The 144,179-nt window shown below is 35.6% G+C and overlaps 1 protein-coding gene and 1 pseudogene across 2 annotated transcripts; both read left to right on the plus strand.

Annotated features, from left to right (window-relative positions):
• Window positions 1–50,720: 50,720 nt before the first annotated feature.
• VGLL3 (vestigial like family member 3) lies at window positions 50,721–98,102 on the plus strand. Of its 2 annotated transcripts, none has more exons than XM_045540449.1 (4): window positions 50,721–51,354; window positions 62,862–63,147; window positions 72,081–72,608; window positions 92,148–98,102. In XM_045540449.1, exons 1-4 carry the CDS (start codon window positions 51,229–51,231, stop codon window positions 92,189–92,191), a joined length of 984 nt encoding a protein of 327 aa, XP_045396405.1. In that variant the 5' UTR covers window positions 50,721–51,228; the 3' UTR covers window positions 92,192–98,102. The 2 variants fall into 2 exon arrangements, with proteins under 2 accessions (XP_045396405.1, XP_045396406.1); XM_045540450.1 differs by having other exon boundaries at window positions 51,168–51,354; window positions 63,030–63,147.
• Window positions 96,342–100,509, plus strand: LOC123649454 (annotated as a pseudogene).
• Window positions 100,510–144,179: the final 43,670 nt, after the last annotated feature.

Consider the following 144,179-nt stretch of genomic DNA (forward strand, 5'->3'; position numbering starts at 1 on the left):
TCACTTCAGGAGTGAGGAAATTTATATATGGGTATAAAGCTTACCGTATGCGTGCGATATATTTAAGGAATCATATGGAATCAGATGCCAGAGCCACTCAAGGTCTGTAGGTAATAAAAGGAAAGAAGGAGATAAAATCTGGTTTGGGAGATCAGGAAAGTCTTGTCTAAGATCTTAACATTTAGGATGACACTTGAAACTTGAGTTGGGCAGACAAGGGGGAAAGTTGGAGGAGACAGAGGGTAGAGCATTCCCGGTACATCAAACATCAGACTTGAGGACTGGATACTGAAAAAAGCCTCAGCTTGCTCAATGACCTTGAGAAGGCTGCTATGTACAGGGTTGCAGAGAAAATACAGGACTTTCAGTAAAATTTGAATTTCAGATGCATAGTGAACTTTTTAAATATAGGTATGTTTCAAATAATTTTTGTATTTTTATTTGTTCATTCTGGAAACCATGGATTAGTGTATAATGAGCAATGGAAAGTGAACTAATTTAGAGAAGAAGGCAAGTACAAGGTCTCACAATGTCTTCTAAGACTTTGTTATTATTATGCTTTAATCCTTAGGAAATTAGTAGGTGATTCAACACTTTTAAGCAAAGATTAGTCTACTTTCTATTTTATAAAATAATTTTGGCTGTAAAGTGGAAATAAAGAAATCAGGGAACTCTGAGTAGAAATGAAAGTATGGTCATATGATAATAAATTATTATTTTAGTTATAAAACTCATAAAGTCTTGCAAAACAGGAGAGGAGATAATAAGCAACAAATTTTTAAAAGCTAAGAAGCAGATGAATAAGTGAAAACTAAGCAAAAAGGAGAAAGCTGAATCCTAAACTAGCAGTTAAGATAGGTAGGAACTGATCAGATACCTGTCACTGAGTTTCCCAGGGTCTCAGCAATCAGTCTTTCCAGGTCCCATGGAAGTAGGGCTAAAGAAGGAGGGGCTAAATAAAGGTAAATGGGTTGTAAATTATACACAATTACAACACCATTTTCCCTCTCATAAGAGCAGAAGGATCGAAGTTTGCAAGTTCTGGAGAAGTAAACACAAAATCTCTGTACAGGGAGATATCATGTGCAGTTGCAAGGATGGGATGAAGGTGTTAGAAGTCTGTACAGAAAAGAAAATAGTAAAACTAACAAAAACATACTGATTGTTGAAAATCTCAACTTCACCTTGACAGTTCTGCTAGGCTGCTTCTAGCTAAGCACTAAGCATGGAAAAGTGTCTTTGGGCAATTTGATAAGATACAGATGAAAGACCTAAAAATAGTGCTTTGGGGAGTTCCCAGAAGTATGATACAGATTTAACCAATGAGCCCACATTAACAAAGTCTCATCGACGCTCTCAGTCATACCACTTAGCTTTAATATCCCACTATAACCAGTCAATCACAAATTACCAAATATCTGAGGAAAACCTCTTAAAAAAGAGAGATCAAAATAAGCAAAGAAATTTAAAAATCAATTTGGAGAAAACAAAACTGCATAGGAAAAATAAAACAATAAGAACTAGGATAAGAATGTGAGAGATAAAAAGGCATATAAACACAAAATATGAAGAATATCTATTGAAGAATAGGATGAATATTCAGACTATCAAAAGCAAAAAGGTCCTTGTTAAAATAAAAGCATAGCAGAAATGAAAAACTTACTAGGCTTTGAAGTTAAAGTAGGGTATATATTACAGATAGTAGAACAAAAATACAAAGTGGGAAAATATTACAGATAATACAATAGGAAAAAAACATGAAAATAAGAGATAACATAAGAAAATTGGAAGAACTGCCCACAAGGGCCAATTTCCAGATAATAAATATTCCAGATAGAGAGAACAAGATAAATGGAGGAAGGAAATCATTAATGGAAGAATTGAAGGGAATTTCCAAAGACAGAAAAATAAATTTACAGATTGTAAAGCTCCACCACATGCCCCCAAAGCACTCCATTATGAAATTTTGGAAGGACAAAATTAAAAACCAATATACTTCTAAAGAGAAACAGAAAACAAAAACAGCCAGAAAGAAATAGAAAACAAAAACTAAACAGAGAAACAAAAATGAAAAAGTATATAAATCAATAATCTGGAATCAAAATAGATATAGTTCTCAAGAGCAGCCCTGGAAGCTTGGAAGACAATGGCACCATGACCTCCAATTCTAAAAAGCAACTACTTGCAAGCTAGAATATTATATTCAGACACTGTAAATAAATTGCTAGGGAAGAACAAAAAATATTAAGACACGCAAGGTACAAAAGCACACCTCCTAGTCACAATTTCTCAAGAGGTTGCTTCAGGAGATACTCTACTAAAACAAGGGAATGAGCCATGGAATAGCTTATAAATGGAAAGCCAGGGATGCAGAAAACAGAAAATATAGGAGAAAGGTGAAAGTAATACTTAGGAGGACTGAGAAGGGAAAAGCAACCCAGGCAGGGAAGTCAGTCAGTCCAGAACAAGTCAATAGATTGTGGGAGAGATTCCCCAAGAAACAGAAACTGATACATCAGACAACTAAAAAGTAGATTTAGACAACTGGAAAAGAGTTTGTGATAAATAGAAATGTCAACAAGTTAAAAAAAAAATCTAGATAATTGGAAACTCTAGGGAATACAAAATGTTAAGGAAATTAATGCCCCATTCTGAATCAAGAAGTAATTATATATTAAATATATTTATGTTGTGGAGCTACAGAGGTGGATGCTAACAGGATTAGCCTATAAAATTGAAAATGGCTAACTTGGAGCCAGGGAATGAGAAGAATGCCAATATACCAGGGGTGTGGGGCAATCTTTGAGCAAACCTTGCAGAACTATTTGACTTATTAATCCATATAGAATTCATGCATACATGCCGAACTCTAATAAAAAAATAAAAATAAAATAATAATAAACAACCTGTGGGTATTGACAATCTTCCAGGCAAGAGATCTCGGTGGCTTACACTAGGATAGCAATAGCAGAGATGGTGGAGAATGTATGAGGTTGATATGGATGATGAGGAATATTGAGTGGTTCAGGGTAACTTTTAGGTTTCTTCCTGAATGGCAATGAGATAAAGAACATCAATGAAAGAAGAACAAGAGGAAATACACAACTTCCCTTCCATAAATACTTAGCAGGAGATGACATGGATACTCTGAGTAACAGCTTTGTGTAAGGTTCCAAAACTCCAAGGAAAATCTAGAAATCTAGGCTGGAGATGAAAACCAGGAGTCCTAGGCATTGATGTAGTTAATAACTTGTTAATTATGACTTCAGCATCTGGAACAGTACACATGTAAAGTCAATTACCCAAAAAAGCAGCGAATTAAACCAGAACAAAACAAACAAACAAAACAGTCTTTCCATTAGCTGTTCACCAACATATATGGTCTCCCTACATTTTTTCCCTTCCACTCACATTCTACCTGGTTTTTCTAAACCTCTGGTCTCTTCTCCAAGGTCTAGTTGTTTGTGGTCTTCAAAGTCATAAAAATGTTAATTTTTTTGGTAACATTATGTTACAATCTTACTGTCTGCTCTAAAAACAGGACATTTAGGTTTTTAAAATTCTTCAGTCTGGAGAGTAAGTGAAGATTTACTAATAAGATTTACTTTTATGATCCTGATACACTATGGGTTTAATAAAGTCTCTTGTCTCTTCCACTCAGTTTTACTAGACTACTTCTCCATCAGTTGTAGGATGCAAAGAGAATGCTGGCAGGATGGGATAGTGGGAACTATCTTTCCATGTTAAATGACACTGAAGCCTGCAAGTTAACCTGGGATGGAATTTATATTAGGAACAGAGAAGGTTATAAAAATCAGTGCTGAAAGACTTCACATTTCAGGTAGAGGAAAAGGAGAAAAATTGTGAAATAGTGGCCAAAAAAAATAGAGAAGGAAAGTCATGACAATTTAGTGTCACTGAAGCCAAGGTAAGAGAGAGTTTCTGGGAAGGAGAAGTCAACTACTTGCAAACTTGGTGGGAGGCTATTTTTAAAGTGAATCACTAATAAGGTAAGTTAGAGGTGGCAAAATTGTGGTAATTAGTGATTTTCTAGTGCTTAAGTGGAATGAGAGAAATATTGGTGAGTTCTAATAGCTGTTTGGATGGAATCCCTGTCTTCTCAATCTCTCTTTAGACATTTTAGAGTCTTGTATAATAATTAATCAAAGCTCAGCACATCTGGGGGTCATGGTTAGTATTTTCTTTAAAATAAGAACTGATAATACTTGTGTTTGAGTTTTTCCATTTTGAATTGAAGACAAATAGCTTAAACCATGCCTTCATTTTAAATATATACACATACTGACACACAAACATGGTGCCCAGAAATTGAATGAAAGATTTTTTAAAAATTAAACAAAAGCTGTGTTTTTCTACATTTAACTGAATAAATTTGCTTCATTTACATCTTGCTAATGAAATGTTTGCTTTGTTGTATGGCACTGAATGAAACACAGTAAATACAATTTTAGTTTAAGAATTATAGAGCAATATATTTTGGTATAAGAAAAGATAGATCATCACTTAAATTTGCAATATCTTACTATTTATCAAATCCCTAATTTATTTAAGACCTTGATCTTCAATTATCTAATTTTATGTGTATAATCATCCTATAAGTACAAAATGAAACCTGTTGATGAGCCAAATTAGAGGGAAATTCAGCGGAATTGTTTTTGAATTTGGAAAGACTGTTGTATAACATTTTCATTTTTAAACCAACAATGGCAGAACCCATTCCCATTAGGGTCTGGAAGCATTCAGGTCACGTTGCTTTCAGGATCATTTGAGATCCTTTTATTTGAATAGTCTTGGCTTGTGTTAAAAGTCTTTAGTCTCCCTCTGTGTACATTAGAGGGATGCTTAGCAACCTTGTGGTTGCAATATATCTGAAACTCTTGAGCCACTTTCAGTGAATATCAATTCAAACAGCATTGGTGTTGAAAAGGTTGATTTACAGCTTTGCATTTAGAATAAGTCTAACACATTCCTTCCTGGGCTCAGAGAAAAGCCATCTCAATCTTTTCTTTCTCTTTTCGCCTACCATGTTTCCTTCTGCAAACTCTAGAATCTGGGGCAAAGGTAAGCAGCCTTAAAGCATCATCCTTGTATGGCCTGCCCTTCTCAAAGGCCTGGTATCCTCTTCTATTTGAAGCATCCCTGGAAATGTTTTATCTAGTCCTTTCAGCTGATTCAGAGGGGTCAAGAAGCTTACCATGTATGCAGAATCCTTCCTTGACCACTGCCAATTTAGCTTCTACCACCTCTGCGTGTAATAAATAAAAGGGCTTTGGAAAAAGAAGGGAGACACTACCAAAATTTTGTTTGACTCTGACTGAAAAAATGGAGAGTAATTGGAAAAAGAGAAAGTTATGATGGGGTTAGGCTAGCTGTAACTATTGCCTGGACACTTTTAGATCTTTCTTTAGACCTGTGTTAAGGGGAAGGGATAGTAGCAGAGGAGCAGAAGCAGCATGAGGTAATGTAAGGAGCATAAAGTCAGCCCAGATCTTCCATGACCCTGGGGTGACCTTGGATAAATCACTTCTCTGGTGTGAATTTTTCTCCTCAACAGAATAAGAAGTTTCTACTAAATAGCTCCAGAGGATCCATTCAGCTTTTATATTCAAATATTTATTGCCACCCTCTAGACAAGCCTCAGAGGTAAGCTCTGAGTATCCATTTGATGAGAATATTACTCACAATAATTTTGATGGCTCATTGATGTGGGCCTAAAAAACAAATTTTCAAAAATAGCTCTCCATGGTGTTTTAATACAGCATTATACGCTTGACTTCAAATATTTCCTTAATGAATGTTTGTATAGATATGCAACAAGATAGAATAATTTGTTTTACCTTCTGGAATACAAAAGTCTCAATTATGTGCTACATAGCTAATGTTTTAGTAAGGTAAAGGACATTTACTTTCCCCCCCAAATGTCATTTACCTTTCAATGCCATTGAATTTTGATAGTAGAGAGTGAAGGAAGATATTCTTTTTTTAAATGTTAAGGTTTTACGATTAATCAGCAAATAAAGGATTTTGTAAAACTATTTTTTGAAATTATGGTAAGTATTAATATATATGTGAGCGATAGGAAATTTTCTAATGAAACCCAGAATGAATGAATTTCTCATTTGTAATATGCTAATGTCATTTGACACATCCAAATAGTGCTGTAACAAAAATGTGTACAATATGATTTTCAGAAAAAGTCTACATTAACAAAATGCATGGAATTGGTTTCATAAAATCTATTCATATATGTATATGTGCAGCCTGCACATTAGAGCAACGATGATGGGCTGTAGCTATTGAAATGTGTTAGTTGCTCCATAACATTCTCTGTTAAAAAGCTGTTGTCTTGAGAGCTCTCATGCTGTGTTGTTAATAACAGTAGGATCTTAAATGAAGCTATTACCTCCGCTCTATAAATCACAATTGTTTTTAATCAAAGAACATTAAAATGAGCTAGTTGTCACTGAGGGATTTTTCAGTTTAAAAGGAGCAATATTGTGGAGTTAGATTTAGGGTGAACACACATAGGTACTTAAAGGACTCATTGCTTCATGTAGGTAAAGATTTGGATCATAAGGTATGTTGGGGAAAAGTAATTCCACTAGCAAAGGTAAAAGAGAATGATTCTGCATTTATAGAAGTAGAAGAATACATAATCTGGAGAAAAATATAAGTCCCATCTCTGTGCTTCTAAAGTCCAGTTCTGTAGCCCAGAATTGTGGGAGCACACGTGAAAGAAAGAGTCCAGGGGAGGGAAGTATTTATTACCATATTATTAACTCTACCTTTGCAGATTTATAGTAGTTGCTAAATTTTTCAAGTATCTGACTTTTTTTAAATCGTAAAATATTTCACAATTTAATATGGTAGTAATTGTGTGTTTAGTGTCCATTAATTGTGAAGACACGTAAGGCCAAAAATCTATTGTAGATTCAGAAATCCTTAAAAAGGGAATTGTAAATATTGTAAGTAGATGGATGAGCTACACGTGTGAGACAGTTTATTTTATCTCTAGGCAATTCCTGGTGAATTTATGGATTTACAGATATCAGGAATGCATAGCCCTCAGATTTCTTAAGCCAGTGGTTCTTATGCTTTCTGTACTGTGACAGATAAAATGAATGTGTTCCTATTTGCTATAGGCTATGGAGTATTAGACATATCAAATAGTGCATAGTTGTTTTAGGTGAGTCATTCTAAAAGCAGTTAATGATTACACCAACAATGAAAGCAGCTATTGCTTCACCATCATTGTCAGCTATGCACAATTTCTGGCCAAGTAGCTATAATTCCACCTCTTTTCTCTGGCTGAAAAAATTATCTAATAATGTAGTATAATTAAACTGATGCATACTTTAGCATCTTGAATCTACTATAATTTTAGTGGTTAAGTCAATTTTGAAAAGTGACTTGAATCTTGTCTCAAACGTAGCTATATTCCATTTAAAAACTACTAATAAATGATAGATTTGCTTTTGGTGATGTAGATATCCACACATTCAAATGCATGGGGTCTGGGCCAGAGTGCACCCCAAATTTCATGCAACTTTTATGAATCTGATGAAATTCTGTTAAGCAAAATATAGATATGACTCTTCCTATCTACATGGATAAAATTCTAATATTCAGCTAAGACTTGAAAGATTCAGTTACATCTGATTGACCTAAGTTAAACACATTGGCATGAACTGCAAAGATATGCTCATTGATCAGCTATTGCTCAGGGGGCATTTAGGAAAAGACATATGCTCATGTAGCAGCAGTTCAATTCTCAGCATGCTGCCATAATTACATGCTTCAATGTGTGCACTTAATGACAAGAGAAAGAAAACCAAAACTGCCTCAGAGAATACAAGGCTACTGGCCTAAGGACCCAGACTTTCCTAGGTACTAAAGTTTTGATCATTTTCAGCAAAAATGGTGTCTTTCCAAAAATATTCTCATAAACAGAATTTCTATTTCATATTTTAAGGTAGCCTTTACTTACTGAAAATTCGTATTTATTTAGTTTCAGGACCTATTTTAATAGATTATTCACCCATTTAATTGTTGGGCCTAGGAAGGCTAGGTCTACAGGTGACTGGTTAACATTGCCTTCTCCACCGGACCAGTAATAAAGAAACCATCAAAGGAAACAGGTAAAGATTAAACTTATAGGATAAATAGAGTTGATCACTGATAACACAGTCCTTTCCCCCCAATTCCTCTTGTTTTCCCACTTAACATGCTATGCTAAAATTTATTACTCACAAAAATTTAATTTTCTGAGCCTTAGGGTTTTTCAATCGTGTTTCATAAATACTCTTAGTAAAGAAACTGGAATTCAACCGTTTTTTTTGTTACTGAGGTCAATTTACTGTCAAGCTCATTAAAGCTTAGCTTCAGATCTCCTCTCTTGTATCCCCCCTCCAAAGTCTTATACCTAATTTTTATCTTTAATAATGTATTGTTTTTTGTAAGGAGGCCTTCAGGTCCTACAAAATCAGAATCAGAACCAACTCATAAAGTTTAGAATAGGGGCTCTCCCAAAGGTGTTGCCTTGATACAGGGCCCAAAACACCAAAGGTGAAGTTGTCACGACTGAATTTCAGTTATGTGGAAATAAGGAGCAAAAAACCTTTCCAAACGTTGAAATCAAATTTTTGTGCCTCTATATACTGATATCTGAATTTACATGGGAGTCTTCTGGATTTCTGTTTCTTGTTCTCTGTGGCATAGCCAGACTTCGTATGTTTGCACAAAATTTGGAAATAATAACGACAATGATAATGACAAAAATAGTTATTAATAAATTGTATTGACTACTTAATGAATACCAGTATGTTTGCTAAACTGTGGCTTCTACTACAAAATTCAAGTAAATTTAGTAAAGGTGTTACCTGAAATTTAGATATAAATTAGAATGTAAAAAAGAATTTCGATTTGGATGGTAGCTTTCAGGTTCAGAAAATATAAGAATATAGATCTTTTTTAAGATACTAGAAAAAATAGTCAATGTTTTGAGGCAAATGAAAAAATATTTTTAAATAACTCAGTTTTATTAAATTCCTGTGTTTCAGGAAAAAAGGAGACCAAAGAGAGCTTCGAAATGGAAGTCATCTTCCGAAACCAATTTTAGTTTCTCATCCATTTGGAAACACCCTCCTTACTATCTTAACAGAGAGATCATCTAGCTTTAGTTGCATTTCTATAAACATCTTCATTGTTTTCAGTCAAAAGCTGTCTCTTTATAGTTGAGCGTCTGCAAACTATAGCCCTAGTGCCAGATTCTGCCATGTTTCCTATTTTTGTATAACTTGTAAGCCAAGAATGGATTTTAGATTTTAAATGGTTGGAAAAAAACCCAAAGTATAGTACTTCATTATATATGACAATTATATGAAATTCGCTTTTTCTTGTCTATAAATAAAGTTTGATTGGAATATGGCCATGGTCATTATTTATACATTGGCTACGACTGTCATGCTATGATGGCAGAAATGAGTAGTTTCAAGAGAAAATATGGCCTAAAATATTTACTGTCTGACCCTTTATAGAAGGTTGCTGATTATTTAAGAACCACACAAAATAAATTTATTTCCTTTTCCTTTAATAGAATAGCAAATATTTTAGACTCTTCTCTCTCTATTTCTCTGTCTCTTTCTTTTTGGATTGGGGATTATCTTTATTTTGCCTTCACATTTTTTCTTAATTGGGATAATTGCAGATTCACATTCAGTTATAAGAAATAGTATGAGAAATCTCATGATAACATTTTGTAAAACTTTAGTATGGCAACCAAGATATTGACAGTGATACTATCTAACAATCTTTTGCAAACTTACCCATTTTTACTTGTACTCATTTGAACATGTGTGCATATTTGTATGCATATGTATAAGCTCTATACAAATTTTATCACTTTATCACTTGTGTGTATTTGTGTATCAATCGCCACACTCCAGACACTGAACAGATTCCTCTCTTTTATTCCAAAATATTTTCATAGTCATATTTATTTGCAGGGGCAGTTTGAAGACCTCTGTCCATCTTTGTTAACTTCTGAGAGCTTTGCAGTTTATTGACATTCCCTTTGATGTGCCTATTTTTACTTCCAGTTATGTTTCATACAGGGAGTTGCAACCTTCAAAAAAATTTAGAAATTGTTGATGAAGTCTAAAGCAAGATAGGAACTAGAACTCTGGGAAGCTTGGAAAGCAGTATGATCTTATTTAGGGACAAGCAATTATGACATATAAAAGCAAAATTAAAAAATAATGTGGTAGTCAAAATTCAATAGCCCGATTTAAATCTGCATCTAATGCAGTAAAAGGCAGAATGCAAACAATCTGAGTCAATAATAGAGTATAAAAAAATTAACCTACCTAGAATTCAGGAGGAAGAATACTGTGAAATAAGAGAGAGAGAAAGAGAGAGAGAGAGAGAGAGAGAGAGAGACACTAGATAGAGAGGGAAAGGGGAGAGAGAGAGAGAGAGAGAGAGAGAGAGAGAGACACTAGATAGAGAGGGAAAGGGATATGGTTGGGGGAGGGAGAGGAAGAAAAAGGAAGAGAGAGAGAAAGAGAGAGAAGGGAAGGAGGAAGGAAAAGAGGGAGGAAAGGAAGGAAGGGAGGGAGAGATGATCATGTGTTAATAGATATGAAGAACAGATAACATTAACCCAACGTATAAATATGTCCAAACAATAAACTAGGACAAATAAAACAAAAGCAACCAGAATGAAACTTCCTTGTGCTGAAAAAAAATGTAATATGTATCTAAATATTAAATGTAATCATTATTATGTCCCAAGTAATAACAGCAACAATAATGATAATAATAAAAAACTCACACTTAGCTATATATTAGTTACAATTTTTAAAATCCTCATGAACAAAGAACCCTAAAAGAATATAGTTATAAATCATAAACAAATAACGAAAATGGAAGAAAAATCAAGATAAGCTCAGAAATTTGAGGAGAAAATGTTGGGACATGATAATTGTGAATCAATTCAGCCATTTACTTACAAAAATATACTGTCCATGTGTATTTTCTAGAAGGAAAAATATCTTAGATGTATGTATTAAGTGACTGAGCAATAATTCTAAATAAAAAGAGAAAAAGCAAAATAAAAAAATTATATGATGAAAGGACTGTGTGAACTATACCCATATTACTTTAGTTTTCTCCATTGATTACTTTTGTTTTTGGTGAACCAAATCAACAGTTGTGATCTTTGAGCCTTACTAGGACTAAATCTTATATTAATTAAAAATATCTTCTATAAGATTAAAAATATAGATATTTTCTTTTTTTTTTTTTCAATTTTGATTGCTTTTATTTAAACAAAAATGCCAGGCTTGGTGGCTCATGCCTGTGATCCCAACAGTTTTGGAGGCCGAGGTGAGGTTATCGCTCCAGGCCAGGAGTTCAAGACCAGTCTGGGCAATGGAGCGAGACCCCTGTCTCTACAATCAATTTTTTAAAAAATTGTCCAGCATTTTATTTATTCAACCTTATCTCTAACTTTTCACTAACCAGAGTCTTTGCACTCCTGAGCATTATTTTTTTCTAACTTGTCATTTACTTCAACTCAGTTACCTTGATTTTTAAAATTTTCATTTTTAAATATTTATAGACTTACAGAAAATGAGCAAAGTTGTAGAGTTTCTGCAAATCCCTCACCCTGCTTCCACTATCTTACATAACTGTGGTATGATTATCAAAACAGGAAATTAGTATTGATACTTACTCTTAACTAAACTATACACATTACCCAGATTTCACCAGTTGTCCCACTAATTATTTATTTTGTTTCAGGGTGGATTCTGGCTCCCACAGTACATTTAGTTATTATTTCTCTTTAGTTTCTTCCAGTTAATAACAGTTGTAACAGTTACCCAGCAATTTTTTTTTTTTTTTGGTTTGGTATTTTTTAACACTTTTGAAGAGTATTTGGTAGGTATTGTTTTTAATTTCAACAGGTAACTCTGTGAGGGCAATGAATATAGAAAAATAGATGTCTTATTTTGAAAAATATGAAAGTGAGACCCACCTAGTGGACAAAATATTGTATCACACAATAACAGAATGCTGCTCTGTCTTTGTGTACGTATATAGAAATATATAGATAGATACATATATAATTAAACTGTCAATGAAATATTTTTTAACTGCTTCCTGAAATAAAAACTGTACTAACCAATTTTATAATCAAATATTAACTATCTTATAAAACCAAGCACACATCCAGAAAACTCTAAGATTGTTTTGAAAGCATGAATCTCAATCATCAAAATTTAAATTCAGTGTTTACTTACCTATATGTGTTCCTAGTGTCTTCTAGGGAATGGATATTCACAATTTTGAAAATTAAACTGAGTAGGAGCGCTGGAAGTTTATGTATACTTTGATAACTTTGCATCACTCTGTGTTGCAAATGCAATCTCTCTGCTCATGAGCCAGTATCAAATAATGAAAGAAAACTACCAGGATAAGTCAACCTGTTTTCACTCCAGATAAGTAGCCTTCTGAATGAAATGGAATTTTTTTTAGTAAGTAATTTGAATTCCTCTGTTAAAGGAGAAGAAGTTTAAGTGTGGGAAGCTGAGCCAGATTCTGTTTCCTTTTTTTGAATGGAATAGCTTTTGGTGGGACCCCTGGTGGATTGGGGGAAGGGAACATTTAATGCCAAAAACACTTGAGTCAATTTAACATTCAGAAGAGTTTTGATAGATACAGTTACCTGAATTATGGATGAAGAGAAAAGAATCATGAAGCTCAAAGAAGCAAATGGAATTTGAAGCCATTCAAGTTGAAGTCAGATGACAAAAAAAAAAAAAAAATTTGTAAATAGATAAAATTTCCATTTCAGCTAAACTCTGAATTTCATCTTCTGGTTTCATTTACATCTATATTTACCAAAAGTAGTTTTCTGTCATGAAAAACAATTGTTTTCACTTCCAGTGTAATCTTTAAAATGTAAACTTGTTAGATATCTGTAGGCTCTTCTAGAATGCACAGCTGGAAAAACAGATATTTAAACTCTCAAATGGTTTGGGTCTATTTCAAGGTTTTGTTCTTGGCCTTACTATGCAAGGACCAGAAAGCTGCCCTTGGCCTCTAAATTTGGGAATAACAACTTACAACTTTTAAATACCTAAGTGTTTCATTGGTGTATGTTATATATAGGTTTCATTCATTTTAAAAATTTTTAATTTTTAGCAACTTTAATAAAGAACTAGAAATATATATGAGAAAGGGAAGTTTCTTTCTATGAAAGTGAAATTTTTTCCTAAGGCTAGTCATTATTTACAATCACACTTTTAGGCATGTATTTTGTCTGAAAGTTGATAATTTTCAATTTGTACCCCTAAGCACATTAATATTTCTCTACATAGTTGAAAATTAATGTTTTATATACTTAAAATGCTTTATTGTAACAGGACAGCATAAAAAGAATGTTTATACATAAACATTCATATGGTAATAATTTTAAAAAAGATTTTTATCTTCTGTAACCATGTAAATCAAACCTGGCAGCTGATGCTTGGCAATTAGAGAAGACCCACAAAATTATTCTTGCAAATTATAATGAGTCACTGAACCCAGAGCGACCCCTGGCACAACTGGGTAACAAGTTAGTCAAAGAAAGAATTACAAACAATTATGTTTTCTGATTGCGTACAAGCAGACAACAAAATTTGTGGTTGGCGTAGTCTCATGACGTCTGTTTTCTTAGCTAGCTTTTTGATCTGGCCCCTTGAAGAATCAGACAAAAAAAAAATTGATTTAGTTTCTTTTTTTCAGAATCAGAATATATGCTTGCCTTAAAATACTCCCTGCCCCTGTTCCGTGTTAGCATATGACTAGAACTTCTATAATGTATAATTAACATGTGAAAATCAGCTGTTATGAATTTACTACTATTAAAACTTTTACATGTAACAGGAAATAAGTTGTATGTAAATCTTTCCCAGAAACATATTTTGGTGGATTCAGGAGGAAACAGGTGAACTAAAATGAGGAGAGAAGAAAAGTTGATGAGATAATGGAAAAGGTATGATGTCCAAAGACTAACTTCTTCCACTTTGCAATTTGTCTTACAGCAGCCTTGGTAAAAAAATTAGCGGTTTCGGACTCTGCCATTTGTCTCATATATCAATTATGGTGTGGAAGAGGATAATATATTAATACGTTTCCTTTTCTCTTTACCACCTAGATTTATTTCTTCACTTCCTCTCCACTCCAGCAGGTAGACTTTGCTATGTTCATTACTTCCAGGAGGGAAGTGTCATAACAGAAACACAATGGCCACAATAGCTGCAACATAAGTCAAAACAATACTTTTTTTAAAAAGCTTGAGTTTCACTGTGGCTTTGTTTTTCAGATATTTACAACCTTGAGAGAGAACACATAAAGTTTGAAATACAGATAAAAGTACATGAAAGGAAAATAATTTTCTCTCCTACTAACCCTTCCAAATAGAAGGAAGAGAGATGAAGACATTATCAGAACATACAGATTGGGAGAAGCATGGGGATTAAATAGACAGGAGGGTCATGCCCCTCAGGTCTCTGGGTAGAGTCCTGGGAAGCTCATTTTTAGGTCCAGAAGCCTAGACATCATTGCTGTAATTTTTGCAGCCCTAACATGTTGTGGAAACATCATTTTCATAGAAAATAACCAACCCATTTGAAGGAGTGACAGGAGTAGAAATTTCAGTGCTAAGGTGAGTGGTTAGATGACTAAGGAAGGACCACATACAACAATGCACGGATGGAAGAGTCAAACATCGGATTCTCGCCTCCTAAGCACATGGAAATATTTCCGTCTTCCAGAACTTAAACCCAGACTTGGGAAAAGGAGAAGAAAGCCTAAATTATCTTAGGACAATTTTCTTCTACAATGGCAACACATGAGCTCAAAATAAAGTTAATTTGTGTCAAAGAGAGTGAAATATGCTTCTTGTACACCAAGTTCTTGCACACTGAGCTTCATACCAGCTATTAACACACAGGTAGCAAACACCTTGCAGTAAGAGAAGGCTTTGCATTTTTTGTAAGGTGGTTAACATTTAAGCAAAGTTTGAAAGATGACTAAGAATAAGAATAATGGGTAAGGTGCATTTTGGAAAAGGGAGATTATATGCAAAGGTATGAAAGGATGAGAGAGAACTGTATGTTTGGGTAAGCTCAAGAGATAACTCATGGAATATAGGCACCTAAGAGTGAGTGGACAGAAAGCCATGACAATGAAAAAAGTAAATATGGATGGAACATTACATTTCTTGCTAAGAAATTTTAGTTTTGTTCTACAGCTGAAAGGATTTATCAAAGAATTTTAGGCAAGGAGTGTCATGACCAAATATGAATTTTAGAAAGATGATTGAAAGGTGATCATAGAGGCAGGGAGACAGGCCCTTTAGGAAGCTGATGAGACATTGTTAGGGTTTAAATTGTGGGAGTGGAGGTAGAAGGCAGATTGAGATTTACTTGGCATGTAGAGTTGATGGGACTTAGCCAATTAGACATCAGCTATGAGGGAGAGGTTTCTGACTGGAATGTTAGTACCATTAATCAAGCAAGATAAGGTCTGTGGGGAGGAGATATGTTGAAATGACCAGGTGACTATTAGAAAGAGATGCTTGGATCTCTGGAGAGATTTCTGGACTAAAAGTAGATTAGGGAAATTTCATAACCTCAAAACCATAACCATGGTTTCAGTAATGTTCTATAGACGTCTTAGTATTTTCAGTTGTTCTCATGCCTTGACTCCTTCTCTGTCGTCTTCCTTCTTCGTCTTTGGATTAAGCAACGAAATCCCATATCTTCAATGCTGCTCAGATTTGACACCATCTGTAACTATGAATTTATATTTGGTTCTTGTCTACCTTTTATTCCACTGGCCCTCTTTTGGTTTAACTTTGGAATCTTGAACATAATTCCCTTGAGTCTTGCCTCAGACTGATATGAAATGTTCTTGTTCTGCTTTGTGGTAGAAATTAGGTCATGAACCATTTCAGCAAAATGGGAAAATAATAGAGTAGGAGGCAATGTATTTCCACACACCGTAGACATAAATCACCTTGCTAATAGACCAAGCTGGCATTCGTATGTCAACTGAGCAGGTGGCAGTTATGTAGGGGCTATATAGGAGTTAATGATTAACTGTGAGAGATGCCAATTGCTCCGATTCTTAAAATCATGAAAAAATACATACACAGTGATTTCTTCATTCTAGGATCATATTTTAAGTTTTACATATCTTAATTAATTTAATCCTTGCCTCAACCCTATGAAGTAGTTACTATTATTAATATTATCCCCATTCAACTGATAAAGAAACCGAGACAGAAAAATCAAATTGATCAATGTCACACAGAGAGGTGGATTCATACCCAAGCAGTCCAGCTCCAGATTTGGTCAATATGTAATGCCCATTTGCATTAATTTCCTATTGCTGCTGTGACAAATTATCACAAACTTAGTGGCCTAAAACAGCACAAAGTTATTATCTCTCAGTTTTGGAGGTCAGAAGTCTGAAAGGGTATTATGGGGCTAAATTCAAAAGCTGCATTTCTTCTGGAGGCTCTAGGGAATAATCTGTTCCTTGCTTTTTTCAGTTTCTAGAGGCAACCTGCATTCCTTGTCTTGAAGCCTTTTCCTCCATCTTTTCAAGTCAGTAGCATAGCATCTTCCAGTCTCTCTTTGACTCTGTTTCATCTCCTTCTCTGACTCTGATCCTCCTGAATCCCTCCTATAAGGACATTTGATCAAATTGGATCCAACCAGATAATTGAGAATAATCTCCCCAGGCCAAGATCCTTAACTTAATTATGGTCCTGAAGTCTCTTTTGCTATATAAGGTCACATATTTACAGGTTTCAGAGATATGGGCATCTTTGGGGGAACCATTTTTCTGTTCTACTGTTTTATTCTTGATATTTGCATAGATTGTGGAGATGTCTTCTCCTTGGGAGCCCTCAATATTAGCCTTCTACTCTTTCTGCAATTATTTCCTCTAAAAACAGCATCCTCCCCACAGACATCCCCACCCCCAGACACACATAAAGACACTTGCCCACTTATACAGCATTCTTTCTCACTGTGGAAGAAATTTACATTAAACACATGAAACATTAGTGATGAGACCTGGTAACCCATGATTGTCAAGATCTATACTCTTGCCTACATACCCAAGGAGCACCAGAAAGTTTAGTCAGCAAGTAGTGCGGAAGACCAAATTCTTTAATTGTTTACCTGCATGTATTTATTAATATATCAGAACCCTGGCAGATGCTTTGGTTTATTTATTTATTTTACACTATCTTGCTTTCCAAAGAATTTGAAGTAATCAATCCCCACTAAATCTGGGTCAGAATTAAAATTTTCAGTTCTTTTGCTGCTAATATGTTCTCACAAAACGTGTAGGAAGATACCAAATTAAGTAATGGTTTGAAGTTGTCTATTCTATTCTAGAATCCCTCTGCTTAAGTCAAGGAACCACCCATAATTCTTTCAGACTGCATAAAGTCTTAGTTTGTAGTTGAGGAATTGTTGGCAAGAAACCAAGGTCATGGATTCCGTGTTTTTTTGTTTCATAACAGCACTTAGCTGTCATTGGCTTTAATAACTCCCTCATAGTCTTATTACATTCCCACACGAAACACAGCCTCAACTTATACATTTAAATGAAGTTGGTAAATCGCAGATATTTTAATAAACATTGCTTAAAATATGCTTCTATTTGGAGATATTTACAGAAGATTCAAGTGCTAGATATTTTGATCTTTTCCACATAAATAGAGTGAAATAAATCTACCTTTGAGTCATTATTTTGGTTGGATATAGTCCTGGGTTATGACTTTGAATGATCTTCAGTCCTGAGCTTTCCACATATCAGCCTACAGGATTTTGACTTTTCTTATGTACATAGTACCTGTACCCTCTAGAAACAAGTGGAAACAATCTCTTTTCTTCCTTTTTGCCCTTAGTGTTCTTAAGAAAAAATAGGGAGTTTTTTTAAATGAATGTATCTTGTTCATGTCCATTAATCTGGCAAATTAGTACAATTCCATGTTATTTTTAACTCCCCTTCTTAGAATCTACTTATCTATTTTGAAATATTTAGAAAATTATTCTTTTTAAAAATGGATTTACAATTCTTGTACATATTCATTTGCTAAATACTTGGAAAAATAAAATGTTAAATTTGAAAATTGCTGTGGTAAAGTCAGTTTTCCACATGCACGGGGAAAACAGGTAACGCTTAACTAAAAGAAAGCCAAATTCCTAAACTTCCATTTGATATAAAAAAGTTGGGAAACAGGCAAAACATGTTTTCTCTTTTTGCCCCAACTGCTTAGATTTAAAGTTATGTGTTAAATCCAGATAAAGGACATCTTTTAAGTTACTTTCCTTTGAAAAGAAAAATGTGCTGGAAACTATATTGACCATAAGAAATTTGGATTTAGAGAATACAGCAATTTGTTAGCTACTAAGATCAGCAGACGTGACTCTTTTAGCTCTTCTTTTACCTCCAGGAGGTAACAAATCCTAATACTAGAAATACAACATATTTATTTTAGCCAAAAGAGTGACTTTGGAATTCCTGGTCTTTTGATAAGCTTCCAAATTCAGATGTGTGAGCAGGAAAGATTGTGAACACTGCTAATTAGTGCACATGTGATCAGATTCTCATTAAATGCTTGTTGACTGAGTTGCTAGCTGGAAAAAGAACCGGCATTGAAAATGTGGTCTGCAAAAAGACTTGAGGGGGAGGCTAGTTAGGGAAGAAGCACAGGGAGCTATTGGAAAACATGTTGCTTAGAGCAGAAAGAAGCCTCAGATTGATTCTGAATTTGTGGTCTAAGTGGAAGGAAGAGCAGGAAAGAGTTGTGAGATTCTTTTAGCAGAATTTCTTATTGCACAACTGGGCCACAACTGGCACTAAAAGAAAAGAACTGGACTTGAGCAACAAGAGAACTGGATTTTAACAAATTTGAAATTAGTCAAGTTGTAACCTGGAGCAAATTTCTTCACCAGCATTTTGTCTAGGTCTTACTTTTTATAATTCTACATGTAGATCAATTTCCCTGGAAGAACACGCCTCAGCCCCTGAGGAGGCCTGGTGCTCTGAGGATAAGTAGCTGGTACTGCAAATCTCTGGGCATCAGATTCTCCATAATGAAAATAGGAAGGTTGAAACTGGTGTGGTATAAAGTTGTCCACAGACTGTTTGATGGGAAAAATGAATAAATATAAACAAATCCTGAAATCCTAATCAATTAGCCAGAGAATGTGTGCCCTTTCAGTTATTTAGTCATTCATTCCTCAAATATTCATTAAGTGTAGACTATGTACCAGGTATTTTAGCAGCAGTGGCAATAGAACGGTGGCCCATAAACAAAGAGCTCCTCTCATTTGTCATAAAAATCAGTCTTTATTATATTAATATGTTTTGCTAGGCCTCTGAGAAGGGGATTTTGTAAACATGCTGCAGATAGTATTAATTCTCTTCTCTTCTGATTCAGAAAGCCGGGCTCCAGACACCACCTCATCTTGAAGAGCTACTTTGCTGCTTCTGGGTCAGGTAACAAAGAACAATAAACGGTGGAATAATTTAGAAATATGGATCTGTTAAAACCATTTACATACTTTTCTCTAAAGAAATTATGAACTAGAATAAATTGAGATCTTTCATTCTTCTTACCTGTAATTCTCCCATATGTTGTTGTGGATTTTTGCTAGTTTATTTTCAGAAAAGAAATGTGTTTCTTCACATCACTTGTAAAAGTCCTTTTGTAGTACTAGTCCAATTAGTTGTTGCATACAGCTAGAATGTAGCTCCTTTAAAAAGGAAACTAGAATTTTCTCTGTTTAATAGTGACACAAAGATATTCAGATACTGTCACACTGGCAAAAACTCCCAGATAACATAAAATCATAAAAATAATAGCATACAAATGTGGATTATTTGAAATGTTATGTGTAGTGACAGCAAATGTGCATGTTATCTGGTTCCTTTACCATTTCATTCAAGATTTTTCAGTATAGTTTTCTAAATTATGAAAACATTTTGATCATTTCTTTTAATTTTGATAAAAATCAAACTATTATGGCTTTAGATCCTGGACTAATGTAAGAAAAATCCTTATATAGCTTTCATGAAAAGCCACTCATTCTTTTCACACTATTCTATGTCAACCCACAAAGATTGTAATCATCTTTACTTTCAGAATTTAAGTTACTTAAGATGTATCTATTTAATCGTTTTTTATGAAGATTTAAACATTGATTATAACATAGTCTGTGTAAGATGTTTTGGGCTTGGAGGAATTTTCATAAAGCCACAGGTTTCTGGATTTGTTTTGCATCCCAAAGAGTTACCTTTGTTCTGTTATCCTCATTTAGCATGACCCAGGAGGAAATTTCAAAGTTCTGTTCATTGCTTTTTTGGCTTGTTACAGTACTTTTTAGAGAATAGCAGATTTTTTTGTTCCAAGAAGCCCAGCATACACAAGAGGTCAACTCCACGAGGGGTGTGATATTTAGTGTTTAAGTCTTTATTGTCCACAAGTGAAATAGCTAACACTGTGAGGCAAAACACAAGTGTGGCTATATACTGCTTTTTCCATAGTGTGAACTTGTCAGACTCTCCTCTGTTTTCTAAGAGAGGAGAGTGTGAGAGAGAAAGACAGAGAGGAAGAGAGAGAGTGTGCGTTATTTTTAGAAACTGGCTCACATGAAGAAAAGAAAAGAAGAGAAAAGAAATCTGGCTGTTATGTGTCTAAAAACACCTTACACAGAATATGTTATAATCAATATTTACATTTTCATAAAAAGCAATTAAATAGATATATCTTAAGTAACTTAAATTCTGAAAGTAAAGATGATTACAGTCTTTGTGGGTTGACATAGAATAGTGTGAAAAGAATAAGTAGGTTTTCATGAAAGCTATATGAGGATTTTTCTTACATTAGTCCAGGATTTAAGGTCATAGTAGTTTGATTTATCAAAATTATAAGAAATGATCAAAATATTTTCATAAAAATGTAAACTATAAACTCTTGGGAGAGTTTAAGTATAAAAGTAGATAGTGTACCATGAATTAGTCAAAATTATAACTAGCATTTGTAGAACTTATCCAATATACCATATATTATGACAAGTTCTTTATTCAAATCATTGATCCATCATTGACCCATTTGCTTTATTAAATGTTTATTCAGTCATTGACTCAACAAACATTATACAAGGCTTCACCTGTGCAAGACATGGGGAGTACTAGGACTACAGAAGGAGCCAAGCAAAACACCTTTATGGAACTTGTAGTTCCGAAATTAAATGCCACATCCCACTGATCTCTCATAATAAATGCATGAGGTAGATAATTATCAGTACTCACATTTGTAAACATGGAACCTCAAGTTTCCAGATGGTAATTCTTTAAGGATACCCTACTAGTTGGCTGAAGGTAGGGAGTTTGAACTCAGCTTGTCAGATAACAATGCTGTTATCCAATGGTCTCAGGCTCCTTAAATCTTAGTATGGTAAGAAGCAGTGTGATTCAGATTTTAGAATAAAAAGAGGAGTGTTTTATCACTGGTCAGCCCGAAGAAAAGTGGGGATCTGAAATGTCTTGAGTAAGTATTGACAGTCAAAACCCAATAGCAGGCTGGGCGTGGTGGCTCACACCTGTAATCCCAGCACTCTGGGAGGCCGAGGCAGGTGGATTGCTCGAGGTCAGGAGTTCAAGCCCAGCCTCATCAAGAGTGAGACCCTGTCTCTACTAAAAAAAAAAAAAAAAAAAATAGAAAGAAATTATCTGGCCAACTAAAATATATATATATATAACAAATTAGCCGTGCATGGTGGTGCATGCCTGTAGTCCCAGCTACTGGGGAGGCTGAGGCAGTAGGACTGCTTAAGCCCAGGAGTTTGAGGTTGCTGTGAGCTAGGTTGACGCCACGGCACTCACTCTAGCCCGGGCAACAGAGCAAGACTCTGTCTCAAAAAAAAAAAAAAAAAAAAAACAACAACCTAATAGCAATTTCATTCTTGGCTATACTAAGTCTAGATCAGAAGAAAAGAAAAGTTTTACAATTAATGGTAAATAAGGATCTGATTCATTAATGAGCCAAAAAAGGATCCCCCCTCCCCCAGTAAAAATGAATTAACTGTCAAGTAAAATGTGAAATAAATTAAAAATCAATTTAGCTTTATAAAAATTTCTGAATAAATTAAGAAAAAAGCAATCTTTTGCTTGTTCAGTCTATTCAATTATTGGCCTCTAAAATTAGAAGCACATGGATGCCTAAATTTAAAAAAAAAATTATTTGGATTTTTTACGTTGGAACAACTTTTTGGTGATAGTTTTAAAGTTGCAGGAAATATATATTTTAAATTTCTCTAATATTTAAAAACATTACCTTATAACTCATGAAATTATAAAAAAATGTATTATAGTCAAAAAGGGAAAAATTAGCCATATTTCATGGAAAGAGGAATGACTTGGAAAATGCTATTCACAAACATTGCATTTTTAGTAAAATTGAGTCCATGTGCAACACTGTTTTCCAAAATATAGAAACTAAACCATCTTTTCTGGATATAAATTGAATACAGAAGAGGAAAATATTCTCCATTATATCCCGTTTCTCTTTATGGCTTATACAAAACTCATTTTAAAGTCTTTTTATTTTATTGTAATTGCTTACTGACATTAAATAGAAGCATATTCGTGCTTCAAGTCTTGCTGATAGTTTTAAAATAACCCTTATGTAGTATGTATTAATGTAATCAGGTTTTGGAAACCATACTTTTATGGCCTGACATAAGGCTTGTAATAGAAGTGTATCTTCTCTTAAATAAAATAGAGTCATAAAATGTAAGTGTTGAACTTAGAGAAGCCTCTGATATACTGTGGTAACAAACAACCCCAAATCTGGTAAATGACAAAAATTTTCCAGTCATGCTATTTGTCCAAAATAGGCCATCATGTTGCATGGCTCCATCCCAATCCCTTCTTTCAGTCACCACGAGGGAGGGAAGAAAGAAGAAAGGAGTGGGCATTGCAGTGTCTTACACTGACAAGAGGCATGTGTCACTTCCACTTTAGTCACATGACCATGCCATACTTCAGACTAACATGGGCCTGGCAGGTAGAGAACCAGAGTATCTATGACCAGCCCTCATGACTACCATAGAAGAAATCTTTGAGCTCATCTCCTTCATACACATTTTACAGATGTGGAAACATTCCTAGCAAAAGGAAAAAGTATACTCAAAATCTTACACCCTAACTTACTATTGCTTATAGTAATTAATTAAAAATAGTGGGCATAACTAAGAGTTTATTTTATTCATTCTAAAGCTTTCTATTATATAGCTTCTATGTGCCAGCTGTGGGTTAGGATCTTGAAATTAAAAGGGAAGAAGAGACTCAAGGGGAGTGGAGATCATAGACATGTTATCAATGAAAACAAGGTGAAATGGGAACACAAGAAGCAGTAGTACCTATATATAGTTATTGAAGCAATTTTCATAGAAGAGGTGACTTCAGAATAACATCTTGGAGGAAAAATGAAGGTCAGAAAAAGAACAGGAGAGAAAAATAACCTTTAGGTGTACAGAAGAGAATCAGAAGAGAAGCATAAAATAGCAGCGTATTTTAATTGAGACCTGCATGGTTTAGTATGGATGGATTGTACCATGTAAATGAGGGTCCGTATACTGGAAAGTAAGAAGGATCCTAATATGAGGAAAATACTAGGAGTTTGAATGTATTCTCTGATTTATAGGTGGAGAGGGGGGTCTTCTGGCTTCCAATCCAATGCTATTTCAAAACTCCATGTTACTAACAAATATAGTAAGCTAATGACCCAGTTCTTCCCAAGGAATAAGGCTATTCCAGGGGTTATGTTCTTGGGTGGTTTGTGTGTGTTTCAGACAAGAGAGGTGGGGCTGAATCCATCTTCTGTGAGTAGATTTTCTGGTGTTTTGCAGCCTGAAAGATTAATCAGCGATTCAGAAGGTCAACAAGGTCCAGATTCACAGTCCCCAAACAGGATTTGGCAGAGTGGGAATGGACAACCCTGAGATTATGCTACAGGCTTTGCAGGCTCTACTGCATTCCAGAGCAAGAGGAAAACCATGCATGCACTTAGTATGTGCTCACGAGGTTTCCCTCTCCCACCTGCAGTCCTGGCTTGATGACACAGGGGAAGCAGGGCCTGATTTTCTTCAGCAGTGGCTGAACTCAGCTGGGTTAAAGAATTTAGTAGTACATTTGAAGGAGACTCTCTTCATTTCACCTTATATTCCACCCAGCCTCATGGTGGGAGGGTAACACTGATTATCTTGACAAACAGAGGAAACAAGTATCCAGAAAAATGTTAATGTCAGAGAAATAAAAAAACTGTTTCAAAGTATAGTAACAGTGAATCTGACTCTTCATGGAGTTCAATATTCAGAAAAGTACTGATCATGTCTTTGTTTTCTTTCAGACCTGAAAGTTTCCTTATGGTAGGCGATTTTACACATTTGATAATAAACTGTTCACACAAGCATGGGTTGAAACTTTTAAAAAACAATACAACAAAACAAAACCTAAAAGAAACCTTTCTACAACAGCCAAAACAGCCTGGACTACAACAAACTTTAACTCTGACCACAGCGCAAAGCAAGTTGCTTGGAAACCCACAGCAAACAGGTTGCCCAGCAACTTTAGAGCCCACCAGCTGCCCTGGGGAGGAAACTAATGTCGGTGACCATAGAATTAAAAAAATACAAAAATAGAAGTTATCTGTTGAGGATAAGAAAAGTAGGATAAGTAGGTCTTAAACAACCTAGTTTTTTTTTTTTTTTTTTTTTGATGTTTAAGGAACTATATAAGGTCTGAAGCCCTGATGTCATCGTTTGAGTTTAAGATCAAATTCATACTCGTTATGAGGGTTACAACCTATGTGCCGTGGCTTCCTGCCTCTTTGGTCAGAAACTGTTCACCCATGACATTAATGTTTAATAGTCAAATTGGTGCTATGTTCAACTATGTTTTATTGGTCTTAAATACAACCTCACTATTGTATACTGGAGTGTGCCTGGTATTAAACTTGCCTGTGATTTCACATCAGCAATAACTGTATGCCAGATATAATAATCCCAGATTTTGGATTGTGTGGAGTGAGGTCTTCCCTTAGGCAGATTATGCGGAAACAGTCTGCCTGTTTCACAGTGGTCTGCCCAGTTCTCGGGTCACAATTCCATTCACACCAATAGCAGAAAAAACTTCCTAAAAGGCAAATCTGATCTTGTCACTCTACAACTTGGAAATTCTATTGGTTCAACAATAAAAGCACAATAAAATCTACAGTCTTTAATAAGACATACAAAATGCCACGATTGCTTCCCAACAATTCATCTCATTTTCACCTTCCTCTGAATGTACAATGCCCTTTCAAACCTCCACGTATTTGTTCATGCTATACCCTTGGAGTTTTCCTTCCCCTCCTCTCAAACTGATGACTACCTACTCACATATAAATCCCAGCTGAAATATTTTTCCTTTGGGGAAAGCCTTTCTGATTTCCCCTAGAAAAGCATAGTTACTATTTCCACAAACCCAGAGTCTTGAATCTAGCCAAAGGAGGAGCTTAAAAAATTTTGTTACCTTATGAGTGAGATTCGTTTTCTATCACGTATTGGACTTTCAGATATAAGTAATCTTCTGGTCATAGTCGTAACTTCATTATATGTGAGGTACAGTCCTGGAATAGTCATCGTGAGAGAAATGTAACCTGGCATCAATATATCAAAGCATACCTTCTCAGTGAGTTACATTAAAGTTTTGAAGCTATGATTCTTTTAAAGAAGTTATGACCTATCCCCAGATTGATGATAATAGCACATTTTAGAATATAACTTTTTCTTCAAGGAGCATTTGGGGTTAATCCAGGTATAATATTAACCATTCCAATTGTCCAGAATTATCTATTTAATAGATTAATTAAACATCCTTGAGAAATCCACTTTTATTTATAAAGAATTTAGGTCATGTGATTATCTGGTAGTTTTAATTTTATTTGAAGTGAGAATTCGGAGTCTTCAGATTTCCCTGATTTACCTCCATTCTGCACCCAGTCCATTAGACACTCACTCATGGAACCAACTAAGACTTCTTTGCAGAGTTAAACAAATGAAAATATTATTTAATTGATATGGGTCTTTCCTTTAAAATATAATTACATAAATATTGTGATCTGGATATAGTCTCTTGCTCAACAGCCTATCATTGGTGATTTACCCAAAATATGAAACATACTAGTCTCTTAACAAATATTTACTGAAGGAACAAAACCAAGAATTGGATACTTACCACATACATTAGCTTTCCTATTTAAAAAAATGTTCAGCACAGAGTTTTAGCAGAAGGGCCTTGTGAATATTTATTTTAATAAAAGCAATATAACCTAACAGTAACTGTGCCACCTTCTCAAAGACTATCTATTAATTTTTCCAAAAAGAATGTTTCAAACACTTATTATTTATTAAGAACAACATTTATAATAAAGACTGAATCAACATAGAGATGGCGTTGCAATCACCATATGCAGCAACTTGTGGGTCTATAATCAATTTTGCAAACCATAAAGATTTCCAAAGTTGATTTTGTGGCAAAATATCAGCTACTCAAAAACTGACAGTGTTTGCTTTTTTAAGATGCAGACATAGGAAACTCTATCTAATGAGTGGGCAAATGTGAACTTTTACAAATCTCCATGGAGCAGGGTTTGAATAGATGTGTAAATATGAGGAAAAATAATGCTTGCACCCACAATATTACCAGGAAGAAAAGATTAGATTTTTGTTCAGTTAAGAGAGTGGATGTTAAAGACAATAAAGTCTAAAGACAGAGGGAGAATGCAGGAGAGAGCAGGAGGGGAACTGGGGAGAAATGAGAGAGAGAGACAGTGACAGAGACAGACAGAGAGATTAAGACTGTTTTGATCTGGGTAATTATATCTCTGACCTGATGGAATTTTTATTAAAGTGGTGATAGATTTAAAATCTTTCAACAAACTGAAGAAAAATGAAAATATGGAAGGGGTGATACGGTGACATTTAATGTGGAAGGAAGAGCATTAATACAGTCATAATTGGAGAGCACTGAGGTTCTACATACTTTGCAAAAACCTATGATAATGCTTTTAACAGAATAAGAAATATTTGCTCTGCTTCTTTCTTCTAAATCAAGGAAACATTTTATTCTGGAAGAGCGTGCTTTTGATAATTTAGTCTAGTGGTTAAAGAGGTATAATGCATAAGGAACGGGTAGATGTGGAAAGGGTCAGCAATATGTGAAATTTAATAGCTTTCCTCTGGTGCATTTTGAAAGCTAAAAAAGTACCTACATTAGAGCTAGCTTATTAATAGGAAAATTGACAGAGGAGATTAGAATGTAGTCCAACAGGAAAGTAAAAACTAAGGCATTTTTCCCTTTTGTGTTTACAAAGGCATACTCTTCACATTTTTCTGACATGAAATAATAATAATAATTAGTTAATGTTTTCACTGCTTACTCTCTGCCTGTACTCACCTTGCATTATCCATTTAATATTCATAACAAGCATAAGAAATTGGTGATACAAATATTGTGACTTTTAAAGTGAATAAATTGAGAGAGAGAATGATTCAATAAACAGCTTTAGGTTACACAGCTAATAAATAGAGCTAGTATTTGAACTCAGGTCTGTTGACTCAAGAGCCTGCACTATTGACTTTGTGTTATTGTCACTGTATCAGAGAAGGTAGCAACCTATCCCTGAGCACGTTGAGTGACAAGATCACAGGGAAGCGATATGGAGCTTGTTAAGAAAATGTGAGAGAGCTAAGTTAAATGAACCAAGGAGAGAAGATGGATTGACTCAGTGTGGGGTATGGCCATTTAAAATCCATATGTAAGACCCACTGCTTGATGAAATTTATATAGTGATGAGGGAGTAGAGGTCTACTTTGCACGAAACCTGAGTCATCACATTTTCTTTGAACAAAGATTGTAAAAGGATGATTGAATGCACAACACGTTGAAGGCCCAACATTCTTGACATATTAGATATACCTTAAAATTTCTTCTTTACCATCTTTGAAGTTGTTATTTAAACTCTGCACAAGAATTAGTTAATCCATTATTGTGCCCAAGCTGCCTTTTGCATACAACTCAGGAATTATTTTAAGTCATCTAATAATTCAATTTAAAGAGAGGGAAATTAGAACTAATATTTACACAAGAGGTTAAAAGTCATAACCCATTCACATAGTATTTCCATTAGTACAATGGAAAGTATTGGGTGGTCTGTTAATATTAAAAGTTACCATTGAATAAAATGATGAATATAATGCAAATTTTTATAAAACCTCAAAAATACTTGATCTTGGAGATATTTTTGTTATCAAGAGGTATCCATTATATTGATTTAAGGACATGAAAACTGTACCTAGATTGTTTTTAATGTCATAGAAAGTTATTAAACAGTTAACTCATGGGCAATTAGACCCAATATTGTAATTTGCACAGATAACTGTACTCTAACATATACATGTCAATTCAGAATCCATATAGGGGCTAAGCCCTGAAATCCCCTAGGGAGTGTCATAAATATATTTGTAGTTTTGCAAATCTTATGCAAGGTTTTACATTTGGATCTCTGGATTACTACAGTTAAAAGATATTCAAAGCACTTGATGACAAAAGTCTCTCTGTTGATTTTGTAGTTGCCTAGGGTATGCTCAATAGCTTAGATAGTTTTTGATAAGGGGGTATTTTATGGTGGTTAAGAGTACAGGCTCTAAGTTATTATACACCTCAAGACATAAGTTAGAATTGCCACTTAATAGTTATGTGATTCTAAGTTCATTAACGTGTGCCTCAGTTTCCCCATGTGTCCACAGTAAATTTTCACAGAACCTGTTCATTGGTTGTAAGGATAAAATAAAGTAGTCAATAAACACACTTGGTTCCAAGTGTGACTCACAGTCAGTGGTTAATGAAGAGCAACCATTATCATTTCAGTGAGTATCATTGTTAGGGTTTCCAGATTTGGCCAATAAAAATAAAGGATTCCCAGTTAAGCTTGAATTTCAGATAAACCATTCATGAATTTTAGTATATGTATGAACACATACATAGTATATGTCATACATATACTATGCCATACTGAAAGCACACACTTAAAAATTATATCTGGTAGCCCTAATCATAGTGCTGGGGATGGTAAACACCAAACAGTTTTTGTTTGAGTAGTTTTGGTTGAATATTTAAATGATACTATGGACTGAATTTTTTTAAATAGCCCAATATTGATATATTTAAATATATAAATTTTGCTGCATCCAATAACCTTCAATCTAAGAGTATTCCTATTCCAGAATAACCAGATGGCATACATTTATGCAACTAATGGCATAGGACTTACTAGGTGGCTGTGTTTGTTGGTATATTGATGATGCAAATAAAAAAATACAGAGCAATAAAGATCTAAATCACAAATCAATACAACACTACCAATCAGTATGATAATGCATGACCAAAAAAGGATACAGAGAGAAGGGTGCAGACATCACAGCCTTCAGGTTTTTGAGCAACATCCAACAAATATTTATTAAGGGTCTATAATATGCCAAACACTGTTCCATGGGTTGGGTGGGTCTACAATGCTGAAGTTCAAACAGGTCGCTGATGTATACAACAGTGATAAACATACTGAAGGATGGGCAAATGGTGCTATAAAGTCATTTAATAACACATTTGGACCTGCTCAGGGAGGTCAGAGAAGATTTCTCTGAGGAAGTAATAATAGAGTTGAGATCTAAAGGATAAGAAGAAGTTAACTAGGAAAACAGAGATAAAAGAATCACATTCTAGGCAGAGAGAAGAGCAAACACAAAGATCCTGTGGTAGGAAGGAGCATGGTGTTATAGGGAACTGAAAGAGGATTTCTGAGGTTAAAATGCAAGAGAGGGAAGGACACAGGTGATACAAAATGAAGATGAAAAGGTACGGAGGGTCTAGCCTGTCTTGGTTTTCTAAGATTTTGGTATTTTTCCTAAGTGCTCAGTGAAATAATTTAAGACAGAAGGGATGATGGATATGTGTTAGTGTGCTGATATTTATAGCAGCTTTAATCGGGATCATCAAGAATGAAAATAACCCAAATGTGTATCACCTAGTGAATGCAAAAACACATTGTAGTACATTCATATAATGAGATAATATTCAGCAATAAAAGCAGCAAACTGTTAATGATACATGTAGCAACATGGATGAATCAAGGCATTATGATAAGTAATCAGAACCAGACCTAAATCATTAACATAACTTATTATTCCATTTGTATGTCATTCTTCAAAGAACAAAATTACAAAAAAAGAAAATAGACCAGTGGTTGGCAGGGACTAGTGGTTGGGGAGAGGTTGACTATAAGTGGGAACAAGGGAATTTGGAGGATGATGGAAATATTCTATATCTTAAATGTGATTGTGGTTGCACAGCTGTATATTTTTGTCAAAATTCATAAAACTGTACTCATAATAGGGCAAATTTACTGCATGAACATTATACTTCAAATGTATGAGTTTTAAAATAGGAAATAATATTTACTTTCATAAATAATTATTTCATAATTAAATTATTTTTTCAGCATATTATGGGGGTACAAAAGTTTAGGTTACGTATATTGACTCGGGGGAGCAAGGGCAATATACATAATTAAATTATTTAATACACATTTTAAAAACCAGAAAAACTATATACCAAAAAATTAGAAACCTATAAGAAATGAATAAATTCTTGAACACATACAACCTACCAAGATTGAACCAGGAAGAAACAGAAAACCTGAATAGACCATAATGAGTAATAAGGCTGAAGCAAAAATAAAAAGTATCCCATTAAAAAAAAAAGTTCAGGACCTGATAGCTTCACTGTTAAATTCTGCCAAACATCTAAAGAACTAATACCAATTCAGCTTGAACTATTCCAAAAAATTGAAGAGGATGGGATACTTCCAAACTCATTTTATGAGGTCAGCATTATCCCAATACCAAAACCAAACAAGGACACAACAAAAAAAGAAAACTACAGGCCAGTATTCCTGACAAATGTAGATGCAAAAATCCTTAATAAAATACTAGCAACCCAAATTCAACTACACTTTAAAAAGATCATTCACTAAGATCAAGTGGGACTCATGCCAGGGGTAAAAAGATGGTTCAACATATGCAAATTAATAAATAAGATACAGCACAGCATCATCAACAGAATCAAGGATAAAAACAATGTGTTTATTTCAATAGATGATGAAAAAGCATCTGACAAAATTCAACATCCCATCGTGATAAGAAACAGTCAATAAATTGAGCACGGAAGAAAAACACCTAAAAATGGTAAGGCCCATTTGATATGGCAAACCCACAGCTAATAATACTGAACAGGAAAAAATTTAAAGCCTTTCCACTAAGATCTACACTAAGACAAGGATGCCTACTTTCACTACTTTTATTCAACATAGTTCTGGAAGTCCAAGCAAAAGCAATTAGACAAGAGAAAGAAATAAAAGGAATCCAAATTGGAAAGAAAGGATTCAGATTATCCTTGTTTGCAGATCATGATGTTGTATTTAGAAAAACCTAAAGGCACTCCACCAAAAAATTCTTACAAGCGATAAACAAGTTTGGTAAAGTTTGGTAAAGGCAAAATCAACATACAAAAATCAGTAGTGTTTCAATTTGCAAACAATTATTAATCTGAAAAAGAAGTCAAGAAAGCAATCCCATTAACAACAGCAACAACAACAACAAAAAAGTCTAGGAATAAATTTAACCAAAGAAATGAAAGGTCTTCACAAAGAAAACTATTAATATAAAACACTGATGAAAGAAATTGAAGAAGACACACACAAAAAATGAAAAGATATCCCATGCTCATAGATTGGAGGAATTAATAGTATGAAAATGTGCATACTACTCAAAAAAATCTATAGGTTCAATGTAATCCCTGTCAAAATGCCAATGACATTCTTCACAGAAATAGAAAAATTTATACTAAAATTTGTATGAAACCACAAAAGACCGGGAATGACTAAAGTAATCCTGAGCAAAAAGAATAAAGCTGGAGGCATCACAATATCTAACTTCAAATTATACTACAAAGCGATAATAACCAAAACAGCATGGTACTGATATAAAAACAGACACATAGATCAATGGAGAACCCAGAAATAAATCTGCACGTTTACAGCCAGCTCATTTTTGACAAAGGCACAGGGAACATATATTGGAGAAAAAACAATTTCTTCAATAAATGGGGCTGGGAAAACAGTATATCCATATACAGAAAGATCCCTATCTTTCAAAATATGCAAAAATTAACTCAAAATGGACAAAAGACTTAAATGTAAGACCTCAAACTATGAAATTACCAGAAGAAAACATTGAGGAAATGTTCCAGGATATTGGTATGGTCAGAGATTTTTTTGAGTAAGGCATTGAAAAGACATTGAAAGCCCAAGCAATAAAGGCAAACATAGACAAATGGGATTACATCAAATTGAAATCTTCTGCATAGCAAAGGAAATAATTGACAAAGTGAAGAGACAACCTACAGAATGGGAGAAAACATTTGCAAACTATTTATCTAATAAGGATTAATAACCAGAATATATAAGAAATTAAAACCACTTGATAGCACAAAAGCAAATAATCTGATTAAAAAGAGGCAAAAGACCTGAATGGATAGTTCCCGAAGGAATATATACAGATGTCCAACAGGTATATGAAAAAAATATTCAAAATTACTAATTATCAGGGAAATGCAAATGAAAATCACACTGAGATATCATCTCACCCCAGTTAAAATGACTATTAACAAAAAGACAAAAAATAACACGTGCTGATGAGGCTGGAAAGGAGAATGTTCTTAACACTGTTGGTGGAATATATTAATATAAACTAGTATAGCCACTTTGGAAAATAGTGTGGAGGTTACTCAAAAAACTAAAAATAGGGTTCTTATATAATCCAGCAATTCCACTCCTGGGTATATATCCAAAAGAAAGGAAATCAGTGTATCAAAGAGGTATCTGCACTTTCATGTTTATTGCAGGATTCACAATAGCCAAGATATGGAATTAACCTAAGTGCTCATCAAAATATGAATGGATAAAGAAAATTTGGTATACATACACAATGGAGTACTATTCAGCCTTAAAAAAAGAATGAAATCCTGTCATTTGCAACAACATGGATGGAACTGGAGGTCATTACAGTAAGTAAAATTAGGCACAGAAAGATGAGTGTCACATGTTCTCATTCACACATGGGAGCTGAAAGAGTGGATCTCATGAAGGTAGAGAGTAGAACAGTGGTTACCAGGGCTTAAAAGGGTAGAGAAGGGCGGGGGGTGGGGAGGAATAAAGAGAAGTTGGTTAATGGGTCCAAAAATACAGTTAGAAAAAAGTAATACCTATACATTCTTGTGTTCAATAGTATAGTAGGAAGATTATAGTTTTAATAATTTATTGTATATTTCAAAATAACTAGAAGAGAAACATTGTAATGTTCCTAACACAAAGAAAAGATAAATATTTGAGGTAATGGATATCCCAATTACCCTGATTTGATGTTTACATCTTGTGTACATGTACCAAAATATCACATGTACCCCCAAAATATGTACAGTTATTACATATCAATAAAAAGAAGTGAAAAACCCCTAACAGATACTTAAAAATATGTGATCAAATGAATAAAGACAAAGCAAAATACTCATTTGTGTATAGTTTGTTGGGGGCAGTAATACATGAATCTAGATAGAGCTTCTGATACTCACTCTTAGATATGAAATTTTGCAATTAAGAAACTTAATTTTTATCTTCTTTTTAAAGACATAATCTTTAACATGTGATGTCTATTATGGATTTTATGGCTTATGAGTTTTACAGAAGTGGGCTTCAGTAAATAATTGTAAAATGCTTTTGAGTCATTCTTATTCCCTAAGAAATAGTGCATAATCTAAAGAAGGAATGAACATTTTAATGGGCATAATATTTTAATTTTATAGTTTCACAAAACAGTTCTGGCAGTTTATAAATTATATGAACATATGCAAATTCAACTGGCATGCATTATTCAAGAACAAATAATTGTCCAGAACGATGAGTGGAGAAAAAAGAATTAACTATAATCTCTCTCTCTCTATTTCCAGACAACATGGTAAGTGCAGCAAAAGGGGGAAAAGATTACTTACTTATTTCCACTAATGGTCCAGCCAGTAAACAGTAAAAATAAGCATTAACAAATAGTATGGAAAAAAATAGTTCAAATCTTTGATTCTGTCCATAATAGAGTCTTGCATGATTTAAGTAATTCAATGGACGAACTAGCGAATTAAGGGAAATATCCAGATTAATTTTTAACTAAGTATTTTAAAATAAAAAATAGCAAAATGAAAACAAATCATGTTGATTGCTTATTTTGGCATTTTCTGGGAAGGGGAGGGGGAGGTTAAATTTATCAAGGACTATCATGCATTAGACACTTGTACTACTATGTATTAGACACAATCGTGGTCTGATTTATTGTATATCTTTTTATATAAAGAGTTTATATATTGTAGATCTTTTTATGTAACAATTGCCAATTACAATTAGTCTCTTCTTGTGAACACCAAGATAGCAGAGTAATACAACAGCTCTGCATCTCCTGATTGCTAAGAACTGTGGACTGCCAGAGGGGCTGCATTTCATGTGTTGACTTTCCCATTTTGATTCTCCAATCTTGTGCAGTAAGGTCTTTTGGTGAAAAGATTATTGTCCTCTATGAAATCTGAATCTAAAATAGATTCTCTATTTGTGCGGTATTGTGACCCTTTGTGTCTGCTATGGTGTGAATGCTTGTCCCCTACAAAATTCATGTTGAAACTTAATCTACAACACGATAGTATTAAGAGGTGAGGCCTTTAGGAGGTGATTAGGTCATGAGGGCTCTTCCCTCCCAAATGAGAGCAAGGCCCTTATGAAAGAACCTTCACACAGAAGGGCACAGCAATAAGTTGCCATCTCGGAGACAGACAGCAGCCCTATCCAGACACCTAACCCCCGCTGGCACCATGATCTTGGACTTCCCAGCCTCCAGATATGTGAGAAGTAAATTTCTGTTTTTTATAAATTACCAGTTTCAGATATTTTGTTACAGCAGCACAAATGGATTAAGACACTGTCTAAGCATTAAACACTCCTTAGGCAACTTTAATAAGGAGCACTGTCAACAACTTCATACCTAATAGCAGGTATATTACATAGGTATTCTAGTATTTTATTTCTTATTTTTACTTCCTAAATCACAAACCCTTTGAGAACCAGAGAAGTTAGTAAAGATATTTAAAGTCATCAAAAATCTACTTACATCCAAGTATTCATCAATCCTTTCAGAAAAATTGACAGCATGAAAATATCAATTTTAAAAAGTGAGTGATGGAATATACTTAAGTTCATCCATTCCTGTTTGGTATATCCCATTCTTCCCCCAAATGCAGATTTGCATTTCTTCCCAATGACAAGTGATTCATAGTCCATTGGTATGTGCATATCCTGGGAATTTGTGGAGAGTCAACCTCCTAAACTGTCTTAATTAATTATGGCTGCTATAACAAAATATCATTACCCGAGTGTTAATGATAATAACAGAAATTTATTTCTTACACTTCTGGAGGCTGGGAATTCCAAGATCAAGATGCTGGCAAGATTAGTGTCTGGTGAGGATCTGCTCACTGGTTTATAGATGGCACCATCTAGCTGTGCCCTCACATGGTGGAAGGCTCTAGGTAGAACTCTGGGGCCCCTTTTATAAGGGCACCGATCTGTTTATGAAGGCTCCACTGTCCGCCTAATTACCTCCCAAAGGTCCCACCTCCTGTCACATCTGCGATTAAATTTCAATATATGAAGTTTGGAGGGACACAAACATTGAGACCCTAGGATGGTGTAAGCCAGTACGTTCCCTGAAAAGACTGGGGTGATGTGAGCAGGTCATTGCTCTCAATCATCCTCTTTGCTTCAGAAAGATAAAAGAATGTAGAGTTTTTCAAAGACTACTATAAAATGCCCAAATGCTCACCAAGGCATGGAGTCAGTAAACTATAACTGAAAGAATACTAGAATGGAAATATCATGAAATTTTTATGACTTGGTCAAGTCTCTCAGTTTCTTAGTCCTCAGCTTCTTCATTTGGAAATCAAATAACTGTACTAGAAGATCTTGTGATGCTAACAATCTATGAGCCTACCCCATCCTCAGCTTTTCCTAACCCTTAATCATTATAATAGCCTGACAACATATAAAAACCACTCCTAATTATTGACTACAGAGAGCTAAAATGTTGCACTAATGATATTCACACCTGTTCCCTTTACCCAGCCAATTACACACATGCTTACACTTGAATAGAATTCTCTTATGTCACATAATCTCATACCAACTATTTCATGGCAACTACGAAGCAAGAAATAACACTTAAACATACTATATAGAAATGGACTTGCCTGAACTTTATGCAAAGGGTACAAAGGGCTCCACTGCTTTCTTCTTACGCCCTATCAAAACTACTCTTTTCTTCTTTGTTCTTATAAAAGCATAGATAATTATAACAATGCAAGATATTAGTATTTCAGTGGTATGTGCATTTTAAAGGAGAACAAGGATGGAACTCTCACCTTGAAATTTCAACTATCAGCTAATGGATGAAGGAGATCCCAGGAGAATCATTCTTTGGCAATTCTGGAATTGCTCAATGATTATTCTGTCGGCAGAAAATTCAGTGTGCTAACATTTAGACTCTGTAATGTGACTCTTGCCAAAAAAAGGAGCAAAAGAGTGTCCAAAGGTGGCACGTACATGTTCAGAGGAAATGTGAGCTGAAAAAACACACTTGTATAAAATAGAGTTGAAAAATCAATCTGTCAAGATGTTCATTATTGGGCTATTTGCTAAAATTGTTTAAGAAAATAAAAAAGAGGCCAGGTGCGGTGGCTCACACTTGTAATCCTAGCACTCTGGGAGGCCGAGGGTGGCAGATTATTTGAGCTCAGGAGTTCGAGACCAGCCTGAGCAAGAGCGAGACCCCGTCTCTACTAAAAATAGAAAGAAATTATATGGACAGCTAAAATATATATATATAAAATTAGCCAGGCATGGTGGCACATGCCTGTAGTCCCAGCTACTTGGGAGGCTGAGGCAGGAGGATGGCTTGAGCCCAGGAGTTTGAGGTTGCTGTGAGGTAGGCTGATGCCGCGGCACTGTAGCCCGGGCAACAGAGTGAGACCCTGTCTCAAAAAAAAAAAAAAAAGAAAGAATGAAAGGCAGGAAGAAAGGAAGGAAAAAAGGAAGAAAAGGAAATTGAAAACAACAGCTATAACAACATAGAAAAGTAGTTTAAGTCATTGGCTATTTAGTTAAGGTTATTCAGTTCTTAAAAATTATAAAAAACAAAGAGTAATCTGGGAAAATAATTATAACAAGTATAAAATGTAGGACTCAAAATTGTATATATACTATCTTAAAAAGCCATCTCTACAATTTATGATAGGCATATTTTTATGTTTCATTTTGTACACTGCTATATTCCCAGCATGTTAAATAGTATATAGTGCATAGTAGGTGCTCAAATAAATATTTGTTGTGTGAATTTGTTGATGAATCATTTAAAGTAAATACTGGAAGAAAATACACAAATTGATGTGATAATGATTTTGTATTGAGATGTAGAATTATATGTGTATTTATTTAATTTGCTGACTTTCTGAAATTTTTCCTCCTTTCTCCCACTTTTCTCTCCATATATATTCTGTTAATATGCAATAATATATATTTTGCAGTCTTCTTCTACCCAAGTGCATGCCACTTTCTATTTACAACCTGGACAAAAGAGATCATTCTGTGAAGAGGGAGCTTAGAAATAAACATATTATAGGTTTTAAAAAACAAAAACCAAGGCATAGGGCAGTGTGTACTTTGTGTAGCTATAGTCCTGCCCATATCCAGGGACAGTTACATAGCACAGAAATGACTTCTTTCTGTTTTAGTCATGAGCTAGTTTTTCCATTGTACATTTATTCCACAGCTAATAAAACAGAGCAATTCTATTCGTTTTTAATGTTCTGCCAGTGCACATACTGCTAAGAACAATAAGTATGAAATAAATTCTCCATATTTTTCTGATAGAATTAGTCTTTTACCATGAAGTTTGGCCAAGTCAGGCAAATTAAATCTAGACAGTAAAGCTTCAATTAGACATGTTACAGCACAGACATCCTTGTAGATTCCCTGAGCAGTTACAGAAATCAACAAATAATATAACAATATGCATTAGCCTCTGATTTTAGTCTGTTTTTAGTACTATGTGAGGTCTGGGGACAGAACTGCTCTGTGTTCAGACTCATAATTGCAGTTTGGTACATAGCTTGATGCTTGTAGTCACGAATGCTGCTTTTTTGTCTCATAATTATTCCTCTACCTATTCATTCAATTCACTTCTCTAAGAAATATGTACTTAGGTTCCAACACTTGTTAAATGTATGGTCTTAGATAAGTTTCCAGATTATTTTGGCTTCAGTTTCCTTGTATACAAAATTCAGGTAATATTTGTAATTATCTTCTTAGAATTGAGTTAATGCACGTAGCGTTTGAAAAGTTCTTGCACATGATAAAACCTCAATAAATCTTAGCTCCTTTTACTGTGTACTAGGCACTTTACAAGGAATTGAAGTTATGATGATTAAAAAGATGAGATCTGGTTTATGGTAACTTGAAATCTAGTAGCTATCATTATTGCAAGACAATTCTCCATGGATCTCTTGCATTTCTGCAAGTCTTGTGAGCAGAAACACTGACAGCCTTTTGTTCTATCTTTTCAGATATGTTTCAGGTTAGTATAGAAAATACATGAGAAGATAGATTGTGTCTCCTCAAGAGCAGAGAACAGGTTTGCTTCCATTTTTTATATATATACATATAATATTATATGTACATATATTATATGTGTGTATATATGCATATAACGTGTATAAGCACACAAACATATACATATAAAAGTAATGTCTTTCTCTGGGACAATGTTTGCACAGACTTTCTTACAGTCCGTTTTGAAAGACTGAGATTTCCTAAAAGTAAAATTTGTCCCCTATAATGCAAGTCTTTGCATGTGCCAGTGGCACCTGGCCTTCATCATATCCCTCTGTAGGAATTCGAACTCAGACAACCAGTGCAAATGCTGATATTTTGGCTACTGCTATTGCTGTAAGTAATACACTGTCCTTTGTTTCTGATCCAGGAGTCTTTTGCCTTCTGCTAGCATTCATAAAACTAAGGCAACCTAATTTGTTAGCTTGCAAATAGGATAAAAATGTCATATTCTTTACAATTCTTGACAATCATTAGGTGAATTATCAGAAGTATAATACTTAGTAAAAAGAAAAATTGTGTATATATGGATACACACGCTCTCAGGTATGTAGAAAAAAATGAGGATGGCTAAATGTTAAAGGAACTTTATTTTACAGTAGGATGTAGAAATATTAATATTCTATTAGTTTATTTAATTAGCCCTAAAAATCTTAGAATCAGAAACACACATAAGAATTGCCTAATCAAAACTACCAGGCAAAGTGGAGAGCCCACATTGTCTTGCCAACAACTTTTTCTTCATTGCATACTAGAATAACTGATAGATGGTATATACTCAATGAAAAAACATATATATATTCTTAATAAGTATAAAAATAAATTTATGAATACATGTATTGATTAAATGTATTTTCTTTACTGCTTGGCAATTTCCATAATAAGACAAGTAGTTCTGCATGGGAATTCCAGTCCATTGCTGAACATCTGTCTTAGGAAATTCTCCCTTACTTTATTATTCAAGGTAGAAGAGGACATGCTGTGATAACATACAAATCACAAAATATTAGTAAATGCCATTACGTAATCCACTTTTTTTTCTCCCTTATATCACCATTTGATATGTTTCAGAAGTCTTGCCTTCCTAGTGACTTTTTCCTTCACACCACATCTCAGGAATAGGGGCTCTTCTATAATGTTGCTCTATCCAGGAGTAAAATGAAAATGGCAATGTTATCTTTGCCATACTTAATTTGAACTAAAACTTAATTTCTTAAACTTAATCCACTGATTCTCCTTCTAGCCTTGGAGCAAGCAACGGCAACAACAGCAAAAGTTTATTTGCTTTTCCACATGATATATGTTAAAATATTTATTTTCCTTAGTCTCTATTTTTTCTAGGCTAAATAATCATTATTCACATAATCAGGGCTCACATGAAATCATTCCCAGACACCTTACCATTCTGATTCTTTTCCTGTGAGCATCCCTTTGGCTATCAATGACATTTAAGAGGTGGTACTAATAACTAAATTTAGTAATTCAGATATTGTGAGAGAAACAGATTAGAGTGATCCTATTTTCCCATGATTTAAACTCTAGAGAATCCAATGCCTCTAATATCTCGTGAGAATTATAGGACACCAGCAAGCACAATATTTTAAAATTACTAACTGAGGTTTGCTATACTTCATTCCATTTTACCCTGCCACCTCTCCTCCATTTAGGCTGTCAGACCTTAGACAGGTATTGCCTCCAGAGGGAGTGACGACTATGGAAACTGGAGAGCAAAACCATCAAATTCCTGACTTTTAAGCTTTAAAAAAAATAGTCACACAAGAATACTTGAAGATCAAGTTTTTCTTGTCTTTGAAGAGATAAGAACTGTCTGGGCTGGAAGAAATAGGGAAGAGTTGGACAGCAAATTGGAGAGTTTGACAAGTGAGAGGTGATACTGCTGTCCTGCCCACTCCTCTCCTACCTTCACCCTTGGTGTTGGTTTTTGAAAAGGGAGAAGGAGCAGTAGAAATCAGTCGTAAATGGGACTCGAAAAGATAGCATGCCTGTGCCTAGCGGGCTGAAAGACAGCAGCCTCCCACGAATGTCACCGCAGCACAGGAAAAGTATAGAGATGGCAATATGGGATGTCAGGACTAAGAACCTGAGGAGACCACAGCTTCCTCCCGCTCCACCAAATAGCCTAATGGCATTTCAGGTGGGAGGAGAAGGGAAAAATCTGAAATGTCTAGTTTAACCTCAAATCATTAAATGTACCCAGAAAAAGCCGAGAAAATCCTGAAGCTACTGACTTTATTTGTGCTTGACTAAAATTACCTTTTCTGCTTTCAGGAAGACTGGATGCTGTAATAGGGGACAAATTGTATCTTAGAAAAATAGACTGTCAATTCTTAGCATTTCCATGACACAGCTTGAAAATGTCCTGACAACTGCAGATGATTTGGTCATGAATGGAAAAAGTACTGAATTTGGATTTAGAAAATCAAGCTTTAAATTACCACCACTGTGTATTTGGCCCTGTGACTGTTTCTCTCTCAGCAACAGTTGACCATGAAAAACAGGTACATATCTGAATTTCTCATAGGAAGAATGAGGATATGAGGTTATGACATGAGATAAGTGCTTGGAAAAGGGTCTGTAATATTTAAATTACCATAAGTATATTATATCACCATTAGTCTATTTTTATCGCATGGGTATGGTCTAAAAATTAGGCTAAAAGGAAATGTAAGTGATGTGATATTACATTTTGATATTGGGTGTACAGGGACACTCTAGTTCAGTGAATCTCAGATTTTAATGTGCAGAAGAATGAACTGGAGTATCTTATCAAAATGCAGATTTAGATTTAGCAGGTGTGGGCTGGGGCCTGAGATTATCCACGTCTAACCCAGATGACTACCATCCTGCTGGACTATAGACTACATTTCCAGTAGCAATGCTCTAGTTAATGACTACTTTTAACACATTTCCTGAGCTTGATGTAACAATTAATATTCAATATCATATCTCACACTGTGCAAGAATAGATCCCACATTTCTTTATCTCTACCATCTGTTCACATCAAGCGTCTCATATTCTCAGCATATCTGAAGTTGATGATGTCATGACCTGATTATCAAATGCTCTGAAGTTACTTTATTTTTTTAATATTTGTTATTATCCTTACAGAACATGGTGTGCTTCCAGGGAAAATATAAACAAGCAGTTCAGTCTTTGAGAATTTATGAGATTTAATATCACAAAATTGGCAGCAGACATGCCATTATTTCAGTTATTCACTTTTAAGAAGGAACAAAATTTATATTTGGATACTACAAGTAAGAAAACTGGGCAAGTATTAAGGCAGTAGAAGTTCTATTTTATTTTAGTTTGTTTACTTTCTCTGTTCCTGTCTCCTTGAGATTTCAGCAAGGTGCTATATGTAGGGGGCAGGTTATTATCACCCTTGGTTCTGTCCCACTAGTGAAGACCATTGCCAGCTAGAGTACAGAACATCATCTTAGACTTTAGAGACAACATTGTCTGTTCAGCTGCTACGAAGTAGTTACAGACAAGAGACTGTGGCTTGCTTCTTATAAGAGAATGAGTAAAATGATCTAGAACTGCCAAAATCACACATCAACTTTCTCTAAAGCCCTGCCCCCCTACCTTGAAGACATAGAACGAACACTAGTTAAGAGCTGGACTGTGGAAAAAGATGGCCTCAGTGGATAATGTTGAGCAAATCACTTAATCACTTGGTGCCTCAATTTCCTAATCTATATAGTGGGGACAATTATAGTTCTTACATAATGAAGATGTTGTGAGGATTACATAAGTTAATGTGTGTAAAGTACTTAAGACTTGCCTAGAATATTGCAAGCACTTCAGAGGTTAACTATTATTATTTTCACTATTCTTATTGTTACTTTATTCCCTTTTCCTGATTACGTTTTTGTTATGGTCAGATAGTTTCAGAAAGTCTACCCCTCACTCTGCCACCTGGATGAACTTGATTTTGCAAGATACTAACATATGAAGGATGAGCTGCTATCATTTACAGTTACTTCAGATGATATATATCTTCTGAAATCTCAATAGATTTTATATTTTTCAGTTATACTACAATTATACTATAGAAACTGCTGTAGTTAAAATCCTTAGAAAATGAAAAGAAATTTCAAAAGTATTACCCATCATATCCAACATTTTGATATTATTCTGCAGATAATAAAAAGAGACATCTATTTGAGGACATATAATATACTTAAAAAAGAAGTAAATTAGGCAATTAATCTAAAAAATAATGTAAGGTATATTTCTCTTGTAAAGTTCACATAAAAAACCCTTAGCATCTGTGTTCTTCTTATTTCATGTTTAAAGAGACCAAAGCAAGAACATTTATAGAGTAAATAACCCACAACATTCAAAGATCATAGAGAGAGTTGTTAAATTGAAATTACGTTCAGTAGGTTTACATTCTGTACCTAACTTTTATGGTGTGTGAGTCATCAAAGAAGTATCTAACTCAGCGTTTCCTCCATGGGAACTTATCTTTTCATTAAGGAGAAAATTATGATAATTGAAATGATCAGAGCCAAATAAAGAGCAATATTAATAATTGCATGCAATCAAGTCTCCAAATATTAATATAAGGTGCAGGCAATACAAATTACAATGATGTAAACTAAGTCAATTTTTAAATGTTAAGATATATTTCCTAAAGGAGATGCTACTTATAAAGAGCCTTAGAAATAGGCGGGATTTTGAATATATTCTAGGAGTCTAACTCTCCTGGGGACAATAATGTTAAGACATCCTCTCCAGTGACCTATTCATACAACGAGAATGAAGTAGGCAGCCGAGATGCAACTAAGTTACTTTTAGGATTTTAAGATCCACGAATACCTCATTTTTGGATGAAATGCAAAACATGAAAATCTGGAAATAGCAACAACAGAGGAGTGCATTTTTTTCTCATAAGTTATTGGCCTTCAGGGTGGCTCAAGAAAAGGTTTCCTCAGATACAAAGACTTTTTTTGTGCTTATTAACATAAATTACTTATAAGAGTTGTGATTTTCTCTCAGTGTTCTCAGCTGACACCTCTTTGCAAAGTGTGAGCACAGTCCATGGTCCCACTTTGTTCCTAGTGATTGCTGGAATCAGTGTGGGGCAGCTTTTCCTTCCTGTTTGCTTGCTTTTGAATGACAGCAACCTGGGCCTTGAGCTTCATTTATTCTAAAATATTTTTTCTTTTTCTTTATTATTCTAGAATATTTAAATTGAATTATAAAACTAATGTATTAAAAATGAGATATAAATGCAAACCAGATCCCTCTGGCTGCTGAGATTTGTTAGTCTAATTGGTTGTTGTCTGTGGCAAGTGAGCCTGGTGGGTGAGATTAGAATACAGTGCTAATGGTGCCATGATCAAGGGTTTAATACTCCTGGCCTACTTAGCTTTGTTCCATTCCATGGACAGAACTGTCCTCATACCTACTGCAGACTTCACATGAATGTATTCCACTTGTCAGAGGCTGACAGAGAAAGAGCATAGTTACATTAGCCCAGATCTGTCATTATTACCAGGAAAACTAGCAAAGAAACAAACAACAAACTCAAGGTACACATTGAACTAATGGTCTTTTATTATCTTCCAGGAAGATAGATGATCCTATGGTATTGTCTTTGCTGATTTTTTTTTAATAATTAAGTTTTTAATAGCACATGGTTAAATCATGGCTAAATATTTGTTAGATTAATCTGAAATATTTTTTACATTTTATTTTAATTGACAAATAATAGTGGTATATACTTACAAAGCACAATTTGATTTTATGATACATGCATACATTGTAGAATGACTAAATCAGGCTAATGAACATATCCATCTCCTCCCTTTGCTGATTTTTTAGTACAGGCTAAGGAGCATCTTGACATCTCTTCAGCTCACCTCAATATTTCCAAACTTGGATTCCTCTATTATTAAGTATCTATAAAATACACTAGTATATAACATAGTTTATATATAATATATGCATAATATACATAAATATATATAGAATATATACATAATATATTATATATAAATATATAGAGAATATTTCTGGGAATAATATATATGTAAGTATAAAAACATATATTTTATTATGTGTGTATATATATATTATGCCTATGGGTTAAGAAATCCTGTAACTCCAATTAAAATTATGAAAAATTTATGAAACAATTTTATTATAAAATTATGAAACAATGAAATCCCCTACACAACAGAAAGAGTGTGCTTACTATTTCAGGAATATGCTCTAGTGGTAAATATAGGGTTTTTTTTTTTTTTTGATAGAGAGAGTCTCACTCTGTTGCCTGGGCTAGAGTGCCATGGCGTAAGCCTAGCTCATAGCAACCTCAAACTCCTGGGCTCAAGCAATCCTACTGCCTCAGCCTCCCAAGTAGCTGGGACTACAGGCATTCGCCACCATGCCTGGCTAATTTTTTCTATATATTTTTAGTTGTTTGGCTAATTTCTTTCTATTTTTTTAGTAGAGATGGGGTCTTGCTCTTGCTCAGGCTGGTCTTGAACTCCTGGGTTCAAATGATCCTCCCACCTCAGCCTCCCAGAGTGCTAGGATTACAGGCGTGAGCCACCACACCCATGTGTAAATAAAGTTATCAAGAGAGGGTCGTGGCAAATTCTGGCTGGGCTCCCTATGAGTGAGAAATTGTGATGCAGGTACTGGCTGTCATTTGCTATGTGTCTCTGCTGAATAACTGAAAATATTTAAAGTCTCACTTTTCATTAAATAAAACAAACTATGAAGATTAAAAGTGGCCTTATCATTAATTGTTATAAATGGAACCCCAGTCTCAGAGTCTTTAGATAAGATCTTCAATTTGTAGCTAGCACCATGCATTCTAATCTTGCACCATTATGAGAGGAATTAATAAGAGAAAGGACCACTTTACTAGCTGTTGTAAAATCATCAGAAAAATTACCACCTTGAATCACAGCACAGATAAAATATCTGAAAGAAGCACTGTCTAAGGATGAGAAAAGGGCCCAGAAGCAAGCACTAAGAAACTCAATATTTAAAGTTTAGGTAGAGGAGATGTTAGCAAAGAAAACTCAGAAGGAATAGCCAAAGTGTATAGAAACAGATTAAGACAGGAAGATACTATGGAAGTATATCAAGAGAAGAGAAACTTTTAAAGTAGGATTAATTCACTATACTTTTGGGCCCCACCCACCAGATTTCCCAGAATATTCCTAAATTTTCCAGATGGACTTTAGTGAGGTGAACCCCCCCACACCCCACACCCCACACCCCCCCACACACCCCCCAAACTAATTTTATTTGGAGGAGTAAATTGCATCAATTAAGATGAGGTTTAAGTAATGAACTTTCAATTTGGCAACATGTCCATTACCAATGACCTTAATACATTTTTGTGGAATGATGAGGTTGAATAGTGAAGGGAAAGGGAAAAGTGAAGAAATGTGAATTTGAGAGATTTGAGAATGGTGGAGATGATAGGACACAATAGTTTCTATGTAAGAGAACATATTCATAGATTCCAGGGATTAGACTGTGGCCATCTTTGGGGGGCCACTTTTCTGCTTAGAACAGCCACATTTCTGTAGTCAAGACATGTGAATTTCCGCACAAATGGCACAGGCCCATTTCCTTAGAGCCATGATTCCTGGAGCAGGCTGAATTATCACTGGTCTCCGCTTAGGCTAAAGGCCTGGCCAAATGTCAGCTGTGTGGTGGCTGAGGGGATTTGTGTACGTAGGTTCAGATGTCCCTATGCATGTACTATAGGGGCCAGATGTTCTCTTACAACGAGACCCCAAATTAAATGCAGGCCTGACTGTCATCATTCAAAAGATGAGCTCTCCCCTTTGTTTCCCTATTTTATTGCAAAGATATTGGGAAAATCCATTTCGAGATACTCCTTCAAATAAAACTAGTTTCCGGGGTCCACCTCACTACATTCCAGCTGGAAAATTTGGGAATATTCTGGGAAATCTGGTGGATGGGGCCCAAAAGTATAGTGATTGTGAACCTATGATTCTGAAGAGTTAGGAGCATTTAAGGTCATTTAGGATCAGGTTCCACGTCAGAACTTAACTAGGTAAGAGGTGGAGTAGTATGAAAGAAGGAGAAAAGCTAAAAGGGTAAATTCTGAAAAATTTTAGCTCAGAAGTACATATAATCAAATCTCATACCATGGCTGTGTTTTCCAAGTAATTGTGACGCCTGCACATAGTAGAGATGACTATGAGTACACCAGTGGTCACATCACATTCTCTGATCTGAGTGAATCATTCTTGCTAAATGCACTGGCCTGCATCCGCCCTACCATGACTCCTTTTGTGCAACTCCAAGTTAACCAAAAGATGATCTGATCAAAAATCTCTTCTTGCATGTATGCATGCATGTATGTATATGTATGAGTAAATATGTATGAACATGTATATTTATGCTTATATGTATAATGTGTGTATGCATGTAAATACAAATATGTGTTTGGTAATAGTCATTATTTGAGGGTGAAGGAAAGAACTGAACCAAGAGTTAAGAGACATAGAGCTTTGGTTTTAGTTCTGCCACCAGTTCTCTAGGAGACTTTAATCAGAGCATGCTTGCTTATCTTTGAAAGAGGATGTTGTAAACTGATGATCCTTTTGATTTTTTTTTTCCATTCAAAAAGGGAAGTCAGGTGCATCTGCTTTCCTACTAGAACTCCAACTTAGCTTTCCTTTGTAGGAATTATTCTCATTTTAATTAATGACCCCACTAAGACTGCAGCCTTTGATAAGCTATTTTCTCTCCCCGTTCTGCCCATTCTTCTGTGTTCCACTTCTGGCCAGCATTTTCTTCCATCAGTAAAATATAGAAATAAAAGGAGGTATCAACAAAAAGATATTGCATTGTAGGAAGATTTTCCCAAACATCTTCAAACTTTTGTGCCCACGACTTATTAGTATCCGAGAACTACAACTTTGTCATATAATAAATATTGACAACACACTAGAAGCCATATGGGGCACATGGAAAACATAGTAGTTGAGGATTTGGTCATGTTGAATCTAGTTCTGGCTTTATTTTCTCAGTTGAAAAATGCATTCTAAACATCTTCTAAATGTTAGATATGAGGATGAATGAGATATAAATGACCTCTGCTACAGTCTAGTAGAGGAGACAGATACTGAACTCATAATTGTACACAAATAATTAACTACAGATATATTAAGTTATTTGAAAAAATTTGGAGGTATTAAGTGTTTGAACAGGAGGTCTGATGCTGAGGAAAGGCTGTCCTGACAACTACTCCGTGGCCTTGTTCAGTCACTTTATACTCTAGGTCCTAATTTATTTTTCACATTACAAGGACCTTCTCATTCTAACATACAACAGAAGTCCTGAAACAGAGTTTGTAACATGTCCCATGTTCTAACCTTGACTGATTTCAACCCTGTGAATGTGTAAGCTCTTTGAATAGTTTTTTTCTCCCTTTATTATACTTTATTTATTCAATGAATCTTTGTTAATCCAGGCATAATATGATTGAAATTCAGAGATAAAAGTCACAGTCCCTGCTCTCAAGCAGCCATGGTCATGTTGGGGAGATACGCAAATAAGCAATTTCAAATCAAGTAGTTGAATATATTATGATGACAGCAATCCTGATAGAGTTCTGGAGTTGCCAAGAACAGAGGCATTAAAGCTGGTATCCATTGGATGTTTTACAAGACAATTACTTGAAGAACAAGAATAAGTTAGCAAGTGAAGAAAGTGAGGGGATGTGTTGGTGCAGATGTTCTGCACACTTGTAAAATGACATGATGGTCGGAGATACCACAGCTCCTTCCTAGAAAGGGAGATTTCAATTCAGAGGCTGTTGAACAGTTGCAGGAGATAGTGACATACGCAGGGGCTACAAATTGAAAGTTATAAAGTTGGGACTGCAGACTGTAGGGAGCTACTGTGAAAATTTTTAAAAGAGAGATGCATCATCTGTTGAATTTGCAGTGGCTGGATCATTAAAGAGTAGGAATATAAATTGTGGAGAGAGTTCACCATGGTGCCTGGAAATCAGCTAGGAGCCTCTTGCAGGAGTCTGGGTTGGAGATGCTGAGTGAACTAAGGATTATAGCAACAGAGATAAGGAGATGAGGGGAGAGAGTCAGTAGAAATGTAAATGTTGGGGTCTTCTAGAAAGAAGCTGAATAGATGAGTATGGAACACAGGAAAGGGGTCTGACCTAGGGATGTCAACTTGGGGAAAGGCAATAATGAACATTTAAGTCAAATTCTTATATATCTTATTGATAGGATTATTACCTCACTACAAAGAACACAATTTAAAGTCCAAACTGTGCAAGCCCTTACTAAATATGTTTTTAATATTCAGTTCTTATCCAATTATTATATTTTGTGTGTTTGAGTGTGTCAGTGTATTTGTATGTACATGTGTATCTGTGTAATTAGGCATTTACACATACACAATTATGTAAACATTAACAACATTAGAACTGGATGTCTGTATTAGTCTGCTAGGGCTGCCACAACAAAATACCACAGACTGGGTGTCTTAAAAAACATTTATTTTTTCACAGTTCTGGAGCCTAGAATTCCAAAATCCACATGTGGTCAGTGTTGATTTTAGGTGAGACCTCTCTTCCTGGCTTGTAGACTGCTGCCTTCTCACTTGCTTATTAGATGGCATTTGCTCTGTGCTCGTGCAGAGAAAGAGAGAGAGGTATCTCTGGTGTGTTGTCTTCTCCTAAGGACATCAGTCCTTTCAGATTAAGATCTCACTATTGTGACTCATTGAACCCTAATTACTACCTTAAATATTCTATTTCCCAATATAGTCACTTTGGGGGTTAGGGCTTCAGTAGATGAACTTTTAGGGAGAGACAATTCAGTCCATGACAACATCAGTACATTTGACATCCAAACTGACTGACATTTTCTCTAAGAAAGGACAGACTATGAAAGTAAGAGATTGCTCTGAGTCATAAAAGAGGATACCTTTATATGAGGAGAGATATATATGTGTTAAAGGTCAGAGCTAGAGTCTGCTCATTTATAAAGTGGGTATAATTCATTTCTACTGATTATATTGGAATACAGTTATATTCCTACGGATTTCTTTTTTATTTTGGAGAGAGTTATAAGCCACTTGGAAATAAATGAACTTTTAAATAGTAGTTGAATGGGTTTGATCAATTATTTTCTGTTGCTCTATGGAAACAAGGCTGTAAAAGCCAAAAAAGGTGGACGTTTCACAAGAATGTCATACCGCAAAGGTATAAACTTAAAGCGGATATTACTTGTAGAAATCTGTGTTGCATTCTTGGCATGTGCGCACTTGCAATGTTAACTTTCACTGTGGTTATTTTTAATGTGGGAGCTAATTCTTGTGTATTTTGCGTCTGCTCTGCTTTACCTCTCTGTATGCTCGGCTTGCATTTGTCCCTAGCCTCTGGGCTGGTGCTCCCCGTAAAAGCTCCGTGGAACTGCGCAGCCCTCGCCCCGGCGGCCAGGTGACAGAGACAGAGTGAGAACCAGCTGAGCTTGGAGGGCGCGGAGCTTTTGCATACCATTCCCCTCCCACCACCATCCCGTGCTGGGAGGCGGGGAGGGCTGCAAACTTCGCTCCAATCCGCAGCGCGCCCTCCCCGGGGTCCCCCTGCTGGGTGACCCGCCCGCGGCGGACTGAGTTGGAGGAACTTCGCGAGGGGTCGGCCTCGGAGCCTGGGGAGGCGAAGCGCTCCCGCTCCTCCCCGGCGCTCCCCCCCACCCCCTCCCGGTCCTCGCCCGGCCGGGAGCGCCGGTGATAGGACGAGCACCGGGCGTGCATTGTGTGTATGCAAACCAGAGCCCCGGCTCCCCCTGCCTGCCTGACCCCGGCCCGGGCTGCGGCCGTGACTGGCCCTGTCGTGGGCGCCGCCGCCCTTGCCGCCGCCGGGCGCTGTCATGCCCCAGCCGCGCAGCAGGCGGCCCCGTCCTTGAGCCGCTCCGTACGCGCGGGCAAGGGGGCACGCGGAGGGGCTGAAGATGAAGGTGCCCGCGCATGGGCCCCCGCTGATTGCCAGCCCCTCCCGAGCCCGCGCCCCGCGCGGAGCCCGAGGCCGCCGAGGACCCGCCTTCGCCGCAGTAGCAGCTGGAGCAGCGACAGAGGCGGCGGCGGCGGCGGCGGGGCCCCTCTTGCCAGCGCGTAGCGAGGCGGCGGCAGCTCGGGGGCCGCCGCTGCCCCGGCTGCCATGAGTTGTGCGGAGGTGATGTATCACCCCCAGCCGTATGGAGCGTCCCAGTATCTGCCCAACCCTGTGGCAGCTGCAACCTGCCCCACAGCCTACTACCATCCGGCGCCCCAACCTGGCCAGCAGGTGAGTCACCGACTGGGCAGCCTGCCGGGGGCGGGGGCGAGGGGCCCCGCGAGTATCGGTCTGAGGCTCCGGCGACCGGTCGCGCGGAGGATGCTCTGGGACCTGCGCGAGCGCCCGTGAGCAAAAAGCCATGCGAAGGGAGGAGGAGGGGACGCTCTGGGAAGGGAAGAACGGCGGGGCGGACTGGTGGGGGAGGACTACCTGGCTGGGGGCTTCATTGAGCTGTTGTCACCGAGCTCAGAGACAGCTCCTCATAGCCACCCTAGCTCTTAGGACTCGGTTCTCTGAAGCTCACCAAGGGCATCTGTCTTAGGACTATGTGAGTAAACTTCCTCTAAACATACGGTTTTGTTTCCTTTGGAAAGGTAGAGTGTTTCAGGCTTTTCTTGATTAGGAGGATGAACTGTGCCACCGAGGTACGGGGCCACCTGGACAGTGAGTTTATGAAGTGATCTGAGACCTATGGTGAAACAGTGGTCTATAGTGTGACGTCTGTTAGACGCTGCTTCAACTTCTCCGTGGAGTCTTTCTCCCTAAGACTGTGGCTTAGAGGACAGAGAAGGATTGCAATGTTCTTCATTCATTTTCCAATCCCAGCAAGCACAGAGCTTGTTGTAGTCAGTGTTCAGTCTGTTGACAGTACGTCCCCTAGCCAAGAGGTAACTTTGGATCTCTGGATGCTGGGTCTCAGTGATGCCAAGAGTAACTGAAAATACCCATAAAAAAGGGGCCGGGAACTGGGGCAGTGATATAGTTACTTTAGAAAGGAGGGTAGAGTTCTGAGGAATTTGGCACTGCTGCCTTTGGACATTACTCTCTGGACACAACAGAGAGTGTGCCAAGATTTAGCAAGCACTACATAAAAAAAAAAAGTATGTATGTGGCAGGGGGCCATACAGTATAGGGACTTCCTCAGATTATGGGAATTGGGGTGAGTTGATCTGGTAAAGCTGAAAAAATACAACTATATGTGGTTAGGAAATTATGAATAGAATTTATTAATTTATTTTTTTTCAGTTTTTTAGGAACTGTATGTTTTATTGTGGCTGTAAGGATTAGGTCCTTTAATTAATCCAGCCTTTTAATTTTTATATTTCCTCCACTTCTGTCTCTTTGCTAGAATTATACTGCTACTCTTTGGAAAGAAATCATAACTTTCTGTTTAGATTTTAGGTACTGTGAAATTCAGCTGATTCTGGAAGGGTACATGCCCCAGATTCATCTGCTAAACAGTACCAGCTTAAGTGGGACCAGTTAGGGCAAAGTGAAATTAGCCTTACTTTCTTGCTATCTTTTTTTTTTTTTTTTTTAATATTCAACAACTTCAGCATTTCAAAGCAAAATGGCTTTTCCGGAGGGGAATGGGAAAGCATTTTGTAATTTGTGGTCAAGGGTGACAGATGAAAACATTTTGATTATGCTGTTTGTTTTTCTTTAGCTTTAAATATAAAATATATGTATTATATATACGCAATGGAGAAAAACATGAAGGTAAAATCAGGCAAGTGAGGGAAAGAGACCCTAGTTTTTGCATTTTATGAACACTCAGTTCCAGAGGAAACACCCTTTCCTTGATCTCTGAGACTGTAGGGGCCTTCAGTTATCAATCGGAATGTGGAAAAGCAACAGACTCAACATTACTAAATATTCAGAAAGATATTTCTCCCCCATAAAAAATTAGAAACTAGTATAGAAATTTCAAGTAAGATTTTGTATTTTAGAGTTGTGAAATTAATTCCATTGAAATATGAATCTATGGTGGGGGTTAGTATTGTAATATCTGTTTTGAACTAGAAAATAAAATTCAGTATCAGAAAAAAATTACAAATTACCAACCATAAAAGTTAGTTTTCCATAAGAAATTGCTGTGAATATTTTATCTAACTTTTTCAACAGCCTTAAGATTCAGTCCTCAAATTCCATTCTTTTGCTAAATCCATTAGAACACTGAAGATTGCACTTTTTCTTTTTTTCTAAACCTGATTTGTCTACACTGATGAGTTGCACAATGATCAACATCTGCTATATTTTGCAATTTTGTAGACACCATTTAAGTAGATATTAGGCTGACTTGACCATAGAATTTAGTTGAGAGGTGTGCTTGGAAATTTTCATGTTGCTTTTACTAAAATGGCTTAAGCTTTCTTTTTTTTTTGTCAAGTAATAAAACTATTTGACCATAACCAGCCAGCAAAATAAAAAGAGAGTTGACAGTGTAACTACTGTTCTTTTACTGTCAGGAGTTTATTTTGATGACCTACATTTTCTATTGGAAAAAAGATTAAATTGGGAAATTCTTATCAGGCTGACAGCATTTTTAGACTATGCGGTGCGTGGGTGAAGTGAGACTAATATTGACTTGGCCCTAATGCTGTCATCCGAGAATACATATTTTGGTTGTTTTTGCATTCCATAAAGTTTTATCATTATTATCCATGAAGATTGTTTTCTCCGTACATGGGAAGTGACCCTAATAGCAACTTGCATGGGAGACAAAAATAAGGGCACAGGCTACCAGTGCATTTGAAAAACTGATTTGTTGAGGGGGGCGGGGGAAGAAAAGGATCAAAAAAAGTAACAAAGTAATCAAGAAAGTTCAAGAGTAATTTATAAAATGCTAGAAAACAGCATTACAGTTTTGTATTACTTCTATATTCAATTGTAGCAATATATCTTTACTATAAGATGTAACTGATTTTCCCCTCAAATGTGTATAACTCTGAAGACTTTATAAGTTAGTATATGGTTAATTATGATGGATTTTAAGCCTTTTTCCCCTCTAATATGTGATGATATAACTTTGAAAAGTATTTTTTGAGATAACAGAACTTCATTCTTCAGATATGTGCACTCTCAGCTTTTCCCCTAAAAGCACACATGTACATTTGGAAGTTAAAGTTTAGGTTTTTATTGAACATATGTCTAGGTTGTAGGTGGACAATAGTTGAATGTCTTGAAAACATTGTTAACTACATATGCGTTAGGCTGCATTGCAATGTGTTCCTTAGGCATACAGTAGGCAAAATGAGTCTATGTAATCTGTAAATATATCTGAAGAGTAAATTTTATACCCTCTGACATTAATTCCTGGAAATTGCATGGCTATGGATAAATTTTACAGTGTTTTCTATAGAGCCATGAATTACTGAGGGATGCTGAGCAACTGTTCCCTGTGCCCACCATCTCTTTGTAGCTTTAATTTATCAGTCCCTAACATCTCCTCAGGAGAACTCTTGACTCAGTCTCTGGACACATACTTTGAAAGCTGATGACACTGCAGAACGTGTGTAGAAAGGAATGCACTTACTTGTATTCTAGCAGTGACGGTAGGTCGGAACCATCAGAAAATTTCGAAATATGTGTCCGGAAAAATTGAAAGCAATAACATAAAATCATAGATTTCCTTCATACTCAGTGGGCTTCTCATCTTAAATGAAGACAGACTGTTGTCTAAATAACCCTCCTTGCCATTAGGAAGATACTTACAGCAAAACTTTAAGTTTATAAATGAGACAGAAAACAATCACTAGTTTTCTAATTGTACCTGGAGGTTTTAACAGTCACACTTTGGGAGAGTATATTTACTCTCTCCTTTTCAAGAATAACAGCTGAGTGAATCTGCATGCATGCTTTCATTTAAAAGAATTAGGTGCCCTTGAAAGGCAGAACTCCAGTTATAAATTTTGTAAGGTGTTTTTTCAAACTCTTTCTCTGGACCCTCCAACCTTGGTTAAGTCCAAAATTGCTCTGAAATTCTGCTTGTCAGAGAAAAACCCTAGAAAAGCATAACTTAAACTCTTCCTTTTACAAATGAAAAAAATGGATATTCATAGGACTGAAATGTCTGGCTAAAGATTTCAAAGCTGGTGGGTGAAAAAATTAGGACTACCAGATCTTCCTCTCCCCAGTATAGCATCTTTCCATCATGCCATGCCGTTTCTCAAGATTTTTTTGTTTGTTTGCTTATTTTTTTTGCTATGGCATAATAGGTTTATTTTTATCTTTAGGTTCCCAATCAACTTTTTTGATAAAGAAGATTAATATGCAGTAGATTCTTTGGCCTTGGAGTTTGAGATTCTTTCCAAGTCCTTGGTAGCATATTTTTTTAAGTTAGGCATTCCAAAGGCTTTTCGCAAGCATTAATATTATGCTAATGACTTATGCTACCCGTGTTGCATCTTTTGTTGATGAGGCAGAATGTCCACTTAGCAAATGAACGTTTACACTTCTAAAATAAAATACAGGAAGTGGTATTAACAGTCAGTTTTAAGTGCCTCATATATCATTGCAATGCCAACATAAGTTTAGATTCATTGAGAGGAAAGAATACAATTATAACTTAAATAGTTTGAATTCACAGTCAACTTATTTAAGGCCGAGGATCTATTTTTCTTAAAACTGTATGTAAGGACTTAAGTGGATTTATAAGAATTCATACAGGACTTCTTTGAGAAAGAACAGCCCCTATAATTCTACACTATACAAAATAACTTGACTGCAGAGACTTAGAAGCTTAAAGTGCCTCACAGCTTCATGCTCGCAATACCTTTCCAGCCCGAAAATTCAAAGCCAAAGGAAAAATTAATCTTTAAAATAACTGAACTGTTGTCTCTGGCAGTCAACCAGAACGGAGAGTACAATAGTGATGGTAAGGGCAGGATTGAGATCCACAAAATCATATACAGGGAGGATGTCTTCACCAAGAAACCAAATGCCAGGACAAGGTGACACTCTGGAAATGTAAGTGAAGGGTATTTTGGCTAAATGCAAGGAAGTCCTACTTTACCTAGCACTTAGTAAAATCTCACCTTTTACAAAGTTGGGGATGGCACAGACATGACCCATAAGATGGAAAACGAGGGTGTTCAGAGGGGAGAGCAGTGTTCTCCTGTGCAGGCCACTACAGAAGAGGGGCTGAGCTGACCTTGTTGGGCAGTAAATATATAGTGTATATATGGGTGTGTGTGTGTGTACATATACATACATATATATACACACACATACATACATATATATATGGTCTTGTATCTGTCTATGCAAAGGGAATTTTCAGTGAGAATGAAACTATTATGCTCATGATGCCTAGGGCAAATCTTAAAGCAGATTTGTGGTTAGATGACTATTATTCTAAAACCTGGGTGCTTAACTTGCTTCTCATAGGCTCTGTTTCCAGCTTAGTAAAAAAATCCCAAAACTAATACATCCAGTGATATATAATGATGTAAAGTATTACCCCCCAAAATAAATTTTCATTCACGAAACAAAGGCTTCATAATAGTTGAATTTTACTCTGCAGCAGACACAGTAAAGGCAAAAATTTGGGGCAAGTCTCTACTCTGAGGCTGTCAAAACATACCTCTTTAAGGAGCTGGTTTTCTGCTTCGACTACTCATTTAGGAAGACCCTAAGAGTGCCTTGAATCATTGGATCCAAACAGCTGCCGCTAGAACAACTCATGAATGCCATATTTACTGGTATGTCAGCGGATACCAGATTTATGGCAGTAATATACAAGTGTGGCCAGAACTGGGGTAACTGAAGCATTTTTCACTTGTCTCCTTCTTTAATAGACAACAAAAAGAATGACCTAAACTCAACAGGTGTCTTTTCCCCTTAAAACTGTATCCTTTTAGTGTGCCCAGACACTTGTCCTTGGAGGATAGAGTAGTGGGACTCAAAGGATGTATCCTTTCTTATTAATATGAAGATAGATAAAGGAAGCACCATAACTAATTCCTAGAAATTGGGCTAGATGACCCATGTCTGGAAATGAATTAGTCTTCAGTGGTCTGTAGAGGGTTTTTTGGCTAGAATCCTGCAATGTCAGAAGAGGTGGCCTATATAAGAAACAAAATTAAGTGTGACTTTGTCTAGAGCTCCAGCATGTTGCTTATTAGGATACAGAGTTGGACAAGAGCTCTGAGATAATCAAGTCAAAATTCCTCATTTTCAGAAGAGGAAGCTAACAGCCAAAAGGTTCTGTGACTTTCTCAGACACATGGAACTAGTTTTGATCAAATCCTTTTTTCCATTTCAGTTATCTTTCTATTGTGTGCCCTTTCTATCTGGGCTTTCTTACAAACTATCAGTAATTTACCTAATGTTACCTTTTTAGTTTTCTTATTTTTAAATTAAGAATATTGGCTACTTAGGGAAATAACACAATTAGCCATATGGGTAAATCATGAGGCTCTCTTTATTTACCATCGCGTTTACCATACTCTTCCAACTAACTATGAGAAGTTTGATTTCAGGAACAGACTATGACTTTCATCTTTGTGTCTCCAAGTCTTTGCACAATTCCTAACATGAAGTGGGAATTAATTGGCAGTTAGGTGAATGAATGAATAATAGATAAATTTCTAAAAGGATGATATCATATCCTAAATCAAGTAAGAGGGTTATACAAACAAACTAGAAATTTATACATTGGAAAATGTTGTTTCATTCAAAGTGTTTAATAGTTGGTTTGAGAGAGAAGACATACCCTCATGATGTGATCATTGCTTAAAACATTTTGGGAATGCAAATTTGCAATTGCCTCTAAGCCTGTGGCACATTTTTTTGAACATCATCAAAACTAAAAATTTTTCATCCTTGAAAGTTGTAAGTTTGATTTTTGATAATGGGCAGAATCGTTTAGAGGCAAGTGTGCTCAAAATTAGTTCATCGTGTTAAGTAACAATATTTTTGGTTTGTAGGGAGGTCTACTGTTAAGAAAATTTTCTTTTTTAAATCTTGATGTGTAACCTGTCTCACAATTTGGCTCTGCCCACGTTTCCAAACCAGGTTTTCCAGAAAAATTGTAGGCAATTGTATTATGTATCTGATTTGCCAAAGAGACAATATATTTTTAGGAATAAAAGTTCAGTTTAATCTTGAATTACATATATTTTTAAAAGCACAGCATTACTTGATATCCATACCACTGATTTGCCTTTATATTTCTAATTTTTTTAATGTTATGAATAACTTTAGGGTATCTGAGCATGTGTTGCCATGCTGACTATGGGCTTGTTTATTCAATTAAGATATCTATCAGAGACTCATTTTTTATAGTCTGTTTTCTTGGCACATGCTTTGTAGACAGAGAGAAATAGGTTCTAATCCCATCTCTGCCACTTACTAGTTAGGTAATTCTGGCCAAGTAAATTAGTTTTTGAATATGTTAATTGGGAATACTTATCCTGACAAAATATTTGCATGCTAGAGTACAATAAGATATATAAAAGGTCTGTGGCATATCTGCTTTAATTTGGCCCAACTTCTCATAAATTGATCCATCCTCCTCCATTAGGCTAAGCACCTAATTTTGTCTCTCTGAGACATTTCTTAAAAAATCTGTTATCCAAGCAAGTTAAAAAATATGTGGTCAAAGAGCAATGTGCTGCTTTTATGGACTCTACGATTTTCAAACATTTACCTTGGGCTAGTAGTTCCTTCTTACAGGCTTTAATCATGTTTTTGAACATAAAAGAATCACTGTATTTAAAGAAGATAGCCAGTAGAAATTTTTAAAAAGCTGTTTCTAAATATCCAGTGATTCCAATGATTCATTAAAATACTTCTGTTTCCTTAGGAAAAAAGTTTCCACATATGCACAGTAATCATTTGGCGTTTTGTAGGCTTAAGCCTTGGGGAGTTAGTGGTATTTGGCTTCTGACATGGAAGTCTTTCTCTTGTCAGACAAATCCTTTCCCCTGCACATTCCTGCTGAAGTTTGTTGCTGTTGTGCCGAATGGCAGGCTTTGAGGTGGTTGAGTATGGTCTGCACTGCCTAAGCGGACTCTGCTCCACAGTGCCTGTTTTCACATCTTTGTGAGTTAGCTGTAACTTTGTGGCTATTAACCCGTTCATTGTTTCACCTAACTCCAGAATCATTTTACCTGGGGAAAAGTTGTCATTATGCAGTGGTGATGAGACACAAAAGTGCATTATATCAATCAACTTGTAGTCTTTGAAATCCTTTTTGATGACTTCTTTATTTTTGTTCACATTCCTCCAGACTCTTGTAAGAAAAACATTTCTGAGAGATTTGGATATTTTTAGGAAGTGATTGTGCATTTTGAGAAAAATATGAATGAGATTACATTTTGACCTTGATTCAGAAAATCTAGGTCCCGATGATTTGATATTTAATCTTAATGTTTTGAATTTTATAAATTTTTTATAAAAAAGAATGTAACCCTAGGAAACTTTCATTCCAAGGAGCAACCACCAAGTGAATACAGTATATGGCAGAAGCACACATGAGTAAAATACTTAGTTTTTAAAAAAGCAAAGAATTGATTTTACAGTGATCAAAGCACAGACACCAGAAAATAGTTGAGGCTCAAGAGTCTATGAAAAAGAAAATTAGGATGATGTGAATGTCAGTGTATGAAGTAATTATTGCTTAAATTCTATGTTTCTATTTTCTTCATGTTTACACTTAATGTTAAAAAAGTATGCAAATTCAAACTTACCACTTTAGGTAATTATCAGGCCATCTGGATTCTTTGAATTCTTATTTTAATCAGTGATGTTGACTGTGATGCTATCAATGCATATGTGTGCCTGTGGTGTTGTAAATGTAAATATTTAAATTACTTCACCATAATTTGTGAAAATTAACCTAACTTTATCTGAAAAAAAGTGCAAGTGGGAGTGGTAGACATTCTTATGTCCTGCCTATTAGTAGGCATATCATAGGCTCCCTTCTGTTTTATTTGTTTGATAGTCTCTACGCAAATTATTTAATTAATAAAAGAACTGCCTCAAAGAGCTGAGAGAAAAAGTGAAAAAAATATACATTTTATAATCATTCCAACCAAATTTTATTTAAATAGAGGAGTCAATATAGATATTGCATATATAGATACATTACATCTAAATGAAATGTAAAGAATATAGAGAATTAATGCAGGCATTGATAAGAATTTTTAAAATAGATTATTGATAGATATTTTCGTAAATGGCAGATTTTGCTTACTTTTTTCCCCATGGCATATTGAAAAGTGCCTAATATTTAAGATAATTTTTTAATTAACCTAATTCTTAGGCTAATTTATTTGTATTCAATGATTCAACAATTGGTAGAAAAAATCCACAAAATTGTGTAGCATTTAGAATTGTGTAATCTTAAATAGATTGAAAATCTATAACTTAAATTCAACTAGTATTATTTAAAAATTAAGATATTTTATGATTACTATTGTTGATCATGATACTACTTTACATTTACATTTGTATCAGGATTTTCATCTTTAAATATCTTGCATATATAACTTTAATTAATTTTATTTCATCTAAGAATTAATAATTGTTAATTAGAGATAAAATAAAACATTGTCTTTATTTGAATAACTAACACAGTAGGGCTCCTTTATTTAAAGAATAAATGTTAAAATTGAACAAATGAAACAATTGTATGCAAAGCCCCACTCTCACAAACTGCTGCTGAACTAGACATTAATTGGAAAAAGAAATCAGTTTCCCAGATAATAATGAACACTTGTGGACAGTGATGCCACTCTGTAGATAAGTTTTAATTTCCTTTCCAGATAAAAACAGTGTTTCTTCCTAATGTGCCGGAATTTTCGGCAGAAAGTGGATGCATATGGTTAAAACAGCATATTCTTTAGGTAAATACACATATATACAGAGAAACAGCACTAGCAAATCATAGTATTTGTTTAATTTTATGATAGAATTCAAAACTAGGAGTAACTTTAGAGGGTACGTAGTTCAAGCCTCTCTTTTTATACATAACCTACATTACAATGGTGTTTTTACTATTGAAGTTAAATATAAACATGTTCAAATTTGCGCAAAAGTAGATTATAAAAAATAAAACCACCTAGTCATTACAATCATCTATTCATCAGCAAATCATATTCACTCACAAGGAATTTTCTATTCATCAACAAATGATAACCATATTGACAAATTTTAAATGGAAAGCAATACATGTATTATTAATAAATAACAGCCTTGAAGTGATAATGATATTCCTGAACATTTCAGGACTCACGTTATACAAGAACAACATATTCATTGCTAAGGAAAGGGTTCAATTTATTGAAGAGTACATTTATAATTTGGGGCTATAGAGTTTGAACCTAGTAATTACATTAGAAACATAGAGTCTGGGCTATGTGTTTTGCCAACATTTGCAAAACTACTGAGTATTCTAGAATAATTTCTCTTTTTCTGCTCATTCATTTTCCAACATGCATTTTTTTTCTGAAATAAAAATGGTATGACCAAGGATCAGGTTTTGTAGATCTATAAATGATACAAAAAGCTCATTTGGTCACTAGAATAATGTGTTTATAATCTTTAGCATTATCTTCTTATATATAATTCACATTGAAGTTTGTTGATAATAAAAGTAATATGTCCTCAGTGACAAATGTTTGGAAATATTGAAAACCAGGAATTAGAAAATAACAATTCACTGCAAACTTACCATCCAGAAGAGAGTATGACATTTTGGTGATTTCTTTTCCACCCTAGATATTTCTCCCTGCCTTCCCCCAACACATACAGGTACATGCATATCTACACCTGCATGTTTTTTTATGCATTCTGGTTCACATTCTGCTGTGCTCTGTGACATTTGGCAAATGACTTAACTTTTCTGTGCCTTAGTGTTTTTGTCTTTAAAACATTGATATTAATAATAACCATTCTATCGAATTGTAAAAATTAAGTGAGGTAACAAACGTAAAGTTGTAGAAGAGTTCCTGACATTATATATATTAATCATTATAGTTATGTTCATATGTTTTAAAAATGTAAATAGGTTATCAAACCTTTATCATTTTTGTTTGAAAGGTTAGACATTGTTAGAATTTTGTATTATTTTCAGTAAGCCATAATAAAACCTTTTTTTCCCTCTATGATAATAGTGGTAAGTGGAACATCTGAAAAATGTGTTCCATGCAAAATGGATCTTCACACAGACTTATTTTGTCATTTTAGTTTGATTTTTGAGAAATGAGTTCACCACATCTGCCAAATCCTTTTATAAGATGCTACATTCCTGTTTTTATTTTAGTTTATTTATGAAAAGCTCTTTTCTTCTCCACCCACCACCAGACAGTTAAGTCACCTATCCTGTTCCTCCCTGTTCTAAACTATAATGTTGCTGTACATTAAATCTTTAAAAAATAAGTCAAAAAATGAGAAGAGAAACTAGAAGGAATCAATCTGTCACTATTTTTTAAGTCATTCTCCTTTTGGTATAGCTGGATTTAAAAATAATATTGCTTTGAATATACCATTTAATAATGAACTTTTCTGTTTGTTTGCCGAATTTGGAATCACAGACTTTTTTCTGTGTGTGTGTGGGAAGGAGGCAACTGGTTTGGGGAGGAAGAAGATGGGAGTAAAACAGATGAAGAAGACTCAGTTTGCAAACATATGTTAATATTTAGATTCTTTTTTCTTAAAGTGAAAACTTAACTAGTTAATGCTTTCTTACAAACTCTGTTTGATACTGTGTTTTGTTTATTTCATCCCAGAAGAAGTTAGCGGTATACAGCAAGATGCAGGACTCTCTGGAAGTCACCCTTCCCAGCAAACAAGAGGAGGAGGAGGAGGAGGAGGAGGAGGAGGAGGAGGAGGAGAAAGACCAGCCTGCCGAGATGGAGTACCTTAACTCTCGCTGTGTCCTTTTCACTTATTTCCAGGGAGACATTGGGTCAGTAGTGGATGAACACTTCTCAAGAGCTTTGGGCCAAGTCAGCACCCTCCATCCAGAATCTACCATTTCAAAAAGCAAGATGGGGCTAACCCCCCTATGGCGAGGTAAGAATTCAAAAGCAGATGCTCTCCAGGGCACTGTCTGTTTCGAAACTGCCTGTACCAGGTTCCAGCTGGAGACTTGCCCCTGGAGGACGGATATCCACTTGCTTTTTAATTTTTAAGGACAGCAAGGAATTTCTTTCAGACAAACAGCTGGATCAGTTTTGTCACATGTGGAATGCAGGGTTGGAAAGGATGCAGTCACACCCCTTAAATTCCTCTTGGAAAGTAGTGATACAACCGGCTTGAGTTTATAGTGGCCAGATTGAGCTGTGAAGCACCATTCCTAAAGCCCCGCTGGCCCGATTTGGATCTCTAAATAATAGACATTCCTAAATCAGCTTTTAAAAAATTAGCTCTTGCTCATTCCAGTAGGTGCTACGTGGTGACATAGCAGAGATCTGAGTCTGACCCAGGAATATAGACTTTGGAAGCCTTCTGTGTTCTCTTGATAGCCTTCCCTATCCTGATCTGTTGCAGTATTAACCCTCTGTGGTGTACAATCCAGGCATTGTTAGCTGCATCTACATAGTGATAACTAGTGTTTTCACCTCCGTAAAGAAAAAGCAGTATGTTGGCCTCCTCTTTTTTATTTCCTTTTATATGGAGGTCACAGAGATATTTTTGAATCTGATTTCTAGTTGCAGAAAATCACTGGCTGATGTATTAATTATGGTAATTGCAAGGTTAGAGGAAAAAACTACGTCATTCCAATGATAGCTTCAGAGAAATGTGTTACAATTATTTCCTCCAAACTCATCTGGTTCTAAGAATTATCTAGTAAAATGATTCTCAAAGTGTGGTTTCACTGACCAGGAACATCAGCATCACATGGGAGCTTGGTAGAAGTGCTAATTTGGGGGCCCTACCCCAGACCTACTAAATCAGAAACTCCAGTGTGGGGTAATCTGTGTCTTAGTCAGCCCTCCTGGTGACTCAGATGCAGGCTCAAGTTTGATAATCATTGATCCAGTGCTATTAAAGACAGTTTGCAGGCAGGCCCCTCTTACCTCGAATATATTGAACTGAATCTCCAGATGAAGGGACAGGGAATCACACTTTAACAAGTGCCCTGGATGATTCCTATGGTGAGGAAAAGCTGGCTACTTGTGGTAGAGGGCACAGGAACTGTGGTTAGTAGTCTACACTCAGGAACAGAGGAACGATTCTGCTCCATTTTAGGAGGTCCTGGCCATACTGGATTTCTGGGCATGAACTGTAGACAATACAATGCTTTTCTTCCTTTCCCTTCTTCCCACCTTCCCTTCCTTTATTCCTTCCTTTTCTTTTTAGTAAATATGAACAACACTAAGCAGTGATCATAAAAGGGAAGGTGGAATACAAATCGAATGTCCAAGGCCTTGGTATAAGTGAATTAGAAAAAATACTACTTATTTGATTAGTAAATATTATGGACTTCCTACAGGAAATGAGACTTAGTCCTTGCAAGCGTAAGATGTAATCAACTAATGTCCCATTTGATAGCACATAGTGAATAATTTTAAGAATTTGTGGAGAACAAGAAAGAAAATGTCAGTGAATTAGAAGGCTTTAGTAATTAATTTGATGTGTCAATATGTCAATAATAAATTTTATCAGGATAATCAGTCCCAGGAAAGTAATAAATACAACATCTACTTCTTTTCACATACTGACATACGCAACCTAGTTGTTATTTAACCTGGAAAATAGAAACTAGGGGAGCAAATTATATCTTGGTTGGAGAGTGCTCGTCTATAGTATCATAGTCAGAATAATTTTAAGTGAGATGTTGTGTATGTGCAAAAACCCTACAACAATTCAGTGTTTTCCCCATAATTTGTATGACATATTACAGAAGACTGTTGAACAGATGTCAAATTTTAGTATAGAAAGGATAAATAATGGTAATGTTTTAGTAATTATTGTTAGAATTTTCTTGGCATCATCTTAAATTTGGTTTTTAAATCTGTCTCCTGTTTCATACGTTGATTAACACAGCAAATATTTAACAAACTCCTACTATGTGTTAGGCAATGTTTTATGTACTGGGACCATATCAATGAATGGGACAGCCCAATGTTTTGTACTCATAAAGCCGATGTTTTACTGGTAGAGACAGGAATAAACAAAGGACATGCAAGGTGCTTTTTACTTAAATTGATAACAAAAGCCCTCTCTGACAGTTACCTTTGGCCAGAGACCTGAGGGAAATAAGAACCCTCATCATGTGGCTATCTAAGGAAAAGTATTAATAATTCTTCACAGAAGGAATGGCCAGTGCAAAGGCCCTGAGGATGGATTGAGCTTAGAATGTTCAATGGGAGACCAAAATGCTGTGTGAGTGGAGTGAAATGAAAAGTGATAGGTGGAGAACAGATGTTTTAAAACTTTTTATGGTAGTTTACCAAAGTATACCAGGGGAATACAGCATGCTCTTCAATTCCCATCTCTTTGTCTCCCACTAAGGCTACAAATCTCATATCTAGTTATCACACACCATTTTCCCTGAAGCTCAAAATAATGCATTTCCATGTCAAAAATCTGAAATAAATATAAATGAAATGTTTAAGTGACTGAATTAAATGAACCAAGTTCATACCATATACCCAGAATTAGAAAACAAGAAAGTCTTTAATAGAGAATTTCTTGGTAATTAGTTGTATGAAGTCTTTGGGTACAGTTTTCTCATTTCTAAAATCAGGGGGTTAAATTAAGTTATTTTTGAAATCTTTCCTTCTGTAAAGTTCTGTGATTTCAAATGTATTATTTACTTTTCATTTGTGAACAGAACTCTGCCATAGTTGTCTGTAGTTGTAAATTAGTCAGTTTTAGATAAATCTATATACACAGCTTCAATAGGATTCATAGGAAAGCCACAAAGTGCAGCCAAAGAAATAGAAAATATCTTAAAGAAGATATTTACATGTCTAGTGAAGAGATTTAGTGAGAATTTAATATTAATTGGCAAAGCTACACAGAATTGGAAAATGCAGTCTATGGAGGCTGTTTGCTTTGGATTCAAGTCCTGGCCTTATTACTTTCTAGTTGCAATGTGATCTTGGATTAACCTTAAATCTCTCTGGGGTCAGCTTCCTCAGCTGTAACATGTGTTTATTGATACCCATCTCCTAGAGTTATTGTAAAGAATTTTTTGATAATGTACATGAATAACTTAGCACAGAGTTTGACTCAAGGCGCTAAATGAAAGTCAGATGCTTTTTCTCTTTCCCCCCTCATTTGGCACATAGAAAACAAACCTGGAGTCTTTCTTTATTCAGAAACATTGTTTTCTGAAGTTTGTATTTCTGGTATAAAACAGAGTGTTTTGAATATAGTAAGCACTAAAGGCTATTGATAATGTTGAGGGCAATGGCAATGATACTTTATAAAGGAGCTACAGGCTATCCAGCTGTATTTAAGTAACAGTTCTAGTTTATAGGATGAAGTTAATTACAATGCTACAGAAATTCTACAAATGAATTTACAATGTTTAATAGCAAAATATATTTCCACAGCAAATCTTTAGATAAAGGATAGTATGTGTCAGCTAATAATGGAATAATGATCATACCTTGAATGTATATATTCTTGATGGAAATTTTTTTAAAAAGGTTCTTTCTTGGTGTTTTGTAGCTATTAGGCAAACAATTAAGGACAGGAAAATTTGTACTTTATTTGGTAAAACATCTCAGCAGTCTAATCCTGCTAGAGATTTTAATAGGAATTGAACAGAGCCTTTCAATTAAGCAAACCTAATGAATCTGATTGTTCTCTTATCCCCATACAAATAAAAACATCAGCTTCAGATATGTCTGTGTATTGATCTTTACAGAATATATTTGTGTGTGTGTGTGTGTGTGTGTCTGTGTGTGTGTGTGTGTGTGTGTGTGTGGTGTGTAGAAAAGAGGGATAGTTAAGTTAAGCCATAGTAAAGTAGATCACTGACTTAAAACCGTGCTGAATGGCAATCTTACTGATATTTTTTTTTTCTTGTAACTGCAAAGCAAATTATCTGTTAGTTCATTGATCTCCATTAGGTCTGCTTGGGGCAACTCATTTTCATAGGAAAGAGTTCTCAAAATCAGTACCAAACTTAAATAGCAAAACTGAGGCAGGAAAACGAGGGCCTGTTTCATAAACTGGTTGAGACTGGGAATGAAGGAGTTAGAGAGTTGAGTGGAATCTCCAGAGGCACTGAAGTGATCACTTTAGGGAAGTTTAAGACAAACACATGGGAAGAAAGTGAGGCCTGACTTACCTCACCCCACTGCCTCAAAGGAGCATTGGCATCTGATATCACCCCTTGAAACTCTCATTGTAGTCACAAGCCCATTTTGAGCAACTCTAGAAGAAAGTATAATAACTAGAGGGCAATCTTTGGACATGATGGTAATGCATAATTACTGAATGACAGAAAATATTGGAACATATGTCATTTAACCTGTCACCTAACAATTTATTTTCATCGGAAGAAGAACAAGAAAATGAGAATTAAATTACAGCAAGAACACGTTAGGTTAAGAATTGAGTAACATTTTTTTTACTGAAGTTAATGAAAAGGAAAAAGTGTTGTCTTTAATATTGTTGTTTTTAATCAATATTTACTCTAAGAATGTATTTTCTAGAGATTTTTAAGATAGCTTAAGATCAAGGTTTTACAATATTTCCTTGTCCAATTTTTCCTTTTAAGATCATTTTCATTATTTTAAAAATTAAATATAAAATGTTTAATTCTTTAAATTAAGTTTTGAATTTCCTCTTTTTAAAATTGTTTCCCATTAGTTTTTGTTGGTGGTGTTTTGTTTTTCCAAAAAAACATTTAAGTCAATGTAAAAAGTATCCTAGCTACTATGAAATGGAAAGAAATACTTGGTATGCCATGTTAAACTCTTTCATGCCTCTAAGATATATTTCTGGTCTAAATCAGATAGTGATATTACTGTGTATGCTTTGTGGGTTGTATTGGGCAACATTTCAATTTTTTTTTGTTTAGAAATAAATGTGTATATGTATTATTTTTAATTCCAAATGTCAGTTGAGCCAAATTATATTTAGACTTTTCATACATGTTAGACTATCAGTGTTAACAGCATCCAAATATTGGTTAACATCACCCAAATATCAAGTATTATTAAATCCAAACTCACCATGGAGTGTTAATGTCATCAGTTCTCTATTGCCTCTACTAATCTGAAAAGTAATATTGCATAGAAATAGTTCGTGCAGTTTCTCATATGCTTTTTCATCCAACAAATGTGGCTGTGATTAAGTACCCATAAGCAAAGAGTCATGTAATGAAAAAAATTTACATACATATGAAATAAGCACATTGATTCTCAGGCATGAAACAAAGCACATCATCTGTTTCTTTGTATCAAGTTTTTTTTTTCTTTAAACAAGCAAGATACCAAATAGTGATTCTGAAATATAAACTTCTTCGTAAACATATTTTCAATTCAATATTGTTTCACTTGTGAAATGCAACAGTTTTTCTGAAAAGGCCTGCACAGATCTCTGCAGAATTTATATTAATCTCAGAAGACATACTGACTGGGAACGTATTAAGTTGCTTCTAATTTTATTTTTCCCTGGAGTATTTTAAAACTTTGTTCAATCTTTGTAGAGTGCATTTTCAAAAATAGATTTCCACTTTCAACAATAACATGTTCACTAATAACAGTACAATATTCATAGATAAACCAGTAATACTTTTGGTAGGGAATTTGTTAATTATTCACATTTGTGCATGCTTACCCAAAATGCATAAGCTTCAATAAAATAAGATTGGTTCCATGTATGTAAAAATGAGAAGAAATAAAAGGAAATAAAAGGAGAGATGGTATATACTCACTGTATTTTGACATTTTAATGGAGAATTTTAATAAGTGGAACTCTATCTCTGGCACATACTTGTGGGTTGGAGTTCAACGGTTTTCATGATATGATTCTGGCCTCTTCAGGAGATAGAAGTCAAGAGCAAAATGAAGGGTTTGGTCCCAATGATGGAAGTTGTCAAAGTGAAGTAGCAGATTGAAGATGGCAAAGCCGAGCTATGTAATATAAGGAACCTCTATAAACTCCTTGTGCGGGTTTTAGGTTTTAAACATTCATTGATGGCTTTCATTGTGAGTGTGACAGAAATATTCTACAAGTGGCCCTCACCTAAGGCAAATTGAATTTTCTTCTCACAACTTATGCAGTTTTCCTTCTTGTCATGAGCGACATTTTTCAGGTAAAAAAGTGACAATTGTTAACTAAAACATATTTACCCCAATGCCAGTAAGTTTGATTTTAAGTTTTTTTTTTGGATAGATTGTGATTGTGACAAAACAAAGTCATTCAATTAAAACTTTTCTGGGACTGTTTGAAGACTTGAAGAGTGTGCATTTCCATCTTTTACCTCTTTAAGAACACCATTTTCTAGATTTCCTCAAAGTTTTTGAGATCCGTGGAGATACCATGAGGGAGAGACTTGACTGTGAGACAGTGAATAGCTGTTTGTCTACAGGCTGAATGGGGTGAATGATGATAGCTCCGGGGCAGGACTGAAGGGGAGAGAATAGAAGAGCTGGCAATGCTAGTACCACAGCCTTTAAAGAAGGTAGAGAGAAAAAAATATTTGAACACCACAGTGATTACCTAATTTTGTTAACCAAATGATATATGTGGTAGTCAATTCAAGTTCTTTAAGCTTTCCCTGAGGCAAGAAAACTATGTCATGGAAATTTATGAAGTAAGAACATAAATATGTCAGACTTTTTAATACTTTTAATTCAGAGTACTTCTTAAGATATCTCTCATTCAATGGAAAGATCTAGCAAGATCCTTTTATGTGGAACACAGTATGAAAATACTATCTTGTACATGCATGACTAATGTCTGCAGCAACGATATCTTTATCTATAGATAGAAATAATCCATAGGACTTCACAGAATCATACAAGTATTAAACCAGAAGATACTTTGAATGAAATGAATTCAAATGCCTCCTTTTTGGGTGACAGTCAGACAGAAAGATCAGTGGGTCCATTCAGGGTAATAAAATGAGATAGGGTAAGAGTTTGAACCAAAGCTGAACTCCTTAGTCTCCCAGGCCAGGGCTTGTCCAAATACACAGCGCTGTAGGCAACAGGCTACAGGTAGAGGGATTGAGCTTTCTACACACAGATCTGACTATGTCACTTCCAAGTTTAAAATCCTTGGACCCCCTCAGGATAAAGCACACATTCAGTACCATGGCCAGCAAGTCCACACCTATCTATTTGGGCCCTTTTTATTTCTACTGCCCCATTTTCTTTTTTCTTTCTTTTTCTCTCTCTCTCTTTCTTTCTTTCTTTCTTTCTTTCTTTCTTTCTTTCTTTCTTTCTTTCTTCCTTCCTTCCTTCCTTCCTTCCTTCCTTCCTTCCTTCCTTCCTTCCTTCCTTCCTTCTTTCTCTTCTCTTCTTTCTTTCTTTCTTTCTTTCTTTCTTTCTTTCTTTCTTTCTTTCTTTCTTTCTTTCTTTCTTTCTTTCTTTCTTTCTTTTTCTTTTTTTTGCCACCTTCTGCCTACTGAACTCTTTGTCTCTCAAATGTTGCTGCTGCTGCAGGTGCTGTGTATGTGTGTGAGATATGGATTTTGCTCACATGCCGGTCCATTTGCCTAAAACTCTCTTCCACACGTCTTCACAAGTCTAGCTCCTACTCAACCTTTCAGCTTCTTCAGTTTTGACATAGTTATCACTTTTTTAGGCTGGTTCTGTGCTCCCACTCTGTGCTTCCTGTTGTGAGAATGCCTTATGTCACATTGCACCTGTCTACTTTCTTATGGGTCCTTCTGCAGATTGTGACTAAAAATGATGTCTGTCTGGTCATCCCTGACCCCTCTATGTTTGGTACCTAGTAGGCCATCTATGAATAAGTTATGATGATTGAGTAGAGAAATGGGATTGATGCAGAGTCAGGGGATGATTCTCCCTTTTTCCCTTATTTATCCACAAATCCCATTCTTTGATATTTCTCTCTCCTCCAAACACTCCCTCAAACCCGCTGCCTCTACTTGAATCTCCTCCACTTGTGAGTACCATAGAATCTTCACGAAATTCTAGAAGTTCAGGTTATAGTTGCAATTGTGCCCTCTTGTGGCACATTATGAAGTGTGTCAGCCACAGGCCCGTAGGCAGGCTACCTGGCGTCCAAGCCCAGTCTCATATTGCCAGTCTGAGTCTCAGGCTTCTTTTCTGCCTTGATTTCTTCATTTCTAAATTGAGGCTAACAACAATAACTACCTCATAGGACTGGAGAGAGAATCCTAGGAGATCATCCAGGAAAAGCCCTCGGCCTAGCGTGGGGCATTTGATCACTGTCATTAAATGCTAACCGTTATTATTCTCAGTCTGGACACTCCCAGATCTCTACAGAAGAAAAATTAGAATTCACCCTTCTTAATGGAAAATAAGTGTTGGAAAATGAACATAATTAAGTGTGATCTTACTTCCATTTGTTACTTTTGGCATTAAAATGTTTAGTTTGAATGAAAATTGTATTTTCATTTAGAAGAAGTTTGGTAAAAACTACAGTTTCTGAACTGCATAAACCTCATCGATGGCATAGCTTTCTTTACCAGGGAAGCGGGTAGCTATGACCTCTGCTCACACCTGATGGCTGCAAGACACCCAGGAGAAAATGAGGCTTTTCAATCCTAAAATTACAAACCTCAGCACAGACGGCGACAGAATAAGCAAAGCAAAGCAAATGCAGTGGGGTGCGGGAGGGTGGCGCTCATCATTCAGCACCGCGGATCCGGCTCATGGACTTGGCCTGGGAGCGCACAGGCTAACCTGGTGCCAGTTCACTCCCGTGTGGGGAGATTAAAAGTGCATGCCGATTCGCCTGCTTACAAAGTACTGTTGGACAAGTAAAGGCAAGTCTATCCCAGAACTCAATCTTATGTAAATTTTTTTTTTCTGTCTTCTCAGACAGCTCAGCTCTCTCAAGCCAGCGGAGTAGTTTCCCAACTTCCTTTTGGACCAGCTCTTACCAGCCCCCACCTGCACCCTGTTTGGGGGGAGTTCATCCTGACTTTCAGGTCACTGCACCCCCTGGCACCTTTTCTGCAGCTGACCCCAGCCCCTGGCCAGGACACGGCCTGCGTCAGACTGGCCCTGCCCCTCCCCCTCCCGCGTCCGAGTCCTGGCACTATCCTTTGGCATCTCAGGTGAGCCCATCCTACAGCCACATGCATGATGTGTACATGCGACACCACCACCCCCATGCACACGTGCACCATCGCCACCACCACCACCACCACCACCCGCCTGCTGGTTCTGCCCTGGATCCGTCCTATGGGCCCCTGCTGATGCCATCAGTGTGCACGGCCAGGATTCCTGCTCCCCAGTGTGACATCACAAAGACAGACCCGACTACAGTCACCACTGCTACCTCAGCATGGGCCGGAGCCTTTCATGGAACAGTGGACATAGTGCCAAGTGTGGGGTTTGATACAGGTGAGCTAGTAGATTTCCTCCTTTCCATAAAAAGAAGAAAAAGTTAATTTAAAAAATGGTGGATTATTTTTTGAAATGTGTTTTGAAATATTTTTTTCTCTTATCTGTAAAGTTAGGCTTTGCAAATATGTTTATAGAACCTAACCATTTTGCAATAATTCCTGCATTCCTGCAGAAACTGGTATGACTAGCTCATGAAAATAGTTTGAGAAAGGTCTCAGAACTTTTCTCCCGTCTCTTAGGCTAGTAATCTGTTCCTTTGAACTGAAATCTCTTGTACCTTCTGTTTACAGAGCATTGAACACATTCTCTAAATCTCCCATGTCTCTGCACTCTATACCATCTGCAATGCCTAATATTAATAGAATTCAGAAATAGTATGCTTCAGTAAATTTTCTTTCTCTCCTTTTTTGTTAAGTCTTATTTATGAAATATAAAACAAAATGCTTTCTGGAATATAGTCTATAGTCTAGCGTTTTGAAAAAGAATTAGGGAATATATTCTAAAAGAATGGATTTTTATTCCTTTTCTTTCCTTCCCTTCCCTTCCTTCTCTGACCTTCCCTTCTTTTCCTTGCCTTCTGCTCCTTTTCCTCGTTTGTCCTCCTCCTCCTTCTTGTCTTCCTCTTCCTCATCCTCTTCCTTTTCTCTCTCTCTCTCTCTTTGATTTAAATAACACAAGACTTAAAAGACTGTTATAAAATTTACATTGAACAGATTTAGAAAAAAGTAGTAAGGACAATACTTCTTCACAGAGCATTCATCTCCTCTCTGGAATTCACTAGTTCTGAAGGTCGTGGTGTTAAATGTCTGAGCTTCATTTTTGGACCAGACTAGTCATATAATAGTATTCATAGTTCTGAGTTCATGAAATCACAGGCATCAGAGGCTAAAAAGACAAAACAAGTCAATGATTACATCCCCAGAGTCTACATTCCAAAGTCACCCACCTCCACCTCCAAGCCCAGGTTCTTTTGTTAGAACACTTTGTGACATACTGGAACATTCTTTCTAGAAGTTTAAAGAAACTCTTTTCTTCTTTAGTTTTTCTATGGTGTGGAGGATCTTTAATCCAGTGCTGGTTCACAACAGAAACTCCCCCCCAGAGTAATAAATGGTTAGCATCATGTTGCGCTTGTCCTGACATGAGTGGGATATTCTTATCTTATTTAACGGTTCTCCATGGAGCTTTCCAACGTTGATCATTGCCCTGCCCCACCCATGTCAGCTTCCTGTTGAGACTCTGTGCTCAGGCTGCTTTCCTAGATAGAATATTAGGGGATTTGTTTCTCCCTGTCCAGGAGAAGAGTGTTTGATGGGCCTACCCATCACAGAATCCCCTTCTTCTTTTGCTGAATACTAACAGAATAAAGGCAACTTTTGAGTTGATGCCTGGGGCCAGATCTTAGAGTCCCAGTTTGGTAGTTGATTTCATGGGCAACCAGTCTCTGGAGGCTCTTCTCTATTTCATGAGATACCTGTGTAGCCAGAGTAACAATGCTCTGAGCAGAAAAGAGAAGTGTTTTCCCATTTATGAATTCTGTCAATAAAGGGGGAAGTGGATGTGATTGTTTGTTGTTCTGTTTTTAATTCTGTCATTTTTTGTCTACTTTTGTACTTGCTAACTTTGGTGTGAGCTTGATTCACTGACTCGTTCAGAATTTTGGCTTGAAATAGTCTCATCATGATGAAAAGTCATCGTCCTGTCTTTAAGAAGTGGACAAGAAAAGATTTTTGTTCTCTGTAAAAAATCTTGAGATGACTCATTTAGATACATTTTATATGATAATTCTTGAAACTTACTGAGCTATGAATGAATATTTAATTACTCAGAATATAAATATAAAGCATTACTCAAGGTAATTTTTATATCTGTGTGTATGTATGTGTGTGTGTGTATACACACACATATATTCATAATTGCTTTTAATTCTTAAACTAAATCTGACATGAATCTTGTTAGATTCATTTAAAAATAAGGAAACTGAGGCTCAGTAAACCTACTTGCTTACATTTCATTGTTATGCATCCAAGCTGAGGTTTAAACTAAGACCTGTCCTTCTCTAAGGGATTACTGGGGTAACACATTTCTGTGTAAGTAATAGGTAAATTAGGTGAGATTAGGTAAATTAAACTGTTAAAATGGTTAATACTGAGGAGTGAAGGTTTCCCTATTGAATGTATGTAGTTCCACTCTTTGTCAGTCTGGACTTAGGACAATGGTCACAATTCATCCCTATCTAATAAATTTTGACCCAATTGAGAAAACAAAGGCATCAAGCAGATAAGAATAAAATTATTAGCATAATAATTGATCAGATGGAATTGGAGATCCTAGATTAGGCTTAACACTATAATTGGACTTCCTAGTACTTTCAGCTAAATTTTGATTCTGGGAGATTCAATCCCTGGGAAAATATGAACTTCAGAGATGATTCCCATGGACATGTCCCTTGTCACACAGTTTAGAGCACCATTACTGTAAAAAGAGATTGAAGATTGCTCAGATTTGCCTCTGAAAAATATAATCTGACATGGCCTTTGTGTATTTACCCTACAAAAAGTAGCAAGAGGGCCATGTACTTCCATGCATGGGGCCTGGCCCCTAAAAAAAGAGAGTGGAAGGGATTGAGCCATATGTGGTAATTTTCTCCTTCTAAATTCAGACATAATATTAAATACTATATCTCTATTCCTTTGGGAGGAGTTAGAGAGGGGTGTGTGAGGTCAATTTTCCCTGGAAACAGACTCTAAGTCTTAGATAGCTTGTAGACAATTGAGGGGGTAATGTAATCAGAACAACATTTTTGTAGGATTAAAGATTTGGGCAGAAGGAGAAGTCTCACTGATGAAATTCAACAGAGACATTAATTTTACAAGTAGCTCTTGAGTGGGTCCTTCACAACTGTCCTTCCTTGAGTCAAGAAGATTGGCCTTTGACATGCCTGCATTGACCAGGTTGTATTCTGCCTCTGAGAAGGGGACACAACATTAGACAAAGTGGCTTTGCTCAGCCGAAGGCAATTCCCAAATGGACAAACAACTGAAAGTCAGGATTTGCCAACAGCCTCAGTCTTGAAGAGGAGTGGATCTGGTTGCATTCTACAGTGTCCACTATAGGGGGACAACAAAAGGGTAGTAGCTACTCTATCACTTTCCCAACTATTTGTAAAAGAACAGAAGTTGCTCTATAATAGGCCCAAGTGAGGAAGGGGTAGGGTAGTTACCAAGAGAGAGTGATGGGTCCCTCTGTAAAATCTATGCCACATTTACCTAATGGTGACTCAAAATCAATGCTGGGTGGCTACTGTGCTGCCAAGAGAAGAGGCAGTCATAAAATGCTTCAAAGTTCAGGTACCTGGGCCACTAAAATATAGGTCATTTTCATATCCATTAAAAGGTAAATACCTTATCCCAGCTATTTTGAGAATAATTTGGTAAAGGACATGATCTTTTCTTCAGGAGGGAAATGATGCCTTAGTCCTTTCAGGATTCTATAATGAAATACCATAGACTGGGTGACTTATAAACCACATAAATTTTACGGTTCTGGAGGCTAGGAAATCCAAGATCAAGGCACTGGTGGTTCTGGTGTCAGGTGAGGGCCTGCTTCCTACATGGCTGTCTTTTTCACTGCAACCTCATATAGTGAATGGGGCTAATGAGCTCTAAGGGTCTCTTTTATAAGGGCACTAATTCTATTCATAAAGGCTCTGCTCTCATAACCTAATTACTTCCTAAGGCCTCACTTCCTAATAACATCACCTTGGGGTTAGGAGTTCAACATCTGAATTTTGACAGGGGATAAACGTTCAGTCCATTGCAAATGGTTTAATAATTTTATGTGCATTTTTATTTTGTAGTCATTTAAAGAAATTAAGAAAATCTCGAAATCTTGAAGATTCAACATGATATGATATTTAATGACAAAAGAAAGTTTTATAGTATCATGTATAATATAATTCAGGGATTAATAAAATTTTTCTGTAGAGGAATAGATAGAAATCTTTACATTTTGCCATGGCACAACTACCTAGCTGTTCTTGTAGTGCAGAAACAGCCATAGACAAAACTTACATGAGGATGATTGTGTTCCAATAAAACTTTATTGATGGACACTGAAATTTTAATTTTGTGTACTTTCCATGTGTCGTGAAATACTTCTCTTCTTTTTGTCCTCTTCTTTTTCAAGCATTTAAAAATGGAAAACCCATTTTTCCAATCTTAGTTCATGGGCTATGCATAAACAGGAGGTTGACCAGATTTGGCCTGTGGGTAGTTACTGAGCCCTAGAATAATATCTGTGTGAAATGTTTCTTTTCTGCACAAACATTCATACATATGGGCACATGCACTCCCTCAATGAAAATAATCTGGAAGTGTACACTCCTAACTTTTAATGGTAGTTACTCCTGATAAGTTAGTGAGTATCCTGAGGTTTGAAGCCAGACTTCTTGACTTTATAAGCCCAGCTCTGTCACTTACCAAAAAAAAAAAAAACAAAAAGCAGACTTTGGGCAAAGGATTTAACCCTCATTGTACCTCAACTTCCTTATCTGTAAAAGGTGCCTAATAGGATTGTTTCAAGGATTTAAATTAGTTAATGCAGTGAAGCATTTACAAATGTATCTGGGATAAAACATGTACTCTATATAAATTTTAGCTGTACAAGGGAATGTAGGCAGACTTTCACTTTTTTTAACTTTTAAAATATTATTTAGATATAGTTCACGGTGTCATATACTTCCTCATTTTCACAAACACAAGTCAGTGGTTTTCTAGTATATTCACAGTATTGTGCAACCATCTCCACTATCTAATTTTGGAACATTTCATCGCCTCAATAGGAGTCACTTTCAATTCCCTCCAACCCCTATGCCTGGCAACCATTAATCTCTTTTCTGCTTCTGTGGATTTTCCTGTTTTGGACATTTTGTATAAGTGGAATCATGCCATATGTGGCCTTTTGTGTCTTTTTTCATTTAGCATAGTGTTTTCAAGATTCTTCCACGTTGTAGCATGTATCATAACTTGATTACTTTTTAGGGATGGATACTATTCCATGGGATAGATAGTACCATATTTGTTTGTCCATTCATCATTTGATGGTTATGTGGTTTGTTTCTACTTTTTGGCTAATATCAATAATACTTCTGTGAACACTTGTGTACAAGTTTTTGTGTGAACTTAGTTCACTTCTCTTGGATATATATCTAAGAGTAGAATTGTAGGGTTGAGAGAAACTAAATTTTAATTTTATATGTTTTTGAATTTTTGGAACTTTACCAAGAGCATTTATTATATCTTCAATTAATTTTTAAATTTTTTTAAATTTAAATTTTTTAAATGTTTAATGCTTTAAAATTAATTATAGCATATCACAATAGAGTTCTGAGGTTTGGTAGGCAAAACTCTTCCATAAGAATGAAATGAAATGGTCCATCTTTTCTGAAGGGCTAGCTGTGGTGAGGAGAATGACAAAATTGAAAGGGGTCCTCATTGTCAGGCCTGTACAAGTGAGTGCCTCCCTAGATTTTGCCCTCAGGGCTCTTTACTCCCCTCACCGTTGTCCTGACTCTACTTGCTGTCATGCCTGGTTCACTGTAACTGTTGAACAGGTATTACATACAAATACCTTGTATTTATTAGTGTGTTGTGGTTGTAAGTCACCTGTATCTTCCCTCCACATGAAAAGTGCCCAACTTTACCAAGAGGCTATTACTACAAATCTCAAAATAGACTTTTTCCTTTTCCTTCAGCAGTCTCAAAACAGAGTCTGATGGGTTCCATGAGAAAAATAATAATAATGATATGGGCTTAATGAAAAAAAGAAAAGGTCTATAGTCTAATGAATTTGTCAGTATTGCCTGCTATATACCTCTCTTAGAGACCACAATTCACTACAGCATATAAAAGGCTTTTACACATTCTGCAGTAAAGAAACATGTTAAATTGTGTTTCATAGGAGATTTTTCTACTCTGATGTTCTTATGGGCATATTTTGTTTACAGCATGCTTATTAAATTTTCATGGAATGCTCTTTGGGAAATGCTATTTAGCTTATTTTCTTCCCTATTATAAAAGCTGCAGTTTTCAACTTTTATGAGTAACTCTCACTTTGCATTAAGCTGCTGAGAAGAGGCATAGGTTAAGAAGGGTAGGTGGGGTCAGAGATAATACCTAGAATGGTAAGATGAAGAAAGGAGGGTCACAGGATACAGAGGACTAATTTCAGCAACCTTAGAGTATTGTACTGGGCCCCTTTGTGTGTCAGGAAGAAGAATTAAATGTGGAAATGTTTGTGATTGTGTACAACATATTATCAGATGCACATGTGAGTGCGAGAAAATGCTGCTTCTTATCATTAGACTTTTTACTGATGACATTAAGTGAATTCTGACCTAGTAGTCACCTTGCGGTGGTTATAAACATACAGTGCATTTTACTGAAATGTTGTCATTCTTATTTCCTGTTATTGACAATAATTTATGTAATGTAAGACATACAATCTTGCACATTTCAGCCAGTTTGAATCAATTTTTCAAGATTTGTTAATGAGGCATTTTTACTGAAATACAAAGTTGACTTTATTTATAATTTCCACTTCATCCACTATATTTAAATTTACCAAAAGTAAAAGGAGACATGCTTTGTGGTGTGACTCCTTCTTTATAAACACAAGCTGCTCATGGCATGAGATTGTTTTCATCTGTAGATCCACAGATTTATTTTTCTTAGGATCCCTCATGTTATTTTAGCTAACATTTTGTTATAATTTCTTTTTTTACTTTGAGGAATGTCACAATAATGAAATATAGGATATACATAAACAGCTTAGAATTGAGATATACATATACGTTTTCCTAGATAACATTTAGCAACCTGGAATTAAATTAAACAAAACAACATTCTGTACTATATCACAGATCCATTAAATCTAGAGCTTAAAAGGAATAAATATACTGCTGATGTACCTTCTGGCTTCCCAAAAAACTCATCTTATGATTATTAGTCATAAATTTGCATAAGTAGCAGCCTAATTCAATGAGCGAATTCAATGAGTGAATCATTGGATGAAACTGTCCCAAACTATGATTATAGCCAGATATTGAACGCTATCTGGTTCATCTCTCACTAACCAAGATATCTTCAGATATCAAGCGCAATCAAGATTGTATATCACAGAATGGGACACTGGCTTTTGCCAAACAAAGAAAAACAAAATTACAATAGCTACTAGATCCACAAATTATTGCAAAATGCAGGCCACAAAAATTTTCATAAATACAGGGAGCTGGGTTTCGAGTATTTTCTCAGATGTTGAAGCATAAACTGGATTATTTCTGAAGAGGCTTTCATAGCAATAGGCCTGATTCTCTAACCTGTGAATAGAATTACTCTAAGAAACTTGGGAAAATTCTCTGATGGCTTAAATTTTGATATTAGATAGGTAACACGAGCAACATGGGGGAAGTTAAGAGTACATAAAGTTCTTTTTATCTATTCTTTTCTCTTCATGGCCACCTTGTGTTTGATAATATCATACAAGTAGAATCACATTAAATGGTTTTCTGAATTATCTATGGTGTAAGGCCAGTAAGCTATGTTTACATCAAAAATTCTGATTTAATCTGACTCTTCTAATCTGAATATTCTGTGACAGCATCCTTGTTCATAAATGACAAAAACTGTATTTTAATGGGATTTAAGTTGTAATTATATTTCCTCAAAATTCTTATATAGTATTCACTTTGAAATGGGCTAATTACACTGCTTTAGTGGGTAAGATCTTGATGTTTGGTATCATAACAATGCTTTATAGTGAAATCCATTAGTAGAAACATATATATCTTTGCTTTATTAAATACAAGAAATAAAATAAAGCATGGTGAAAAATAGCTAATATACTAGAGTAGCAAATGGAGAGGCAGTTTCTCTCCATGAAAGAGAGATGGATATCAAGTTACCACTTGCTTTTCCATCTCACCTGTAAATTTGCCACAACATGATCACATCCCAAGACTCATACTTTCTTGTAAGTGGTGTGGTGCTAACCCACCTGAACAGAAAAGACTGATTGCATGAAAGTTCTCTGGATAACTTGGCAAAACTATTTTAAGATCCCTTTTAAATATGGTACTAATTTGTTAATTTCATTGGGGTATTAATGATACTAAAGTTAAGGAGTTTTATATCCAATAACCTCTTAGAAATGATTTCTCTTTCTGACCATTTATATTTACAAACAAGAACTAAAGAAAACCAAGAGTTACCAACTCAAGACCCATGAATATTTACTTGATATCATAATGCTCCAATTCCAGGATTTACAATGAAAAAGAGATGTAGTAAATTTGGAGAGGGGTCATTGAAGAGCCACAAAGATAATTAACAGGATGGTATGATTTATCTTAAAGTATACAAGCACTGTGGCATTTTTCATCTTAGGGCAGCAAAGTAACATATATTGTAGATGCTCAACTAAAAGTGGTTCACCTCCTTTCCGCTTCACCTCTTCTCATGGAACATACATTAGCCATCTGAATTTGGAAGTTTATGGGGTTTGAGATTCATTAAAGCCTTTCTTGACAATACTAGTATATACATGATTAGGAAATTAGGAAGTTTTCTTTAATGGTAATAAAAATATAATAGGCATAGAAGTTTATTTCTAATTATTTGATCTCAGTAGGTAGAGACATTAACATGTTCATATAGAAGCCAGCCCTAGGATTATACAATTTTTCAGTGACAGTAGTGCTATTCAATAAAGATTTACAGATTTTTGGATACTACTTTTAGGACATTATCTCACTTAGGGTATCTTAATTAGAATCTTTTTGTTAAAAAAATCACAAAGCAAAAGTATTTTTTACCGATTAAAAAAATACTAGGCAGAATGTTTATGAACTAATGGAAATACTTTCTCTGAACTTTTTTTGTGTTGTTGAGTTTATTATGATTTGGTAATAATAAAGATTCTACTAATCAACAACTGATTGCTTCACACTTTCTACAAAACTGTTTTATTTTTCTTTGGCATATGTCATAAGACTGTTTTCCACTAACGGAAAAAACTATCAAAGTTATGTTAAAATATTTACAAACTCTTGAATGGTGTTAGCTGTATAGGGCATGTGTACAGAATGACAATTTCGTGACCAGAAGGGTAATGGAAACCATCTTTGAGATACATGCAAAATGCCAAGAGATCCCAGCCAGATAGCAAGATCTGCATGAAAAGTGACTGGATGGTGAATCAGAAGGGAGAAATGCATTCCAGAGCACTGCTGTCAGTTTCAAATATCCATGGCTGCATTCTACAAGACCTTAATGAAATTTCCTCTGCTCTCTGCAAGCCATGTAGATATCGTGCCCATGCTGTTCTAGGGGCCTTCCTGCATAGAAGGGTGGTATATTGTCACAGTGCCCAAAACATGGGGATTTGCCTCCCACTTGATAGAGCATGTGCAGGAGACTTTTGAGAGAATTATGAATGTTTTAGGATGTGCTTGCATAATAATACAAATAATTGTGCATATGTAAATTGGAATCCTTGTAGAAGACATCTTGGTAAGAGAAAATGCCAAGAAAATTAAAGAGTGTAGCTTTTTAAAGAAATAAACTTAAAAATATAGTAATGTTACAAACACTTATAAACCTTGGTCCAACATTCTTATTCCTTTGAGTCTACTCCACATAGACACCATACAATACAAGCAACAGCTTATGAGGATGTATGTATTAAATACAAATATGTTTATTGTGACAACGTTCATAGTAAGAAACAAGCTAGAATTGAGTAACTGTCATCAAGAGGGGGGTCCATGAGCGAACTGTGTTCCATGCGCTATCACCGATTGAAAAAAACAAGATGCAGAAAAGCACACATGCCTTTATTGAGGAAAAAGGATGACAAAAATTCTGTATGTGTTTTTGCATGGTATGTGCAGGCACATATAATTCAATGAAAACAAAGAAAACTAGCTTGTCAAATTGTGTTTTCTTTTGGAGCTGCCGTTATTAGGGTCACTAATATGAGTTTGAGGAGAAGAGAGGGAAAAGGATTTTAGAAGAAGAAACAATATACATATTTATGCATGTCCATAGCTGTGTGTGTGTGTTCAGAGAGAGAGAAAGAGAAAAAAAGAGGCAGACAAGGAGAAAGAGAGAAGAAAGAGACATTAATCATTAGTAATTTACTCCCTTTCCCCAAATCACTTAGGGGCTCATAAAAATGATGGTCAATGTAGGGATCTTTAATCTTTGCAGAGATGTAGAAATGTGTCCAGCGATATGTACATGGAAAAGAGGACTGAAAAATAGATTCTCAATCTTATGTAGCTAATAAGTGAATGTATATCACCACTTATTAGCTGCAGAATGTTGAGCAAGGCTGTAACCTCTCAGTTCCTTCTCTTCCTCAGATGAAAAATGGAGAGAACACTTCCTGCCTTGACACAGCTGGGAGATCCCAATGATCTAATGTATGTGTTTGTGTTTTCTAGATGGTGATATGACACAGAATGAAAGCTGTCGTGATTCTGAATAAATATAGTGCATTGCAAACACAAAAAGAAATTCACATTGGAGATATGAGGCATTGTGAAAAATTGATGCAAGCTTTGAATGCCTCTGCCATTTTTTGTCTGTGTCTAAGTTAATTCATTTCTGTTCTTGAAGATTAACAGTGATATTTTTTGGAGTTAAATTGCTGAGAGTGATGTTTGCTGGTATTTGTGATACAAAGAAAATTGGTTGCTTTTGTGTCGGTTGGGCAGACAATGAGAGAGATGGGGTAAAGAATAAAGAAGATAAGGGTTTGAGGGGATAGCAGGATGTACATCTTCAAGAAAATTTTAAACATAGTTTCTCTATCAGAATACTCTGCCATTTGGAATGAGATGGTACTAAAAAAACCCCCTATCCCATTATGCTTATGTACTGTTCAAATATAATCCTTGTCACTCATATAAATCAAAATGAAATTTTATGTATAGAAAAAGAAAGTCGGACTATGAATTATACTCACCAAAATGTCATTAATACATACTAATCTTTAAAAGTTGTGAATCAAAACTGATGCATTTTTCATTTTAGTATTTATTTTGTAAATGAGTTTTAAGGTTTGATTACTATGTAAATTGGTATCTAAATTGGATAGCATCTTTTGCTTTCTTAAATGTTTTCTTAAAAACTGCAAATAAGTTTAGGCAATGCCATACCATATCTTTCCAAAAGACACTGATTTGCTTATTGGAGAAGGAAGTTATAGAGGTTGAAAAAACTCCTGAGTAATTCTGGTGTGATTCTCAATGGAGAACTAATCAAAACACTGAAAGGCCAACATGTTCCGAATTCCTTGGCAAAAAGATGACCAAAAAATCTTGTAAAGGACCGATGAGTGGCAAAATATGCTGTTTTTTCTTTTCTTTTCTTCTTCTTTTTTTATTTTTTTGGACACAGCCTGTTATAATGGGGATTTAACTTCATGATTTTTTGACCACAAGCATGTGTTCTGATGCTAATTTTCATGCCTGCTTTACTTGAGCAGTATCAGGTGATCCTTAGCATCTTCATAATCATAGAAGCCCTATTTATGTTTGCTTGGATTAGACAGATTCTTCTGGAACATGTCAGAGAGCAAGCTTGTGCTTCCATCCCATAGAAGTGAGATGAAAAGTTTCTAGTGTCAATGCAGGAATTGATATAAATACAATATATTTCATTCTGACTGAATATTTTTCAAATATATTTTGCTTTAATGGTGAGATTGATTACTTAAACCAAATGGGTATCTAAAATATATTTGTATTTGAGAAGTCTGAAGTAGTTTCTTAAAATTTGGGAGTCTTTAAATAACTCATACTCCCAGGTACCATGTTTCCTGTGGTGGTGATGTATCCTTAATTAGGTTTCTGTGGATAAGCAATGAATCCAGATTAGCTCTTTCTCTGGTTGGATTATCTATTTTCTGGATTGTAAAGCTGTCACTGTATAACCTAGAAACCTCTTTAAAGATGCATGTTTGGCTGCATTTGTTATCCAACAGATGTCTGGATAGTTAGAATCTCTTGAGAGTATTATAACTTGTGGTTTCAGTTACAATAAGTGATCCAAGCATTTTTTTGGTCTTATTCCTCTCCAGTTCTGGGAGAAGTCTGTAGAAAAAATTACAGACAGTATTCCATTCCACTTTTCCCCACTCCCTTCTTCCTTTATTCTTTGTCTCTGTCTTCAAAGTTTTTTTGTTTTTTTTTTTATACCTGCTTTAGAAATTGAGGTCACTGAATTGGTAAGCAGTGTCTAAATTCCATATTGCACCTGTGGTCTCCAGCTTCTATTACCCAAGAGGTTATCTGTCACATTGATATTCAAATTTTGAGCCTGGTAAATTGCCACTAGGATTAAAAGAAAACCCAAGCTCTGCAATTTATATTTTATATTTGTTCACAAGGTCAGTTTTTAAATGATTGGATCATATTTGTAACTTCATATCCTTATGCTTTAAGCACTTGCCAATTTACCTTCCAGCTGGGCGTTATAATGTGTACAACTCTGAGGGAGTGGGTGTCACTAAAGACAAAGACTAGAGGTTCTGTACACAGGAGAGTTTGTTGTTTTGGAGGGAGAAAGGTTCTGAGAGGCCAGACAGAATTAAGTAGCTTGCTGTCTGGGCCTGGGAAAACACAAACAAGGAGAAACACCTGGGCACTGAACTGCCTGTCACCTGCAACATTTGCCTCAGGTGTGCAGGTGCTGTACTTCTTACAATAACACAGTGAATTATGGTCTCCTAGTAACATAAGGTTCAGTGGGTTTTACATTTCTACCTCTTTTTTGAGCATGAGCTTAAAAACATTTTGACAAGTTCAGGCAGTTTTTAACCTCATTGTGTCTGACAGTGCTCCTAGGTCGAGATTTTAAGTGAATTCTAAATGTGCCTAGAGAAAACATTTCTATACACAGAAAAATCTCCCTCTGCTAGAAAATTATTATGCTGCCATCGCTAGTATCTTTTATAATGATTTTAGTGTGCAAGAATTGTAACCATAAGAGAATATTGTAATTAAAGTATCATAATAAATTTAATCTTTGGTCTGGTTTAACAAAAATACATCTTATTTGTGATGACCTCAAAAAGAATTATTGTCCAACATTTACATACTAAATATGGAGGTATACTAAGTCATCAGACTGGCAAAAACATTTGCAATACATGGAGGAAAATTGCTAGTATGCCTAATATACAAGAAACATTTAGAAATCAATGAGTAAATCATTTTTTAAAAAGCATAAGAATTTGGCCAAAGTTAAAATATAGAGGAAGAAATGTCTTAATCACACAATGTTCGGCTTCACTAATAGTGACAGAAATTCAAAACGAAACAATCAGATACTTTTAATCTATACTAATAATCTTAAGTAGTGAAAAAGTATGAATATTGGTACAAAATTCCTGAGTGCATTTAGCCACCACAATTAAATATGTAAATGTAAATGTGCATATGCTTAGATTCAGCAGTTATACAGATATATTTTCAGGAATTTATGTTTAACTCTTAAAATATTCACATAAGTAAAAAGCAAATTTGTACATGTGTGTGTATCCAAATGATGCACATCTATAGAGAACTGGGTAATAACATACTGACAAATAAATATTGTACAACCCTTTAAAAGGATAGCTATACATGCTGACACGGAATGGTTTTCCAAGATAATACTTATGGTGAACTGAGCAATACTGGTGTGAGTATGTAAGTAGAGCCTAAATATACTCACTCAGGAAGTTGTCTGATTATAGAATATTTTGTAGGATTTTTACTTTTAAATGCTATTTAGCTTGATTTTCAAGCAATAATTCTATGATGTTGAGAGATTGAAAAAAGGTTTAAAAACAATAAAAGCAGTTCTCCATGTTGGTTATATAGGCTTTATCTTGATATTCACCTGAAATGAAATCATAGTTCCCAAATTGGATAGCTCCCACTCTTATTCTTTTCTCTCGTTAGGGTTAAGTTATTACCCCCACATAGATCTTATTTAGAAATTCTTAACCAGTATTTATTTAAACTGATTGCCGCGGGACTTAGACAAACAAATGCAGTTGTATGGTCATTGACAATGATAATTTCATAGAGTAATAGAAAATAATATGACTGTCTCTTGTATCTTTTTGTTTGTGATCATTTGTCAATGTGTCAATGCTAGCTGTCAAGTTGTTGGCAAAGGCTGGATATTTTGATACAGCATCTGACATAGTGTAGTATATATTTAGCTTTATAATAAGTATGACTTATCTTTATTAGAGCATGAGTGAAGCAGGGGATTCATTTTTTTTTATTATAGAAATAAGCTACCAGCTTCTTGTGGTCTAATAGCAACCACTGTGATTCAAATGTTTTTTTGACTCAATATCTATGAAATGAAGTTTATTTTTATTCATTTAAGTACACTCTTTACTTTTAGGTCATAAATATTTCTCCCACACTGCTAGGCTTTCTGTTCCTATTTTCCTCTCTTTTTATCAACAGCATGTTTCCCATCATATGGTTATCTCTTTTATCTTCAGCAATAAAATTAACTTGAAGCATATTCAGCTTACTTACACATTGAGCTGTGGTCAGTGGTATTGTCAAATGATCATGCTTCTTTAGAGGTGAGACATGTTTTTTTAGTGGGATCTGACTCTGACATTCAAACACTCCCTAACACTCAGCTGTGCAGGAGTGTAACTTTTTCAGTTGCCCAATTTTTATTTATTATTTCTGCTTAATGGTAGAAAACTTAACCTCATCAATTCTGGTTAATCTTAGTTCATTCCAATGATATCTTCATTGCTTTCAGTTTAAACGAAAATCCCATTTAGAGTTGAAACCTCTTTTCAGATTCTTCCTTCAGCCTCTCCTTAGGGGTGCCTCTGTATTCCTAGAGAGAGATTCATACCGCAAAAAATGAATTGTGAGATAATGAGTTGTCTGCTTCTTGGTTCTGTCATTTCATTCTTAACCTCATTGTTTCCAAATATACCTTCTTCCTCCAGTCTTTTTCTCTGGGCATTCTCTGTACAGTGTTCGCCCCAATAATGGCCTGTTAAATTTCTCCTATTTGAGTTTAGCTTCCTAGTGTTTGTGACCCCTCTAAGATGCTCATCTGAGGAGGGGGTTGGCCTATGCTAACTCTTCTGCTGTGGCAAACCCACATCACAGCTGTGGGAAATAGGGCAAGCCCACCAGCACTTTCTCAGAGTTAACTTCTATACCCTTCTTGGGGGACCCGTGGGAACTTTGACATCTTTTGACAAAACACCCAGGAGTTGAGGGAAGCTAGGGAGGTCAGTGGGAGTTTACAGGCCTTTCATGCTCAGACACAACCTGTTGCCATTTCTAGTTCTTTATTTCCATAGCCTTTTGCAAGAGGTGAATCTCTGAAATCTTAGCTAGAAACTGAATCATGATGCCTTGCTATATGTAGTCAGTGCTGGGATCTGAATTGTTATGCATCTCCCCATTCATATGTTGAAAACCTACCCCTTCAGATGCTGATATTAGCAAGTGGGGTCTTTGGGAGGAGATTAGGTCATGGGGGCATAGCCTTAACGAAGGGGATCAGTGCTGTTACAAAAGATGCCTGAGAGAGGTCCCTAGCTCCCTCTGCCATGGGGGGACACAATGACAAGGTGCCCTCTGTGAAGCAGAAAGCACGTGTTCACCAGACTGCAAATCTGCTGGAAATTTTATCTTAGATTCCCCAGCCTCCAGAACTGTGATAAAAACATTTTTGTTGTTTATAAGCTGCCCAGTTTATAGTATTTTGGCATATCAGCCAGAATGGACTAAGACTGTCTGATGCTTCAAATTTTAAAGGAAAATCATACTGTAATCCTCTTCCTTGACTAGGACTTTTCACTTATCCCTGGTTATCCTAAGTTTCTTTTCTATGTTCATACTTTCTTTGCTCTCTTCCTGGGTCTAATTTTTTTTCGTTTTCTTTTGGTGGTCAGGTGGTAGTAGTGTTGGAATTGAACTGGAGAAACGGGTCTATGGGCTTTCATTTCCTTTTAGCTATTCTTCTCACTGAATCTCAGACTCTCGAACTCTAAAGCCAACGGTTTGATGTCTTTGTTCCCTGATCCATTTCTGACAACCTCTTCATGAGTCAAATGGGCACCCTATGTCTTAAAAGTTCACACTGTGGAAGTCTGTCAGGGGTGGAGTGGTTAAATCAAAGATACATATAGAAAACAGCAGTTAACATGACATATGCTTATTATACCATTGAAGGAGTCTTCATCTGAAGTGTAACAAACTACTATGTAATCAGTTATTACATCTTGGGAAAAACATGACAGATGTGTAGTTTTTAAAAAATCACTAAGAGAGCTATTTTGTTAGTCTTGATATCAATTCTGTTAAATTGGGCTATTTCTCAACAGTGCAAAAAAGAGTATAAAAATCTATTGATTTTTTCTTGAATAGATTTTGTGAGAGAATTTTGACTTGGGGGTGTTGGGGAAATATAGGCCAGTGCCACAAACCACAGCCAATATATCTCATATAAGGTGAGCACATATGTTGTGGTTAAGATCCTTGACTCTGTCATCAGACTGCTTCTTTTAAAATCTCAGCTCTACTTGATAATTGCATCACTTCTCTGTTGCAATTTGCTTGTTTGTAAAATGGATATGATTATAGTATCAAATGTGACATCACATGTAAAGCACTTAGCACAGTGCCTGGTATATTTATTTAGGCCCTAAGAAAATGTTAGATAACATCATCTTTATGATTTTTTCCTACTGAAAATCTCACAGACTAAACAATAAAAGCAAAATTAAATTACTAATATAAAGAAAGTAGACAGGAGTGTTTTCAGACAGCCAGCGAATAAATCTCAGGATATGTTATCAACTAATTTCATGGAAGTTTGAGTCGGGGAAGTGAGGATCCAAAAAAAGCCTGAATAGGAGCAAAATTTGTAGCAAAGTGGATTCTCTTCTGGCCATAAAATTCACGGGAAATCCCAAATACATGTAGACCACATAAGGATCATGGGGTAACAATTTTGTTCCCATCTACTTTGCTGGGAAAAACTAAATGTACTGGTTGACTCTCAAGTATCCTGATGTACCTTCACCAATTGCCTTACCGAAAAAAAAAATTATAGTCCAGCTTTTCTGTTGCAACTTATTTGAGGGGTCTTTCCTTGTGCTTCTTCATTTTCTTGTACTTTGTGTATGCCTATTTTGAGATTTACAGAAATGAGTGCCTGGTAATTAAAGCAAAGGTTTGATTTTTGTCCTATCACCAATAAGAAGCTAAACCACAAGTTTCCATTAGATATTTCACATATTTTTAGGCTATAGATAACTGACTTTTTAAGATTTGCGTTGCAGTGATGCAAAGACGTAGACGCAAAAAATTGAAGAGAGAATGACTTCTGTTATTCTGGTTGGAAAATTTGGGGCTATCTTAAGTAATGCAATACTTGTCCAACATAGAAAAAGCTCACGTGATTTTGAAGGAGTCATATGTCTTTGCAATGCAAACTAGAAATTGCCTTTAGTTCAAAGGAAAAAAGAGACACTCAGACCACTTGATGATTACAACAGTATTCATGACTTGCAGTGCTGACATTCTGTAGATTGATGCAGTCTTCAAGTGTGGAAATACTGAGTCATACAGAAGATGAGACGTTTTAATAATGAAAAAAATATTTATATAGTCAGCAGATTGTCTGTAAAGGTGGTTTAAATTATAAGAGTTACCCAATAGAGACTAGGTTAGGTTGCAAATTATTCTAACCAGAAAGTCATTTGAAAATGAATTAAGTGGACTTAAAGTGAGTTGATATACTCCAGATCCTTTTATTTCTTTTCCTCCACCTCTTTCTCCTCTTTCATCTCCCTCCTCCTCTTATTTTGAAATGGGAAAGAAAAACTATTGACTGTGTATCAAGTCTAATATCAGTACACTTGAGAAAAAAATAAAGATGTAACCAATCTTTTGGCATTCAGGAAGTGCTGCCTTATCCAGGTACACAAATGCCGTATAGTACACAGCTTGTAACTTGTAATTTTATGAGGTTCTTCTACATGTCCTGTTTGTTTCTCTCGCTTTATGTAACTTGCTTTGTAGGTTGTCTTAATGTTTCCATTCAATAATTAATTGTGTCTAGTTTTATAATGACACCCATTATTGTATAAAATTCTTTGACAAGTTGAGGGACAAGAAATGTTCTTTTAGTAACAATAAAAACTTAAACCATACTGGCTCATTTAACTATTCAGTTTGTGACATCCAGCCCAAATGTACAACAGTTTAGATTAAGGATCAAGAAAACAGCCTGAGATCCTTGCTCCCACACAATAGCAATCATGCCATATTTCTACCCACTTGTTTAAAAGGCTTCACTGTGCCTTTTGGTATATGGTTCTGAACCACTTCAGAGCAACTTAAGCTATTTATTCTGCATTTTCATTCATCCAAACAATTATACAACAGATACAAAAATAAAGGGAACTGAAAGAAGTGATGGATGTGTTAACTAACTAGACTGTGATAATCATTTCATAATATATAAGTACATTAAAGCATCTTGTTACACACCTTAAATATAAAAAATTAAGTTTGTCAGTTATATCTCAATAAAGATGGATAGAAAAACAAAACAAAACCAATAGGGTGTAAATTAAAGGTGCCGTACGAATTATCCATATCAGAAATTAGTCAATTAACTATTCGAGATCCATTTCTATGTTTTCTCTTTGATAAATTTCTTCCTGATTTTACTTTTAATTTGGAATTAACTCTGAGTTAGAATTAATCTATGTTTACATGACTTCCTTTCATCATTATTTTTTTAAATTTTCTTCTAAATTTTAATTTTTTGCTAGGTAGCATAGATTTTTTAAGATGTTAAACACTTCCTGGAGGAAGATGTAATAAAATAAATAAATTAATAAATAGCGTATAGGTTTGTGCTATTAGCTATAAAGAAACTATATTTATTTTACTGACAACAGTACACTCCATTTTAACTACGTCTAATTGTTCACTATAATTTAGAGCAGTGCCACTGTGGAATACATTTCAAAATCACAAAATTTATTCATTACTTAAGTCTAAAAGAGTCATTTTGATTGTTGCTCAAAGTATTAATTGAAACACTGCTTAAATGCACCAAAGATTGGTAATGTCTTTTTTTCTCCTAATATCAGCTTCTTTTGAAAACAAAAGATTTCCTTTATTTTATTATATTTTATTTACTAATCACTAATACTCCAAGAAAATAAAAACCAAAGCAAAGAATTTGCCCTGTTCTAGTCCAGCTAGCATTTTTGTCACATACTGTGTTGGTTGGCTTTTTGAAAATTGTCAGTTCAAGTACAGAATTTGGCTAGAGAGCAGGTTGTCCTCAGGTCAGACCTTACAGTTGCCTGCATTATCTTTTTGGTTTCTGCCCAATGCATCACAGGTTACACTCTTTTTTGAGTGTTATAGGTATTAATGTTTTTCATTTTCCCTTTGTGATCTAGGTCTACAGCATCAAGACAAGAGCAAGGAATCACCATGGTACTGAAATACCCAGTATTAGCGAATCAGGTTGCAGCATGAGTCCAAGGGCCCACTGGGAAAAGATGCTGTCAGGATTTTCCACTCTGCAATGGGTCACAGGACATGACAGATATGGAAGAAGAGGAAGTATCAGGCAGTAAACTTTGGTTTTGAGCCTTTTCTTGAGAAAGCAAAGTGCGTTCTGGACATTGAAGAAAAGCAGTTTTGTTTGGTTTTTCCCTCATCTGAGCCTTTGCCAGCTGTGCAACTCTTTCTGTTTTCTTGCTTTTATCAATATATGGTTTTTGTTTCATTTTGATTTTTCTTTTAAACCAACCACCTTGTCAGGAAATGATGAACTACAGATTAAAATGCTCTTTCTTTCAGGAATACAGTTTTGTAGCTCTATGTGCATCTATTTTTATAGAAATACAGAATGTTTGGTTTAGCATTGATGGGCTATATTTGAGGGATGTATTTTTTTTTAATATTGTAAAAATTGTTGAGTTCTGTTTAAAGAACTTGCTCTCAGAGAAGCACTGGCAAAAATGTTTAAAATGCTTATCTTTAAGATGTCTGTGATATTATCTGTCTGTGCTTTCTAGGTTACCTCAAGTGTTTGATATTTTCTTCTTTTTACAAAAGTAGATATATGCCATAGCCAAACCAATGCAGTATTGTTTTCATGTTGAATCTCAGTAAAGATTTAATTCCATGGTAGCTCAATTAATTTTGAATTACATGTATAGCTTGAAAAGTTTTTTTAATGGCCACACTAAAGAAAGAATATTTTATTACTTTGATTTTTCCCAAAGAGTAAGGTGGAAATTGACTAAGAAGAAATTTTCATAAATTTTCAATCAGATGGAGAGTTTGACTAGAATATAATAATTTTCTTCTTCATCTGTCCAACTTTAACAAATGAAACCAGAGGTTATATATGACTACTGTGGTTAAATTTAACCACACTACCTATGAGTGCCAGTGACTTATTTTTCTTGTTTCTAATTTTTCATTCATGGCAATTTAAAAAGTCATATTGTAAGTGGATTTTTTTTTCCTTGAGAGAGTTTGGAGGAAGGTACTAGATCCATAATAAAGTTCTGGTTGTTTCTGATAATGTCACCCATCATTATAAACTGAAAAATAATATATTCTATACATAGTATTCTAACCATAGGATTTTGCAAGTCTTTATTTTTTTGGTTTAAATCCTGTTTTATCTGATATAATTCTTTTTAAGAAAAAATTTTAGGGCAAAGTGAAATTTATATTTGGATTTAAATGTATGCTACAATTATTGAAATGGGGTTAAAAATTGAAAATTTGAGGATTCAACTTGACATGGCCCTCAGGATCTAAATAAAGTGAAGTTGGAATTATCATGAAGCCACTGATAGGAAAAGAGTAGGATTATGAAAATAGCAGTTACTGAAAATTTAAGGACTTTAAAGGCAAGGTCCATTACTTCCTCCAGCTGCTTCCAGAGATAAGTGATGTAAAATGTTGATGTAATATAGACGTTTTCTTAGATAAAGAGTTTCTCACATTCTCCCATTTTTCTCCCCACCCACATGAAATAGCATGTTCAGTGAAATGCCACTTTCCATTTTTAATTGTGTATATTATGTTTGTGAACATTTTAGACACAAACAACACAACATGCTTAGCTAAGCAGAGTTTTCACAGATAATTTTCAAATATTTCCCTTGGCTATATTTTATGCATGAATTTTCTTTCCTTGTGCATCATGTGAATTATAAACCTATACACTTCCTTGTATTCTTATTACTTTGTACTTTGCTTCTTAACTAGACTCTCTGTAACACAGTGTGCACATTTTTACTAATGTAGGGTCTGAAATTAAGGAATCTTCCACTCACTAATAATATAAACTTAAATTTCTAGGGATTGGCCTGGTTAAATTGTCTTCAATTTGATTTGATACAATTGTTTTATCTGTAATTTTCCCAAATATGTGGAGCACAGAGTTTAATGATTCTATAAAATTTGTTTTGTCTTGTGTCCTCCTGAGTTTTCAACTACAAGTATTCAGCAGTTCCTATGCAGTGACTCACTGAGATTTATTTATTTGACTCATCTTCCCTTGGAACCTACTAACTTTCTTTGCAGTTTATTTCAGAACAGTTTCATACTAGAACGCATTCAGGTCATTCAATTGGCTTTTCCCAATTAAGAAGAGAAGTAAAGTATTTACTTCTTGCTCCTTTTTTTTATTCTCCACTGAATTAAATTGAAGACAGAGAGCAGATAATTATTAGATGGCTTCACCCTGAATTTAGACTTTGCTCTGTGACCCTCCTGCTAACAGATAAAACATTTTTTGGCTCTGGGAACCCAAGAAAGGTTGGGAACCTGCATTCTGATGTACATGGAAAAGATTTGTAAATGAGCTCTCCCTTTTGAAACAGGACCCAGGTATTGTTGGCACAGTGACACACCAAAAGTGTATATCAAAATATAAGCAGAAAGAGAATGAGGACATCTCTATAATTGTCTGGCATCCTCTTGCTGTGACCATATTACCATTACCACCAGAAGCTATAAAAGAAAATAGTTTATAATTTAGCATCATATTCTGAATTCAAAGTCTAAAATGCTATCACTCTCTGAATCTGGTTTTCTCACATCAAAATGATGCTGTTGTATTTAAAGGATTCCAAACTGCTTTATTGGAGGCTACCACCTGCCTCCCCAGTTTTATTCAAAACCACTCTATCTTTGACTATTTTATGAGTTAAACTTCATTTAGTTTTCTAAAGACCTGTGAAGTAGACCCTACAAAATCATTTCATTTACTCTAAATCTAAACTGTGCTTCTGTCATTGAACTATCAGAAGCTGAGGAATAACGTGATGTTGACAAGTTAGGATCCAAACAGGTTATTTGGTCCTTCACTGTTAATTTGAAAAGAGCCTCTACACTTTCTAGGAACAAGTGTATATTCTTAAGGCTAACCATCCTCTCTTATCTCCCCCTCTAACTTTTCTTCTTTCTCTTCCTGTTAAGATTATTTATATTTTTATGTTAAGCAAAAATGGCCAAGATTGCTCTAAAATTCAGAAAACAAGAACTAGTGGGTTGCAAGTAATTGAGAAATTAATTTTTTTTAATTTATAACACTTTAAAAAAATTCTAGGCACCATATACAAATACCCTTGAGGAGCTTGTTATTCTTTATGCAAATAGTACTTGTCCATTCCTCTTCTAAGACTTGAAGAATATGTGGCAAAATCTAGCTTTTGAATTTATTGTCTGGTTTAATGTTGTATTTGTAACTTAAAGTGGTGATCAGAAACTATATTTCAAGAAACTGCATTCTATCCCTTACTGAATATCCCTTTGTTAAGCAGAATTCGCTGAATTAAGCCAATGAGTGACAGAAAAAGGAAAGTACGTACGTATGTCAGAGATTTGACTAGGGGATTAATAGAGAAGCAGAATGAATTAGTTGAAAAGAGGTTGGATATTAAGCCATTGTCTAAATTCTGGTTTAACCACAATTTAATGTGTAATTTTGGGTTTCATTTATTTATCTCATGAACAAAGTGGAATAATGCCTAACCAGCCAGCTGTTAAAGTTGGAAAATTATATATATATATTGATTACATATATATAATCAATTGTCTGGTTCATATTAGATGTCCAATAAATAACAGCCACCAGAAATGTCTATTAGTTGAGTAAGTAGGTCATTAAAATTGAGCTCCCAAACATCTCTTCTCTTCTCTTTACATATCCATTTCTGCAGCAACCAAGTAGATATATGACTGCTTTTCTGTAAGAAATTATTGCAAAGAGAGTATTTTCCTCCTACTAGGTGTGGGAGATAAAATGTTAATTTCTTTATTCGCTCTGACTTTTTAACATGCCATTTCTAAAAGAAAATAAATTAACCGTGGTGTGTAGGTCCAACTCTGAGTTTTCTTACACATTGCAAAATTTTATTTATCCAGGGCCCTGTGGATTACTGTCTCCAAAATTATGGGGATAGTGTCATTAATCCACCAACATTTACATTTTTCAGTTATATTTTGGGTTTCCTTGTCACCTGGAATAAGAATATTCTTTTGAAGTTATCCAATTTTTTTTTTTTTACTTGCCTTGGAGGAAAAGTTGCAAAATATGGTGGAAAAAAATCTTCTGCATGAAAATGGGGGAAAACAGAACTCTTTACGATCTCAGTCAGCTTGAGAAAAAAGAAACAACTTTATTGGAAGCAGATGTTGACACTGTGTCAATTATTGAAGATGGAAAGAGTTCACTGGAACCATTCCAGTTACAAAGGGTATTGATGGCAGTTCGAATTCCTGTGATTGATCACCTTCAAAACGGACAGAAGGACAGCAGAAACTCTATAAGGTCCAAAATGAGATCAGCCTGCCAATTTTAATGTACAGGACCCTAAAAACTCATTATTTTTCTTTTCTCCAGGATAAAAGAACATCTTCCAGAAAAAGTAAGGCTTGTCTGAGAGAGAAATTACAATTTATTCTCTGAAAACATTTAAAGGTTGAAGAGAGAGCATTTTAAATCTATAGCAAATATTATTAAAATGGTTTAGAAAAATTAGATAAAATTTTCATCCAAAAATGTATGTTGAAGACAAATATATAAACTATAAAAAAAGTTGATGGCTCTGGTAAGTGGGGTATGAGTGGAGTCTGCAAGGAAACCTCATTCTCTATAGCTTCAAAATGTTAATTTCCTTGGTAACTAGGAGATTGGTCACAGAACAGTCTTTTAGAATTTTTCAGTAGGTTTTTTTCTTCTTTTAGTGCTCTCTGGGAATTTCATCCTATAGAAATAGTCTTTTCCAACCTATAGAGATAGTCATTCCTGTTAAAATACCTTAATTTTCTTATTTTTTTATTGTCCATTGTGCTTTTCTTGGTTTGAAAAATATTTTTATAGTTTGAAATAATTGATCAAACTGGTATTCTCTTAAAATTGTGGTCAATTTGATCTAATACATTTATCTGAATCTCCTTTTTAAGTTCTAAGAAATTCTAATAAATTAAGTTTAATTTACCAATGCCATTGTATAAGTAAACAAAGACATCTTCTAGAAAAGGGCAAATCAGCTTCAATTAATTTCCTTTTTAACAATTTCTGGACTATTAAATTTTGACTTAAGAATAATTCTTTTAAAATGCAAGATCCCTAATTTTTTTTTGTTATATGCTTAAGATGTGAACTTTTCTAATGATATCACTTTATACTATTAGAGATGTACATTTTTTCTATGCTGTGACTAGAGCAAAAGGTAATGATTATTTACACACATGATTTAATTTCTTAGGATATGTAAAATCTTGGATATCATACTTGATTTAAAAATACTATTCCATATGTTTTGCAGGATATACAATATAGGGAAAGATTTTCATGTGAATTCTTTATATCACTTTAATGTGCATATATTTAAAAGGAAAATATGGATTCAATTTGTCTTCATCATATAAATCTAGGTAAGGTGAAATGCTTTTGTGAAAAAAATACACAGTATGGTGAACTTTATACTTGTCACTTGATTAGGTGAACTGCAAACTAATAATAGAAATATTATCTTTCTGCATTGAAATGCAAGAAAATTCCAGATTTGTTAGTTCTATGAGCAATTATGCTACCCTAATTTTACATTTCCAAAAAAAGAAATTAACTAATCTTAGTTATGCTGTCATTTTAATTAACAAAAAATATGTAATTCAGAAAACTTTTGGCTTTATAAGATAATTATAAGATTATGTTTTTCCATTTTTTTGTGGGGTTGGGGAGAGACATTTTCTTCTTTCTATCACTCTTCAAATGCAGGTCTCATAACTATGTGTTAATGATATAAGATGATGGAAGCCTTTGTAATAAAAACAAATCTCATTATCTTCAATTTGTTCAATAAATAATTTAATGTGAACTGAACGTTTTTATTTTAATTTAGCATTTGGGTTTGGTCTGCATTTCTTGACAATTAACTAAAGCTCTTTTTGTTTCCTCCTTATTCAATTAAGCAATTTGTACATATCTTTGGAAATTACAACATTTTAGGTTTATTAAATTATGAGGTTAATTTCTAGAGCCAAGGAACTTATATGTTACAGTGAGGAGTGGATTATAAAATAAATGTTTATAATGGAAGAGAAACTAAAATGGGCTATATTAATTATTTAACTTCAGAAATCCTGAGAATTTTTTTTAATATAATGCTTCTAAGGTTATCAGTTGACCCTTTGGGAAAGATACATTTTATCGCTTTGTTTTTACATTTGTTGACAGTGAACTTGCTATAAGTAGTACAAACAAACAAACAGAATGTTTCCTACAATTCATTGACATTGAAAAAGTGGCCCTGAAAAAGAGAATTCCAAGAGCTTGTATTTTGAAGGAAGCTAGAGTTTCTCTACTTGGACTCTCTAGAAAAGGGCAGGTTATTTTCAATTGATTTCCTTTTTAACATTTTCTGGAGTACTAAATTTTGACCTCAATATAATAATATAATTCTTTTAAGATACAAAATGCCTTAGTGTTTTTTTTTGAGGGGGGGTTATATGCTTAAGATGTGAACTTTTCTAATGGTATCTCGTTATACTGTTAGAGATGTACATTATTTTCTTATTAAATGAATATTTTAATTGACTTTTCTTAATAACTGAATCTTTAATGTGAAAGTACAAAAGTCTGGAAATCATTATTTAAATGAGTAGACCCTCAGCACTACAAGTGAAATAATTTAGCAAAAGCTCATTACTTGTTTGTGGTATTTTTGATAGATTAGTGTGTGAGTTTTTTGTGGCTGCTGTAAAATATTACCAGAACCATAATGGCTTCAAAGAAGACTTATTATCTTCTAGTTTTGTGGGTCAGATATTTGGCAAAGGTCTTGTCTTGGTGGGCTACAAGGTATAGGCTGCATTCCTTACGAGTGCTCCAAGAGTGAAACTGTTTCCTTGCTGTTTTCAGCTTGAGTACTTTGTTTATGGCCTCCTTCCGTCTTCAAATCCAGCAACTGCTGGTCAGGACCTTCTCATGTGGTATCACTCTGACCTTCTCTTCTTCCTCTCCCTTATATGTTTAAGGACCCATGTGATTACATTGACTCCACCTGTATGGTCCAAGATACTCTTTCCATCTCAAGGTCCTTTACCTTAATTACATCTGTAAAGCCCTTTTTTCCATGTAAGATAACGTATTCACAGGTTTTAGAGACTAGGGCATGGAGCCATTATTCTACGTTCCATAATTAGCATTGGACTTCGATCATTTTTATATCAGCGTTGTGGAGGGGAGGATTTAATATTTCACTAGAAATATTAATAGAAATACATAATGTTCCCATGGGTATTTGTGTGGAGGTTCATCTTCATTCACTTAAATAACTGTATATGAAGGAAATTCCAGTCACTATTTCAAATGTTTCATGCAGTTATTATGATGCCTCAGAATCCAAAGAGTTAAGTGGTATTTGTGTAAGATGAGCACTCTCTGGGGGTGGAGAGAAGGTCATCTTGTGCAGATTCTTCCTAGCTGAAGTGTGTTTTCTCTGGGGACGACCAACTACTATTTAATTGTTTTGTTTCCTTTTTTGGGAACATATGCCCATCCCCTGTGATGTCCTAAGTCTCCAAGCATCTCATTTGACCTGCCTATACACATTTGACTAAATAGCTAAATATGACCACATTGACGTGGTGAAGCTTTAACACTTCTGTCCAGATTGAATCATTCCATCTGCTATCAGTTAAGCAGTGGAAAAACTATTATGGAAAAGCAAACATGTTTTGATAGATTTAATGTGTAAAGTGGGTATCCATGCTCTGGAATGCTGCTGATCAATAAATGAGCTGCAAGACTTTGTTAGAAACAACACTCAAGAACAACTGTTTTACTTTCCATACCAAGTTTGGCTGTGGCTGAATGAAGAACACCAGCATCGATCTTTGCTTTGCACTTGTACAAGAGACTATTTGCAGAGAGCCAAATATAGCAACAGAGGATTTAATATCTTGCCAAAAAATACAAAATCTGTTCCCCTTTAAGCATGACACTCTATCCTTTTCTTGTGGATCTTACTAAAAGAAAAATATAGCTTTAAACTACCCCATTCCTCCTGCAAAAATTCACTAAACTTTTTCAATTGAGCAATGTATGGTTTTGTGGTGTCTTATGTTTCCAAAAAAAAAAAAAAAATGGCTACTTGAGACATCTCAGTTTTATCATTTTTCTTACAAAAAAAATCTCTGGTGATGGATGTGTTAATTAATTTGATTTTGGTAATCATTACACAATGTATACATGTATCAAATCATCACATTGTATACCTTGAATATATACAATTTTTATTTGTCAATTATATCTCAGTAAAGCTGGAAAAAATTCCTCTGTAAATTGAAGATGGGAGTCATCAGCAATTATGAAAATCACACTTTGGTAGCTTCAGGACTACCCAAGGATCACTGGGTGATGTTCTGTGTTTCATTTTTTTTAAAACAAAATTTTTTTTAAAAGATGAATTGGCTTCAATCAATGGGGTACCGTTTTTGTCTTAGAACATGCGTGCTTTGTTCTGAGTGCTGTCTGATGGGTAGGGGGAGTAGTTAAGATTTCTCTGTGAAATGGTTAATGGCAATGGCTCTTCTTCTCAGCTTATGATGTATATACAGAATTTTGAAAACAGTTTTGCAAACTTCACCAAGAAAATAGCCTTCTACAGTGACAGCTTTACCAGACATCTCCGTGTGGGATTTTAAAACAAACACAAGGCTGTTTGGAAATACTTGGTATATATAAATATGCAAAATATGCTGAACAGTGCTAACAGCTGTAGGGTGTACTCCCTCATGCTTAAGCAGAATATTTTGGTGGCAGTGGTTGTTATTTTTTCCATCTTTGCTTTTAATTCCTCCCCCCACTGTCTCCACCCGCTCACCCATCCACAATCTCCTCTGAAAGCACAAATTTAATATCCCCCTCCCTGCTTCCATGCTGCTTTCAAGAGAATCATTTCAGTAGATTCCCACTGGAAATGGTGGGCGGTGCCTCGAAGGAATGTTTCTGAGTTGCACGATGTTGTAAAGGCTGAGCTTCAGGGAACTTGCTTGGACTTGATCTGATACTATCCTCACACACATCCCAGACACTCTGCAGGCCGAATTCCATTAAGGCTTGTCATTGCAAGAAGAGGAAAAGTCCTGTTGTGAGTAGCCTTCCAGCTATGATGATTCCAGAGATCACAGAATAATCATTTTATGTGTGTGTTATCAGGTTCTATAACATCAAGGCACTCATCCATTTATCAAAATAAGTGTATGTCTTTCTCCTCAGAGCCAAAAAAATAAAAGATAAGCAGGGGAGCGCCAAAGAGAAGTTAAATATTACAGTCTCTTCTTCCGGGATTTTGACAGGTTGAAGGTTTGAAGGGGGAAAGGTGGCAAATATGAAGAGAGAAAGCCTGGGTCCTAGGCCCTCTTCCATTGGTATTAATATTTGTTGATATCACTTACTCCTATACTTCTTCAGTTTATCAGATGAAGATCAAATGAAATAAGAAATCTAAACTGCTTTGGGAAACCCAAAAATACTACAGAGATATGAAGATACTATACAGATACTATTAATAAACTAATATTTTTAGAAGTCCCCTATATTCCACAAGCATCAGCTAAATTTATCTCAAGTAATTCTTACAAATAGCAATATGTAGACAGCGTTACTTGGGAAGCTATTAGCAATATAAAAAAAATAAGGGGTTGAGTTTTAGTGATGCTACTTAAAAGCTGTGTGTTTTTAGACAATTCCTTTAACCTCTTTAAATCTTAGTGTGATCATCTGTAAAATGAGGATGTTAAAGGTAACTATTTCATAGAGTTGTTATGAACACTAAAGTATGATATTTTAATTATCACTAAATGCTATTGCTCCTCTTTTAATTAATCTTATTTTTTAGTAATTGAGGAAATCATCAGTTAAACTTTTGCTCAAGGGTACTCAGCTGCCAATGACAGAGCCAGGTTTCAAACCCAGATTTAACCAAACAAAAATCTCAGACCACTACACTGCCCCTAATGTTTTCCTTGTTGTCACATCTGAATGTATTTGCTGTGAGCAGATTTTCACAATCTCTTAGCCAACTGGGATAAAAGGGATAGAAGGAGAAACTAAAAATGACCAGGGTACTTTGAAAGAGTAAGAAAGAATAATGTGGCTTTCATGAGCCAGAGTTACGATAGACTGTGGAATTGTGGAACATTATTTGCTACCTGGGGTTACAGAATCAATTCATTAAACATATTCTTCTGGTCTAAGGATTGTGGTTATTTTTCTAGTCAGGTCAACCTCAAATCTCATTAAAAGAGTGAATAATGGGTGGGAAAAATTATAACTTTTTTCTGTTGACATCCTATTTTTTCATCCAAAACTGTCAACTCCCTAATCTCTTTATGTGATGAGCTCTATTGTTTGCTAAAAAATTCAAAATTACATTTTATTCCTGTTTTTTTTTTTAATATGAAGGTAATATTTGTAAAGTATCCTCATTTCTCACACCCTAAGTATGTCTTGGGGCAAGACTAAAGGTGATGGAATAAATCATTTAAAAACACTGAATTATCTCAATTTGTAGCTTCTCTGTCCAAAAGTGGTTACAAGAAAATTTAATTTTAATTTTATTCCCTACTTACCAGTTGTTTGATGTGGGAAAAAGTACTTTTCCTCATTTGTAAAAAAGACATGGAAATACCTACATTGCAGGGTAGATATGTAGATTTAATAGGATAATGTGTCTGTTGAATACTAGACTTCCCAGTAAGCTTAGGATTTCATGTATCAATTAATAGTGGCCCCAATTTATTAGACATCTATAGACAGGAACTTTACAAAAGTTGCCTCATTGAATCCTCAGCACAACTTTCAAAGATGGGTTTCCTTCCTTATTCCCACATTAGAGATGAGAACACTGAGTTTAAGAGATTTTAAATAAATCACCCAAAGCAGAATCAGGATTGAATGCTCAGACTGTGTAATTTCAAAGTTCACGTTTTTTCCATTATATTAAGATGCATCTCAATCTACTAAACAATTAATAGTATAGAGTGCCTACTGTTTGCTCACATTCATGTATAATATGTAAATAAAGCAAGAGTCTAAAGATTCTACCCTGAGTAGTTGAAAGCCTTGCTTCTAAACTGCTCCTACCGCAAACAAGCTATACTCTCTGAACTAAATTTCTGGTCAAATAATTATAAGATTATAATGAGATTTGAGGTTGACCTGAGTAGAAAAATAATCATCATGGGTAATTGGAAAATCTAGTCCAATTCCTACATCAGAAATCAATATAAACTATAAGCTCCATTTTTGTCTTTCTCTAAATCCCATTAAAATAGAGCAGGAGAAATCTTCCTGCCCCAACAACTTGTGTTTGTGTGTGTGCATGTGTATATATGCATATAAAATACAAAATATATAAAAAATATTTTTCTTTCCATTTAGCCTTTCTACAGTGTCAACTCTATGGTAACAGTACTAATACAAGTAAAACAAAGGAGTGATTTCAGTCCCCATGGGACCTGGTTTGAAGTCATATGGATGTTCAATCCATTTTCCATGACAATGTTGAAGGTGGATATAGTGTCTGCACTGACTACTTGTACTAGACTAAACCTTTCTCCTATCAAGGCAGTGCACATTCATAAAACAAGTCTTAAAAATGCCAGCTTTTTCCTAGAAATATTCTTGGGTTTTTGTTTGTTTTTACTGACCGCTCATTCATCAGTCAATGGAAATATTCTTTGCTCTCCTGCCGTACCTTTGGGCCATGAATCTTCTAAACTTATCCACGTTCCCTGGCCCCATGACAATCCTCTTAGGCTTGTCAACAGGATTCAGCTTCTCTAATGTTGATCTTTTTATTGCATTTCCCAGAAGATGTTTTTACCTGTTTTTACTTCCTTGATTGCTCTAACCCTGCCCCTACCCTGCTAAACTTTGGCTGCTGGAGTGAGCCAAGATCAGGCTGTCCTTTGGAAGCCTGAAAGGATTAACTTTGGAAAGTTAATCACCCAGGGGCAGATCAAGGATTTTTGAGGCCTGAAACTTATAGAAGTTGAGGGGAGTATGACCTTTTAAGAAAAAGAATGCAAAATGAATACTAAGTTATGTATGTAAGTCAATTTTGAGAATGAGAAATCACAACTGACAAATTTTGAAAAGCTAATAAATACTACAAAACATGAAATTCAGAAAAATAATGAATATATTAATTAGCTGCTTAAGACGCATGTATGACATAACATACTAATTTTCTAACAACTAGTTTTAATCCTCTACACATGTCAAACCTGTTTCTTTTTCACTACCTTCTTAGCTTTGGTGATAGAACACTCACGGGACATGTTCATGGAGAGATACCATCTCAAGTGCATTTGAAACAATGCAGTGAGAGGTTAAAGTATTCCTAGAAGCCATTCATGCACTAGGGTGTGATTACTTAATTATACATGGAAGCGCTTCAGAATGGCGTGAATATGTCCACTAAATCTCAACTATCCCTCACCTTCATCTCCACCACTCTACAAGGGGAACGGGTGATGGAGGGACATCTTGAGTGAATGGGATATGTTCTTAAACGAGAATGGTTAAAACAGCTTATTTTGAAAAATTTATAAAAGGTTATGTCGACGTGAGCTCTAGGATCCTTCCTAAGTTTCTGGAAAGGGCTTGTGCAGATAAGAGACACGGAAGCTTTAGCCTCATTAGCTTCACGGCAAATGTCCCTGTGCACATGCCACATAAACATGTCTTCCGTGATGGAAAAAAAAAAAAGTTCTATTTAGAAGGGCATTGGTTTGTGGCTTTGCAGTTTTAATTTCTGGTTCCCATCTGTTGTAATACATTAAACTGAAAATTCAAAGATGATAAGAGAGTGACATATTGAATAGCTAAGATTAAAAAAGATTTCAGGTTGAGAGAAGGAAACAAAAGGAAAGCTAAAAAGCTTTGGGAGGAATTTTACAAAGACAAACAAGAAAAAGTAGTTTGTAAGATGACTCTGAACTGAAGAATTTATGTGCAAATAACCTGATATGGACAACAATAAGGAATGAGTTACCCCTTGGATAAAGCCATCATGTTTTTCTTAAGAATAAAACTATATGGTGTTTGCAACTATGTGTGACCACGAGCCAGAACTACATCACATATTTAAAGTGATGAAGTCTTACTGAATAATGAAGCATTACTGAAAGAATGCTTTCTTAGATTATCTGAAAAAATGTATTCCTGACCTAGTTCTGTCACTAACAACCCAAGTGCTACTGGAAAAAATTACTAAATTTCCTTGGTGTGTTTTCTCATCTATAAAATAGGAATGATGAAACTGGACAATCTCTAAGGCTTCTTCTAGGTCTACAAATTCTGTGATTGTATGTGTGTTTTCTTTAAATATAAAACCATACCCTATTTAGGCATCAGAATTAATGTTTTCCTGGAACTGGAATAGTTTTGAAAAAATAGCCTAATTGGAAAAGATTATTTGACAGCTTCTTCAGATGTTAATGGAAGTTCTAGCTATAAAAATTCAATAATGACAATGTTTTGCAGAGTGGAACAAAGAAAAATTCCAAACAATCCCTTTGCAACAAATGCTTTTGGTATTTATGTAATCTGAAGTGAAAAAAAAAAAAAAAGCAAAAGAGACATGATTCCCCCAGGGATTTGACATCCTGGAATTTGTATTTTTAACACAGTTTACCTTTCAAGGAGCCAATAGTCAAACCTGTGTATAATTTAGACTTTTTGCTCATCCCATGTGTTCCATGTGCTGGTTTGAATTACTCAGTGGTGGAAAATAGAAATGTAGAATTAAAAAAAACACACTTAGAACATTCCTATTACTAATTATGTGCAGCACAGTAGACAAAGTTACAGACATGTGTCATTAAAGACATGACAGGTTATCCAGCCCCACCCTCTACTCACTTAACACTGGCTCCTTTTAAAAAAACAAGATCCTTGTGATGTGCTCGGTTTAATTTTAACAATCCATATTCTCTTCTATAGCTTCTACTGGGAAACTAATAATTGGGTAAATTTCAATTATCATTTTCCTTCATTTGCTAACTACTTAATTTCCTTGTGTCCAAATTTCATGTTATTACCTATCGTCATTTACACTTTCATCAAGAAGAACAATTTATCATGATAATCTGAAGGCATTTACCACCTGCTCCTGATGCCATCTGGCATGCCAGACAAGTATGTTAAATGGATACAGTCCCTGTGCCCAATAAACACTCTCAACCTCCTTGGGCTGGCTTGGTTGTTTCATGTGTTTGGATCTCTGCACGTTCTCTTTTATGAATAAGTTTTCCATGTTAGTCATATTTGACTTCCTTCATTTTTTATAATTATGTCCATTTCTCCTCAAGTACTTCTTCCTCAGCAAATGTCCTAACATGTACTTAGTCCATTTTCACTCTCCTAACTGCTTTATTAGAGATGGATTGATCACACGGAGGCTGATGTTCTCCCTCCTGGACAGTGGTGGTTGTTCAGTGTGGCCAGAGCAGTCCACTCTGAGGTGGAGGAAGAAATAGTTTCTATTCCTGTGTAAACCACTCTGTTCTGGAAAAGGAGACCACATTTGGTTTTCTTTTCCTTCTTTCCTTCCTTCCTTCCTTCCTTCCTTCCTTCCTTCCTTCCTTCCTTCCTTCCTTCCTTCCTTCCTTCCTTCCTTCTTTCCTTCCTTCCTTCCTTCCTTCCTTCCTTCCTTCCTTCCTTCCTTCCTTCCTTCCTTCCTTCCTTTCTTCCTTCCTTCCTTCCTTTCTTTTTTTTCCTCCCTGCAGGTCCAGGGCCTATTTGCTCAGCACTGATCCCTTCCTAACCTTCCAGGGTTCCATGCAGTATCATAGGAGGACTGACCCTTGGCACTGGCAGGGGATTGGACGGTGAGACCAGGAGGCAGTAAGAAGCCAGGATATTTCTCCCCTCTCACTCTGCTTTGGATAGCATCTATGGCAGCAACTGTGTCTCCTCCAGTGACTATGACTCCTCTGAGGCCTCAGCTCCTGCCACATTCCCATCTCCTGCTGCATACCCTGGTATATGAGACCCCTTAATATAGCTTCTCCTTTTTGCTCCTATGAAAACAAAAGTAGTGACTTCCTGATGTTGCTAATAGCTAGTTTGCTTAACTATCTCCTTAGCTCTTCTATCACGGTATAACCAATTTCTTGCATCAAATTTGCCATTTTAAGGACTCAGAGTGGTTTCTGTTTACCTGGTTGGAATGTGGCAGAGTCAATTTTGCCTGTGAGGAGTGGTCCCAGGAAACAAATCCTCAAGAAAGTATGGCAAGATAGATTTGTTCACATGTTAGAGCATGAGGGTGGAAATGACCCGCTTGCAAGCAGAAAGGGGAATTTTAGTAATCCGTGGTATGCAGTGGCATCACAACCGCCTGTATTATTAAGGCTCTAAGAAACTGAGTAATCTGCTGCACCCCGCCACTATGCAGTGACAATGGTGAAAAGTATTACAGACATTGGGAAAGTATGTGAGACAGCACTAAACAGCTTCCAAAAAATTAAAAGTCAACTTAAGGATTTTAGCTCAACTCAAAATAGAGGTAGAAAACCAGAGAACTTCATGACAGCTTTCAATGAATTTTTTTTTTTTTTTTTTTTTTTTTATGCATCATAGACACAGGACAGCATGGCTGAAGATCAGGACTGAAGTCTTATGGTAGAGTTTAGAGAATTTTGAAGCAAATTGCTCAGAGAGCATTGCCAAATTTTTTCTGTTAATGTTAGGGGATAACTGAGAAAGCAATGATTCCCTTAGATATGGGCAGGGACATGTGAGTGTTCTCAAATAAAGCTGGAAGCCCTGGACTTCCAGAATGAAATGATTCCCATGATCAAATTTCAAAATTTATTTCCCAATTTAAACAACCCGCCTTTACTTTCTGAGGAAACTAACCTTCTTTCATAATCCATGCACACCATACTTCCTTGCTTATAGACCCACAATTTATCATTTGAAATTTAAGGAGCATACACATGAATGGATCCTAAGCATGTTAGACTAAGGAGATAGAATATAAAGTTAGGTTGGCTGTATCTGTTGGATACAGGATTTAATGTACTAACTTGATCAGCTGGAACTGGCTCTAGCAGTTTGCTTTGTTAACTAAAGCATGGATTCCACAAAGGGGTATGTTTAATGAGGTCAAGATGCCAGAACTTTCCTGTAATTATTTAGAGTAAGAATCCAAGAGACTTACAAACTTGGTCATGTTAGACTAAAATTATTATGTACAAGTTGCTTTCTCTCCCTCTGACATCGTTGCCTGGAAGTTACGGAACACACTCCCATCTCTGGGGCATTGAGAAATGCTTTCTGAGGGAAATGGCAGCATCCTTGAAAACTTGGTTCTGGCTGTCAACAGTAGATTGGGGATGATGGTTAGAGTTGCCACTGTGAAGCAATCTAATGATTTTAGTGGAAATTGTGGGATCCCAGAGTGACAGAGGCCAGATGGTGGCACTTAACCATCAGAGACAAGGGTGGCTCAATTACCATAACCTGCTATAGGGATGGACTGCCATTCAGAGTATTTTAACCTTTAGGGATCTGGGGCATGGATAATTGATTACAGGGTCTTAGAAACAAAATAAATAGGCATGAAATGCTATTTGATTTATATTACAGGAAATACATTGGATATGGGGAGCAGAAGTCTTATTTGAATACTTGCCACAAAAAGTCATGGCCTCTCACCCAATCTCTCTGCCCAAGCTGTTTTATAAACCTGAACTCCTTGATTGAAGGGGAAATCAAGCCCCCTTTATGAAGACCCTGCAAAATTGTCATGTGTACAGACTATCAATATTCCTCCAAGCATAACCCGAAGTGGTATATGGCCATTTTGCCCATGTCTCTGCACTGGAGAAAGAGAAAATTCTAGACACTGGCTATGAGTTCAAATTCATCCCTGAGGACCTGAAATGCCAGAACAGTCCTCCGGGGCTTATGGAAGTTGGTTGGTGAATGAAGTTTTGAGCCAAGTCTTTCTCAAAGTGGGCCTACTGGATCCAGGATTCTCCTTTGGTTATTTTTCCTGTCCCTGATTGAATAGTTGGTTAAAGTAGATTAGGAAACTGACAGAGTCCCTGAATTGGCCATTATGTTAGCTCCTGTAAGTGTCACCTTTACCTAAATAGTAAATCAAAAGCAAAACCTTATACCTGGAAGACCTGTATATATCAGTTTTCCCTTCAAAGGATGAAAGGATGCAGGAATAGCAATTCCTAGGACCTCCACAACTAGTTAAGCTGCAAAAAAGCAGAAGGGGCCATAGAGAATGACTGTGGACTGTCTTAAACCTAACCAGATGGGATTTCAATTGTAACTACTACTCCAGATATGTATCCTGAGTACGATAAATGAAAACAGACTTTAGAATTTAGTACACACTATTGATCTGGCTAGGAAAAAGAAACAAACACTTATTTTCTTCTTCATAATAATTTGCATGATTGAAGAGAAACAGTTCACTTTCCCTTGTCAGGGACATCAGACTATTGTATGTATAAGTATATTATATAAGATATGGACACTGTCATACCTTAGGGCTATTTTAACTTTCCTATTCTCAGTCATAATAGAGAACTTAGGACCTCAATCATGACCTTTCCACTGGTCCACAGACCATCCCACTGGTCCATGACATTGATGCTGATTGATTAAATCTGTTGAGGAGGGAGCAGCAAGAATACCCTAAATGATTAGGAAGTCATTTGTGTGTAGTGAGTAGGAGATAAACCAAATGAAATTTCAGGCTTCTGACATGTCAGTGAAGTTTCTAGATCATGTGGGGATATTGTCTCTAAAGTGAAAGACAAGTTGCTGCAATTTGTACAATATACCTCTCAGGAGGAGAAACAAGTCTTGGTGAGCAAATTTTCTTTTTCATAGAAGTAGATACATCTTCAAAAGTGGACTTGCTGTATCTATGCACCTTGCTTCTTTGAGCACTACCATCCACGCAATTAGAGTGCCTCATTCACAGTTATGGTACCCCATGCCACATCGCTTCTAACCTATTTGTAGAAACCTGAAAAAGGGACAATGAATCTGTGTCTATGTATCAGATGATGTAGTAGAATAGTGGAATGGCTGAAGATTCAGTTTAGGGGCCACCTAGGAGACAACACCCTCCAAAATTGGATTTTCTGTTACACAGGATGCAGAACTTGCTTTGAAACAGTGACTAATATATGGTTCTATTTTTCCCATAGTCAGACTACAATGCTCTGGGAACTGAGTCAGGAAAGTAGGAGTGACTCTTCTCACTATTATGTTTACAAACCCAATGAAAGACAGGTCTGCATAGCTCTGGAGGCTCATTTTCTCCCCACTGTTGGTAGCTCAGCAAAGAGCTGGCTCAGTTGGTCTAGGGCCTGCAGAGATACAAAAAGATCTTTGACTGATGTCTGCATTTGTAGCATGCAAAGTTTTCCAGGACTGCTTGTTTTTATGCATCCTCTGTAGCATTCTATCCGGCCTAAGAGATATCTTGAAATATTTCTTGTTTCTTAGTGAAACTAACTAGATGTTTCCTAACCCCTCTTAGGCTAACTTACAAATAATGTAGTGCAGTGTGAAATCTGGGCTTATTCCTTGTTGCTCTCAATCTCTCTTCCAGCCTTCTGGTCTTGGCAGGACTCCTCTGGTGAGACCAAGGCCAGGGTGCATTCAGACCATCTATACCTTGCCTAGGCTGTGAAATATAATAAAAAGCTTAGGATGCAACTGGTGCTGAGCTACTCCTCTACTTTAAACTTTTCGCCAGTAAACTCTACGTATGCATGTTTCTCCAATGAACTGTACATATACATCATAAGCACAAGTGTTGCTCATGGTATGTGTTTGTGACTCCCTTGCAACAAACAGCCCACTTTACAAGTTTATATTTGACCTTTCAGCAAAATTGGGGACTGCTTTGTGAGAGGTCTTAGTTCCTAAGGAAGAAATGATTTCACCAGGGGATACAACAATTGTTTCATTAAATCAAGAGTGGAGACTAACATCTAGATATTTGGGCTCCTTATACCATCAAACCATTAGGGATGGAGGGAGTATACAAGACCTAGGGGAAAATAGATTGCTGTTAAGGAAGGCAAGAAGAAATATGTATGGAATCTAGGGGATTCCCAGGGGTGCATCTTATTACTTCCATATTTCATAGTAAAGATTAATGGAAGACAACATAAAACCAATAAAGGCAGGGCCCCAGGAACTCAGACCATCCAGAATGGCAAGCTGATTGACCTAGTAGATAATGAACCTGACCACATGAAGTCATAGTTATGAGGGTTATACAAAATAGCTCTAGCACCAAAGACGCAGAACCTACCATTGGTGCACAGTATGTGTGGAGTGTGTGGTATTACAGCTACTCCTGCTATGTGGTGGTCCTTGAGATAAGTTCTCAGGAAAGAAGAAAGTTTCAGACATAGGTTCACCTCACAAGAGCCCGGGATATATAAAAGAGGAAAGTATATTCAATTTTAAGCTCCTCTTATCTTTCAGGCTTGTTTTGAGGTCAATGTTGTCATTTTAGGATGGTCCCTAAAGCATCTGAATATACTTGATATCATATAAGAGAAGGTCTCAGTACCTTAATACTTTTATTAAAACCAACTTGAATGAACTGGATGAGGATACAAAACTCACTTTTGCTCTTTATCTTCTTGACACTAAATTAGCTATGCAGACTCTTTTTTTTTCTAACTCTGCATCATGATTTTAATTTAGCCCATGTATTTTTTTCTAATTATAACTTGATATTTTTTAAAAACTTAAGATTCCTCCTCTAGGAAAGCATACTTTGATTCTTTCCTTTTTTTTTTCTGGGTCAGATTCCCTTACCAACTTTGTCTTGTCATCTTGTATCATAGGCAGGACTTGAACATAAATTAAATTTTTATTTTTTCTCCTATATAATTTCACATTTTTAAAGCAATAGCCATAATACCATATATATATAATATATAATAATACCACATGTCATATACATATATAATACCATATATATAAATATATCATAATACCAAATATCATATTTATATATATATATATATAGAGAGAGAGAGAGAGAAAGGATGTGTATGTGTATATATACGTACTGTAAGTTCTCACTTTATGTCATCAATAGGTTTTTGGAAACTGCAAGTGAAACAACATATAACAAAACCAATTTTACCATTGGCAAATTGATATAAACAATGGTTAAGTTCCTTTGCCATATTTTTTGGTCACAAAAACATCATCAAACTTCTAAATAAAGACTAAAATGCTTCTAATATTGCACATTGAAATAAATGTGACCCATACATACATTTATGAAAGATCAATAAATATAAGTAAGATAATTATTTACAGGTGTGGTGGTTCACGCCTGTAATCCTAGCACTCTGGGAGGCTGAGGTGGGAGGATCACTTGAGCTCAGGAGTTTGAGACCAGCCTGAGCAAGAGTGAGATTCCGTCTCTCCTAAAAATAGTAAAAAATTAGCCGGGTGTGGTGGCACGCACCTGTAGTCCCAGCTACTGGGGAAGCTGAAGCAAGAGGACACTTGAGCCCAGGAATGTGAGGTTACTGTGAGCTTGGCTGACACGACAGCACTCTAGCCTGGGTGACAGAGTGAGACTGCGTCTCAAAAAAAAAAAAAATTATCTGCCCAATTCCAGTTTAGGGTCACAGGTGGTCAAAGCCTATCCTAGCTGCTAAGGGCTAAAGGCAGGAATGAACCTTGGACAGGAAGCCATCCCGTCACAGGGCATACTCACACACACACCCACACTCACTCAGACTGGGACAACCAAGTAACCTAATGTGCGCATCTTTGGGATGTGGAAATAAACTGGAGTACCTGGAGAAAACCCACACAGACATGGGAAAACATGCAGACTCCACACACACAGTGGCCCTGGTGGAAATCGATTTTTTTCTCTCATCAATGTTATAATGAAATGATGTTGAACAAAAGGATGTTGTTAGAGTATCTCCTGTATATATGGTATTATTACATATTACATATGTAAATACACACACATTCACAGAAAGAGAGATTTATTTTAAGAAATTGGCTCATGTGATTGTGGAGGCTGGTAAGTCCAAAATCTGCAGGCTAGGCAGGCAAGCTGGAGACCAAGGGAAGAGTTGCAGATAGAGTCTGCAAGCATACTGGGAACAGAATTCCCTCTTCCTTAAGGATGTCAGTTTTTTTCTCTTAAGGCCTTCATCTGATTGGATGAGGCCCACCCACACTGTGAGAGTAATCTGCTTTACTCAAAGGCTGCTGATTTAAATGTTAATCTCACCTAAAGAAATATCTCACAGCAGAATCTAGACTACTGTTTGACCAAGTATCTGGGCACTGTGGCCTAGCCAAGTTGACATGTAGAATTAACCATCATGGATTGGAAAGGTACTGGTAAAATATTAAGAAAATTACTTAAAGAATGTTTTCCTCACATAGTAATATAACCTTTCCTTTTAACATAAAGTTTTTTATAATAAATGCATTAACACCCAAAGGTCTTCCTACTCTCACTTTACATTTAAATATATTTAAGTGAATATCCATAATTTAGCCCAAGCTACAGATTTTTTATAATAATTAGTAGGTAGCATTGTTGGTTTATCCCACTGTTCTCCCCAGAGAGAAGCTGCTCTCCAGGTGAACACATCTCAGGGTAACTCAGCCAGCATTTACAGAGAACCTGCTGAAAGCCAAGGAGAAGACCTATTCCCTCTCATATCTACTGTGCCATTCACTTTCCATCATGGACAACCTTACAATTTAATTACCTTTTACATGTGAAGGCCTTGATTATTCAAGATAATATTTCCAGAGAATGATATCCTTCTTGAGATAAAGGACTGTATCTTGTCTTTGTGTGCTCTAAAACGCGGTGCAAAAAGCAAGTGCTCTAAAGTATTGCTTTGATAAGTCAAAAATGAAAGTCCTTCTATTTCAGAGATTTTTATTTAGTTAGAGGGATGTGAAATCATTACAAAAAATAACTTATTTAAGAAGAATGATTTCTGTATGACTTAAGTGTCAAAGGTACCTAGTACTGAATTGGACATCAGGAAACCTGGCATTTCCCCGGCTCAGTGGCCAACAAAATGAGTGACTCGGGGCATGTCAGTCCTCACTGTACCTAGCAAAGGAGGGACTTGGACCGGTGAACTTTAAAGTCATAGAGTCTAAGATCTGTAATTCTTTGAAATATTCTCAGACTCTCTTCTCACTTTCATTTTTCCTAAATGAGCTTGGTCCTTGTATTCGTATTGAGATAATCTCTACAATATAATGAATATTGAAGTACTATCTTTAAACTGCTTTGCAATTCTCAGAAGAAAGTTCTGAAAGAAGAATTATATAATTAATTAAGGCAAACCAGATGGCATATAATTAAGAGAAACATTCTGTGGTATCGTCCTGTTGTAGTTGAAAGGTATTTTGAAAAAGAAATATAAAAGCAGTGCTAATAGTTCTGAAAGAACTGATTTCTTTTGGTGTTTATGGTTGACATTTCTCACTATTATCTATGTCATAATGATTGTCAATTTGCATAAACCTAAATAAAATCTCAGCAATCCAGCCCTCAATAGTGTCAAAGCCTCCAAGTCCAGAATGAGTGCCAAACTCTCAATATAATCCACAATTACCAGACTCTCCTGCAAATCACAATCCTGTCATTTTTATAGGAAATCTACAAGCACAGTAATCGCCTCTTGATAAGAGACTTTTTTTTAAAAGGGGTCAAATTTAAACCATCTGTAGACAGATGGAAGGGAAAGTGGAATTAGGGCTGTTACCGAAAACTCTGCAGCTGTCAGGGTGTGTTTGAGGCAGTCCTAACGGTTCATTAGCAACAGGCAATACTAGGGCCTGGGGGTGGGGGCAGAATGTCCTTCTTATGGCTGTATGTTTTGGTAAATGTGGGTAAGTGATGGCTGGATTCATTGTTGCAGAACACTGTTCCCATGGGCCCAGACTGCAGATTCTACTCACAATCTTTGTTGTCCTTTTTGGTCATCAAGCCTCATTGTGATTTTCAATCACTTCAGGGAAGAACCAGCTCAGGCCCCAGGCACTGATTTCTCACACCTCCCACGCCCACATTCTTCCCGTTATGATCATCACCCAATCTCTCCTGCTTGTTTTAACCTTTGAAGAGAGGGAGAAAAGAACAAACTGTCCAATACAGCACAGAGCTTGGACATTTCATGAAACACAAAGCTTGCCCGTATAGTAGAGGCAGGCGCCTGCTGCAGATACAGGCATCCATTTCAAGTTGTACTCATCACTCAGACTCTTCTCAGTTTCGGGTTTCTTCAGGGGACAATCATCTGGGTTTTGTATATTTATTTTTATTTTCAGTTTCTCTGTTTTATATAAACAAATTAAAGACACTTTTGGTTCATGTTTCCTATAGCTTGCCAAAGTCAAATGGATTCTTGGAACATTAGGTCCCCATTAACAAGGAAGAGGAAAGAATAAATGAAATAAAAAAAAATATTTGTTTACCAAAAGAATATTTACCTAACAGCCATCATTCATATTGTGATTTTGTTGATGTTTGAGGTTCTTTTCTTTCCCTATGAACTCTTTGTAGTTTTTAACTAGTTAGAAAATGATGTTTAGTGGCCCAACCTGGCTGCTAGTGTTTCTCAGATGTGCCACACGCTTTCTTTACTCCACATGGGTACTCACTACACACCGCCTGTTGAGGGTGCTGTGCCATACTGAATTCCTTTGTCTCAATGATGTATCTTTGAAGACCTTTCAAAGCCTTTTTCTACTCTATGAATAGCATTTATTACCTGCTGCATTTATAAGCCACATGGTAGGTAAATCTTGCCTGGGACTATAATCTCTCTGTGCTTGCGCAATTTTCCCAAATAGACTCTTAACCTTTCTGTAGCCAAGATCCTTTGTACAATTTTAAGAATGTATAATACAATATCTTTAGAGCAACCTACACAGAGTAGGAGTTTATGGAATGATGATAATGGCAATAATTTGAGGTTCTGTTTGTAATGGAAAAACAGTTTAAAAACACTTGGGGAGATAATTGCATAATATAATATTTTCAAGATGTCATGGTAAAAATATGTTTAAAGATAAAAATTCTGTGGGCTTAAGTTTCATCAATTATCATGACTGAGTAGTATTCAAGTTTGCCTTTTGTTTGAGGACAAAGCCCTTTTCCAACAAGAGGGTGGAATACAATTCAGTTCTCAGAGCAAGAATGAGAAAGTAGTGTAACCCTTACAGTTTTGAAAATAAAAATAAGTGTCTATAGGAAATGTAAGCAGAAGGAAAACAGGATTCCAAACACACACACACACACACAAAAAAAAAAAAAGCTTGCAAGTAGAAAACATTCCATTGGCCTCACATATACTCTTGGGAGACAGGGTACATATCTACCTCTATATCAAAAAATTTGCAGCATCAGGGGCTAAGTAGGGTCTGACTTTCTCCACTGGGTCAGTTGAGTTGGGAGAGAGTTGGTAATACTGACGGCTGCCCAAGGACATCACAGAAGTATGTGAAGTGACAATAAGCTTCATGACTACTAAATCAAAATTTGGAGTAGTTATTAATGTGAGAGCTATTAATATTTATATAAATATATTGATAACACTTCACTGATTCCTGGAAGCAAGGGACACAAGAAACTGTGGATAACAATACTTATGTTCTTTTATTGCTTACTTATATCAGCACCCTTTTGAGGGCTTTATATACATTAACCCTTCTAATTCTCACAGTAACCGTAAGAGGTATGTGATGCTATTATCTTGGATTTTCAGAGAAAAACAGAGGCATAGTGATGTTAAGTCACATGTTCAAGCTCACACATAGCTAACAAGTGGAGGAATTGAGATTCAGAAGCAGACGGTTTGGATTCAGGGAATAAACCTATGACCACTACAGTAAACCACCTCCCGCTATTGGATATTTCAAGTAGTTGTACGGCAAGGATTGGTCAAGGATGGGAAAGATTCTAAGTTTACTGTTGGGAGCCTGAATAGAGACGTATTGGACTTTGAACACAGCTGATGAAAGCAGATTCAGTGATTTCCTCTGGTCTTGAATGAGGAACCTGTGTCTGTGTTAAGTCTTGGTCTATTCCTAGATTCCTTGCTTGGTAATGTCCCTGGGTTTTGGTCATCAGCAGGCTGGTGCTGGCAGTCATGCATGCCCAGTAATAATCCAGAAAACCAGTTTTATCTACAGCTCTAGCTCTAGCACAGTTTGGGTTTTGACACTGATATGAGGTCCCAGTTGTATAGTAGTTCACTTTTCAAGCTGGGGTTATTAAATATTGTTAATAAAGATTCCCTAGGATTTGCTTGCAGTTAGTGTCACTTGATTGACTTCCTTTCTTTCTCTTTTTTTCTCTCTTCCTTCCTTTCTTCCTTCCTTCCTTCCCTCCCTCCCTCTCTCCCTCCTTCCCTCCCTCCCTCCCTCCCTCTCTCTCTCTCTCTCTCTCTCTCTCTCTCTTTCTTTCTCTTTCTCTCTCTTTCTCTCTCTTTCTTTCCTTTCTTTCTTGACAGGGTCTCACTCTGTCACCCAGGCTAGAGTGTAGTGGCAAAATCATAGTTCACGGCGGCCTTGAACTCCTAGGCACAAGCAATCCTCCTGCCCCAGCCTTCCCGAGCAGCTAGAACTGCAGCCTCATACCATCATACCCAGCTATACATATTTTTTATTTTTTGTAGAGACAAGGTCTCACCCAGGCTGGTTTCAAATTCTCAGCCTCAAGCAGTCCTCCTGCCTTGGTCTTTCAAAATGCTGGGCTTACAGGCATGAGCCACTGTGCCTGGGTACTGGGTTGACTTCTCAAAGAGAGTAATAGATCACTGAGTGAAAGGGAAGCCACACCCTTCACACTGACAAGCTCCATACCCCCTATGTTTGCAGAAACACCACACTCTTTATGTTTATAGATAGCAAAAATACCCACCATATTCATGCTTCACATCTCAGTAGTTTGTTAAATGATTAATGTAAAGCACAAACTATGACATAACCCAAACTAATTTATTTGGATTAAAATATATATTCTTAAATGCTTTTTACAAATATTTAATCTATGACAAAATACAAAAAGCCTAAATATTGGCCATTGCAGCTCCCATATAAGCTCATTCTCTAAATTTTCTTCCTCATTCATCAATTAAATTAAGGTCTTTGTCCCCAAATATACTGCCTTGTGTTTATTTCACCTCCTACTATCTTTGATAAGAAGGTCAGTTTAAATTTTATCCCAGGTGTCAATTATTTTCTTTCAAGTATTCTAGATTTCTGTCCACTCACTACTGGGATGCCTGTCTCACAGTTCCTTCTTACCTTTTGTTGTCCATCACTGCTACTCCTCTGCCTTTCCAGTTGCCCCTATTTCTTTTCCTAGAGATGCTTCTCTTTAGGTTTTCTTATAATTTCCTTTACTTATCTGCTCTGGTCTGAATGTTTGTGTCCCCCCACAATTTATATGTTTAAATTCTAACTCTCAAGGTGATGATACTAAGAGGTGAGACATTTTGGGAAGAGATTAGGTCATATGGGTGGGGCCTTGTATAACTGGGATTTGTGTCCTTATAAAAAAAAGGGCAAAGGCAACTTTCCATTGAATTGAAAAAAACTCTTCAATTTTTCTTTGTTATCTAACTTTTCCTTTCCTTGTGTATTTGAAGAATTTACTTGAAAATATTGGTTTGGCCATATCAGGAAGCAAAGATAGTTGAAAAAGCAGGATTTGTTTGTTTTCTTCTGCAAGGTTGAGGTAGGTTTAAATGGACAATCTGATTTTTAGTGAATATTGAATCTGATACTGTTCTCATTGAATTTTATTTTTGTCATTCCTAAAGTAGACTATAAGATCTAATTTGTATGTAGGTATGAATTACTTTAAATGAGAATTACTTAAGTGAGGCATAATGTAAAAAGCCTCTATCATAATATAGGCACTTAGCATATGTTATTTACCTTTCTGTCCTACCCCTGAGAGCAAAAATTTGAGCTCCTTTTTTCATTTATTTATAACTCCAATACTTCACAGTCAAGAGTCTCTTCGAATTCTTATTAGAGTCTTAGAAGTAACTCCATTTTGAGGGGTATACCTCCAGTCAAAGTCAAAATTTCAAAGGCAAACACTGATGAGAAGATACTTCATATTTTCAAATAAGAATATTTCTTTTCCTTAGGGTGATTGAATGAATGCCCATTTTAGAAATAAAGAAGAAAATCTTAAATTCTTTCACAAACTTGTTCCTTTTTATACCTACTCCTACAACTTTTTGCTCAGAATGATTGAAGGAACATCCCTGGATGGCTGACAGCATAGTTGCAAAATCTGTAACAGTTGAAATGTTCCAACCATTTTTATAAACTTTTGGCTTTCAGTTGATACTTTTGGAAGTTTCAACATTATTTGTGGTTCCTGGAAATATTCTTCGGGACAAAATGAAAGGACCTGAATTCCCGCTAACTAACGCCTCTTTAGCCTATTTCTGTTTAGCTATTTGCAACCTCTCGTCATCTGACCTCCTCCTAAGAAATATACAAATTCTCATGGCACTTTCTACCTCTTAAGTGCCCAGTATAGGTTTTTGCAACTTGCTTCCTCCACAGAAGGTGTATCTAAAGTGATGCATTGAGTTATAACCCTTTCAAAGAGATTTAATGATCATTCTTCTATCAGAGAAAAAATATCGTCATTTTATTACTGTATGCATTTCAAATAAATATTTCTCTCTGAAAAAACCCTGGGAAGTATTTTTCCTCCCTTTAGCATTTTAATCTGGGGCACAGTCTGTGAGGGCCTGTGCGTATGTAGACTATGAGGGCAGCATCTATTCTACTTTGATCCTCTGAGGGTGGCTGGATTACTCACGACTACTGTTTGGGGTTTCTTCCTTTTCAGACTCATGGATGGCCAGAGAAGTTCTGCAGCAGAAAATAGTGTCTTCTAATGCTTTCCCCTGTCAAATCCTAGCCTGAGGGCCCCCTTGAATGCTATGAAATATTCAAATTGGGCCCATTACCTTCTAATTTTGAAGAAGCTGAGTAATGTTTTGCTATTGTGATATGTTCTTTTTCTCATCCACAAATGTGCATGCACAAATACAGTGACCCCTCTCGCTGACCTCTGAGAGCATGCTGGAAAAGATCACGGATTCTGAAGTCAGAATGCTTGAGTTGAATCGTGGCTTCCCCACTACATTTCTATGCTGGGGATGCCATAACAAAACAAAGCTGATCTTTGAAACAGGGGTCCACTTATCCATGGATTTTCTTTCACCTCTACCACCCTGAGATGGCAAGACAAATTCCTTCTCTTGCTCCTTTTCTTTGGCCTACTTAATGTGAAGACAATAAGCATGAAGATCTTTATGATATCTACTTCCACTTAATGAAGGGGAAATATATGTTCTCTTCTTTACGGTTTTCTTAGTAACATTTTCTTTCCTCTGGCTCACTTGATTGTAAGAATACATATGACATGAAAAATGTGTGTTAATTGACTGTTTATCAGTAAGACTTCTCAGTCAAAGTTAGGCTATTAGTAGTTAGGATTTTGGGGGAGTCAAAGGTTATAAGTATATTTTCAACTGGCGGGAGGAGGGATGAGTGGCCCTTGCCCATGTGTTATTCACTTGTTCAAGGGTCAACTATACCACAGACTGGGTGACTTCAATGATAGACATTCATTTTCTCACAGTTCTGGGGGTTAGAAGTCCACAGTCAAGGTGCTGGCTGGTTTGCTTTCTTCTGAGGATCTCTCCTCGGTTTGCAGATGGCCACGTTCTCACTGTGTCCTCACATGGTCTTTCCCCTGCGTACGCCCACCCTTGGTGTCTCTCTGTGTATCCAAATTTCCTCTTCTTATGAGGTCACTTGTGACAGACAAAAAAGGCTTTATTTTAGGTTAATGATGTCTTTAAAGGCCTTTCCTCCAAACACAGTCACATTCTGAGGTACTGGGGAATGGGGTTTCAATATATAAATTTTATGAGGGCACAATTCAGCCTATAACACCCACTTGGCAGTCTTTGGCAAATTACGCAATACTCTGTGCCTCAGTTTCTTCAACTCTAATACAAGTATACTGATAATAGTATCTACCTAACAGGGATGTCATCAGGATTAAGTAAATATGACAGAAACATGCTTAGAATAGTGCCTGAAACATAGAAATTACTTTTTCCTATCACTATACCTATTATTTTCAGATCAATCTCACATAAAATCAGAAAAAACATGTTCCTGATTTCCATAGCAGCTTTACTGTTCTCAGGCTTCCATTACAACTCCCTGGCAATGTGAAAATGATTTACTCATAACCATATATGATTACATATTACTTGGTCTAGTAGCTTCCAGCAATTTCACGTATTTTAAAAAGAATCTTCATTCTCCCACCCCCAGGCACGTTCTAATTCATTTGCGTTTAATCAAAGAATTCAATTTGAAAATATTATATCCCAAAAGCAACAAAGACCACATCTGATAAATCCAAAACTGTTTTGCAAAGCAAAATAATGGTAAATATGATCCCAAAACTGATATGTAAAACCCTTTTGAGTTTTGGCAAGTGAAAAATAAAATTGATTGGGTTTTTAAAGGCATGCTATATACCCAGATTTTTATAATAAATTCTGTTGGCAGTTTTGGTGGCATTTTTGTGAAGAAGGTTAATGTCTCTAATTCCTAAACAACATTCTATGGGGCCCTCTTTCCATTCACGTAGATCAGTGCTTCCAGAAAAAAACTGGGGAACTTTTTCCTGTGAAGCCCTCCTGAGTATTGCAAGAATCATACTCAGTCCCCTCCCTTAAAGGATGGCCATAATATGATGACAGTCAAGAAATGAAGTCAAACTCATAATTTCAGTGCATTAATGATGTACCCTTGGACAAGTTAGTTAAACATTTTTGGAATTCTTTTGCAACTTTCTCCTACCATATCTTCTTTTTCTTTTTTCTTTTTCCTTCTTTTTTTTTCTTTCTTATTTTTTTCTTTTTTTCATTTTCTTTTTATTTTGCCTGCATCCAAAGATGAATCTCCTACCATATCTTGAAGAGAATTTTTAAATTTGGATCACTTCTATCCTTTCTCTCCTACTCTAGTCTCATTCTGGTCACTCCTTTTTAAGAGATTATTGTTGATGTTGCTCATGGCTTCAGGGTTCACCTCTTCTCAGTATACATCCTCTCCCTGGATATAATCCACAGTAATTTTTACTGTAAACTTAATATGATAACTTCTACATACATGTTCAGTGCATGTTGTAACTAAGATGTGCAGAACAAATAAAATCCTCTTAATTTAATCTGTAACTACTGTCTTCCTAGAAATCCTTACTCTTCGGTAAGAAGGCAAATATTAACTTTGAATTCTATCTAATTTGAAACTAAATAGACTGTATCTTTTAATAGTTTTAGGCTCAAATATTCTCTTCCTCTTTCACTTGCTAAGAAATTGGGCTTCTGAGATAGAGGAAGGCGTGTGTCGTTCGCATGTCTTCATGGTGGCTCTTAGTTTTGTCTCCTTTTGGCTTGGTGGAAGGCACAGTGTGGATGGCCTCCTGCTGTTTGTTGCGTATTTACCTGCTGATATCTTTCCTGTCACTCTTGTTCACTTTGTACTTGGGCCTCTTACATGCCTCCTAAACTAAACTTTGGGGTTTTAAACCTAGGTCTGTAATATAGTCCTTCCAGGAGCATAGCCATCTTCCACATGGTTAACTCAGCTTATCCTCAGCTTCAGCTGGCAAAGAGACACAGTTCTCTTTCATTTGTCTCTCTGGCCTTGACAGGAGGCAGCTCACAGACCTGGTATCTTCCATTATGGTCTCCCCACCGTAGAGGAACGACAGCAGCTTTAAACTGGGCTGCCTCATGTTAGTATAGGATGTAGTGCGCAGTGATTCCTCCCAAATCATTTCATTAAAGGAGTGAATCACAAGTCACCTGACTTTTGTACTCTTCCCTAATTCTCTATAGACTTTCCTCATTCCCAGGTCAAACCTGAGGATAATAGGAAATTATTAAAAATTAATTACTGAGACACAAATACTGAAAAATACTGAGACACATGTCAAATAATTTTCTCTCCCTCGCTCCATTCTCTGACCAATATTCAGGTCAGGGTAACGGGTTATTTATATTTTACATTATCACTTTACTAACCTCAGGGGATAGTTGATTTCTCTAACTTTTGGAAAGCACCTACTTTAGCCCTATGTATATTAAATGAGAAGTAAAGAAATCAAAGTAAGCTTTATTTTTCTCTATGATGTTGGACCTTAAGATCACTGCCTTGCTGTAAATTATTATTGATATGGTAACTATTACTATCTTCTTTCTCTATGTTTCTTCTGAAACACATTTTAATTTTCTCACTCCTCAGTGACACCTACAGCCCTGGACCTCAGGTCAGCCAGCATGAGTGTTATATACTCAGAAAGGTAAAAGGAAATTTCACTAATACCAGTATTTTTCAAATAATCACTGGCATTGCCATTGTCATATCTATCTTCTCTCTCAAATTCAGATGCATATTTCAACTGCTCATCTAAAAACTTCTACTATTAGGAAGTCCAGTAATCAGTGCAAAGTTTTCATTCAAAACTTAAATTCATTTCCTCCTTTACCTCTCAAAGCCTCCAATAAATATCGTTTAATAGTATCATTTCTTACCTAGTGCCTTAGTCTAGAAACCACAGTCATTCTTGACTTCATCATTTCCTCCATCTCACCTTCCCCTTCAATTAAGATATTTGTCTTAAGCACACTGCCTCCAGAGTAATCTTTGCAAAATTCTTAGGAAACTGATTAACCTCTAAATGTGTATTTCCAAGGATACTATTATGTATATCACAAGTTACTGGGAGAGTTAAGTGAGGTAATGTATGAATATAATTTTTTTTTATTTCAAAATAATTTAGGGGATACAAGTGTTACATGGATATAAATTCTTGATAAATGGTAGCAGTTACTCTTGTTTCCTTCCTTGTAAACTTCCATAGACTTCTCTTTTCCTACTGGGTCCTACTGTATTATGTTCAACCTTTTAGTGGAGTATTGAAGATTCTTCACCATCAGCCACCATCACCTGCACACGCTCCATGCTTGAGCCACTCAATAATTTTTCATTTGGCATCGTGCTTTGCTTTTTCACACTTAGATATGTTCTCAACTGCTTATCCCACTGCTTGAAATGCATTTCTGCCTGTGCTTGCTTTCCACCTCTGCCATTTGCTCTCTGAGTGACTTTGGAAAAATTTCATAATTTCTCTGGGCCTCAGTTTCCCAGAGTTCAAGGGCAAATGTAAAAATGAAACTTAACTCATGAGATCTCTTGAATATGAAACAAAATAATGCATTTTGTTACTAGAAATTTCTTGACATTTCATGTGTCCAGTAAATTTCACCCATGAGCTAAAGATTATATTACTTAGTTATTATTTCTTATCATCATAATCAGCAGCAGCAGCAGCAGCAATGTCCTAGTTAAAATATCATCTCATCTGTAAAAATTGCTTCAGGCAAATCTGTCCATTCACATTGCTGTGGCATCCGGTGTCACCTTGCCTTCACCTCCTCAAGATTTTCATCATCTGGAAGACAGAGACAGTGACAGTCATCTCTGCATTTCCAGTACCTGCTCAGTGGTTGCATGTGATAATCAGATGCCATAGAAAGGAAAACAAACAAACAAAAAATAATGAAACTTACTGTGTTCTTATTCTTCTAAGTTCTACCATGTATTAAGTAACTTCATTCTTACCCTGTGCTTAGGTACTTATGTTATCATTTCCATTGCACAAGGGAGAAACTGAGAGATGGAGACATCAGGTATGTTGGTCACAGCCAGGACTAGAACCAAGGTTATTTGGCTCAGATTCTGCAAGTTTAACCTTAATGCTACATTGTTTTTCTTGAGCAACAAGGAGGACAGAAAGACAGAGGATGGAATTAGAAGTTCCTTAAGGTCCTTCCTGTTCAAACATTCTGTGATTTCTCTTAGAGTCTTGAAACTAATATATACAGAAATAATTTATAAAAATATCTATAATTTCTTCAGAAATTCTATGAAAGTTTCTAACTATTCATACTTATTCACTGGGCATTTCTAGTCTGATAAAATGATTATGTTTCATATCAATTAATCATAGCATGCCTACTCATACTCTTGTCTGTTTATAATTTTATTCAAGTTCATTTTCTTGAGATAAGTGGTTCTGTTTTAAATAGAATCAATTAGATAGGAGTCACCTTGAGTCTGGAATTTTACAGTTTCCATAGTTTAAGCTCTAGCTGTCTTCATCTCAAATAAAAGTTTTATTCCAGGTGTGACTATGTTATTAATACATTTATACATTTTAAAACACATTGTATTGAGGTTGGCATTTCTGTAAAGATTATGGTGTATGAAAAGGACAGGCATTTCTCTTAGGGTTTTAAGTAGCTGCCAGTATTCCTGAAAAGAAAGGACCTAGGGACACTTCATGGTTGTTAGCACAACTATTGTAAAAGTAGTGATAAGAGACAAATTGCATGATAGGACAAGCTGAAGGTTTTGTTGTCATGTCATGTCACTGATATGGAAGAGGATTACCAGCTAATGTGGCGATACAGCCTCTACTCCATCCGAGATTATGACAGTCTTGAAAAGTAACTGACAACCAAGCAAACTTAAAACCAAGAGAGAAAGTGTTTGTGAATAGGAAAATGTACTGAATGATTGCTATCTAAATTATCATTCAATTAAAAAATTTAGTAAGCTGAAGGTTTATTAAGAATATTGTAGCGGAGTAAGAGAAAGGATTATGAAAAAATTACCATGAAGTATATTAACATTCATGACAAAGGAGATGAAATCCAAAGAAAGAAAAAAATCACTTCTCCCTCAATAGCTAAACAACCCTTATTTCTCTCGTATATCATTTGAAGCTCCCTACCACGTTGAATCTTATTTTCAAATAAATATTTGGTTTATCTTATAGGGATTTTCCTAAACATTTTCTTAATTTACGATGTGAAAGGTTTAGTTTATCTTTCCATAGATTATAGAACAAAGTATATTTTTTATATTTTTGATACTCTAGTAACTGCATGAGCTAATATCTCACTGTTATTGAGCTAGAACCACTAGCAGAATGAACAATTGGAGACGTTAGTGGATAAGTCAATGTAATATAACTGTTTTTTACTCACCAAGCCTTCACGAATTTTCAAACACAAGCTACATCACACATCTATTTCTTACAAATCTGTGGCTAGATGCTGAGAATTCTTAGTGTTTTTTTAAAGAAAGAAAGTGAAAGTCAGACTCCATTAAGATCAGTTCTAACCTCGAAAAAAGCAGGTTACTTTCAATGAATAAATTTGAAATGTGCTAACAGGTAGCTTTGTCATCAATTTTCAAATTACCTAAAATTTCAATAAATATAATCTGCCCTCCTTGAAATTTTTTTTTCTAAAAATAATGACAGATTACTATAAATTAGTATGTATTTAATGGTTTTCAGGAAATATTATATTTGTTCACTTAGCCAAATAAGAACGATCTCTGACATCACATAGTAGAGATATATACATTTATGTTAAGATAGCTTACATTTCACAAAGTATATTTGTTTCTATGAGCTCATTTGGACTTCATATAAACTTAAAAATTAGAAGAAATTATAATATTTTGAAGATGAACCTTAAATATATTGGTGAGAATATTTTGGTTAAATATGTTCTTGAAGATTTTAAAAGTATAATAAAATCCCTGTCAGTAAAGGAAGCAGGATCAGAATCCAAGTTTTCAGACTTCTAATGATAGAAAACTCTCTGTCTCCAGCTCTTGGGATATTTAACCAAAAAATATTAGTTGTTCCTTTGCACGTGGAGGTATGGTAGCTTAATTTATGGCTACAACCACATTGGCAGAGTATGATCATTGTTACAAATAGCATCTCACTTTTAATCAGTTATTTTTTCCAAAGAATTATAAATATCTTAAGGCAAAGGAAAGAGATAGGGACCTGTAGTAAGTATTAATTATATACCAAGCATGCTGCTGCACACTTTATATCCTATTACAACTTAGGTGTCCTCAGCAAGAGGGACAGTTTGGTATGTAATTTAATTGGCTTGTGATCCCAGAAAGCAGTTTTGAGAGAGCCAGGAGTGTGGGACCTGGAAGAAAGAGGTGTCAACAAAGGGTGTGTTGCCACTGTGGCAACTGAAGCTCGGTCCTGTTGGGGACCCTCAGAATTGTTTCTTTGCAGGATAGAAAAATGGGGCCTTTACCATGACCCATGTCCATTATTGTTGAGGGTTGTTCCCCAGAGGAGTTAATTGTCTCATACTCCCAACCTGCCCTGTGTGCAGAGCAAGCAAGCTTTCCGTAACTTCCACAAAGACTGTAAGCAGGCACTTGAGGTAGGATGCTGCCAGAGTGTGCAGGAACCCTGCACAAATGCAGCTGAAATTCCACTTTGGCTTAGAGACCTTAACATATAACACAAAAATAGTCTACTGCAGCATCCCTTTTTATTGCTCAGAAATGCCATTGCCCTACATTAAGTTCAACTTTTTAATAACTCTTCAAAGTAGTGGCTGGTCACAACCTCTTTAATAAAAGATTTAAAATAAGTTTAGTAGAGCCAGCTACAGTTCCTATAACAGTAATGAGTCCCAAGGTTGTTGCTGACATTCATCATCTTTCTGCTCTGCCACCCATTCTAGAGCCTTCTTAGGCTTGAACAGCTCTATAGCTGGCTTATGAGACTGCTCACCTGATAGGAAAACACAGATCTTCATCCCTTAGGTGTCTGAGTCTTTGTTTGCCTTGCCCCTTATTAGGCCGTTGTTGCTGCAAGTGCCTGTTTACTGTTATTGAGCCTAGAAACACCAGCCGATGCCAGAGTGATTCTCCTCAGTGCCCAGCACAATCCTTCTGTTATGTGGCAGCAACCACAGAAACACATGATAATTAGAGTTTATCATCCTGTCAATCTAGTAATGCCTCTATTTGCTTTCTGGTCTACAGGCATGAGGAGCCCAAAATGACTACACAAAAGCTAAAGCTATAAGTTTGGAGGATCCCTTAGTGTGTTCCCTTGGGGAAAAAAAGCATTTCCTCACTAGGGTTTAAGACTTAGAATTTGCACAGTATGAAGTTGCAAGGGTGAGAAGCAAAAACTCCTCAATGAGTCACTGGGAGGGATGGTGAGAGTGGTCGATCCTTCTTTCAACATTTGATTCTCTCACCTGTGAATCAAATGATTCTAGCACTGGGTACAAGGCATCATATAATAGCTATTGGTTAAATATGAATGCTGCATCATAGAAGTCCCCGTTCTGACAGTTTGGCTGAGCTTTTACAAGGCCATTCTTATATTCTATCCGATTGTCTATGATCCTGTAATTGCATACTTCTACCATGGATGTAGCATTACCTGTGACTCACTACTGTGCCTGGGGGTAGATAGGGCAACCTGAAGTTTGCTCTTGGTACTTTCCCCTAATATCTCTTATTCTACAGATTAGATGTCTAATGTCAGGGCTCCACCAGCTGCTAAATATTTGTAATCTGATTAAAAACTCAGGGTCTTGGGAAATTTCTACAGGGTGAGTCCATGGAAAAATTAAACCTATTATAAGATAGGTTTAGGCCAGAAATACATTTACTGTCTAACCCTAATACACCAAGGATTAGAATCACTTGAATTCCATATCAAGTAAGACCCAGTTTTCAACATCTCTTGAAAGAGCTTGTATATTCTTCTTCCTCAATATGCAGTTACTGTGGTACAAGACCATGAGATGGGTGTAACATTTATGATATATGCTTTTGGTGGCATGACAGGGTCTTTCCCCAAGAGCACCTATCCCACTTTTGGTCAAAAGGTCCTATGTCTGAGGCTAGCTGAGCTCTGGAAACTGGGCAAGAAATGGTGATTTTTCATTGCAGAGGCTCATAGAAGTCTTGGCCTACGACCTCTTGAGTATTTTCCTGATTGTACATATCAAGAAACACCCTTGTTGGCTGCTCATTTATTTTGCTTCTAGATATATACGCTATAGTTTCTTAGCCATCACAAAATATCCCCAAGGGTTAAGGACCCCTTTGTTGCCACATTTATATTTCTGTGCCTTATAGTAATTATATCTACTCTGCTTCTGATGGCTAAGTGCCACCACCTGGTCTTTGCTATTCTGAAACTTTGTCATCTTCATTGACACGACAAGCCTCTGTCTTGTGGAATGATCTCCTCCTGTCAGTTCTGCCCTACAGAGGGCAGCCACACTGGCTGCTGAAAATGTTGGTGTTCTCTTCACTAATGTATGCCTTTTTGTGTGCACAAATCCAAGTTTCTCCATCTCAAATCTCAATCTCCTATGTCTTTGGTATCTTGGCCATGGTTTTATTATAGAAGATCTGTGAAGTCTGAACATTCAGTCTCCTTTACTTTTGCCACCTTTACTATTAAATCCTGGGCTTGAGTTTCAGCAAAGTCTACCCCCAGCTGCAGGAAATAAAAGTCTTTTATAAACTTCTATTAAGGTCTCTTGGCCAGTCTTCTGGCTGACTGAAAGCTGTACTTCTCTTTCTCCAACGTTTTAATGCAAATAAAAAATCAGCTAATTTTGCAATCTTTAAAATTACCTTTGTCCCTGCACAGTTCAAGCGTTAGAGCCAATCCATAAGCCAATCTTTCCCTCTCTCCTGCCCCGATCCCACTTCCAAACAGGTGAAAGTATCAGTAATTGTGGGTAAAATTAGAGTTTGAGACAAGGACTTATGAAAAGATAGTTTATTTGGAAGGTTCCCAAGTAACAGAAACAAACGAGTAGGTAAAGCGACATAAGAAAGGAGGAAAAGCTTGATCCTGAGGACCCCCAGGACTCATTCCCATTGTGGGCCTCAGTGTCCCTAAAGAACAGTGTTGAATACACTTCCAGATGAAGAATGAGAGACTGAGACCTTTACCACCAGCTCTTGAGCTCCACTGTGTGATGGATTTGTCCATACGCATTAACTCCCTGCATTTCTGGGCTGCTTTGCTGGTATTATCTGAGTTACAGGAATAGAAATGCAGACAAATATAACTTATGTTTCATGTGAGATGTAAGGAGTATGGATTTGCTCTATTACAAATGCTGCTTGAATTAGGGTAGGCCAAGGGAATGTGCCACAGGCCAACAAAAGAAATTTGTTCTTGAGACCTATGATCTCATTTATACTTACAAGATCCATTTCACAGATGAGAAAATTTAGGCTTAGATCCTGAAGTAATTTACCCAATGTTACACAAAAAGTAAATGATAGAATGCTATTAACGCTCCATAGAAACAAAGACTCCACACCCCAGAACTACTGAATCAGGCCCTGCATTTTAACAGGAACCTTACATGCTATGCATGCATGTTTAGGTTTGCTTAGCACTAGCTTAAAATGTTTTTCTTTCTTAAATGCCCATAGCCATAGATCAAACAAGATGATTCAAGTTATTAAATCAAGTTATTTATATTGCTTTCTTTAGTCAAACCAAAGAGATTCTCTTGAGTATTTTCTTTTTCAAACCTTAATTAATTAATGATATTTTGCAGTGAGGAACCCATTGCATTTTTTTCCAAGGCTTTTCTATGGATTAGGGATTGGGTAGGAAGTGAGATAGAACATGTATTACTGTCATAGGTAAGTATTGTGCCAATCAGGGGTGAAGAGGGAATGACACACATAGGCATAACCCAAGGACAGCATGCATGAGACTGCATTAGTTTCCTATTGCTGCTACAACAAATTACCACAAACTTAGCTTAAAACAATACAAGTTTATCTCACAGTTCTAGTGGTTTGACTATTTTTTTTTTAATCTAGGTTTCAGTCTCTTCACAAGACTGAAATAAAGATATTGCCCAACTGGGCCCTCATCAGGAAGCCCTGGGCAGCAGCAATTTCCCAACTAATTTCAGTTCTCGGCAGAATCCAGTGGTTTTTTGTGGCTATAGAATTGAAGTCCCTGTTTCCTTGCTGGCTTTCTGCTGGGGGCTGCCTTTAGTTTCCAGTGGCCCCTGAGATCCTTGCATGTGGGTCCCTGCATCTCAGAGCCAGCAAGGGCATATCAAAACTGTTCATGCTTAGAATCACTGTGACTTTTCCTTCTGCCATATTTTTTCTGCTGCCAGCCAGAAAAGGTTGTGTTTAAGGGTTCATATGGTTAGATTGAGCCCACCTAGATAATGGGTACTCTCCCTGTTTTAAGGTGTATGACCTCAATTATATCTGCAAAGTCTCTTTTGCTATATGACATAATATATTCACAGTTTTAAAGGATTAGAGGATGGGCCACTCTGAAGGGCCATTCTGCCTACCACAAAGAGTTTGTGTGCTTCAAAAAGTGGTGGAGGTGGTGTGGAGATAGGTTTTGGAGGGCTATAAATGAGAGGAATACATTTATTCCTTCAATAAATACTTATTGAATAAACTACTTTCTAGCATTCTGACTTAAAATTTAAGCTTTTGAGCAAAAGGGTGTCATTTGATGTTCATAGGGTAGAAAAGTGGTAGAATAGAAAATTTTCTTTAGAAATATTAAATTGCAGTCAACAGGGTATGGAAGCATACTTGAAGTAGCAGAGAAACTAGGGTATCTCCTTTTTAGACCTGCAGTTTAGAGGTGGGAGGAAAAAGGCCTACCTTAGGAAGCTGGCGATGGGAAGAAAAAGGAAAGGATGACTTTGAGAAAATGCACCAAGGAATAATTGACAAGACTCAATGCTTGGTGCTTGGTATAAGTGGGATAAGGAAGGTGGGGGCAATACATAATGACTGGGAGAATCTGAAGAACAGCAAATCAGTGAAATGCCATGCTTGACTAGAAGCACCAAGTTAGCAAGCAGCAAGGAATAAAAATAAAACCAGTGATTTTGCATTCCCAATTCATTGCTTTTTCCACTTCTTGTTGTGTGTTGTCAAGATGGACATTGTCATAGTGCATATTCCATTACCTTGACTTACACACTAGTAAACCTCAACGTAACCCAACCATTAAATTTTTATACTAATTCTTTCCTTTTTATAGGAACAAAATGTCCTTCTCAGAAAGCGTCTTTTAACAAATATATGGGCAGAAATCAGAATAAAGCATAGGCCTAAAGTATTAAAAAATTACTCAAGCTCAGAACACGTTTGAACCAATTGAAGAGTACAAGTTGTGGTTACCACATCTTACCACTAGGGGAGGGTTGACATTTTTCTTATACATATTCAGATGTTGTCTTCTCTATTATGTGAACCAGAAACCTTATGAAGAATAATGGAATAGACACAGAGCATGACACATATGGTGGGCATTTGTTTGAAATCACAGGATAGGAGATTATTTTTAAAAAAATGTAAGAAAGAAACTCAGTAAAACCCTTATGAAATTATTCAAATCCATACCTTGGTGCAAGTTTTATTGCTTCAGTTCTCCCAGTTAAGGATGGCATTTATTTTTAGATTAATTTAATGCACAGAAACACAAGCAAACTGAAGGTCAAACTACAATCTGAAACTGTCTCAAATGTTTCTGGTTTGGCTTCACCAAAAATGCACTGTGCCAAACACTTTTTGTCCTTAATTTTTAAACCCTTGTGTATTTTTAAAGAAAATGTAATCCACATGTTTCTTACGCATTTACACTTAACTCATCAAATTCCTCTTGTGTAAGAGTGATGTTACCAAAATGGCTTTGGAAATTATTTATTTGCCTTTGAAACTCTTTTTCAAAGGCATGTTGATTGGTTTAATGCATGTTAGGTATCCAGGTGTTCAGTAGACTTAAGTATGTCAATAACATAATCTAGAATAGCTATCTTTGTCATTGGATCTAGATTATTAATAAAAGGATAATATTCATCTTCATCATCATTATTCATAATGCTATACTGTTATTATTTACCATTATTTTTCTTGTTAGAAACTTAATAGTAACATTAGTGGTATTATCAGAATATGTACTTCTATAGCATCTTCACTTACAAACTAGTTTTACCTCATTCATTCTTACTTAAAGACTTGAGTAGGAAAAGACTTCCTGTCTTTGTAGCATACCTAACTATTTCACTTTCTGATGCACCATTAGGCAGAGAGAAAGAATTTTCCAATTGCTTTACATCCTCCACAAATCTCCTTTTTTAATTTTATAGGTCTCATTCCCACTTTCTGGACTTTGAGTGTGCTGCTCATCTCCCTTAGCTATTTTGGCCTTCTCTCCTCAAATCCTTATTTGTCTCTCTTGATAATCTGAATTAAAACTAAGACCATCCCGAAATATTTAATTGTTGAGCTGACAGTTTCTGTCTTACTGGTTCCATTTATGTCTTCTTTGTTATCCATGGATACTACATTGTTTTAATTTGCTCATTCTCTGAATTATACACTGTTATAGTTCTCTAGGTGTACCTAAGTAATAGTGGATGTGTGTTCTGAACCCCAAGAGACACCAAGTATCCTGTAGAGTAGTGTCTTCTCATGATGTTTAGCTACAATTGTTATAACTTATGATCTCAGTAAATGTGGCTGGTTAGCTGTTACTTTCACGGTATTAATTATACAACATATGCTACTTGTTTGCTCCATGAAAACAATACAGTGAAATACCAGATAAAAGTGGATTTTGACTGTCTTTTTAAAAAATTAAATTAGATGTTTGTAATTTATTACTTGAGGCTTAGCCCTTAAATTTTTTTATTTAACTGAAAACTTGGAAACATATTTTACAGAAAAAGAACAAATAGTGAACAACACCTTAATCAAAACTGCCAGTTAAGAAATATCTTGCATTTGCAAAACAGATACTTATGGACCACAACCAGCAGGGCATTGCTTAGGCTTTGTTCTCCACGTTGGTGAAGAAAAGGAGACAAAAAACCTCTACTCTCAGAATTCACTGTCTGTTTTGGGAGTCATGCAGACAGATAATTTCCACAGTGTGTGAAAAGTAATAGTACAAAGATAAAAGAGGAGAGGAATACATCTCAGTTTAGTTTCAGAAGAAACAGTTTTGGAGAGAGATCTCAGCAGTAGGTAAGCTGTGCGTTAAGCGACACAGCAGACAAAACAGAAAACCTTTATTTAATAGTCACTTACATAGCACCGACTTGTGACAGTTACTACCCCAAACACCATGCAAATGCTAACTCATTTAATTCCCTTGCCTCACAGGTGAACACTGCTACTATCCTAAATTTACAGGTGAGAAAACATAAATGTTACACATAAAAGTTAAGTGAATTGCCCAAGGTCAACAGCTGGCTCAGCTAGGAGTTAAACAAAGGCAGAATGCCTCCAGAGCCCCTACACCAGCTTCCCCTACGGAATTCACACACTCATGAAAAAGCAACTCACAGTCAAGGAAGAGCAAGTGGTTTAGCATTGCTTTAGGGTAAGGTACATCTCAGACAATCTCAACAGATGAAAAAAGCTGAATAAATGAAGGGGAACAGTGTCATACTGAAAAACCAGGATTCTATCTTAAATTAATTATTATAATCAATATGAGAGAGTTTTATTTCAATATTAGAAAGAAAATTCTGAAAGCATAATGGCATATGGGATATATATAAGATGGCTGGATGGGGTAGAAAAATAGGCTGAGAGGTAGTTGCGATGATACAAGAAAAAAAAAGTTGTAACTGGAAATATTTTATTTTTATTCATTTTTCTGCCAGCTTTATTAAGCTATAATTAACAAACAAAAATTGTATGCATTTAGGGGGTGTATGGAGAGATATGTGATGGGATTGATATATTACTGGAAATATTTTAAATGTGATCTTATTTAATATGAACTGGTATAATTTTCCTGGAAAACAAAATAAAAGTACTTACCAAAAATAGATGCTTTATTAACTTCAGATCAGAAAATCCCCCCTAGGAAGCTATTTTAAAGCAATAAATTATTCTTACATATTTATTTATAAATATATTTATTGTGATGCCACTTATAATACTGAAAAATTGACATTAACACTAGGGATTGTTGAATTATAGTACAAATGTGTGAAAAAGTATTACCCACTCATTAGAATAGTTATTTATAAAGTATTTAATCACTAGGAAAAATCCGTAGACATATGAAAGTAGCAGAGTATTCATTTTTCTTTCTTGCTATGTAGACAGAATATTTCTGAGTGAATGTTGATACTGATTTTCTTCTTCAACTTTGTTGTGTATTTTTCAAAATCTGTGCAAGGTGCCTACATTATTATTTATAAAATATGTCAATAAAAGAGCATTTAGTTTGTAACATGGAATATATTATTGTTCTTTATTTATTTCAAATAGGAGCCAATAAGGAGTGAAAAAATTACCTCAGTTATGAAGCTATGTCAGAGGAAGCAGTTGGCCACAATCATGAGTGTAAATGAGAATGATTACATGAAAAAATTATGCTCTTCAGGGGTATTTAAATATGATAGAAGGAATCATAGCTTTAAACTTAAATAAGCACTAAAATTTGGAATTTCAGATCCTAAGAAGATAAAAGGATATTTGGTGGGCCATTAACCATTTTCTTGGAATTTCTGAAAAACAGTGTTCAGGGCCTACAAATGAGTTAGATGGCTAACTCATTTGTATTTTAGACAGATACTGCCTGTGCGATTGTATTTTGTTTCTTGGATAAATTGACCAACATTCAGAATGGTGGTGATATGACTTGACTTCTGTGGAAAATGTGTAGCTTTAGGTGACCATGTTTTCCCTGTTGTCCCATGGGAATGGGTATGAATTTTCATTCTATAGGGTTCTTTATCTTACTAAGGGAAGAAAAATAATGGGAGAAATTTTTGCTTCGTTGACTTTAAGAAAATATTTATATTGAAACTAATTCTTCAGTTTTATCTATTCTTATGGAATAAGGATTTTTGTCCCCATTTCGCTGATGAGTCAGACGAAACTCAGAGAGTTTAAATGGTGCATCCAAAGTCATCCAGCAAGTAAGCATTCTGAAAATGGCTTCCAATCTAGATCTTCTCTGTTAAAACTCATATTTTTTTTTCCATTTCCATCCTGTTTTTCTTTATTCTAAAATACTGGAGTATGAGATTTCAGAGATAAAATAACATTTGACATTAGCTATTTCAACTACTTCAATTCCTGTTTTAGGGTATACCAGAAGAGTTAGACTACTTAATTAAGGTTGTGCAACTAACTACTACAGTACCAGCATTATGTACATGGTTGCTTTCTTTCTGCAATTTAGTAACTAACCGATTGGCCCAAATTCTTTGGCTTACTGGGCTTGAATGAAAAAATAGACTCCTGAAAGTGGAGAGATTATCTAGTCCTATGAACTTCAGGCTCCATTGTAATAAATCCTCTCTTAACAGGCCCTTCAAGCCTATAGTTAATTACCTTTTAACTCATGTGATTTTAACACTGTAGGCCAAAATTGAACATCTTGTTTAACTATTACAATTATAAACAATAAAAACTTTTTACATTCTGTATTTAACTTTAATTCAAAAGTAAAATTAGCAACTCACATGCTTCTAAACCAGTAGTTCTCAAAATGTACTTTTGAGGTCAGAAGCATTAGCATCACCTGGATACTTGCTAGAAGCAAAAATTCTCAGGCCTACCCAGGAATCACTACTGAGTCTTGCTCTGTCACCCCAGCTAGAGTGCAATGGCATCATTTGGCTCACCGCAACCTCAATCTCCTGGGCTCAAGCCATCTTCCTGCCTCAGCCTCCTGAGTAGCGGGGACTACAGGCATGTGCTATCATGCCTGGCTACTAATTTTTTGTGTTTTTAGTAGAGACAGGGTCTTGCTTTGGCTGAGGCTGGTCTTGAACTCCTGGCCTCAAGCATTCCTCCCACCTTGACCTCCCAGAGTGCTAGTATTAAAAACATGAGCCACTGCACCCCACCGATATTCTTTAAAATATTGCAGGATAAAATGAATACATCTATTCATTATTCAATACATATTTAAGAAATACTTATTGGAAGTTATCTTAAAAAGTGTCTTAAAAAGTGAACAATATGCCAAAGGAGGATAATGATGGCAACACAATATTAATAATAATAATAGCATTCATTAGGTCCTTTCTATTTTCCAGGCTCTATGCCAAAAACCTGACAAATAGTAGGACTGATCTTTGCTTAATTCTATCTGCAATGGGAGAGGGAAAGTATTATTTTTCCTTATTGTTTATATATAAGGAAACTAAGGCTAAGAAATGGTGAGCAATAGCCTAAAATCACACATTCTATAAGTGATAAGCATTGGTCAGAATTCAAACCCAAGTACAATAGACCTTGAAGTCTGTCAAGTGTCTGAACTACCTTGGAATAAGGGACAGTAAATAACAATGTGTTCATAAGTTATTTGCTTGAAGGAAGTTTTAGGGATACAACTTGACATTTTTCTTCTTTATACAAGTTTGGAACTTTAATAAACAGTGAAACCTTAGTGTAGAGGTTCATCATGTGGACTCCAAAGCCTTCCTATCTTTGAATGATCCCTTCACAACTTTATTTGTGTTTGACCCTTGAAAATCAAATTAAATTCTTGGTGCCAGTTTCTCATTTGTGAAATTAAGGTAATAGTATTTACCTCATACTGTGTTATAGTAAACACGCTCTCTCTCTCTCCCCTCTCTCTAAATATATATGCTTTATATATATATAAATACACACACACATAACACACTATATATATATATATATATATACACACACACTATGTATATATATACATACACACACATTATATATATATATATAGATAGATAGATTAATTTTACATATAGACACTATGAGTGAAAAGTCCCTTGGGTTAAATGTGTTGATTGAAGAAAGGATCATTGATTTATTTTTAATTATAATTCTCCAGTAGGAAAGTAGATAGGTGTATTTGAAACTGAACAATAAATTGATACTAAAATCAGTTAACATGACCAAAAAAAAAAATACCCCTCATCTTTTTAATAAAATTTAGACTAAGTTACTTCCATTTTCACAGCTCTAATGGTCTGTCTAATTTGGGTATCTTGACCACTGAGCTGTGAAATACACACAAAAAAATTTGCACCATTCCAATATAATTAGATAGTTGATTACACTAACACAGACAATCACAGCTGCTGGAGCCCAGTAGTACTTAAACATTGTCATGCCTCAATTTCTTAATAGAAAACAACAGAAAAAGACAGCCTATCTGGTAGTCTGATATGATGGTCATAAATTAATTTCTTGCCATTTGTATTGCTAAATTTTATTGCTATGTTTCAAGACTGAATCTACTTTTGCAGCAAAAGAAATAGTGTATATTCTTTTGATTAACCATGGGAAAACAAAGTTATTTCTTTCTTGAATATCACATTTGGTTTTTTCTTTCTTGTGTATGAACATTCTCTAATGATATTTAGATTTTTTTGGAGAGTGTTGTTACTGTAGCATGAAAACAGGTTTATGCTATCTCTGCAGCTGAAATACCAATTAGAGGCAGTCAATGAGTGTGAAATTCTCCTACTCTTTCTTGTGTAGTCCTCAAACTCCTTGGAGCACTTTGCATTGTAACAGCAGATGTGTGCTGTCCATTATGCACTGCTGTCCCATTTTCTCTAATTGGTCCCCATGTTGTAGCCATCAGATATGCTTCCTTTTACTGCCATCTGATCCCATTTACACGAAGGATCATTCATCATTTCTACATGATAACATAAAATGTGTGTCTTTTTAAATCTAGTCCTTTTGGACAAGCTGGTTGTTTCTCCTGTATAATGTCTTCCTGCTCGGCTGCTCTGTGGGAAACATAAATCTATTTCTTTGTGTGAGGGTTTTTTTCTAAGACATTCACTATTGGCTCAGAATAGTTCCTGCAGTAGTAGATTATTCAGGAGCTAAAGATTTGCAGATTTTGGTGAATGGGTAATAAACATTTATGATAAAAACAAAAATACAGATAAATATATGCAGAAACACATACAAGCACACAGACATACACACAGGACTATTGATGTAAGTTTGGGCGTATGAGACCATAAAACAATTTTGAATGATGGCTTCAGTTTAGTCATCTGATCTTATGACAGGTGCACAATTTCCTTCTTCATCTCTATGATTTCTAAGCCCTGCAAGGAAATTTCCCATTTGCTATTCCTGGGGTAGACATGGAAAATTCCAAAAGTTCAAAAAAGAAATAAGCTACTAGGGGCTAGGATTTCATTTAAATAAGAAAAATCCCAGATGATTTTCCACTAGATATTAAATAAGAAAAATCTATTATTAAGGCTCTTTATAGTTTACAATGTCGGATTTTGTTTCTAGGGTTTTTTGTTTCATTTTGTTTTCTTTTCTAAAAGTATGTTTCAGCTTTTGATAGTCACTTAAAGTTACAAATCCAGGAAAGTTGTTACAGTCCCCATGAAGAAATTTGGACACAAAGTGGTTAAATAGATGGCAACAGGCAACATGGCATTACATCGCAGAGCCAGCAAGCATCCAGGCCTCTGACCCCTACAACAGTCATCTTCAAATTATACCATTAACAAATGTCAAAAATTAAGACAAGCGAAAGATTTTCTCTCTCTCTTAGTACTTGCAATATTCAAATGGGCATCTACGGTTCCTCATGAAGGGCTCACTTCCTCATTGGTTTGTCTTTCTTCACAAATAGCTGAGATGGATTCATTTATTCTCTAATTTACTCAACAAATATGTAAATGGACAACTATATGGCTTGATTATTTCTTTACACAATCAGGGATATCTTTTCGTCTACATTTGTGGATTTATTGACTTATAAATTAGGAAGTTACATGTTTTTTAAAGTGGTCAATTTATTTGTCCATCTAGATAGGCTAAAGCAAAAATATGGGTGCTAAAAGTATTATAATAGAACTGGAGTTTTTTACTGTCTCCCCTAAATCAGTTATTACATTTCTACAATAATAAAATTAACTTTCAAGTTATATAATTAGTTATATAACTGTCTATCTTGCTTTGCATGAAATAATCACCTGGATGAATGTTCCATTTGAAAATAGAAGCAACTCGTAAAAATAATGAAAATGTGAAAAATTGAACATGGTAATACTTTACCTCTCTTTTTATGGAGAGCTATGTTATGGTGCTGCTGTTTTCCACAAGAAACAGTCTGTTCTGTGGCCATGATGTGTAGCTCCTGCTACATAAGCAGCTGAGAGCATCGAAATGACATAATAGGAATACAATTACAGCTCTCAGAGAGTTTGTTCCATCACTAGTTATATCTGAATCATACCAATTGAAGAAGTAATATGAGTGCATTTTGGAGTAATTTAAATACATGTGGTTCCTACTCATTTGTGGACAATAATGGATTCAGGTTTGTTCCCTAGTTCTGTCTGTCTTTCGAATTTTTAATGTTATGTTGACTTACACTAATAAAAGAACAGTATGAAAAAATAAAGAAACTTCTGTTTGCCTGAAAAACACTAGAATATCATAAACAACTAGACCTGTATCCAGGCATAACTATATAAGCATTTCGGGAAGTAGGAAGACAAAACAAAACAAAATAAAACAAAGTATTTACTGTATGAAAAACAAATCTGGTGCTTAAAAATAAACAAGTTCTGCCTTTATTCTTTAGGCTTTTATATTTCATCCTTAAGTATGTAGAAATGTAAATAAAAAAGTTATATACTTTAAAACACTAAAAATAAATTATATTGTTTACATAAAATACTTTGAAAAATTGACATTTCCAGTTATGTACTTTTGATTCTAGATTTAAAAAAACTTAATTTACTGAAGTAAGGACTCTAAATAGTCTGATATAATTAGAAATACATATATAGAGATATATATTGTATATACATGTATTTATAAAGGGAGAGAGAGAGAGGGAAAGAGAGAGAGCAATGAATGTGTTATACTTACTACAATGCCAACAAAAAAATAGCTTTGCCAAAGACCAGAATATAAAGGCAACAATTTAAGATCTGTCAAGTCTGGCCCTGTTATTAGTTGAATAAATTTGGACAGGTTCTTTAACATCTCTAGACCTAGTTTAATAGGAATGATAATCGTAATACCTAAATCTCATGACTGTTGTGAGGCTTATGCATAATTTAAAAAATTATTAAATAATACTTAATTTAATAGGCAGAATTATTTTTTAAAAACTGCTCAGAATTATAGACATCATAAAAACGTGAATTATGCTTTAAAAAATGGAAAATTCAACATGTAAATTAACATTTTCAGAAAGACAATAACTAGAAGTACAGATAGGTTTTTAACGATCTAACCAAAAACTTTCATGGTGCTCACATCAAAAAGGAAAGCGAATAGAGCTTTTGGCACAATGAGAAATAAACATACCTATTGAAAATCCTTGGAAATTTGTAAAAGGAAAATATTTGCCACTGTATTCAATAAGCATATTCACCACTCTAACAGTTTTAAAAATAACCTCTAAATACTAAACTGGAACAGTTAAGTGCATTCAGCCATTCAGTCATTTTTCCATTCAACAAATGTTTTTTAACTGCCTACTATGTGTCAGAAATTGTGCTAGACTCAAGATGAAAAACACATGGTCTTGGCCTCAGGGAATTTATAACATTCACACAAAGCACTGCCAAGACAATGTCTGAAAAATTCTTGCTCTTTTGTATTCACACCTAGCATCAAATCTTTTAAGATATTCATAGAGGTTATAACTTTTATATTATTGATTCACAAACCAAATGCTAAACAATGTCTGGAAACAACTATTCACTTCTGAAGAGATACAAAGGAAAACATATTATGAGATCTAGTTGAGATGTTTTTCAAATAAAAATTCCTTGAATTTATACTTTAATGAGTCCAAACCTTGCATAGTCAGAGCAGAAAAATCTCATGGTATAATAGCAATTTAAGTAAAATGTGCAAGTCATTTGATGCACACTCTAAGTTAGCAAGCATATTTTGCTGATGTGTTAAATTTAATTAAATATTATGACTACTTACAAATATAAGGGAAACAATTACGATTTTAATATTAGATTTTCACTTTTCTCAGGCAATGTTTCAGTCAGTTAATAGTCCATGCTATTGAACTTCAAAATACCTGAAATGCTTCTAACTTTTAAATATGTCCCCCAACATCTTTTTAGGAATATCTACTTGAGGTCACCAAAAGTAGAACATCAATTTAGTAAAATAAATTCCAAAATATAATTTGAATCATTTTTTTCTTTGTAGACATTCCTCAGAACAAGGTAAATTTAGAAGGAAAATTATATTTTAAAATATAATAATAGTGAGAACATTTCCACCTAATATTTGTATATAAGTATGTGTGTATACGTACATAGGGGTGTGTGTGTATATATATATTTCTAAGTAGCAATTATATATTGTACATGACAAGTGATGAAGAGGTGTGTCAATCACCAAAAGACGTTATGGTTGGATATTTCTACATGGTCTGAGGTGGTAAGTTCAATATAAAGTTAATAGGCCTGAAAAATTAAAAACTCCAAAATGATTTAGGTCAAACAATTTTAAATGTGTGTCATAGTATTTAAGCAAATATTTACTTCATGGATATATCAAGCATACACATAAGATATAATTGACATTATAATTTCAGAAGAGCAAATTTTCAGGTTCAGTAAAATTCACTTTATGAAATTTCTAAGATGATTTTAAAAATCACTGAAAGTTGTGAGAAAAAAAATTTAAATCATTAGTCCTTATGGACCATGGAAATATTTCTTAAATAAAATAATATAGAAATGTCTAGATAAAATATTTGACTTATCTTAAGACCACTAATCTGTAAAAATAGTTTCTTCCTAAATGTAATGCAGGGAGGAAAAACAATACAGCAGTTCAGAACCAGACAGACCAAACAGCCTGATTTCAAATCCTAATTCTGCCATTTACTAGCTTCGTGACCTTCCCTGGGACAGAATACCCATGTGGAAATGGGAATGACCCTCTCCCCTTCAAAAATGATATCTTCTTTTCAGGAGTATCATGAGGATTAGAAGATTCAGTACTCAAAAAAACATGTAGAACAACACCTGGATTTAAATTAGTGATCAGGAAGAGTTAGTTCTTATTTTTTAATGCTTATTGTCATTGTCAACTTAGATATCATAAATAAAGCATCCTTACATAGAAACTAAAAATAATTTATAATATTAACTCATTGCTACCATTAGATAACAATTGTTATGAGTCCTTACAGTTTTTCCCACATTAAGGATTTTCATGGCTATAGGAGACATTCTAAGTTATCTTGTCCATCCTATTAAAGTAGACCTAGTAAATGAAAATGAATAAAAGACGTACCACAGTTAGGGAGAATACTAGGATGACTTTATTGCTACCATAGATGAAACTGACTGGGTGAGCAATTTGCTTAGAACTTACAGTTATCTGCTAAAGGAGACACCAGAAGCAGAGGTTGTAATGATTGGATTGATAGCTAAGACCTTCCAAAAAAATGGTTCTCAAATTTATTTGCAAGTAGACACAAAATTTCCTTTGAGTCAAATAGGGACAGGTGAAATGATCTATACCATGTTTTTGATATTTTATAGATATCTCTATTTTATAATGATTTTCAGAGGGAATTCAAAAATAAAGGAGATCATTATGTTATACTGAATGGTCATTATACCTTTTATATAGGAATTAAAAGATGCTAAAATCAATATATTTTTAATTGACAGTCAAAAATTGTATATATTTATTGTACAGAATGTGATGTTTTGAAATATGTATACATTGTGGAATGGCTATATTTGAACTAACATATGCATTACCTCACATATTTTTTGTGGTAAGAACACTTAAAATATACTTTCTTAGCAATTTTCACGAATATAACCTTGTTATTAACTATAGTCATTATGTTGTGTAA

Source organism: Lemur catta, chromosome 1 (genome assembly GCF_020740605.2).
Source record: "Lemur catta isolate mLemCat1 chromosome 1, mLemCat1.pri, whole genome shotgun sequence".
Taxonomy (NCBI): domain Eukaryota; kingdom Metazoa; phylum Chordata; class Mammalia; order Primates; family Lemuridae; genus Lemur; species Lemur catta.

Bases quoted from the DNA above. Each gene is read 5' to 3' on its own strand.
- VGLL3 (XM_045540449.1), top strand. From the start codon at position 51,229: ATGAGTTGTGCGGAGGTGATGTATCACCCCCAGCCGTATGGAGCGTCC. The intron at 51,355-62,861 runs GTGAGTCACCGA...ATTTCATCCCAG, and splicing joins CGCCCCAACCTGGCCAGCAG to AAGAAGTTAGCGGTATACAG. The intron at 72,609-92,147 runs GTGAGCTAGTAG...TTTGTGATCTAG, and splicing joins AAGTGTGGGGTTTGATACAG to GTCTACAGCATCAAGACAAG.